Source organism: Hyperolius riggenbachi, chromosome 3 (assembly GCF_040937935.1).
Source record: "Hyperolius riggenbachi isolate aHypRig1 chromosome 3, aHypRig1.pri, whole genome shotgun sequence".
Taxonomy (NCBI): Eukaryota; Metazoa; Chordata; class Amphibia; order Anura; family Hyperoliidae; genus Hyperolius; species Hyperolius riggenbachi.
In genome coordinates this window covers 157,693,052-157,837,230 of record NC_090648.1, presented here as the reverse complement: position 1 = coordinate 157,837,230, position 144,179 = coordinate 157,693,052, and the positions used below count along the sequence as shown (strand labels likewise).

Genomic DNA, 144,179 nt, shown 5'->3' with positions numbered 1-144,179 from the left:
TACATCCTTTCAGACCCTAAAACCTGGAAAAAATCATGCTGCCAGGGAGATTTGCAGAAGTTTTTCATTCACTCAGCTCCCTGGCTCCAGCGCTGCAGTTGGGCCTCCATCCTCTGGATGGCGCTGCAACTCAAAAGTGAAATTGCCGGCTGTCGTCATGACGACAGCCAGCGATCTCACCAGCAGGAAGCAGAGCCCCGGAGGAGAGGAAGAAGAATGCTGGTGGACGTCGGGATCCCCGGGAGGTATGTAGAAATGCTCCCGCTGCGCACATTGCTCTGCATACAGCCTCCGGTGGCTACCCCGAGCAGAGGTCGGGATTACCGCTATTAGCTGCAGTTTTCCGCCCCGACCCTAGCTCGGGATAACCGCAAGGGGGTTAATATTGTGTATGTATCCCTTAAGCCACAAAAACAGCTCAGACTCATCAAGGCATGGATACTGTGAGACTGGTGCAGTTCTGTGGTACCTGGAACCATAATAACCAGCAGCACATCCATATGATCTTATAGAAAACATGATCCATGGTAGAAACTAGATGGTGAGTTCCTCTGAGGGGAAGTTGGTGAAATGACTATACATACACTGTTAATATAATCATCATGGAAGATGTGAGCACTATAAAAGTACATACTGATACCACTTTCAAGAACATGATATAAGGCAGTTTAAATTGCCCTTAAAGCCACCTTGTCAACACAACTGTGTTAATTACCATTGCTGCTTCGTATTAATAATGGTCAACAAGATGCATGATTATACAGATTCTGTATACAAATGTATGCAGCTTTAAAATGGACCAATCAAATCCTGCCAAGGTGGAATTTTGATTGATCCATTTTCAAGCTAGTGAAATTTACATACTCCTGCATCAGCTCCTGGGAATAATTTGCTTCTCAATGACCATCAATACTTCTTACCACTTTATTATCTATTTTTTTTTTTCACAGATGATAACTTCACAGTGAGTTGAAGATACAGGACCTCCATACAGCAGCTCATGCTCTGCTGTTTTTGAGCTTTTTGAGCACCTCCCAACTTAAGATAGCCATACACCTAGCGATGTATGGGCAGATTCGAGCAAGAGAAAAACTCTTATTAAATCTGATAAGAGAGAGATCTGTCAGCTGCCCATACACCACAGGCTGATTCCCGATCAATTTCATGCTGAAATCGATTCAGAATCAGCCTTGTGCACCGCCTCCGTCACCTTGCCGCCCCGATGCTGTGCCCCCTATAATGTAAATATCCCCCTGAGCCCCATGTAATGTATACATTACCTGTCCGTGGCCTCTGCTTGTCCCTCGCTGGCTTCCAGGATTTCTCCTCCACATACACGTGCCCCCACGTGGTTTCCTAGTAAGGGTGTGCATGTGACATCACACACGCACCCTTACTAGGAAACCACGTGAGATATGCGTGTATGAAGAGGGGAATGCGCCTGGAGCAGCAGGTAATGTATACATTACACAGGGAACGGGGGAGGGGGGACATTTACATTAGGCGGCACAATGTTGGGGGTTTTGTCGCGTTCATTGATTGTCTGAAAATTGAACGCCGTTCCCTCCGCACACCCAATTGAGCAAATCAGCCCAACATCTTGAAGCATGCGTGATCGACAATGCAACCAATTTCCGGCCATGGTCCGGCATGCACTTGGTGACACCAATTTTCATCCAATTCGATTATAATCAAATTGGATGGTCAATCGGCCACCAAGTGGCCTGATGTATGGCCACCTTTAGGCTAATTTACAACATGGTGATGGATGAAAATAGATCAGAATGGACCAGTTCATTTTCCACTCTGCTCCGTTTTGTCATCCTGTTCACATCTGGAGTGGTTGCGTTTCCATCATAGGTCTCTTTGGGAAATGTATCTATCTGGTAAAAAGTAGCTTTGTGTTCTGTCTACTGCAATGCAGCAAACTGATCCATTTAAAAACACAAGTGGAAGCAGACCCTATATACCAAAAAGGACGGCCACTGTGTGAGGGTGGTGTAACACCAGGAAGATGAATGCACACCACTATTTCAAGCACATATAGTGGTGAACATTAAAATTACAGTGTGAATGAAAAGCTAATGCAGTGACTGCAACCGCTGCATCCCTTCTTGCTTCCATCCATCCCTCCCTCACTGTGTGTATTCATGATTCATACATCAGGCCAAAAAAAGGGACATTAGCGGAAGAGGGTAGGAAAGGGCATTTGCGTACAAAAGAGGAATTGCCCCTGCAGAAAAAGATAGAATATAACTTGTTTTGGTAAAATAAGAATAGCTTTTCTTGCGTACGCTGAAAAATAAGTGCCGGTGGTTTGTTGTCGCTCTCATTCTTCACCCATAATTATATTGATGAGTACTTGTTTCTTCTATACTTTAGTTTGCGTTTATTGACTCCCTCAGTGTTTACCATAATTGCAGCAACAGCATCTGTTTTTATGTGTTAGAACCTTTCATTGCTGCAATATATGCTTCAGCATACGTGTCACATTTTCTAAATTGCTTATGAAGACAGTCAAATGCATTTTAACTAGAACACAACAGTCAAGATCATTATTCTTTAGCTCAGTGTCTTGTACAGGAGATGCAGGAATTATCTGGTGCAAAGGATATTTGTGTCTGACTGTATCACATGATAGAACATCATCTGTAATTGCTTCTTTGTAGAGTTGAAAAGTTTTCAAACTTAAACCAGCAAATTACATTTCTGTTTGTTGTCAATATTGCACCCTTGTATAAAATATATTTTTGATATTAGATCTTAAAAAAATATGCTATATATCAATTTCCAATAGACAAACAGCTATTTTAAAGTAAAGAAAAAAAAATACTATCTTAAAAGTGTAAAATGAAGCATCCCTTGATATAGCGATTGAGTTGCGTCCCATCAGCCACACAGAGGACGTAACTGTAACATCTTTGGTTCCAAAGGGGTTAAAGAAGAAATGCATATGTAAAAGTGCATAGTAAAATTGACAACATCATCAATCTGCAATCATAAAATCATCCCTAAGCAAGGGTGTAAGTAGAAAAGTACAAAAAGTACAACATACAAACACTAAGATGACTACACATCTATATAAAAAGGCAGACAGAAGATTTAAAGTGCATACTATTGCATGATACAACAGGGCAAATGTAACTTAAATGAAAATATTGTATATTCAATATCATAAACCAGATTTAGGTCCCACCAAGTATTAAGACCATACGGCGTGCGCCTACCCAGCGGCCATATCATAGTTGACTTCTCAAATGGGAGGCTTTTTGGATATGGCAGCTAGGTACACACACGGCCACTTTTCTGTCTGACTTTTTATATAGATGTGGAGGCATCTTAGCGTTTGTATTTTGCAATTTTCTACTTACCCCCTTGCATAGGGATGCTTTTATGGTAACAGATTGACAATGTTGTCCATTTTATCAAGCACTTTTCCATATGCACCTTTAAGTCAGGTGACGCCCACTGGGGCGGGTTCGCTTACCTTTATAACCTGTTGAGTATCACTTGTTTGCTAGCTATGATTAAGTTGGCATGTTTCTGCTCTGATGCGCGTGAGCTTTAATGCTGTGTGTTCAAATATACTGCAATAAAAATCGGACTTTTAATCGATAGGTGCAGCAGGATTCTTTTTCTACATTGATGCGTATGTGGTCTGTATGATTGCTGCTCCCAATTGGATTTATGAGAGGTGATTGTAGCCACCCATTTTTTGTTTTGAAGGCAAAATGCAAGGTTAAAACAATCATTTTATCATATGGAATAAGCAGTGTATGAATAATGAAACAGTGTATGAATAAAGAAACTGTGTAGGAATAATGAATGAAGTCATTAACAATTTGAGGGTGCTTGCGGAAGTTTAGTGTAAAACAAAAATTCACACAATACTAAAACTTAGCACACTAGACAAAGGGTAGCCTTACAGGATCAACAAGATTTCTCACAGGCAGATATTTCAAGGAAAACAAGTGTTTCTACTATACATGTGCTGTACAAGTTTATCTGCAAAAGCATGAAGAAAGCAGTAATTTTAAGAAAAATGCAGTAGTCAGCCTGAGGACTTCATGCAGCAGGTGACAGACATCCTGTCAGTTTCTCTTCAGAGTTGTAAAATATCATCTTGCACCTTCAGCCTAGACCTGTCAGAAACAAGTGAGACATCAATGTATTTATCTAGACTGTGAAGAAGTATGGTGAGAAATGATCTTCATGGAAGACTTGTAGCTGCAGATCCATACACTAGATGTGGAAACAAGGCTGTGTGCGACTTCCCCTTGTAGTACACCTGATTAAAGTCACCCTGTAGCAAGAGGATGCTGACATTTGTATTTCTTTTAAAACAATGCCAGTTGCCTGGCTATTCTGCTGATCAAGGATACAAACCAGGGGCACTAACTAAAGCCAGAACACACGCACTGGATGCTTGTTTCAGGGGTGTGATTCAGCCACTAATTAAAGTGGACCTCCGCTGTAAATTCTAAAGTGAAGAAGAAACAAAATGACACTTGCTGGGACTTTTTGCCCTCCTATTTCCACCCAATACAGCGATGGCTGACAACTTTATTAAGCAGCAGGGAAGCTCTGTGGCAGCTCTAGAAAGCAGCATACTATGGTTGGCACGGCACTTTTCTCTTCACCTCTTCTCTCTGATAGACCGGCTCCGTGGCACAAGGAGAAGCAGAGTACCCACTCAGGCTGCATTATGAGGCTCCTCTCACCCTCAGATGACACAAACTCTTAGCGGTCTTTGAGAAGGCAGAAAAACATGGCCGTTTTTCAAAAGGGGCATGGCTAACAAACAAAACCTGGATTTTATGGCACAAGTGTTCAGTTTTAGACATTTCTTTCCCTGCTACTTTTATTGAAGCAGGTCAACTCTACGCACACGCTTTGCTGCTTAGTGCCTGGTATCAGCATGACTATAGCTGCAATGCAATGGCCGGTCCCCAACTTACTTGCTCTCACCCCGCCCCCCCAAGTTGCTACAACTCGGAGGAGGTATAGTATTTAACACTCTCCGGAATGTGCCCAGCTCTGATATAACATGGACTCTTTGATAAAACGTCTGCAGCCGGTGCTGATAGTGTGGGATTTATTTTTACACTGACGATCGACTTAAAGCCAGAGAGATCAGCAGAACACCCAGGCAACTGGCATTATTTAAAAGTAAAGAAACAAGGCAGTTTCCATATGCTACTCATTACAAGATCATTTGAAATCAAGCTTTTATACTGCCGTCCTGCCTACTCAGGTACCAAGACTGCAGCTTGGTCATTTGGCCTTTGCAAAAATGTATATATTTAAAAATGTTCTTCTTATAGTAATACTTTGAGTCCATTTAGACTATTAACAAAACGAAAACTGCAGTACACCAAACATCCACACATGAAGGTCCTCTTTATTGTCACATCATAAAAACTGCCAGTACAGGCTTACATTTTCAGACATAAAAAAATGTCCTTAATCATAACCGAGGTTATGATTAAGGTCAAATTTTACTTTTCAAAATGTGTCAACTTGTACCGGCTGTTTTTATGATGTGACAATAAAGAGGAAGTTCATCTATGGACGGTCAGAGTGTTTTGTACTTTTTATGCGTCACTAGCAGACTGTGTGACGGGCGGTCCTGCTCCCACCAGTTATAAGTCAGGCCTCTACACTCAGAAGTCGGGCAGAGTTTTCCGGTTTGATCTGCATTACATGACAACAGTTTGATCAAGAATGTGCTCATCTAGATGGAATGAGAGCTGAAGGTTACTGCAGAGAAGTGTGTAACTGTGTATCAATAAAAAAAGAATGCTAAGAAGTTCAGCTAAGAATGCTACAGAGCTGCGGGTTATAAAACAAGATGGAATGTTACCTACGTTTTTTTCTCATGGGCCATAAATGCTTTGAAGGAGGACACCACGGATCTATAGCCATGTTTTAAAAGTTTTATTGAAATAATTTTTTTTTTTAATAATTTCAATAATTTAAAAATATTCCCATGTTACCAAGCCCATAAGCCATGTCGCCAAGCCCAATGGGTGGCAACAGACAGCATTTTTCCTTAGTAATGCTGCAATAGGGTTTAACATGCCATAATTTTCTTACTTTCCTACTTATTTCATCTTCAATATACAGTTTAAAAGCTGTATCATTGATATACCAGCACCAATTTCACCTTCCAATTCTCTAATTTTCATTCCTAACCATAGTGAATAAGGATGAGCAAGACCAGTTTTGCCAAACGCAGAACTGTCCTGGTGTGTATGGGGCTCCACCCGTGGAAAACAAAGTTAGCTCACCTGTGTCGCCACCTCTCATTGCTGTGGTGCCCGGTGCTCTTCATCTTTCCAACTCTTCTGTCTTCACAGCTGAACCTCCCGATGGAGAGCTGTATGCACCACATTGGCAAGATGGGATGACACAGGTGAGTTAACCCTCTGTGCACACCGGAACAGTTTTACATTTTGAGAAATTGGTCTAGCTAGCTCATCTACTTAATTTATTTATTGAACTGGCATGTTGAAGGCATTCATCTTGTAAACTAAAGCTATTTACTCAAGCATTTGATTTTAGCAAGGTATATACACCTATATTATGTAGGTAAACCTCGTTGCACACAAAGAAGTTGGTGGGAAATGTATTGAGGCAATTGCTTTCTCAATTCAGCTTCATGGATTTATGAATGTGGGCTGCCTGCAACTAGTAAATGTTAGTGGGAGAGTTCCAGTGGGCACATCATTTCAAGGTGTCCAGTTACTCTTCCTAGATATTTCTGCATCTAGTGAAGGTGGGTGAGAAGTAGAAATTATTTGGTATTAAATGTAAATAATTTTAAGTAAAAAAAAAAATGTCCATTACAAGTTGAGATCATTGCCAACCTTGATTCTCAGGATCTCCTTTATAGGTGGACGAACCCCAACACCCCAGTAACATGTAAAATAATAACCCCATACTGCACCTCAGCCAGCCTCCTATAAACAGAATGCTGTAGGATTTGGAAATACCATCAAGGAAATAAACAAAGGAAGGTGAAATCTCTTTATGAACCTTAAAAAAGCCAAACACACATCCAGAACCCGCTGGTGTGCAGTGAGCCACACCAATACCACATGCCTACAGCTGTTTTGGAGTTTTTGCTCCTTATCAATACATGGCATGGATTGATATGGCTCTATGGGATAGGGCTTGGAAGTACAAATCTGTAGTAGCTCAGTACCTCAAGCAGTACCAAAATGTAGATAATAAATAAATCAAGCAAATAGACTACTTTATTGGACTAAAAGGCATTTTATTAATAAGATGGAAAAATATCAGTTTGGAAAAAAAACTTAGGAGAAAAACTTGATTGGACCCAACATGTATACAAAACGCAAGCTTGAATTAGGGATTTATAGGAAAGATAACTTATGAACAGCAAGCATTAACTGTTGTAATATTTTTCAGGAGGATGAATGAGACTTTGACATCCAATGATCTATGTAATATAATTCAAGCATTTGTATCCTCCTACTTGTTTTACTTGCAGAATCATTGGCAACTTTGTGACATGTCAATTTTTGTCATTAAATTGGAGTATCCATTTTAGGATCTGTATGCAGATTTCAGATCCTTGAATAACGTGCATACACTCCCTACATAAGCCCTTCTCTCCGTAAACAGCTTGAGTCTCCAAATCCACATATATATATATATGCATCTCCAATGCAGCCCCATCCTATTTGAACACATTCCCAGAGAAAGTTGGAGAGGTTTTATTTCTGGACATCTTGAAATAAAAATCGAACCCATGTTTTTCCCTCAAAAGTTGCGATTTATCACTGGTTCAAGTACAGTGCTTTCAAGAGAATCTGAAGTGAAAATAAACTTAGAAGATAATGAATTGTATGTGTAGTATAGCTAAGAAACAGAACATCAGTAGCAAAGGAATGATTCTCATATTGTTTTACAGTACAGGAAGAGTTAAGAAACTTCACTTGTTATCTATCCAAAATAACTTCTCTGAGCTCTCCAACCAACGTGGTCGGAGAAAGTCCTATTTTCTGAAGCACTTATACATCAAAAAACAGTGAGACACAGCTTCAGATAAGCTTTTACTGCAGGGGGTTCAAAGGGTCATTCGCTCTGCTCTATTTCATAGTTTAAAATACGGTGTGTGGTTTGTAATTGCAAATATGACAGAATGATGCAATGTTATAAAAAAAAACTATATGACTGAAAATAAATATGAGACTTTTTCTTTGCTACTAATGTTCTAGTAATTATCTGTATTATACATACAGTTCATTATACCAAAACATTTTTTTTTCTTCAGTGTCACTTTAAAGCAAATCTGAAGCGACACTAAAAAAAATAAAATAAAAAGGAGTTAGATACTCACCTATGTAAAGGGAAGGTTCTATATCTCATAGAGCCGTCCCTGTCTTCACTCTCGCTTCCAGGAAGTATAAGGAGGTTGAGAATTTTTTTTTTTCTTCAGAAAGATTGCGGCTTTTCAAAGAAGCCATCTGTCTTTGTACTGGGGACTTAAATCAATGAATAGGAACTATGTTCCCATTCATTGATCTCCGGGCTAGCGAAGGCGGCATGGGAGCGTGCAGCAGCAAGCAGCGGTACAGCAGCAGCCTTTTGGACATGACAATCACCTCCAAAAGGCCAAAATGCTTAAGAGTAGATCAATGCTGTGCATGCGCAAGTCCGGGCTTGTGCATGCCCATTATGGATGCACATCTTAAGTTGCCCATCCACCTAATGATTTTCCCGCCGATATACAGCCGTTTCGATCACAGTGATCAAAACGGCTGTGAAATCGCCGCGCACACCGCTGACAGAACGATCAATTTCCGTCCGAAATCGATCGTTCCCATTGACCCATCCGTGCGGAAGATTTTTCTCGGTCGCCGGCGGGTCGGGAGTGCGTCGTTAGCGGCGTTCGAATGCCCGACGACTTGACGCAATACAGCGGTAATACATTATCCTGCTCCAGCCTGCGCGAGTCCCCTGGTCTTCTTCTCCGCTTCGGGCTCCAGAGCTACACAGAACTTCCTGTCCTGGCAGGAAGTTTAAACAGTAGAGCGCCCTCTACTGTTTAAACTACCCCTGGACAGGAATTTCAGTAGCCGGAGCGTGGCAGGGCCGGAGCGGAGAAGAAGACAGCGGGGACTCGTGCCGGAGCAGGTAATGTATGCAGGGGGGGGTGTGGGGGCGGCAGCAGCGGCAGCTCCACAGATTGTGATCAGTTTCAGGCTGAAATCGATTCACAATCTGTTTTTGCAGTAAAGGTGGCCATACGATCCCTCTCTGATCAGATTCGATCAGAGAGGGATCTATCTGTTGGTCGAATCTGATGGCAAATCGACCAGTGTATGGCCATCTTTAAGAAGTACTTGGTGACATGAGTACTTTCAAAGACTAGACTACTGAGGAGTCCTGAAGATGTGTAATTTTACAGGGGGACAGCGGTGGAATGAAGGTACTTAGTGAGGACTAGGAAGGCTCTATGGCATGCAGAGCCTTCCCTATCCATAAGTAAGGACCTCATCTTTTAGCACCACTTCAGATTTGCAGATTTTAAACCTCTAACATTAGTTTTGTCGAAGGAATGGTGGAGCACTCCCCTAAGTACAAACAGCGATGTGCCTCGGCTATCCTGGCAACACTCCAGAATCTTGACAGCAGAAGAGAAAGCGAAGCCGGCACCATCAATGTATTTATGCTCTTTTAATCAGGTAAAAACATGCAAACAGCCAATATGCGACGTTTCGAGGAGACACCCTCTTTTTCAAGCTGAACTGTGCATGACCAAACATATAATGGCAAATCAATCCTATTTATACACGACATAGACACATGGCAGCCTATCAGCACTATGCTTACTCATTAGCCAATAAGATCGGGTCCTACCAAGTGGACCTGATGGGGAACTCAAGGGCTGCCTACCTGATAGGATCATTTGAAAATGGAGTCAAACCGCCTCCCCATCCAAGCCAGTTCCAGGTGGAGGCAAACGGCTACTCTTTGCTGGGCAGAGCTATGCGGAAACGCACCCCCGCCAGGCCACGCCCACTGGCGGACCTGGGAGGAAACAACCCGCACTGCGTGTGGGAGAGGGCGGCTACCAGCCGTCCGCTCCCCTTCTGCCCAGCAACGCGTGACGTATGCGGAAGAAATTCCGCTATACGCCATGCAGATGTAAACAGAGAGCCTGAGTGTCCGCCCCCTCCGGAGACTAGAGCGTGTGTCAGTTGCCTAGCAACGTCACCGCTCGTGTTCAGTGTGTCATTGAACACGAGCGGTGACGTTGCTAGGCAACTGACACACGCTCTAGTCTCCGGAGGGGGCGGACACTCAGGCTCTCTGTTTACATCTGCATGGCGTATAGCGGAATTTCTTCCGCATACGTCACGCGTTGCTGGGCAGAAGGGGAGCGGACGGCTGGTAGCCGCCCTCTCCCACACGCAGTGCGGGTTGTTTCCTCCCAGGTCCGCCAGTGGGCGTGGCCTGGCGGGGGTGCGTTTCCGCATAGCTCTGCCCAGCAAAGAGTAGCCGTTTGCCTCCACCTGGAACTGGCTTGGATGGGGAGGCGGTTTGACTCCATTTTCAAATGATCCTATCAGGTAGGCAGCCCTTGAGTTCCCCATCAGGTCCACTTGGTAGGACCCGATCTTATTGGCTAATGAGTAAGCATAGTGCTGATAGGCTGCCATGTGTCTATGTCGTGTATAAATAGGATTGATTTGCCATTATATGTTTGGTCATGCACAGTTCAGCTTGAAAAAGAGGGTGTCTCCTCGAAACGTCGCATATTGGCTGTTTGCATGTTTTTACCTGATTAAAAGAGCATAAATACATTGATGGTGCCGGCTTCGCTTTCTCTTCTGCTGTCAAGATTCTGGAGTGTTGCCAGGATAGCCGAGGCACATCGCTGTTTGTACTTAGGGGAGTGCTCCACCATTCCTTCGACAAAAATATTACTTCAACACACTTGGCGTGTGCACCCCCTGTTTGAGCGACATGGAGGATCGGGATGTGGATTCTCCCACCTTTACCTACACGCCAGAAGAAACATCCAGAATTATGGCACAGGTGTCTACTGAAGTAGCCTTTTTAAGTAAGGCTGATGATAAGATGCTTCGCAAACAAATAGTCAAGGCAGCTAAAACTCATATCACTCTGGAGCTACATGCTAAAACTTTAGCTGAATACCATCGCCAACAGAGGATCCCGAGAGGTATGAGATCCAATGTGGCCCCAATTATGTTCCCGACCGACCAACCGTTTTGCCATAAATGGAGTTTAATATGGAATAAAGCTGCGTTTGACTCTATGACATTGACCATCCAGAGAATTCAGGAAGAGCTCCCTAAATTGGAGACCCAGCGGATACAGCTCAAAGAAAAACTTAAAGCACTCATAACTTTTGAGGCCTATGAACAATTCTCGACTGAATTATTTAATCTACTGGAGACTCATCAACATCAGATAGAGGCAATCAAGCGAGATAAGTTTCATCGCGATGAGAATGACTATACCTCAGGATACGTATATTCGTGGCAAAGACCCACACAGAGACCTCGGGCACCACGGAAACCAAGACAGGGAGGAAGAGGAGGTGCTAGGCCACAACCTTATGGTAATCCAAATGAGTCTTCGGATTTACCCCTTACATCGTCTCAGGAGGGCCTCTCAGACCAAACGTCCAGTCAGGACGGAAGCGGAGGGGCGGACAGAGGCGAAGGAGGCATAAGAGAGCGTCTGCGGCCACGTCAAACACGGTTCACGAACAGGAGAACATAGTTGTTAACCTCTCTGCTGTCACGTTGTCCAGTCATCAGCTGTCGGTCCTTAATAGAGGACTTTCCTTTGCTCCAACACATATATCAGATCCATTAGAGATAGATGTGGACCTACAGAGATTTTTTCGAAGTATAAGACTTAAATACTTTTTTTCTATGCCGCGCCCTTTTGAAAGATCCCTGGAGGAAGAGTCGGGTGACCTGTTGAAACTACAGGACAGTGGACTACGCATTAAAAGTAGATTCCAGCCGCCCTCTTGTCAGATCATTGACATTTATACGAAAAAAGTACAAGGGGAAATAGACTCCCTGTTGAGGAGAACCAACATGTTGGGTCTGAAATTCCGTAACAACATTTCGCTACAAGAGAGATTAGCCATCAAACAATTGGCAGAGAATGCAGCAATAACTATCAAACCTGCTGACAAAGGCGGAGCCATAGTAATTATGGATACTGTGGCGTATCGCCAGGAAATTCTTAGACAGACCTCTGACACGTCCACTTACCAACTCCTTGAGAAGGACCCTCTTGCTGATATTCAGATGAAAATAGAAAATGTCGTATCTGCTGCTAAACTAGCAGGAATAATAGATGACAAGCTTGCTAGATATTTGCTACAGGATTTTCCTATTACCCCTGCTCTTTATATATGTCCTAAAATTCACAAAAGTCTAATTAATCCCCCAGGGAGACCAATAGTGGCTGGCATAGACTCTGTTTTCTCACCAATAGCAAAATATTTGGAGAAAGTGTTGAGCCCTTTTGTTGTGGCACTCAAGTCTTACTTGAGGGACACTCAGATGTTCCTCAACATTTTACGTAATCTTCCTCCTCTAGAGGGATCATGCTTACTTGTTACACTTGATGTAGAGAGCCTCTATACCTCCATCCCTCATGATGGGGGTATAGAGGCGGTTCGTTTTGTGTTGGAAACTTCATCTGATTTTTCTAGACAACAAGTTGACTTCATTTGCAAGTTACTTGAAATTGTGCTAACATTTAATTATTTTCGTTTTGACAATAGGTTCTATCTACAGAGGAAGGGCACAGCGATGGGGTCAAATGTGGCCCCGCCCTACGCAAACATCTTCATGGGAGTATATGAAGATATGTATGTATATACTAACAATCTTTTTCAGAAACATGCTAAAGTATGGTATCGTTATATTGATGATGTCTTTTGCGTGTGGGCGGGGCCACATTCGACCTTAGAATCCTTTGTCTCTGAGCTCATGACAAGATGTACTGATATACGTCTGACCATCCATCACTCTGAACAACAAATTAATTTTCTCGACACACTTGTGCAGAGACGGGGTGATAAGCTTGTTACAGATATTTTCGTTAAACCCACTGATGTTAATTCGCTCCTACATTTTGGGAGCTTTCATTCAGAAATGACCAGGAGAGCCATACCCATTGGACAACTACGTAGGGTGCAGACGATAGTTGATGACGGGGCGACCAGACAGCAGAGGTTGACACAGATGACAGATAAATTTTTCCAACGAGGTTATCCGACTGATGTGTTGGAAACAGCACATGATAGATTACGGAAGGGACTGGAGGGAAGACAGAGACGCACTAGGAAAAATATGACCGACCGTATTCCCTTTGTCACGAGATACAGTACGCAGAGTGAGGAGATCAGTAAGATCATTAGGAAACATTGGTATCTTCTGACAGACAGTTTCCCGGAGATACCCCATTTTCAGCACTCCCCATTGGTGTCTTATAAAAGAGCGCCAAATTTAAGAGATAGATTGGTACATGCAGACATGGGAGGTGCTGACATGGGAGATATAGATACAAAACGTAAGGGTACATTCCCTTGCCTCAATTGTGTACATTGTGCCTCTGTGACTAAGGGTGAATATATCAGTCACCCACATACTGGTAAAAAATTTAAGATAAATGGCTACTATACTTGTGATACGACTTATGTGATTTATGCCCTTAAATGCCCATGTGGGCTACTATATGCGGGACAGACCACACAGAAGGTTAAAAAAAGATTGTCTTCACATAAACATGCTATAAGGGAGAAATTAGTAGATCAGGCTGTCCCATATCATTTTGTGGCAGCTAATCACCACGTTAGCCAACTTAGGTTCCAGATTATAGAACAGGTGCGTCCATTAAGGAGGGGCGGGGATAGGGAGAGGAGGCTGTTGTGGAGGGAGGCCCACTGGATAAAGAGACTGGACACCATGGAGCCGAGAGGCCTTAACAGAGAACTCGACCTCACGCCTTTTATTTGATGGGCACTTGCTCCATGGTGCACAGCCTCAGTGAGACATATGTACAGATTCGTAATATGTGTATTTAACATTTATTAGTCTTTTCCGGTGGAACCCCGAGACGCCGCCTTTTTTCCATCTCTCCTTCCCTCCTCCCTATTTTTATTTCCATTTTTATTTTTATCTTTATTTCAGATGCTTTCTAGTGTTTCTCTTTTGTTTTGTCCTTATCCCCCTTTCCCTATATTTATCCTTATATAATATCCCTATGTCATGATTACTAATTGCTGTCATTTCCATATGACTATTAGTTGCATATAAACAGCTACTATCTATTGTACATAGCGTCATATACGACACACTGAACACGAGCGGTGACGTTGCTAGGCAACTGACACACGCTCTAGTCTCCGGAGGGGGCGGACACTCAGGCTCTCTGTTTACATCTGCATGGCGTATAGCGGAATTTCTTCCGCATACGTCACGCGTTGCTGGGCAGAAGGGGAGCGGACGGCTGGTAGCCGCCCTCTCCCACACGCAGTGCGGGTTGTTTCCTCCCAGGTCCGCCGGTGGGCGTGGCCTGGCGGGGGTGCGTTTCCGCATAGCTCTGCCCAGCAAAGAGTAGCCGTTTGCCTCCACCTGGAACTGGCTTGGATGGGGAGGCGGTTTGACTCCATTTTCAAATGATCCTATCAGGTAGGCAGCCCTTGAGTTCCCCATCAGGTCCACTTGGTAGGACCCGATCTTATTGGCTAATGAGTAAGCATAGTGCTGATAGGCTGCCATGTGTCTATGTCGTGTATAAATAGGATTGATTTGCCATTATATGTTTGGTCATGCACAGTTCAGCTTGAAAAAGAGGGTGTCTCCTCGAAACGTCGCATATTGGCTGTTTGCATGTTTTTACCTGATTAAAAGAGCATAAATACATTGATGGTGCCGGCTTCGCTTTCTCTTCTGCTGTCAAACCTCTAACATTAGGAAACACACAAGTCAGATACTTTCCTCAGTAGATTGTAGCTTCTGCATCCTCCAGAGGCTTCCCACATCCTCCTCGAGGCCATCACTGGATACCAGGATCCTCTAGAAGTTTGTGTCTGCGCTCCTGTCCATGAACAAGCACCTGGGCAGTAGCATTGAGTATTAGTGCGAGGTATCCTGTGCAGTGCGGCAACCTTTGCACACAGATAGGAGTTTGCAATCCTCAACAAACCCTTGTCGAGGAGCTTCTGGAGGTCCCAGAGCTGGAATGATGGAGGTAAGGGGAACAGGGTAAGCCTCTGGAATAAATCAGAGACTTCCCTCTACTGAGGTAAGTATCGAAATGCAGCATTTTTTCCCCCTACAGGTACACTTTAAGTCACATGAGAGAAAATCCCTAGAAATCTGTGTTGGTCTTCTCTTCTGAGACTACAGTAGACAATTTCATTATTTTAATCACCCATTGGAAATCTGATGCTGCTACTGTATTTGCCAATATCAACACAAAATACTCTGTAGCATCTTTGAAGCTCTGCTAAAAACCCTTCTTTTGAGGCTGTCTTTATCTTTTGCTTAATAGTTTACTCTGGGGCTTTTCGTACTGCTACAGGCTTTGTAAGGAGGATCTTTATTGTCAAGAAAGCAGTGCTGTGAAATAGCTGAACAAGTGATTGATGTCACCAGCTACTTTACAGATCATTGCATCTAACTTAAATGTATCCAAATAACATATTTGAATAGATAACACTGGCACCTACTGATTCTGTCATTCATGCAAGAAATCTCAAGTATCTGTTATCTTTTCAGACGTAAGCTAAAAATTGACAGCGGAATCAGTCTCTTATTGTCTTTGGTTTATTAGACCAAAAAGGTAGATTTTTAATAAAAGGTTACTTAACCTGTCTTTATAAGGAAGCTCTTAAAAGGCCCTGTGTTAAACAGAATACAGTTTTAACTATATTTCATGAGAGGTAATAGAAATGAATAGAAGGTACAGTAATATAATGAACTAGTTGTACAAACTCTGCCCACCATCTAGGTAGTTATATCTTCAGACGTGATCAGCTGCAAATACAACACACTTTATTGTAAGTCCTATGTATAGACTATTATCCATCTCTGCAGCGATGTGCATGCATGTAAGGATATCAGCCTTACGGAGGCGGGGAGGGAAGGGACACAGGCAGGGAGACGCGCTATACAGTAGGTGGGGGAGAGGCAGTGAGTAGCAGGGTAGAGGTAAATCACAGGCTAGGGATGATTTGTGTCGCTAGCCTGGCGCTTTTTTAGTGGGGGACAGCAGAGCCAGAGGGGGGCTGGACGCACTATAGAAGGACACAGAAGCTGGTCATTGTATGCAGAATATGCCTCTGTGTCCTAATAGAATTTCACAAACCCACCTCGGGTTCTCTTTAAGAATAATGGATTGTTCTTTATCAAATTATGTATAAGTGACCTCTTTTTAATCATAACGTTGAAGAATAAATGTTGATGTGTCTTATAGTTTGGACCCCTGTCACATAAAAATTAGGTTGGTACAAACTCAATCCACCATTAAAGAATTTTTTTTTTCAAAATTATGATCAAACTTGGGAAAGTTTCATCACAGCTACACGAGTCAGTAGCCAGAAAAACACCCACCCACAATAGCTCTGGTTGTTAGCTTTCCATAATGGTGACATGTGTGCTTTTTGCTGCCAAACTCTTCTGGGCCTATGCAATGTATGGCGCTAAAATACTTTGTGAAAAAAAAATAAAAAAAAATCGGCCTGTACAAAGCCACAGGCACACTTCAAAGTTAATGGCCTACAAGATGTACAACTACCTATCAAGAGATGTAGTATTATTCTACCCATGATAAGCTGAAGAATAGATTTTATGATGTTTTAGGGTTTAGGGTTCCATCTTGTGAATTCCTTTTAGTGTCAAAATGAATATTGTATATAAATGAATATTTTATATATTCTGTACCAAAATAAAAACTTGTAAAAAAAAATAGTGACAGAATTTAAAATAGAATAGATAAATTGTTACCTAAGGGACTCAACTTTCTAAATATGTATGCCATACACAGTATATTTCACTGTTAATTAAATAAAAGCATGCAACTGTTTTTGGGTACAAATGGGAAAACAAAACAACACAACCACAACTAGGGTAACTAGCCAGGAAAAATAAAATGTGTGGGTTTTATCTACGGTATCTTTTTTTCCGCCCTAAAACTATAGTATATTGGATGAAAATGGAGAAATAGTGCATTTTTTTCTTTATCTTTATTTTTCTCTTTAAAATGCATATAAAGTAAAATATATAACCTAAAAAGGCCTAATTTGTCATGAAAAAAACAAGATATAAATAATTTAAGTATGATAAGTAGTGATAAAGGTGACAATAACCCTGAAGGCTGAAGTGGTAAAAAAAAAAAAAAAGTATAATCTTTATTTTTGCAAATGAAAAACAGTCCACTGCTGGTATAGTAATGCATATTGATGGCATGACCAGGAAAGAAGACCGTAAAACATGCTCATCTATAATTTTACAGGCAATTTTTTTTTACAGGCAAATTTTTTCATGGCTTTTGCTCTAAAAATCTACCAGTTTATATGCAATCTGCTTTAGACCATATCATTGTCGCAATTTCGTGTTCGCAAATGCAAGTTTTTCTGTGAAAATTCACAGATCAATGGCAAAATATTCTCCAAAATATACATATTTTTCACAAATGTTTTTTAAATGGTTGACATTGACATCACAGTCAATGGTCGCCGACTTTAGTGGTTAATAGCAAAGTCGCCGTACATGCTAGAATCACTGATTTCAAGTCCGATTTCAGTCAGAGCACCTGATCTGCATGCTTGTTGAGGGGCTGTGGCTAAAAGTACTAGAGACACAGGATCAGCAGGAGAGTCAGGCAACTGGTATTGTTTTAAAAAGAAAAATCCATATCCTTCTCATTTTAAGTTCCCTTTAAGTCTGTGTGGAAATGTTCAGAGTGGGAAATATTTTGGCGATAAAAGGAAACCTAGTCAAACATGAGAAAACTCGCACTGGTGAGCTGCATGTTGGAAAAGTTTTGTAAAGAATTCACAGCTTGTCAGACATGAAAGATATTATTCTGATGAGAAGCCCTATTAATGTGCTGAGGTTGGGAAATATTTTGTTCATAAACCATTTCTTGTCAGGCCTAAAATATACCACACTGGTGAGAATCTTTATTAATGCGCTGAGTGGGGGAAATGTTTTGCATAGAAATCACAACTTGTCACACGAGAGATCTTACACTGGTGAGAAGACCTTTTTATGTGCTGAGCGTGGGGAATGTTTTGCACAGAAATCAGAGCTCGTTTCACATGGTAGCTTTTACACTGGAAATAAGCCCAATTCATGTTCTGAATATGGGAAATGTTTTCCCCAGAAATCAGTTTTTCTCACATCAGTTCCTCTCTGTCTTACTTGAGAGGTCACACACTGGTGAGAAGCCCTATTCATTTGTGGAGTGTGGGAAATGTTTTGGTCATAAATCAAACCTTGTCATACATTAGAGATCTCACAATGGCTTAGAAGCCCTATGCATGTGCTGAGTGTGGGACTCATTTATGGGATAAGTCACTGCTTATCAGACACTTGTGTTCAATGTTGGAAATGTATTGACTAGAAGTGCACTTATACACTATTTTTTTTTTTTCACAAGGACGCATATTTACATTCCATGGACTCTTCCATGCTACTCACTGAATTGGTTTGTAATGTGGTGAAGTCCCTGAACTGAGGTGACATGATGAGATAAACATGGGTACATGAAGTACTAAGCCTAGTCAGCACTTACCTGTAATTAGGGATGGCCAAATATCGCAAAACATTCGATCGTGGCAAGCCCCATTGACTTTAATGGCAGGCATACTTCTAAAACATTCAGGGCATCTCTGCAGCCACAATTTCTTTAACCAGTACCTGCTAAATGGGCTTTTTAAAATCTCCTGTTGATGCACTTTTCGGTGAAAAACTGACTTTTAAAACGATATGTTTTGCAGGACAGGCAAATGGAATTCTCCTATGGGTGTTGCACTTGTTCACATGCATGTGCACACAAGCAGCCACTTTATGCCAGCAGTAAGTTGTTGAAAAAAAGTGTACAAAAATCCAGACAGTGGCATGGTAGTGGGGGATCAATGGCAAGAAGGAACAACGCGTGAAAGGGTGAGGTAACCCCCCCCCCCCCCCTTGCTGGTGGAAATCTTTCCTTTCTTACGAAACTCCAAAGCACAAATTCAAAAGCTCATCCCTACACAAAAGCATTAAAGACTCAGACTAGTGTAAATATCCCAAGAATAATTTTATTAACAAGAATCTGCAATGGTATTTGAAATGAAAATGTAAAAATACCCCAAACAATTCCAGACAAAATTATAAAAATGTGGCCTCCACTGATCACAGCCTGTGGTTTATAAACACGATTAACATATTTTTATTTTTATATTTAGTCGTGGGAATACTACCATCTGAAAACAAAAGATCTTCCACAGAATGAGGCATCTTTGAATATACAAATTTGTTACACAGTTTACAATAGCGTTCTGAAAAGATAAAAACAAAACAAAAAAAGCAGCAACAAAAGCCCGAGCCCTGCAGGACAGCAATAAAAGAATTACCTGTTGATATAAATAGTCTTAAATCTAGAAATATATTCTAAGGTATCTTTATGTACACTTTATTATATATAAATTAAAAAATAAACCACCTCTGTTCCATTAAATTCTTGAGTATGTATAATGCATCTCTATAATTAAATTAAAAAAAAGAGTAATCATTTTTACAAATCAACATACATGGGAGGAAAAAAATAATACAGACAGGTTGCTTAGTAGAGCCCTCCAGCATCTGATAGGTTAAATCAGCAGAGAAGTTTATCAAGTAGAGAAGAGGATAGAAGGTATTCAGGAGCGAGACTTGATAGAGGGCAATGTGGCGACATCTATTTCATGTAATGACTCCTTACTGATGGAATACAGAATGCAGAAGGAAAAGATGTTAATTTAAATCAGTCTATGGCCACAGCTATTGCTGATGAATAAATCGGTGACTATTTGGTAGAAGAAAAAAAAAAGCTGTTACTACTGCTGCCACTCTGTCTAAAGGATGACTCCAAAATCAGAAATTCACAAGTACCTCTTGCAGTTTCCTAAGGGATGAGAAGAGGGAGAGTGTATGTGTGTGTTAAGCTAGCTACACACACTAGATGACATTTGGTGGGCGTTCAGGACTATGCAGATGAGACTTGTGTGTGTACAGGTGTCCCCTGACACTGCCTAAAGATCTCTCCACTCCTTACTCCACCATGCTGTCCATCCTTCCCCATGACAACAGAATGCATCTGTACAGCATAGAGTCCCTAATTACTTACCCAGGGCATTGAATCCCAATCCCTGCGGACGGAACAGTAACTGTACATGTGTATTTAACTTTTAGGTACATATACAGCTACACACAATTGCCCAGAATTTGCATCGCCCACCAGGATTGAACTCAACCCTGTGGATGACACTCTAGGCCCCTATACTGTGAAAACTTGTCATCTGGCAAAAGCCAAGTGGTATGGTGGGTGCTGAAGAAGAAGGGAGGATGGAAGACAGCATTGGGAATAATGGAGTGGTTACCATGGATGAGGTTATGAGGGGAAGAAAGCACTCTGCTACTTCCCTTACAGGTATGGCATGCCAGACCTCAGCAGACCAGATAGGACACCTGTACAGATGCTAGATAGTTGGTCAAGACCAGCCAGTCCATGTACATGCTTCCTACCCTCAGACTGGTGTGCAGTGCACAGCAGAAGTGCTGACAGGCTGTTCTATTTTCTGTCGTGCACAGTGTCATTGAGTGTGTGCACAAGGCCATGGAGCAGCATACAGGAAGGTCAGAGTAGGGGAAACCAATCAGAACAGCTCAGGGAGAGAGCATACACATTCAATTCTGACAGGTCAATTATACCACCTCTATGCAGTATAATGGTAAACAGATTTTGAATACTGTGAAGAGATTGTGTAGGTAAGCTCTCATTCTACATGGAAGTGGTAAAAATAGCCAATCAATGTTGGATATGTGTACCAGGCTTTAGTGTGGTTCAAGTGGTCATGTAGTGTGGCTAGTGTGGTCATGCGGATGGTCCTGGGATGGTGGCTGGGGGTGTAGCTGTAGTCAAATGGAGGAATAATGTGACCCTGGAGGTAAAGAGCTATGGAGGAAAGCGTGGGAAGGAGTCTTGGGGTGCACAGATAGGCGTGTGTGGGGGTGGGGAGAGGAGTGGCACTGTAGATGAAAAAGAAACTGGTAATGGGACTTAATGCAAGCATCAAAAAATAAGTGAAATAGAGAGTCAAAGAAAACTACACTGTAGTTTTCCTTTAAAGAGAGTCTGAAGCAAGAATAAAACTCGCTTCAGCTCTGATATTCAGCAGGGGCATGTTTGCCCCTGCTAAAACACCGCTATCCCGCGGCTGAACGGGGGTCCCTTACCTCCCAAATCTCCTCCGTTCTTTGCGGGGATCTCTTCCTGGTGAGGCAGGGCTAATTGCCGCAACCCTGCCTTACACGCATCTGTCAGCGCGTATCTCCGCCTCTCGCCCGCCCCTCTCAGTCTTCCTTTGCTGAGAGGGGCGGGGGAGAGGCGGCGATGCGCCGCTGATAGACGCGCTGAGAGACAGGGCTGCGTCCGTTAGCCCTGCCTCCAGCAGCAGCAAAATCTACGACCAAGTTGGTCGTAGTTTTTGCAAGGGGGGATTTGGGGGGGGTAAGGGACCCCCGTTCAGCCGTGGGATCGCGGCGTTTTAGCAGGGGCACACATGTCCCTGCTGAATATAAGCTCTGAAGCGAGTTTTATTCTCGCTTCAGAGTCTCTTTAAACAGTAGACACATCTCCCATGTCGAACTAGCCACTATTAATAATAGAATTATATTCCGTATTTTTTTTCTTTTTTCTGTAAAACAAATTAAAATCACATTCACTCTAGAAGTCCTACAAAAAGTGAGGTTACTATGTCCTGCCAATTTGCTAGACCTGTAAGACGTCACTGAATGCCAGAAATCACTAGTAGTGTGCACTTAACCTAAAGCGAAGTATTGCCATCTCTTGTTGGAGTGGTGGTCAATAGGAAATCAGCCCTGTTGTCAAACTAGAGCACTTGTCGTAAATACTGTTTACAGAGTCTTCTAGTGGAAAGCTCTCTAGAGTGATTCAAACAATAGCCACAGATAAAACAAATGAAAAAGAGCTTCAGATTGACTGACAGAGCAACAAACATTTAACACATTTATTTTTGGTTGAGTTTTAAAAACTGTAAGGCCTCTTTCACAGTGCAACGTTAAAGTTGCACATTACAAAATATTTTAATGTTGACTAACGCACAGCAATATTAAGTCTTTGCAACATTCACAGTGCACACGTTGCGTTGTATGTAACGTGTAGCAATATTTAGAAAGTGCTGCATGATGTGCATTTAAGCAATACATTTGCTGCGTTATGTGTGTTGCACATGCTCAGTAAGTTTTTTTAAAAAAATATGTAACGCATGCGCCGTTTTCGTTCCATCACTGTGCGACGAAAACGGTGCACCAAACGCAGGGCTAAATAACGCCCAAGTTATAGTTTTTCAATGCATTGCATTAGGGGCACGTTATGCGACCTTAACGCCGCATCAAACGCAATGTCCCACTGTGAAAGAGGCCTTAAGAGCAGCACTGCTCACAGCTGTATATAATGCCGTATTATTTTGTATATATATTTTAGAAATTCTTTTAATCTATGTACAAGTGAAAAAAAGAAATCACAAAACAACGTCTTAGTAATGCTGGGAACACACAATACAATTTCCTGTCCGATCGATGGGTAATCTGACAGGAAGTTGTATCGTGTGTACATGTCCAAACTGCTTCTGATTGACAAAGGGATCGATTTTTCCAATGATAACTTTGCAAAATTGATCTCAGAAATACCACAAGAAAAATGTGAGGATAAAAACTATTGTTTTTGAATAGGATTTTTGATTTCCTTTTTGTGCAAATTACAGCTTTTCTAAACTAGATAAAAAAGACATATAACATGTATTGGCATACTTGACAGATTATTAAAACAACAAGGACCGATTTAATAAGGCATCTTCAAAGATCTCCAAACCTCTCCAATGGAGACATACTGTAAGTGATACAGGAAGGCTTGGTTAAAATAAAAAACGATAGGAGGGTGACTGTGCAGCACCGATGTGACGTGGCAGGCAGGGCAAGTGGGTAGAACAAAGCTATCAGCTGTCGCTTCCCCAATTAATCTGCCTGGCAGCGGTCGGGGGCTGCTGTACACACTCCTGCAGAGGTGGTCGCTGTTGGTTGCCTCAGCTGACTTTAATCTAGCCTGTGTACGGGTTTGAAGTGTGGATTTCCCATCACCACAGACTAGTGCCCGGCAAAAATAACATTAATTAAATTTTCTCTCACGTTTTCTTGCAGGACAGTTTTTCACACCTTATCAACAAAGCATCTTTAAAGCTCCCAGCAAGCAAGAAAATATTCAAGATAAGTTTGAGATTACTTTGTTACCTCCTTTTTTAATACTTTTTCAATTGCCAAGTACTGAAAATTGTTTTGCAGATAAGAAGAAAAAGGTATCCTCTGGAAGAAAACTAAGGAGAAAAGTTAATTGAATAGGGGCCTTGTGCTTAAAAATATAGTATATTAAACTGATAACACTTAAAACACTATTACTACTGTGACTCCACTGTATTTGCTATGCTATAGTTCTGCTTTAAATCTGCTCATTGTTTGCACAGTGCAGTCAGGCCTTTCATTAGCAAAAGCTATTTTGAGACACCATGGAATACTAATGGAACATGTTCTGCTTTCACGGAATTGGAAAGCTAAAAAGTGACATCACGCACAGAGAAATATATAATATGGTTACATCTGGCAGACGCGATGTTCAAGTACAAACACCATCTCATAGTTTTTACAGGCCAATACAAAACTAAAAAAGTTATAATTCTGAAAGCATGCATTGCTTGGTGTAAATCATAAGTACTACTTTTGGAACTCCATTTCAAATTTAAAAATAAGTTTTAGCTGTTCTTCTCCACAGCGATGTAAGACCTTCTTCTGCGAGTTTCTGGTCAGAAAGTGGGGATGTGAAATTCCACTTCCTGTTAACTGCCAGTCGAAGCCTAGAGACTAACACAGGCCTCCGCACTTCTCTTTCACACACAACTTAACATGGAAGAGGGGTGCAGTGAGCTGTGCAGCTAAGGAAGAAATGTGCAAATTATTTTCATGTGCTCTCCTTGTCTGCCACCATCCCCAGTCAAACATTTTTCTACTGTGATGCTAGGAAATGTTCCTTTTTTAGTAGGCATATGATTAACCAGCTTAATGTACAGAGGGAAGGTCTTTAGCTTTAGTGCATTACCAGTACATTTGACTCATAAAAAAAGGTTATTTGAACCAGAATGTGTTCTGGACAAGACTTGAACCTTGGACCCCTTGCACAACCAAGCATGAGAGCCAACCACAATGCCACCCACGTAATGAGTACTCTTAATACACTGAGTGTGCCCTCATACTACATAGAATTGGTAAGAATCACATGGATAGCAGAGGGCCTGCATTTCACCATACAGAAAGAAGACACCAGATTAACCATACGGACTGTTCCCCAATCCAAGCATAGTGCAAGGTAATAATGGTTCAGATTTTGCACACCAAAATTGTCTCTTGTTTATATTTATCTGGGTCAATGCATAGAGTGTGCAGCAGAGTGCTCCCCAATTTGTTACAAATGATTTGTAAATCTAAACACCACAACAGTCCAGTCAATGATCCTCATGCAGTGCTTCTGTTAATGCACAGTATATAGAGGGAAGCATGTTGGAGAGGTAGTGTATATCTACCTTTCCTGCATGCCAAGTCACTGGGTTCCTCTCTTCAGATAGCGTCTCTCAGGTATCCTCTGACTGCAGCCAATGTATTCTAACCCCGCTCTGGCAGCCACTATTCATTGCTAATTCAAAGCAAGGCTGAAGTGCATCAGCTTCAGGATAAAGATAGAGAAGAACAGTGGATGTGCAGGAGGCAGTGGCAGAAGAGATAAGCCAGTAACTGGAAACACAGTTACTACTGATACATCATCCTCTGAAAATTCTCTACAATGGGGTGGGCATGGATAAGGCAGCATGGTGGCATGGTGGATAGCACTCTCCCCTTGCAGCACTGGTTTGAATCCCAGCCAGGGCTCTATCTTCACAGAGAGTTTGCATGTTCTCCTGTGTCTGGGTGGGTTTCCTCTGTGCACTCCGGTTTCCTCCCACATCCCCCAAAAAAACAAAAAACATACAAATAAGTTAATTAGCTGACCCTAAAAATGGTCCTAAACAATGATGAACATTACCCAGGAGGGGCAGTTAAGTGACAAGACTATATATCCTGTGCAGCCCTGAGGAAGAGATCAGCACTATATAAATACTAAATAATAATAATTAGGGAACAATGCTTGAGGCCGATTTTAACTCTGATTGGTCGTTTTAAATTATTATAATTTTTTGCAGTTTGCATCAATTTAAAATCACACGCAAATCGCTCTGTGTAGCGATTCATGGGTGACTTCAATACTTCATATTGGAGCGCAAACACTCCAAAAATGCTGCATGTCCTGCGATTGCGATTTTGCTATTTACAATCGCTACTGTGGAATTTGTCCCATCCATTTAAATTAGCTGAGCATTTAGAGAAATCACTAGCGATTTAAAGCGCTACCTAAACGCTAAAATACCCCCCAAAAAACGCTCTAGTGGGTTCCAGGTCTCACTGTGTATGAGATCTAGGGACAGGGAACTAGTGAGGTGGACCACCATACTGGCAGCAAGGACAACGATGGCAGCAGGACAACTGCCAGAGTGTCAAAAAGAGGGTGGCAAATAAGTTTGCTAGACTTAGTCAAGACAAATCATTCATACCCCTTTTCTCAATTGAAAATTGGAGTGGAGTTGGCTTGGTTTGTACTGTAATCTGTTCACTTTTGGGAATATATACAGTACAACACCATATTTTGACTTGCCAAACACATAAGAAAAAAAAACTATGAAAAAGCAAGAAAATGAATGCACCAACTTGTCTCAGAATAAGCAATGTTGCTACTTTAAACACAGACATGCCATTACAGAGCACACAGGAAGTCTGCAGCCAGCTTGCTTCATTTGCTTAAATGAACTAGTAATTAAAGCACAGATGAGGTCTTGCAGTCATTAAATAGCTAATCAAAAAGGAATGACAAAGTACTTCTAGTCTATTTTTAGCTTGTTTTCCCTACAACCATACAAAATGGGGGTGGGGGAAATAAAAGCAAGACGGATCATTGCAGCTTAAGGAAAAAAAAATACAATCACATCCTTGTGGATATCTGCAGTGTCATATGGTTTCCAGACAGGAAGAGTTCATTATTAGCTCAAGGATTAACTCTTTGCTTTTCTAAGAGGTGCAAACACTGAGCTCAAAGTCCTATGGGGAATTTGTATTCCATCTCTAGTACAGAAGACAGTGGGTTTACGCATCGTGATGTAAAGCAGCCTTTAAAAAAAGGAGTCTGAAGCTTTACAAAAAAGAGATGGCCCTGGGTCCTATAGAGCCTTCCTGTTCCTCCTACGGTTCCCACGTTCCAACGCTGGCTCCCCCATTTGGCTCAACCTATTGGTTGGAGACTGCTCTCTGCCTGCGGGAGCCTGACTGCACGCATTCTCACATATTCGCATTTCGGAGCTGCCCGTCTTTGCGAGCACTCGGGCTCTCAAGACTTTCAGGGGGATTTGAACGGGGGGGGGGGGGGGGGGGGGGAGACAGCGTTGGAACGAGCGGACCATGAGAGGAACATAAAGGCTCTAGCAGTGTTCCCCAACCCTGTATTCAAGGCCCACCAACAGTGCATGTTTTGTGGAGATCCACAGAGGTAGTTAATCAGCTTTGCTGAGACACTAATCACCTCACCTGTGCATGTGTGTGGTTTCCTGCAAAACATGCACTGTTGGTGGGCCTTGAGGACAAGCTTGGGGAACTCTGCTCTATAGGATGCAAAGCCTTCCCTCTCTCCTTAGGCATCTGTTTATTTTATTTTTTAATTTAGCTTCAGACTCACTTTAACCACTTCCGTCTAACAACAATTTTCACCTTTCAGTGCTCCTCCTTTTCGTTTGGCCTTAACTTTACCACGGATTATCAGTAATTACATTATTTTCTAGGGAAAAACAAGGAACAAAATGAAAAAAATACACTCTCATCTCATATAGTCTTAAATTAAACAACGCTACTATAGATAATACCCACACATTTTATTTACTCATTTTTCCTGGCTATCGCAACATTTAAATTATGTCCCTACTACAATGTATAACAACAATATATTATTTGGAAATAAAGGTGTACTTTTTCTGTTTTGTGGACCCTATCAATTATTATTATTATTTGCTAAAATAACAGTAATATACCCTCATAAAATCCATATTAAAAGTCCGTAAATTTTCCAACCAGTGTGCCGCAGCACATGTATGTGGCACGGCAGCCTCGGGTATGTGTCTCCCTCCTCGCTTCTCCACTCTGCAACTGTAGTTAGAGCAGGGCTACAAGAAAATGGCTAACGTAGTCCGCATTTGTGTACATCGGCAGCCATGTTTTGTAGCCCTGCTCTAACTATGAGCGAAGGGGGGAGGCAGAGCGGAGCAGCAAGGAGAGAGCCAGAGTGTGGAAACTACAACTACAAATTGCAAGAAGGAGTGGTAGCCAACAAAGTCCGATGGTGAGCGTGGGAAGTTCTTTAATTGTGGCAGCATATTGTCCCTGCAGCCCTCCTATTATGCCCGCATAAGCATATTGTCCCTGCAGCCCTCTCTATTGTGCAAGCTGAAGCAGACCCGCTTCTGCCAGCAGCACCCTTATTTGTTTTCTTCCACCCTTGCTGTACATACACAGGGTCTGTTCACATTTAAAAAACAAAAACAGTGACCTTGTTTAAGTTATTGCAATGGTGTTCTCTGTAATTCAAGCCAACAGCATTATCAGATTTGTTTTTCCCTGACCAGTTTATAGTTTGGCCTATCTGGCTTTTTGTACCATTTCTGCAGTTGTCCCACTTATTCTTTTTATCATATTCATGAAAGGTTTAGGCCTCATTTTCAAGTGCATTCAGAAAAAAACCCACTCTTTTCATTGATTTCATGATTATGCGTGTATTTCTATTATACATATGTGAAATGTCACAGACATCTGAATATTTGGAGTGATGTGTTTTATTATGGTAATTATGGGGGGCATGGGAGGGGGGGAAGACAAGGGTAATGTATTTTTATTTCATTTATATACTGTAAAATGTGCATTTATGTTTTGTTCACCACTAGGTGTCCCCACACACGTTATTCAGTGTGCTCTAAACAGAGTTCAGAGCACACAGACAGTGTTTGTTACAGGAATGATCATTACCTTCTAAAAGCCATGATCCTTCCCCTACAGGCACTATGACTGGCTCAGGGAACACATGTTCCCTTTCACCAATCCCAGAGTGGTGGTAGCACGCACGAGCACAGCATGCCTGAGATTCGAGATTTTAATGTGTTCAGTTTGCAGCAAGAGGTTAAGAATCACAAACATAAGGAACATCTGCCTTGCACACCATGAAGAATGTATTTATACAAACATTACTTGAAAAAGGGACGTTTCACCCACACTTTACCTAAAACAGAAGGAAAAAAATTGAAGTGGGAATGTTCCCTGCAGCAATTAGACTAGTTTCAAATTGGGGCATTGCGTTAAGGGGAAAGGTTGCATCGTGCATTACGCATGTGATTTCGATGCATGCAGTGGAACATACAGTACATAAAAAGTATGCTTTACTGCAACTATTAACATGCACATTGTTTGGTAATGTAATGCATGCCTCTCATTTTTCTAAAGGATTCCACCACACTGCACTGCTCACGATATAGCCAGGAAACTAGCAATATTTAGGGGATACAGTAAGCTGGCTGTCACCAGACTGTGCAGGCTCACAAAAATTTGGGAAGCATTGTGCTGCTTCTCCCCATCCCAAGAACAGCAGTGAAGGAAACTACAAGTAACAGAGGCAAGTCTGTATCCTAGCTTAATATTAAATCATCCAGTAAGAACAACAGCCGGAGCACCAACTCATGCAATTTGGGTTTAATGGCAGTCACATAGGCATACAGGCAATCCAGCAAAGGTGATAGGGAGAGAGAGATACCGGCCTTACAGCCGTTTCACGGCAACTGCCGCTTCTTCAGAGACCAGAAGTATCAGTGATACTTTTGGTCTCTGAAGAAGCGGCAGTTGCCGTGAAACGGCTGTAAGGCCGGTATCTCTCTCTCCCTATCACCTTTGCTGGATTGCCTGTATGCCTATGTGACTGCCATTAAACCCAAATTGCATGAGTTGGTGCTCCGGCTGTTGTTCTTACTGGATGTTACATATGTGTGGAACGTGAGCACGACCATCAGTGGTAGGCTATCCATAGTGTTCGTCTGTTGGAAGCACCTGGTGCCCATCTATCTTTTATCTGCCCCACTTTAATATTAAATCACATTGAATGTATTTTTAACAAATAGATCAAATGACAATTTACATTTGCCCAGAAAAAAGGCTCTAAAACTGTGCCTTGAACATTAAAAGCTATACACCTGATCTACACTAAATACGCTGGAAAAGATAACTAGCTCTGCTGACCTTTCAAACATTCTTCCTTTCTCCTCAATGAAATAAAAGTACAATAAAATAAAAACAGCTTCAATTGATAATCATGAAAAAATAGATACTGAAAAAAAAACCTCCATTATAAATTAGCTATGCAGTCACTTATTGTTGAAGCAAAATGTTTTCCTTGTCAGTTACAAATTACCTACGTAAATACTATATAAGAAATAGGATTTATATGAAAGACAATAATGGCATTTTTGTAGGAATTCAGCATCTACTTATCTTTCTTTTTACTCAAAAGACATCATCTAGTTCCACGTTGCATTTATATTATTGCCATAGATGGGCTCAGCTTATTTGAATGCTACTTCCGTTAAAGTCATTTGTCCTTATAATCGAGAAAGTACCCACGCAAGAACGATCCGTAGCTTTCAAGTTGCCAATTGGCCTTAGAGACTAAAATGTCTACACGTAGTACTTTGTAAATTATCAATCCTTGATGTTTCAGCACATTCAGGAACCTACTGGAATTAAATAAATGGCCGGATTGCACATGAGAACCTTTTGACAGTTGCAGACACCTTGGCCCTTATTCAATCCACTTTTTCTCCTAGGGGATACTTTTTCATCTTATCTTTAAGATAACTTTTCAGCATTCTGCAATTTAAAAAGTACCAAAAAGTAGGTGAAATAGTACTGTCAAAACTATTCTGAGTATTTTCTTGGTTGCTGGTGGCTTAAAAGGCATTTTATTCATAAAGTGTGAAAATATCACCTAGGAGAAAAAAATGAATTGAATAAGGACACTTGGCCCTTATTTAGTTAACTTTCCTCCCAGGAAATAATTTTTTAATCTCACTGACAAAACTTTACAGTACTTGATTGAAAAAGTACTAAAGACAAAGGCCTCAATTCACTAAGATCATGCTAGAGATAAGGCAAGAGAAAACTTACCTCCACACGTGAGAGTGTTATCGTACCTCTTCATTCCTTAAGTTACCTCTCCTGTAGTTAATTTACCTCTCCTGTAGTTAATTTACCTCCTCTGTAGTTATTTTCACATGCAGCTAATTAACAGCCTGTCTTTAACTCTGGAGTTATTTTAAGGATTGGAGAGTTAATTTAAAGACAGAAGAGTTAACTTTAGGCTTGCCTGAGGTAAAATGTTTCCTGAATACTACATGCCTTATCACCATGGTAACAACTCTAGAAGAGTTATTAAAGACAGGAGATAAGTTTAGTGAATTGAGGCCATTGTCAAAAAGTCAAAGTTATCTTGAATATTTCTTTTGTTGCTAGGGGCTCAAAGTAGACTGGGATGATGTCCAGCTCCCTCGATGTCCCTCCGGTCTGATCCGCTGTGCTCCTATGAAGTGCCTCCTCCATCATGCTCCCATGGTTAGGAGCATTCAGCACAAGCACAGTTACAGTATTAATGAACTGCCCCCAAGTTCAGAATTCTCCCGGCTATGGGAGCATGATCGGGAGTTGCTTGCGCACTAGTTTATGACTGAGCCAAGTAGCAGACTGTACAGAGCTGACAGCAGCACAACCAAGGGGACCAGGAGGATGGTGAGAGAGCTGATGGACTACATGGGGCTGGAGAAAGCCCCAGGTAAGTAAAAATTTTCCCCAGTTCATCTCAGATACACTTTAAATGGTATTTTATAGATGGCGTGCATAAAAAAAATCTGTGTCAAAAACTCAGGAGGAAAGGCTAATAAAATAGGGGCCTTCCTTTCTGTCCCAGAAAAAAGCCATTCTACATTTATTTTAAAGCAGACCATTTCACTGGGATAAAAAAAAATATCAGAAGTGACCAGTCCCACATAGATAACAGAGGTCTGCTTTTATCCATTCTAAAAAATCTGCTTGATCATGCCATCGGATTTGTCATTGGTGTTACACAATGTGAAAACAGAACAGTGGCCCAACAAATGCTATCCTGAACCCCTCTGTACAAGTCCGTCATCAGAATGATACATATTTCTTTGGAACAGAGACTACCAGACACCAACATTTCTTTGGTGATATTTCCTATATTCTGTCTTTGGCACAAATGTCTTCTCTAACTGGGAATGACCATGCAACTGTCACAATGCCTGCCACAGTATAGCAAGCATTGGAGAGAATCAATCGCTATGATATAGATACCTCAGGAATTTGCATAGAACACAAATGTACAAATATTAAATTTCATTGCACAATTCAGTGAATTTTTCATAAGACCGGGTAAATACTAGTGCAATATTTCCTATAAGTAGCTGAGAAGAATGAATCAGTCTAATGTGAGGTACAAGGTTTTCCTGGTCTTTCGACATGGAGTGGATTTTATTGGCAGGATGTTACTGGAAGAGTCCATCTAATATCCAAGGATCACTCCACGACCATCTGGATGTTATCTTCTCCTGCACAGACAGCTCAGAGGAGTTGGCTGCAGACCATGTGGCAGGAACCTAATTATTTTTACATGAAAGTTTCCTGGGAGAAAATAGATGAGGGAAGATATCTTTCATTGATTTAAGAGTTACCTAGAGGGATATTGATTTTTGCTTTACCAGTGGAATGTTTCCTGTAATTAAATGTTTTCATGTAATGTCTTCGGACAGAAGCCATAGTGGGTCTTTGGCTTGTATTTATATTAAGTGGTGAATTCCCCCATAGGGGAAAGAAACAAAACAAGAATAAACACACACAACAAAAACAGATCCAGTTGGAAAGTGGTTCACCCCTCCTTCCTGTGCCTGAAGCTTCGAGGATAGGTACAGAATGTTTTTGAAGCTGTTCTACCCATGTCGTCACACAAGAGTGTGTGAAGAAACCATTTGTGTTCTCCTCAAGATAAATAAATCCAAACTGTGCCTCAGACTTTTGGCTCCACTCAGACTCCTTGCAAGCAGATGTGAGAAGTTCAAATATATTTACCTGCCATGAAAAGAAAAGAAAAATGCAATGAGCAACAGAAAGACTTCAGTTATGTGAATGGTACAGATTCTCAATTATTTTGATCTTGACGTTAGGTATACACCAAAGAAAGGAACAAATACTTTTCACATGCAACTTGTGGAAACCTAAAGATAAATATTGTTGACAGAAAAAAAAAATGTACATTAAGGCACAAGAACAGTCCATACCACTGAAACACAAACCTTCATTTTCAGATTCCACAATAATGGTATCATTTTCAGGACACTCATCTTCAAATAAAAGCAAGCTGGGTGCAAAATAAAAAATGGAGGCTGCCCAATTAAATTCCACTTAGACTTTTATTATGTGGTGGAAAAAATAAAAGCCAAACGACCGAGGCTTTTTCAGCCTTAGACCCTTATATAGTTAACTTTTCTCTTGAGATGTCTCCCAGGAGTTAATATTCCATCTTTCCTACAAAATAATTTTTCTATTCATGGCAATGGAAAATTAAGTTAAAGTAGTAATATTGAATTTATTTTGAATATTTTCCTGCTTGCTGTGGGCTTAAGCAATGCTTTACTGATAAGGTGTAGAAACTTCTCTTATGAGAAATCTCAGGAGAAAAGTTGTTTTTAAAAGGAGCCCTGGGCCCATATGCAATTAAAATTTACTCCCGAGTCTTCTCTTATGTAATATTTCCACACCTCATAAACAGCCTTTTAAACCATAAACAGGCAAGAAAGTAATTTTAACTTTTTCTCTGGGGAATTAAATCTCAGCTGCTGTGAAACATTCATTCTTTCAGGAACATTACAAATATTAAACACCTCATACCTCCAGCAGATCTTCCAACCCTAAAATTCTAGCTTTCATCACATCATGGCTGGACTACTGCAACATTCTTTATACAGGCCTTACAAACAAAGACCTGCACCACCTGCAATTAGTACAGAATGCCACTGCAAAGCTTTTAACAAGCCATCCCTGCCATTGCCACAATACCAACCCTTTGCCCCTTTCCACTGGCTACCGATAAAATGGAGAATTCTGTTTAAAGAGAACCCGAGGTGGGTTTGAAGAATATTATCTGCATACAGAGGCTGGATCTGCCTATACAGCCCAGCCTCTGTTGCTATCCCAAACCCCCCTAAGGTCCCCCTGCACTCTGCAATCCCTCATAAATCACAGCCACGCTGCTGACAAACAGCTTGTCAGAGCTGGCTGTGTTTATCTCTATAGTGTCAGTCTGCTGCTCTCCCCGCCTCCTGCAGAACTCCAGTCCCCACCTGCATCCCTTCCCTCCCTGCTGATTGGAGGGAAGGGACGGGGCAGGGACCGGAGCTATGCAGGAGGCGGGGGAGCAGCTGAGACTGACACTACAGATGTAAACACAGCCTCACTGCATGGCTGTGATTTATGAGGGATTGCAGAGTGCAGGGGGACCTTAGTGGGGTTTGGGATAGCAACAGAGGCTGGGCTGTATAGGCAGATCCAGCCTCTGTATGCAGATAACATTCTTTAAACACACCTCGGGTTCTCTTTAAGATTGGCTTATTGACATTCAAGGACTTGTTGCAACTGCATCACCCCCTTCCATGTTTAGATCAAAAGGATCTAATAACTTGGTCATTCCCAGAGTCCACCTCAAAAACCTTCAAGAGCCTTCTGTCATGCTGCCCTTACATTTTGGAACTCCTTGCCACACCCAATCAGGCCATCTCCATCCCTAGAAGCATTTAAGACCAAACTGAAAAGCATCTGTTTAGTCTGGCATAATAAACACTTGACTATTTCCTCCATAACACAGCCCAGCCTACAGCCCTGTATTAATCATAGACATATCTATGCACTTTGAGTCCTATGGGAGAAAAGCGCTTACAGATGTTATTGTATTTTCAAACTTTTGGGTACTTTTTCAATTGTAAAATGCTATAAAGTTAATTGACAGAGAATATGAAAATTATCTCCTAGGAGAAAACTCAGGTGAAAAAGTGAATTGCATATGGCCCCAGGTCTTTGCATTGCCTGGCAAGTTTTACTTTTTATTAACTTTTCTTTCCAATGTTTCCTCAAGCTCTCAGCCTGAACAGCAATTCACCTGAGAGGAGCACTAAGCAAACATGATGCTTGTTTGCCATATATACCATCCCAAACTAGAATGCCCACCCTGCCATACTGATAACCAACTTTGCCCTTAGCAAAACAACTTTTCAAAGTGAACTTGTGGCCTAATTGAACCCTTAGACTGACAGCTATTTTTTTTAACAAAAGCTACACGCCAGTGCCAGCTATGTTTGTATTGTGTTTATTAAATGTCTTGCCCAAATCTACAGTGCATCCGGAAAGTATTCACAGCGAATCACTTTTTCCACATTTTGCCGTGTTACAGTCTTATTCCAAAATGTATTAAATGTATTTTTGCCTCAGAATTCTACACACAACACCTCATAACAACAATGTGAAAATGTTTACTTGAGGGCTTGGCCAATTATTTAAAATAAATCAATGTGAAAGCACATGTACATATGCATTCACAACCTTTGCCATGATGCTCAACATTGAGCTCAAGTGCATCCTGTTTCCCCTTAGCATCCTTGAGATGTTTCTGCAGCTGAATTGAAGTGCTCTTGTTGTAAATTTAGTCGACTGGACATGATTTGGAAAGGCAAACACCAGTCTATATAAGGTCCCACAGTTGACAGTTTATGTCAGAGCACACACCAAGCATGAAGTCAGAGGAATTATCTGTAGACCTCTGAGACAGGATTGTCTTAAGGCATAAATCTAGGGAACGTTGCAGAACATTTTCTGCTGCTTTGAAAGTCCTAATGAGCACAGTGGCCTTCATCATCCATAAATGGAAGAAGTTCAAAACCATTAGGACTCTTCCTACAAAAGGGCCTTAGTCTGAGAGGTATCCGAGAACCCAATGGTCACTGTCAGAGCTCCAGAGGTCCTATGTAGAGAGAGAAGAATCTTTCAGAAGGAGAACCATCTCTGCAGCAATCCACCAATGAGGCCTGTATGGTAGAGTGGTCAGACTGAAGCCACTCCTTAGTAGAAGGCACATGGCAGCCCACTTGGGATTTGCCAAAAGGCCCCGGAAGGACTCTCAAACCATGAAAACAAATTTCTCTGGTCTGATGAGACAAAGAACTCTTTGGTGCGAACGCCAATGTCGCTTTTGGAGGAAACCAGATACCGCTCATCACCAGGCTAATACCATACCTACAGTGAAGGATGGTGGTGTCAGCATTATGCTGTGGGAATGTTTTTTAGTGGCAGCAACTGCCCAGACGTGAATCCAATTAAACATCTCTGGAGAGACCTTAAAATGGCTGTGCACTGACGCTTCCCATCCAACCTGACGGAGCTTGAGAGGTGCTGCAAAGAGGAATGGGCAAACCTGGCCAAGGATAGGTGTGCCAAGCTTGTGGCATCACATTCAAAAAGACTTGAGGCTGTTATTGCTGCCAAAGGTGCATTGACAAAGTCTTGAGACAAGGCGTTGAATACTTCTGTTCATGTGATTTCTCAGTTTTTTTTTATTTATTTTAAATGAATTTGCCAAAACCTCAAGTAAACTTTTTCATGTTTATGGGGTGTTGTGTGTAGAATTTTTTTCTGAAAAAATGAATTTGATCAATTTTGGAAGAGGACTGTAACATAACAAAATGTGGAAAAAGTGATGCGCTGTGAGTACTTTCCGAATGCACTGTACATATACCAAAGTCCACATTAGTCAGTAAGATAGTTATTGAGGTGCAAATACATTTTAGGCATCTGAGAATTAAGCTAATTATTATGCTACAAAATTATACTAATCATAAAAATCTATTGTAAAAAGGACTAATCAAATCTTGCAGTAAAAGTATTTCACTGGTCCATAGTCAAACTGCAATACATTGGCATATTTTTGCATCTACTCAGAATTATTTGCATATTTCAAGTAAAGTAGACCATTGGTACTGAGCCAAAAATTGGTGCTAAACACCTTTGAGAAGTCATGACAAATGAATATGAGGGCTCAAACACCTATAGACTCCCACTGCAAGTGCATGTAGTTTACTAGTTTTGTATTAAAAAGCTTTTAGACATCCGTGGCATACGGATGCAAAAACACAGAACACCGATAAACGTTTGTGGCTGTCTAAGGGTTATTGACATAATCAATTAATAAATTATTAACAGAATCAAGCTATTTACTTTTAGTTTATCTGGACAATTTGTAACATTTCTTTAAATACCCTGTAAAATTGCATAGCTACAGTATGTAGGCATATCCTTTGTCCTAATGAGACTGTCCTATACTTTAAAACCACATGCCAGCCGTCTCACCCCTCCAACTTAGATCCGTGTCAAAGTCTGTCAAAACTTAGAGGAAGTTCAATACAGAAAACGAGTCACAACTAGGTGCCAGAAATACTTACACAATCTAAGCTCCTGCCTGAGACATAAAGGAGTAATTATTTGCAGATATTAGTGTCATTTCTATGGAGGGGATAATGAGATGATAGGATAACTACATGCCAGGTTGCCTAGAGTTGAGCTTTAATTCCCAACTTTATCATTTAGTTATTTTTACTTTAGACATGGATGGTTTCCATGGAAATCTTGTATCCAATTTACACAAATCCCGGAGCTAGATCATTAAGAAAAAAATTAAAGCGCACGGGTAAAATAATATTTTTAGATGCATGCTGATTTTTTTTTCTTCCTACATCGTAAACACTTACACACATAACAGAGGAAAGGAGAGGTGGTTTCACATTAAAGAACACTACAGTCTTGTTATTTACAGTGCATATAAGGAACAGTTTTAATACATTCAACAAAGCAGAACAAGAGCTCCTTCCTTTGATGGACTAATGGAAAAAGGTTCAGAGTGTGCAAATTAGAAAGAAGCCTCCAGATTCTGTTACACAATATACTTAAGGTGGCCATACACTGGCCCGATTCGCCGCTGTTTCGACAGCAGATTCGATCACTGGGATCGAATCTGCTGCCAATCGTTCGCGCTACACGCCGAATTTCGATCCTTTTCGTCCGATCCCGTCGATCGCTCTGTGCGGAAAATTAGCGTCGATGGCCCGCGGGTAGGGAGCGCGTCGCTAGCGGCGTTCGAGTACCCGACGACCGACGCAATAGAGCCGCATACATTACCTGCTCCGCCAGCACGTCTACGCCCGGTCACCGCTGCTCCGTGTCCGCGCTGGTCTCCGGCATGCTTCAGTTCCTCCTGCCCGGCAGGAAGTTTAAACAGTAGAGGGCGCTCTACTGTTTAAACTTCCTGCCGATCAGGAAGAAGTAAAGCCTTCCGGGGCCGGAGACCAGAGCGGAGACGGAGCAGCGGTGACCTGGGGACTGGAGTCGCGCCGGCGGAGCAGGTAGTGTATGCGGGCGGGGGGAGCGGCGGCAGCACCACCACCACCACAACAGATTGTGAACGGTTTCAGGCTGAAATCGGTTCACAATCTGTTTGCAGTAAAGGTAGCCATACGATCCCTCTCTGATCAAATTCGATCAGATAGGGATCTGTCAGTTGGTCGAATCTGATGGCAAATCGACCAGTGTATGGCTACCTTTATGCTGCAGTATGATCGGACTTCATTTTGAAGCATTCTTAAGTTTTTCTTTTTAAACGGTCCTCACTGCTCCTACAGTTGTGAATGTATTCACAGCACATGGCTTCTTCATTCTATTGAAGTGCTGATAACATCTGTAAACACAAACTATAGGTGGCAAACAATTTATTTTAGGTAATGTAAACTATGCTTTATGATGGGAATGCACAATGAGTTTTTTTCCGCAGATTTACTGTCTGATCAATAGTTTTTCCAATTTATTTTATGGTCATTTTTCTGATCGATTTTCATTCACTTCTATGAGAAAATCGATCAGAAAAACAATCGAAATCAGATTGGCCCCGTCAGAAATGATCTATAGAGTCATCTATCTGCTGAAAAAAAACAGCTTTACTTTCCAACAGAAGCAAAAATCAGTAGTACAAGTGCACTGCATTACTGATTAGAGGGTCAATTGAGGTCATTTTAAAGGGAATCTGAAGTAAAAATAAACTTATAAGATAAATTGTATGTGTAGTACACTAGTAAAACACGAGTCTAATTGTTTCCAGTACAGGAAGAGTTAAGAAACGTCAATAGTTATTTATTCAAAAGAGCTTCTCCTCTCAAATGCAACTTGGATCGGCTACACGGCTATTTTCTGAAGCCCTTATACATCGAAGAAACAGTGACTGACAACTTCATATAAGGCTTTACTGAAAGGAAGTTCAAAGGGCCATTAGCGCTGCTCTGTATCATAGTTTACAACAGGGCCGGTTCAAGTAACAATTGGGCCCTAAGGCAAAATTAGCCTGGGGGCCCCCAACAGACATCCCCCGACCAAAAAGCGCCATTAGAGGCCCTTTGTTGCAGTCAAATTTCCCTCCTGGGCCCTAAGCTGGCTGCTGACCCTCCCCCAATCACCTCCCAACTTAAAAGAATACTATCGATACCCAAGTTTTTAAAATGACAGTGTGTAAATAATGTCTATGTAGCTGTGTAAACATTTTCCTACTTTTCATGTTAAATATCAGAGGCAAAAGCTGTAATTTATTGAGGGTAGGATTTAGCTATATTGGGACAAATCAATTGCAGAAGGGGTGTCTGCTTCAATGCACAGCCAGAGTTGCATATCAGACTACAGAAAGCAAATATCAAACATATCAAACTCTGAAAGCAAAAAAACAGTATGAAAAAGCTGTGAGAATTAGTTACATTCCCTCTGCTCTCTTCAGACAGGTCAGTCAGAAACACAGGACACAGGAGCTGCAGCTGTTGGGAGCTCTCTTCTCTGTCACACACAGAGCTGCACATAGAGTTAACTGATCAAGTGTAAGGGGAATTTCCCCTCTCCTCATGGCTCAGTCAGCTGTCAGTTTTGGCGTCAGTAAAGTTTAAATGTGTTTTGATAACAGTAAACAAAGAAGTTGCTACTAAAATGTATACACCAGTACTTAGCAGCACTTCCCAAACAATTCCTGTGTCAATTGAAAAAAATATGTGAATCGATAGTATTCCTTTAACAGACTCTGCCGAGTCCCTGGGGAGCAACAGTTAAGGTGGGGGAGGGACACCTTGGGGGCCCCTACAGGCTCTGGGGCCCTGGGGCAATTGCCCATTTTTTCCTATGGTAGCTGCGACCCTGGTTTACAATACAGAATGTAGTTTGTAAACTGCAAATATTAGATAATGATGCAATGTTATTCAAAAAAAGCTGTTTAACTGAAAATAAAAATGAGACTTTTTTGCTACTAATGTTCTATTAATCATCTGTAGTACACATACAATTCATTATATCATACGTTTTTTTTCCACTTTAGCGTCACTTAAAGCACTCTTGAGTAGCAGTACACTGATTCTTTAATATCTCAGCACACAGAGAAACAACTACATAGTTCTCCTAGCTAAAAAGCTGGTTCTCAAATTCATAAGAATGGATGGATAAATCATACATATTCATCGAATTGGAGTACACTTATAGATGAGTGAAACACTTTGCAAATGAGCCAAAAAATTCATGCAGACTGCTCTTGGAACACGCGGTAATAATACTACATTATACCTACATAAAATTGCTAATCGGATATTCAGTCTGCAAAAAGGGATAAAGCCATTCTGATTGTCAAGTCATAGGTTATGGATTTAACAAAAGGAGGTAAAAAAACACAATGGTGTATATCCTGGAAAAATTATACTGAATAAGATGAATGTGTACAGCTTTATGCTTAAAAGGCAAAAAAAAAAAAAAATTATACTGTACTAGAATCATAAAAAAAACACTAGTTCATTTTTGGCTTTTATAACTAAAACGAATACACTTTTAGTCAATATGGGAAAGTGCCAATGATTACAGCAAAATCCATTCTTGTATGGCTTGGGCCATGCCACTGCAGTTACCAAGTGGCTGGCAAAAGGGGGCACTGCAAGCAGCAAGTCCATGGTGAGGAGCTGGCCACCTCTGCACCATTGCCGGGGGTACTTACTTTGCGCGTGTGTGCGTGCGTGTGTGTGTGTGTGTGTGTGTGTGTGTGTACAGTGGGTGGGTGTGTACAGTGGGTGGGTGTGTGCGTGTGTGTGTGTGTGTATATGTGTGTATATGTGGGTGTGCGTGTGTGTCACGACCATTTAATCTTGTTAGAACAACCAGTGGCAAGAGGTCCATAGACTTTTGCTGCAACTGTCTACTGATCTACTTTTTTAAAGGACAACTGAAGCGAAAGAGATATGGAGGCTGCCATATTTATTTCCTTTTAAACAATACTAGTTTTGCTTGGCAGGCCTGCTGATCCCCTGCCTCTAATACTTCTAGCCATAGACCCTGAACAAGCATGCAGCAGGTCAGGTGTATCTGGCATTATTGTCAGATCTGACAAGATTAGCTGCATGCTTGTTTCTTGTGTGATTCAGACACTACTGCAGCCTAATAAATCAGCAGAATGCTAGGAAATTGGTATTATTTAAAAGGAAATATATATGGCAGCCTCCATATTCTTCTCATTACAGTTGTCCTTCACTAAGTGGTGAACTGTGAAATTATGAACAGAGTGTTCAAACCCCTATTGTTCTTCATTTTTACTTGTTTGCATTTACTTGGAGAGAATGGTGATAATATTATCTATGAATTACAAATATGGTGAAAGTGGGCTGTGTTCATGCATTTCTGCTGACATTGGTAATCCTCATAACCCCTTTAATCCTACCAAAAAGAATAGTTGCAGGGCATAAAGTAGTATACCAAAATGTCAAAACGCTGGTAATTAGCTAATAAGGTCACAAAGTAAGCAGGGTCATCCAGGTTAATACTGTGCTAAACACAGGGCTGTGGAGTCGGAGCAATTTTTGGGTAGCTGGGGTCAGTGGTTTCATAAACTGTCAGACGGAGTTGGAGTCGGATGCAGGGCCGGCCCGCTCATGAGGCAGGGTGAAATTTTTGCCTCAGGCGGAAAATTTCTAGGGGCGGCATCCGCCCGTCGGTGGGTGCGGGGAGCCGGCCGCCCAGCTGGAGGGGTAGCGGGCAGGACGGGGGTATTGGGCCTAGCGGCGGGGAGGGGGGTCGGACCCCCCCCTCCCTCGCCTGGGTCCCCCGTTCTCCTCTCCCCTCCAGCCTTAACCTTCCTGGCGGTAAGCCCGAACTGAGTTCGGGCTATGCCGCCGGAAGGCACCGCTCAGGCCCCGCTGGGCCGATTTGCATAATTTTTTTTTTGCTGCACGCAGCTAGCACTTTGCTAGCTGCGTGCAGTGCCCGATCGCCGCCGCTACCCGCCGATCCGCCGCAATTGCTCTCGCCGCGGCCGCCCCCCCCCCCCCAGACCCCGTGCGCTGCCTGGCCAATCAGTGCCAGGCAGCGCTATGGGTCAGATCGGAGTCCCCTCTGACGTCACGACGTCGATGACGTCGGTGACGTCATCCCGCCCGTCGCCATGGCGACGGGGGAAGCCCTCCAGGAGATCCCGTTCTTTCAACGGGATCTCCGGATCTCCGATCGCCGGCGGCGATCGGAGGGGCTGGGGGGATGCCGCTGAGCAGCGGCTATCATGTAGCGAGACTTTGTCTCGCTACATGAAAAAAAAAAAAAAAAATTTAAAAAAAAAGATTTGCTGCCCCCTGGCGATTTTTTTGCAAACCGCCAGGAGGGTTAAATACATCAGAAGCGCAACTCGTAAGAGGCAGTGGGCGGGGAGGACTCACCTCTTCCTCGATCCAGCGTGCGCTCCACTGACGTCACTTCCTGCAACGCCGCCCACTGTATTGTAAATGGACGGCGCTGCAGGAAGGGACGTCAGTGGAGCGCACGCTGGATCGAGCGAGGAAGAGGTGAGTCCTCCCCGCCCACTGCCTCTTACGAGAGTTGCGCTTCTGATGTATTTAAGGCTGGAGGGGAGCGGAGGACGGGGGATCCAGGCGAGGGAGGGTGGGGGGGGGGGTCTGACCCCCCCCCCCTCCCCGCTGCTAGGCCCAATACCCCCGCCCGGGGGGCGGCAGCAGCAATAATTTTTTCAAAATTTGCCTCAGGCGGCAAAAAGTCTAGGGCCGGCCCTGGTCGGATGATTTTGGTATCCTTGCAAGGGCTGTAGAGTCAAGGCAATTTTGGGTACCTGGAGTCGCAGTCAGTGGTTTCAGAAAGGAGGATGATTTTTATACAGACTCCACAGCCCCGGGTAAACAGGTGCATACCAACAACAACAAAATGTGAATCATCTCTATTTTTATATTTTTTCTCATGTATTCAGCAATTATGACAACGTATTAAATCTATGACTAAAGCATAGTGGATCTAGGCTCCCATGCAATAAAAGTAGCTTACTGTAAACTTCCTCACATGCATAAAACAAAAAGAGACAGCAGATTCTGGAACATGATCAGATACTTGATATATATTACACGACACATCAAAATCACCCTCCACCCACCTATGAAAACAGTTGTTTCTACTTGGTAGTTCTCACATGATTTCAGTTATTGGTCGAATCCATCTTGAAGCAATAATTGAAAAAATTAGGATGATTAGCGATGCTTACAAAAACAAGCATTTCTCCTTGAGCATTGAATACTTCGATCCCCAGTGGTGTGCAACAAGCAGGCAAATATTCAGAAACTTCCTAAGGCTTGTTGTGTATATTTTTTTTTCATTTATTTATTTTGTCTATGTTAATACAAAGCAGAGGGCTGTTTGTGCCATTAGACTTTTGTGTGCTGGGCAGCATCCTGGTGTTTTTTTTTTTTTATTAATTATTATTTCATATTGGGGAGGATGAATGGGGGTACAAATTCCTTATTTTCTGTTAAGTAAGGGAGGAGGGGGGAGGACAAAAATAGAATATCTGGATATACGCCAATACAACTGATCATAAGTTTGGATGATGGACAATGTGAAAATGTTCCCTGGACATAGGCCTCAATTCACTAAGCTGATCTCCTGTCTTTAATAATGATGTTTCTAGCTTTATCACCATGGTGATGAGGCATGTAGTATTCAGGAAACATTTTACCTCAGGCAAACCTAAAGTTAACTCTTCTGTTTTTAAAATGACTCCAGAATTCTGAAGTTAAAGACAGGCTGTTCATTAACTGCGTGTGAAAATAACTACAGAGGAGGTAACTTGTATATAAATCAGACTATCATCTGCATATGTATACAAACAGTATTGCCGTATGAAAAAAAAAAAAGTTTACTAATAGAGAAAAAGGTAAAGAAAAAAAATATCAGGTTCAATAACTAAGAAAGAGCAAGAATCATTACTGAATAAGATCTAGAATGAGTAGCTGGGTAAAACACAACACAAGAACCTAGAGAAGGCAATAAGTGAAATGCATCCTGTGTGTATTTAGAGCGTTTAGCTTGTCTAACTCCCCCTTATCTGTGACTAAGCACAAATTCTAACTTGATCCCTTATCTGTGTCAGCTGGCTGTCTTGGCAGAGCAGCTAATTTATAAACACAGGATGTTAACAATATGTCTGCTTCCATTAAAGCAGGAAGTACACAAACTGCAGATTTATTGCAGGATTTGTATCAACTGTAACAAACAAATGTTTTTCTTTAAAGGTTATTAAGCTGTTAGAGAGTTAGGCACAGTTTATCAATAAAATGCCTTTTAAAGGACTTCTGAGGCTAACTATAAAAAAAAAAGTTAAATACCTGCATCACAGTTGAAGGCACGGAGGATGCCGTCCGCGCCCACCGTGCCGTTCCAATGGGTCTCCGCCACTCAATAGCCCCCCCGGGCCGCTCCCGACCCCACGGCCCGGGTCGGGCTCTCCTGCCTCCACTAACATGGGCGCATGAGCTGGCCGCGGCTGCGCAGTCCACATAGCCGCGAGTGCGGCTGCTCAGCTCTAGGGCCTAACCCCCGATCCATGCTGCAGGAGACAGCCTGTAGCATGGATCGGGGGGGGGGGGGGGGGGTAGACCCTAGAGCGCAGCCGCACTCGCGGCTATGTGGACTGCGCAGCCGCGGCCAGCTCATGCGGCCATGTTAGTGGAGGCAGGAGAGCCCGATGCAGGCATTTAACTTTTTTTTTATAGTTGGCCTCTTCAGTCCTCTAAAGCAGGCCATATACTGGCTCGATTCACGGCCGTTTCGACAGCAGATCCGATCCTGGGATCGAATCTGCTGCCAATCGCTTGCGCTAAACGCACCCGCCGATCCGATTCCCTCCCGAAATCGGATCGGTCCGTCGATCGCGCCGTGCGGGAAATTACCCTCGATCGTCCGGCGGTAGGAGCGCGTCGCTTGCGGCGTACGATTCGGGCCCGATCCGAGCATGTATACATTACCTGAAGCTGGCTCCGGGGTCCTCTTCTCCTCGCTGCACCGCATTTCCGCATGTCCCAGTGTACGCTTATACTTCCTGTGTCACTCCGGTGACCAGGAAGTTGAAATAGAGGGCGCTCTATTTGAACTTCCTGGTCACGGAGTAACACAGGAAGCGCCGGGATGGAGCAAGAACAGCGGTGCGGTGCAGTGCGGAGAAGACGCCCGGGAGCCAGCCTCAGGTAATGTATACGGGGGGGGGGGGGGGGGGGGGGGGCAGGCGGCAGGAGCAGCTGAACAGATTGTGATCGGTTTCAGGCTGAAATCGATTCACAATCTGTTTGCAGTAAAGGCAGCCATACAATCCCTATCTGATCAGATTCGATCAGATAGGGATCTGTCAGCTGGTCGATCTAATGGCACATCGACCAGTGTATGGCCACCTTAAGCCACGAACAAGCAAGAAAATCCTAAGAATAATTTTGACAGTACTGTCTGAAAACCTCTATGTGAACATTAGCTTCCATTTACACGGAGCAGCTAATTGTATGTAGTGCAACAAAAATGAGTGTGCACTAAATATGTATGTGAACTGCGACTACCAAGAGTGGTAGCCGCAGTTTGCATAGCAGTCAGCCCATATCTATTGGTTGCCTGTGGAGTGGGTTATTAGTTGCAGGGGAAGGGATGGTTTGTTAGTTGCGGGGGGTTATTAGTTGCCTCCTCAATCTTCCGTAAATGCTCCTGGTATCTTCGGCACTAAAGGCTTACTGCACATGCGCAGCCCGCCCCCTTTGCTGGCGGCTCTCTGCGCCTGCACAGTACTATTGCGCAGGCCTCTCCTGGCCACGGGAGTGAGACGGAGGAGCGTGCGCAGCCACACTGCCCATGCGCCGACTGGCCAAAGATACAGGGACCCCTTCGGAACATCAAGGAGGTGGAGGATGGCACCAAAGGAGCGATCAAGCCGAAGGGGGCTGGAGGAAGACCCAGGTTTGTATGATTTTTTTTTTGTTTTGTTACATCTCTGGTACACTTTAACAGTCCCTCAGAGGGGCTCACAATCGAATCCCTAGTCATATAGTCATAGGTCTATCTATGTATGTATGGTGTAGTATATATATTGTAGTCTAGGGCCAATTTAGGAGTTTTTGGGATGTGGGAGGAAACCGGAGTGCCCAAAGGAAACCCACGCAGACACGGTGAGAACATACAAGCTCTGTGCAGAAAGTGCCCTGGCTAGGATTTGAACCGGGAACCTAGTGCTGCAAAGCAAGAGTGCAAACCACTACGCCAGTGTGCTGCCTGTGGCTGCATTTGGCAACTGCTTCACTTGTCTCCAGTTTTGTCTCTACCAGTTTTAATCAGCTACAGCAATACTTCCCATTATTAATGTAATAGGAGTAGTCAGAGAAAAACAGACAGTGCTGTGTTCCACATGGTCAGACTGAAATCTAATAGCTTATTTATCAGGAATGCTTTATGTCAGGGTTGCTCAACATTACCACAGTGCTCTTGTATTAATTAGGCAGCAGTGAGTAACCTCTCAGGTACACTCTGAAACATATATGTTACCACTTTACATAATTATGTATGAATACTTCCAAACACTCACTTATGCGTTTAATGAATCACCAAGTAGCTATGTAAGTTTATTTATATAGCAGTTACCATTTTTAATCTCAAAACATACTATAATGAATTGACTCTGACAAGTTCGGTATGTTCCTAGCCCATCATATATACATACTGAGGGTTAAGAAGATAGGATTTACATTATATGTTTTGTAAGTGTGCCTTTCTTCTTGCCTGAGCCCAATTCTTAATTCAATAGCCCTTTTAGAGAATCATAGCAATACATCTCTAGATTCACCTGTCAGTGCGGTCTCTCATTTAAAGGAACATTATCGATTAAAATGTTTTTTTTTAACCCGGAATTTAGAGAGTTCCTGAAGTGCTGGTAAATAATGATGTGTACATTTCACATGCTTATCTCTTTGGTTTACTGTAACAAATTCCTTTCACTCTTATCTGACGGCAAAGTGAACCATGAGGGGAGGAGGAATTCACCCACATTGCATCTGTTAACCCAGTGTGTGAGAGAACAGAGGAAATGTAACTTGTTACAAACATTTGTAATGGTCTGTGACACCACAGCTTTTTATACTTTTTCAGAGAAAATTACTCTGTATTGTATTGTACTGTCCAAATTTATATAGTAAGTAATGAGAAAACTGTTTCAGGCATTTTCCATTTTTGCTGCCTCTGACTGAAGCCAATCCTGATGAAATTTCCTCCCTTACTTTTTTTCCCTCCAGCTAGCTTGTTTTGTAAACATGTGACCACAGCTTCTCCCCTCTCAGCTTTGTGTCACACTGAACAGCCTTCGGCCAATCAGTGAGGAGCAGGAATGAGGGAGGGGAGATAACAAGCTTCCCTTTCCCTGGCAATGTACCAGAATAGAGCCAGGCTGACTGAGATAAGATGTATTACAGCAGAAACATTTATCATTCTATTGGAATGCTTGCAATGCAGACTGCATGTAGGCTAAGGCTACATAATAAACACAGAGCAGTGGGAAAATGGGATTTTATTTTATGGCTGACAACCCTGCTTTATAAGAAACATTTTTCTACTGCACACAAAATGCTCAAAGGTCAAATAATTTATTACATTTGACCTTATGCAAATATTTTAATATTTCAAAGTGGTTAAACAAAATATTTATTCAACAGTTTTATTTGTGGCTATCCATCCATCTTGAGGCTGCATTGTCTGAGTGTGTGATTGCCTTAAGAAATGCATACAAATGTCAACTTCAAACCTCCTGCCAGAAGCACAGAGGGAAAGCGAGAGACTCGAACACAAGCAGCCTTGCAAGAAGATCAGTGGAATATTCTCCCTTTTTTCTACATGAATCAAAAACGGCATCACTTTCTACTTCAACAAGCTTTCCTCCCTGTGGCCCAACAAAGGCCTTGTCGTATCTGAAGGACAGGTCGCTTTCTGGCACACATTATCCTCCGCTGTTTACACAGCACATCACAGTGACTGCAGTAAAAATGGGCTGCTTATATCGGTAAATCCCTCAAGGTTCTGCATCTCCAAGGATATACAACCTGCAGAAAAGCAGCACATTCCCAAGTAAAAGGTGTTGCTTTTTGCAGAGAAAAAAAAACAAAAGCTAAAAGGCTAAATCTGCCACTAAAAAGGTAACTTGCTCAGATGATAAGTCAATCAAGGAACCTCCCACTGTCTAGCTGTAAAAACTCATTTTCACCTTGGCTACACTGGAATTCAAGACAGGAGTCAAAAACCAATTAGCAGGCCCCTTAAAAAGAAACCGTAACCAAGAATTTAACTTCCTCTCAATCAGTAGCTAATAACTTCTTTCCCGTGAGAAATCTATTTCTTTTCTCAAACAGATCATCAGGGGGCTCTGTATGGCTGATTTTGTGGTGAAACCCCTCCCACAGTGTGATGTCAGCGCCTCACAGCTCTGAGGTACTGACATCACATTGTGGAAGCCTTGTTGCATTGTGGGAAACAACAGCTGTTTCCAACTGCCAAATAAAAATCAAGCAGCAGCTACTTCCAGTCACTTCTGTCAGATTTCTACTACCTAGTGTAAGTGACAGCAACATAGGAGAAAAGTAATTTATGGCTCATTTTACTCTGGAAAAAATGTACTTCTTATTTGCACATGTTTGCACATATTTTAAATTTTACAGTTTTTCGCTGTAGTGCCCCTTTAAAAAGTAATAAATATGGCAGCCTCCATATAACTCTCACCTCGGATTCACTTTAAGTAGCAGATAGCATTAACATCAGTAATTTTATATATGGAGTTTGGCGCAAGTAGCTAATAGTATTAGTATCGGTATTTTTATATTACTGATATTCTACCAATAATGTAATACTCACGTCAGACTCATCCTTATCCCTTTTCTCATATTAAAGGCCCATACACACGTCGGATTTCCGCAAACGACGGGTCGTTTGAACGTCCTGTCGTTCGCCCGCTAAATCAGGCGTGTGTACAGACTATCGTTCGCTTGATAAGAGTGAGTTTGAGCGATCCGCCCGGCGGATCGCTCAAACTCACTCTTATCAAGCAAACGATAGTCTGTACACACGCCCGATTTAGCGGGCGAACGACGGAACGACGGGACGTTCAAATGACCCGTCGTTCGCGGAAATCCGACTTGTGTATGGGCCTTAACCCTCTTCAACCCGCTAATTCTAACACTTATCCTCCTCCTCCCACTACACCTCCCACTAACCGTACTACAACTAACACTATCCCTCCTACTACTAATACAGCTAACAACATCTCTACTACCGCTACTCACTGCTGCTACACCTACACTAGCTTCACTGCTCCTACCTCTAACACTAACATTCACAGCCTTACATCTAACACTAACCTTCCTTCTCCTACATCCTTACTTACCTCTGAAGGATGTCAGCTTGCCGCTCATCTTAATGCAGCAGCGCTTCCTGATCGTAATACCATTATGCCACTACTAGCTGAGTCACGTTAAATCTATTGCCGAGTGAATGGATTTTTATGCACTCTAGTGCTCCAGTGCAGCAACTAATGCTATGCTACTGCCAAGGACGCCGCCTACCGCCTGTTCCAAATGTGATCGCTTCATGTCCTGCAGTATTAATTACTCAAATAAGAATGTGTAAAGTACGGTATAACTTATCCTACTTTAAACTGATTCCACAAGCCGTAAACATGCACACTTTGCATTGACCATACTAAAACCTTCTAGGTATGGAACATGCAACTCCCACCCGCTTTCCTATACCAGCCTTGAAGAACAATTAGTGCTATAGATCTTGCAAAGCAGCAGGACTGAGAGGAAAGAGCTGGAGCAGACACTGTTAGATATAGTGAATGGTAAGAGAATGATTAAGTAGAAAAGCAGAATAAAATCTGACAAGTGTGGGCTCATCAGCCTTTTTTTATTAATGCAGAGAATTAAACGTAAAAAGCAGATTAACATAGCATGTCACGTACAAGCCTAGCAAGCCACAAAGGCCCAGCCCATTGGCACATTTTGATCAGTGGTGCTAAAAATTAAAACTATGCAACTCAAAATAGCCTGTAAAATTATATTCTAGTAAATTATGAAGCTCAGCATAATAGGAAACTATATAGCTAGGAAATGTTGCACCTGTGCTGCATTCTTTTCAGAAAAGGCACATTTAAAAACACCACTGGGAAATTTAAACTCGAAAGAGCATTCTACAGGTGTGAAATCAAACAGCAAGAACGCGTGAAATGATGGTATACTATACCTATATCTATACTTCACATCAAATACTGTTGAGTCTTCCTCATCAAAATTATCCTCATTGAGAGGAGCCATTTCCACCCGCTCAGCTGGGGTTGTTATGATGTCATATTTTCGAGTCTTCCGTATCCTTTTGCCAGATCTGGAAACAAAACACAGTGAAGCTTAGACAAACAGTGAAAACCATACATTGATAATATAAAGCTATCAGACGTTAAGACGGTTCTGCCATTTTGTCCCACCTCTGTGACCATATAGGACTGACCCTTCTCTGGAAATGAGCAATCTAATGGTTTAGATTTGTCCTAGTCAATCGCAAAATGTATATACCTTGCCTCTACTTCAAGAAATTCAAGCTCAGCATTTCTCATAACAATCCTCAGATTGTGGATCATTATTCGGTATTCTTCTACCACTGGGAATAAAAAATGTGTGTGTATGTCCGTGTCCCACAGGACATTATTTTTATTGGTCTAAGAATGAAGATGTATACCGTACATTCAAAAAAATGGCAAAATTATGCATGCCTGCATCTGCTGGCAACTATGAAGTGACAGTGACTGACCATATTCCAAGCGCCAGCTGGGAGTGTGAGACTTTTTCACTCAAACTGATGTAGTTAGAAAAAGAAAAAATACAGTTAAATACACTGTACAATCTGTACAATTTTTATTTTCTGGTATGCAGCCAGAGCTTTCCAGCAAGACAGGTGAGCATTCAAGATCCTTTCACACCATGTGTATTGCGTTGCGGTATCATCCCTCCGTATCATCTTTTTGTCCCCCCCTCCCGCCTCTTTTGCCTTCCTCTTGTCCACCTCTGTGTCTTTTTTTTGTCCCCCTACATGCCAACCCTGCATCCCCCTTTGTGTCCCGCTCCGCTCCCCTGTGCATAGCTAAGAGCAGCTGCAACGTGTCTCACTTGATCCATCAGCTCCTGCGGCAATTAGAGACCTCCCCTCTCTCTTCCTTAAGGTTCCCCTAGCGTTCTGTTGTTCGTGTCATTACACGCAACCAGTACTAGGGTTACAGTGAGGGAGAAGAGAGGTCTTTTATCGCCATGGGAGCCGATGGATCAGATTAGACGCACTGCCACTGCAGAGGACATGAGGGACACAAATGAAGACACAGGGACAATACAGGAGTCCCCGCCATTGAGGCGGCTCATATCGGCAAGTGTTGGTAAGTCAACCCCCTGAATTAGGAATATAACATGTCGTGACTTTTTCTTCCCATTTTTTCGAGACGAAAATTGGTCGCATTCTCGATCACGCGTACAATTTCCCAACTATCAACAAAACCCCCAACGCTGTGCCCCTCCAATGTAAATGTCCCCTCGTGCCCCATGTAAAGTATACAGTGCATTACCGGTCTGCGGTCTGTGCTTGTCCCTCCGCTGCTCCGGGCGCATCCCCCTCTCCATACACGCATGCCCCATATGGGTTCCTAATAAGGGCGTGTGTGACGTCACACACGTGAGCCCTTACTAGTAAACCACATGGGGCGGGCGTGTATGCGGAGGAGGAATCCAGGAAGGCAGCGGGGGACAAGCGGAGGCCGCGGACAGGTAATGTATACTTTACACGGGGAGACATTTACATTAGGGGGGGCACTGCGTTGGGGTGGCGGATGATTCCATGCTGAAATCGATTGGGAATCGCCTTGTAGTGTATGGGCAGCTGACAGATCCCTCTCTAATCGAATCTGATAAGAGAGAGATTTGTCTTTTGGTTGAATCTACCCATACATCGCTAGATCTATGGCTACCTTTATTGCAATTTAATCCAAGGAGAGTGAAAGGTGTGTGCTTCTGACCAGTTTCACCTGACTTATATACTGGCTGCCTCAAGTCTAATGACTCACTCAAATTTAAACTGAATCTCGTCTAATTAAAATGGCAAAGCGTTGCAAGCTGCAATCGCCTACCAGATTGTGCAGGATCTAAGGCTACCTTCCTGACATTCCTGCAGGAGTTGTCCCACGCAAATTCTTGCATCTCAACAGGGGCGCCGCGTGTAGGGCTCCTTGTACCCACAGGAAATGAGGGGCAGAGCAAGCACCCCCACAAAGCAACCACTGCCCGGGAGCGCCGCAACTGCCCCCCAAAAAGGGGAGGGTGAGCGAGAACACATGAACGGTGTGCTCCCCAGACGTGGCCTACCCCAGGGAGAACCATCCATGCTGCTTTATTGAAATTTTCATTGGTATCGTTATTAAAATATTCTTTCAAATAAAAATTCTAAAACAAAAAAGTTTGATTTTTGTTAAATAAAGAACAATGGAAGCAGATAACTCATCCCTTTAAAGTTCTTTTAGAGATTTTTTTTTTAAAAAATAAAGTAAATAACACACAGACTTTTCTGAGTTCGCTTTGAAGACCCTGATTCAATTAACTTTCATCCTTTCTCGACATATTTATGTATTAAGATTTCAGCTCCTACCATGCGAAAAAGAGATACCCCAAATCGGTACTCACCACCTAATGTTTCAAGTAGGTTGCAAAAGACTTCAGCTCTCACTAGGACAATGCTCCATTCTGATTCTCAGAAAAAAACCAGGCTGCACACTGAAGAGGCGAGCACCGGCTAATACTGACTACTTTCAGCAGGAGGGGTCTGCGCCTGTGACAAGTTTTTGTGCTTTCATTCTCACCTAGGACATACTGGAATATGGTTAAGCTTGGTGAAAGGTTAGTAAATTAGCAGCTGCTCTCTCATGTAGACACCAGCAACATGTTTTATTGTAAAATCCCCAGCTGTCCTAGATTCATTTGAAAAAAGTTCTAACTGTGGATAGTTCATGCTTCTGCAGAAACACTGCCACTAAGTCCTATACCTCTCAGCAACCAGATCTGATATGATCTAAAAAAATATGGCCAATTAACCACTTATGGACCAGGGGTTTTTGCTGTGATCTGTGCTGTGTGGGCTCTTCAGCCCACAGCACAAATCGTGTTTGCTGCATGGCGATCAGACTTCCCCCCTTTTTTCCCCACTGGGGGATGTCCTGCTGGGGAAGGGGGGGTCTGATCACCGCCGGCTGAATGTGTTTAGCGGGTGGGGGCTCCTCAAAGCCCCCTCCGCAGCAACATTTGCCCTCCCTCTCCTTCCCTCCCTCCCCTCCTCGCTGTGGGCGGCACAGGACGGCAACCCATCCTGCGCCGCCTCGGGTAGGCTTCAGCCTATCAGATGCCGGCGATCCCTGGCCAGAGGCCGGGGATTGCCGATCTCCTTTACGGTGCTGCTGCGCAGCAGTGCCGTATGATGTAAACACCGGGGATTTCTACCCCGCGTGTTAACATTTAGCCTGCGAGCCGCGATCGGAGGCTCGCAGGCTGTTCACGGAGACACCCTCTGTGAACTGACATGGAACGGCGGCTCGAATGGTCGTTTCCATGGTAACACCACTTCGACCTGCTGACGCCTATCGCCTATGGAAGAACAATATGCGACCCATGATGCAGCAGGAGGGGTGCTCCAGATCTCTTGGTGAAGCTGAGAGCCATCTAGCATCTGTATAAAAGTATACCTACTAGAGATCTTCAGGGAAACGCTTCAGTAAATGAAACCCTTCGTGTTTTTAAAACACACATTCTCAAAAAAAAAAAAAAAAGTAAAAATATTTTGTCAACTATTACCTGCTATTACCCAGAATTCCATGCTTAAGTGGTGGCACGCTAATGCTTAGCACAGGCCAGAGCTGTCATACTTGTTTTTCTTAAGATTCAACAGACAGCAATTTATTTTTCAACCTAAAACAGCATGGCATTTTGTCTACATTTGCTAAAATCCAAGTGCAACATATCTGTCTTGAAAGAATGAAAATGTGCAATCCAGTTGCATTAAAGCTACAACCATGGATGTTTGACAGCACAAGCAGATGACGTGCTGAAACATGCAAGCGCCTCGGTGGTCGCACAAGGGACCATTTGATCATTCTTACCAAATCTGTCAATTATCTATTAACTCTAAGGGCCCATTCACACTTAAAAGGGCAAAACGCAGGCGATTTTTGCCGGCACTTTGTGGGAGTGATTTTTCCGCAATTTCACACGGAAAAAAATCACTGGACAGTGCCGCGATTTCTCTGCAATCGCGTTTCATGCTAAATTTTCATCAGAGAACACCAGCAGTAGCAACAGTTTGAGATACTATCCAATTTTCACTGCAATCTAATCACGAATAAAGCAAGGTAATACATAGATCGTTATTACACTATTAATTTCCAACCAAGAGGTGAATGATTTCTAGCCACACCAGGCCATTATCTATCTACGTATGGATAGCTTTACCTAGAGTTATTTTTTAATATTGCTAAGTTCTGTAATGTACTTGGGGGCTGCATTGTGAATTTTTACATATGTTGATATGCCTTTTTTTCTTCAATGAAAAGCTGCAATTGCCCTGGTGAAGTCACAACCTTAATGTCAGATCTTCTCCAAAACAGATGCAGTGTCTGTCAGATAGTAAAATATGAGGGTGAATTGAAAAGGTAAAGCAAAATACCCTCTGTAAACAGTGAGTACATGACCATAACTAATGGCACTGTTCCACACAGTTCCCTTGCAAATCGAGGCACTTCAATTGTTCTTTTCTCTCCTGGTAGAAGCAACTTTTTTGGTGTACCTAAACTTTGGTCTGCTTCACTTCCTTGACCATATAATAAAGTGGTAACCTGCAATCATGTAGGGCCTTATTAAGTTAACAGAGGACATGATTATTACATGGCACCAGAACTGGGCTGAAAGGGGGTCCTGGAAGATGTTTCAAGTGCAGTTGGCGGGTTGCTTCCACCAATGTGGCAATTGTACGGGAGTTGCATTGTTATAATGCACGGTCCACATGCTAGAATTATGTCACATGGTCGGGGATCCGATCACTCCAACCAGAGGCAGGACAAGGTCCTCCAGCACCCAAGGCTGAGACACCAAAGTGCGCCCCTCCATCCCTGCCATCCCAGCCGTCACACACTAATTGCTATTAGACTAAGAGGTGCCACAGGGCCCACAACCTCCCCAACACTGGCTTGCAGTCACTGCTATGTATCCCCTTTTCTTATTTATTTCTGCTTCAAACACAATTAGGAATGACAGCTGAATGAATTGTGCGCCCCCTCCTACACTGCGCCCTGAGGCTGGAGCCTCTCCAGCCTATGCCTCGACTCGACCCTGACTCCAACAATCTTGCAGGGCCAACACTGTACATACACGTCACTAGTGATGGGGCGGTGCTGGTGTGACGTAATGCGGGAACTGGGTGAGTGGTGTGAGAACAATATCCTCGGCCATTGATTGGCTGAACCAGCCAGGAGAATTGATGGCCAAAGGCTGATGTACACATAATAGATTCTCAGTAAATGTGGTCGTTATACAATGTATAATGGTACAGAGTGTGTAAGAGGCCTTGTCAGAATTCTAGCGGTTTTATTCATGCAGGAAAAGTTGTCATATGTGTATGTTTTAAGTTTTATTGTTCTATGCAAAATGTCATTGTAAACTTTAAAGTTGGGGTACTTCTTTAATATATTGCTCTGAGACATCTCAGCATTTTCCAGGTTGTGCATCTTATAATATTATATTAGTTACAGATGCTAAAACATTCGTTTATGTTAGTGCGCTTGTCTGCAGCCTTGACATTTGAAAGATGCTTCTGTGTGAAGACTGGAAAGAAACACGTTTAAAAGTCAAATTACTGCAGCAATCATATTATTACACAAATATTATTCATCTAAATATTAATAATCAATACAGTCCTAAAGAAAGAAATAGTGATTGTTAAACCCCATAATTACAAATAATAGAATTTAATACTTTAAAATACAGTTAAAAGCTGGATTCTACCAGTGATAGATGAGACAGTAAAACATTCTCGTGAGATTGTTTTGATTCCGGAGGATTGTTGACGTGTTCTAGTCTCAGCTAGCTGAACACTCATAGCTGATAATATACGCTATTTTGGGAACCGGCCTCATAAAATATAAAACAAAAGAAGGGGTTTTCCCAATTAGTTTAAGAGGTTAAAATGGTGACATCTGGCGGTTAAAAATATTATATTTATATCTTCTTGAGAAAGGCAAATATATGGAAAATGATTTTATATTTTTACATTTTAATATGCAATTATATCTTATTTAATTGATTGTTTTAAGAAGAATAATATAAGTTTTATATTTAAATAAGTATATTAGAAGCCTTCAATAAGCCTTACATTTCTGAAGACTCTCACAGGTTACAGTGTCAACCTGACCAATCTTAATTCTGGGAAAGAACAGACACATTCCCAAACTAATTAGCAGAAGGACACATTATCAGAAATGCGTCATAAATGACATGGTTTACTGTTTGGAAGTTCAATGTCTGGTGCAAAAAAGTCAACCAGCAGACAAGATGGCTGGTGACGTCCATTTTTAATTAACTGTGTCAGAAATGACCTAATCAGAATTTATAAACAATAATATTGTGATTCAGGTATTTAAAACATGATAAATCATTGACGCACGGAAGCTTTAGCCAATCAGAACCTGGGAATTAGAGAAAGTCCAGATTAGGCAGCCATATTGCATCCAATCACTATAAAAGTAGGAACTGAAAGCTCATAGTTTGCACAAGCCTACCAATCTCCTGAGAAGACACACGAGGCATAAGCTACCTTCCCACACGTGGTTCTAGATGCTGAAGAGTTGACAGAGAAGGGGTAATATGCTTAATATTCTGGTGATTTACTTTATTAATTTTTCAGCATTAAGTTTTGTTAAGATGTTAGCAAGAAGTTTTTTAGAAGTTATTTTTTATGCTATTTCTTTAAGAAGATTACTACAAGTTTTACAAAGCTACTAGATACACAGCTATTGATACAGATGAGACTACTTTTGATCTTATTTTACATAACACAACTGTTATATTCTTTTGTGAATGTACTTAGAAGATTGATGATCGCTTGGGTATAAAGCCTTGAAGAGATGGAATACTGTCAGAAGGAAACACTACTTGGAACTGTTTCATATTTTGTATATATGCTGTATGATGAGCAAATATAATTTTTTTTAATATAAAATCAAATACTGAGTGCTCTGATTCATTTCAAGGTACACCGTCAATCTATAATTACTAGGGTTCAGACCCCGCTATGCCGGATTTATATGATAGCAACGCTTTAAAGGCTGGTCCTTTACTGAGTTAGCAATCATGAAAAAAGCAAGATCCACTCAGGTTTTTGACAGTTGGCGCCCAACAGTTGATGGTCACCTTGATCGTTATCTTGAAATATACTTTCTATGGTGGAAGCATAGACCATGCTGCACTCCACTTCCCCGGATCTTCCTGACAGGATTTGGCCTCAAGTGTTTGCTCAGTAAACTATACTCTAGTGTTTAGGGAACAAACGCTAGAGGCCAAACTTTACATGAAGAAGAAAGACCAGCAAGGATGATTGCAGCATGGCAAACCCAGATAAGATGCTTTTCCACTGCCTCAGCTGCCAATGCCAGGGGATGTGTAGAGGTAGAAAGGTAGGACAGCTCTAAAACAGGGGTGAACAAAATTTTTGACTTAAGGACCACATTGGGTCCTCAAGTTTGACTGAAGGGTCGGACTAGAATAGAAGTGAGTGTGGCACGTAAAGTGTGCCATGGCAAAAAATAGGTGTGGCCATGACAGCATGTGGGCAAAGCTAACTGTGATTTGACAGTGTAATCCAACAGCAAATGGCAGCAGCCAGACCCCTTTGGTACTAAACAACACAGGCCCAGGGACAGCAGGCAGACCCCCCTCAGACAGCAAGACACATAATGCGGCAGCGTTTCCCTCGAAATACACATAACGTGGCTGCGCATCCCTCAAAATACACATAATGTGGTAGCGTTTCCTCCAAAATACACATAATGTGGCAGCATTTTTTCCACAAAATACACATAATGTAGCAGTGTTACCCCACAAAATACATATTTTGTGGCAGTGTTACTCCACAAAACACACATAATGCGGTAGCGTTTGCCACAAAATACACAGTACAGAAGCATGTTCCTTAATGTTCGCGAGGCAAAGGTTTTTACAAAACGCACATAATGCGCAGGTCTTTCCCCAAAATACACATAAGGTGGCAGTGCTTTTCCCAAAATACCTATAACGAGGGAGTGGTTTCCTTAAAATACACATAATCCGGCATTGGTTTTTCTGAAAATAAACATAATGCGGCAGTGGTTTTCCTAAAATACACATAATGTGGTAGCGTTTTCCCCAAAATACACAAAATGTGGCAGAGTTTCCCCCAAAATACTAGGGCTGTGGAGTCGGAGCAATTTTGGGTACCTGGAGTCGGATGTCCGTGTTTTCATAAACTGAGGAGTCGGATGATTTTTGTACCGACTCCACAGCCCTGGAAAATACACATAATGAAGCAGCGATTTCCTCAAAATACACAAAATGTTGCAGCACTTTCCCCAAAATACACATAACTGGCAGTGTTTCCCTTTAATATTTCTGTCTCTCTCTCTCTCTCCCCCTTCCTCATTAGTGGAACTTGAAAATAAAAATAAAGTATTTACCTAGCAGGAAACTCCTCTCTCCACTTCCAGCATCGCTCCCCGCTTGTCATCATAGTAGCTCTGGCTGCAAATGTCCCATGCTATGCCAAGCAATGAAGGGCTATGGGAAAATTGTTGCTGGAGCCCAGCACTGGAGACACAAAGACTCCAGTGCTGGGCTTCAGATGCCATTTTCCTGTAGCCCTTCAACCAGACCAGAGAGACTTCCACAGCCTCCGGTGAGCTACAAATGGTGAACTGACACGGTGTCTGTAGGAAGCCACAGTGCCAATTCACCTATAGGGGGCAAGATGCACTGAATCCAGTCCTGAATTGGCTGGCTGGTTAAAATGAGCAAACAGGCTATAGTTTTCCCACCCTACACTAGACACCTAGGAAAACACTGCAAAAGGGTGGTGGTAGGCTAAGCAGCCATTAGACACCAGAGAAACACTGTAGGGTATGCGAGAGGAATGGAGGAAGGTCAGGAGTTCTACTAGACACCAGAGAAACACCGCAGAGGGAGGGAGGACTGGAGGCCGCTAGACATCAGGGGAAAACTGCAAGGTTATGTGGGGAGACAGGTTAGGAGGCCACTGGACACCGGGGAAACACTAAGGATTAGGATGCGAGGCAATCGCCGCATCGCCTCGCATCCCTCCGCAGGTACTTCCAGTTGTCTTCCAGACAACCGGATGCGGCGTCATGCAGCTTCCCATTGGAGGCTAAGGGGATCTGATGCATGCTGTGGAAAACTGCAGCATGCTATCCATAATTTCCCCCGTGTCGCATTGCGCCGGATCACGTAGGTAAATTCATGTAAATGGAAACTACTCCATTGACGTGAATTGGTTGCAGTTTCCTTGAGTTGCGATGTGGAGCGGTTTCCGCATTGCAACGAGTCTAGTGGAAACGAGCCCTAAGGGGAATGCAGGGAGGCCACTGAACACCAGTGAAAAACTGCAAGGGGATGTGGTGAGGCAGGAAGGGAGGGAGGTCCAGAAGCCACTAGTCACCAGGGAAACATTGCAATGGGGCATGAGGGAGCTCAAGTGGCCACTAGACAATAGGAAAACACACGCAATGGGAGAGGGAGAACTACTATATACCAGGTATTATGACCCAAGTGAACACCCAAGATTTTGCTCTGAGGGTCATTTTAAGAGCAAACAATAAATAAAAATCTTACTTTATATGGTAATACGTTTGTCAGGAATATAGCAGCTAGTTATAAGGTTAAGGATAATACGAAAGCCATAGGTTTCATTTTTCTGCCTGTGTTCCGTGTATGTCTGCTAGAAGGGAGCTGTTGCCTTGAGTAGCTTGGGGCAAGGAAATAGCTCATTAGGCCTCTAGCCCCTCAGCTCTAATCTGCTCTCTCAGGTGTGATTATCTTGACCATATGAAGTACTTTGAGTTTCTGTATGCAGTTCCTCTGAGGATGGGTCACTGCTAATGGGATTGTCTGCCTGGCTTTTTGAACTCAAAACTCTGGTAGTCTTGCTTTGTGTATTGACTACCAGAGTCTGGAGACAGTGGAAGCTAACACAGGAATGTTTGAAATGTACATGACAGCCAGGAAGCTTCACCCAAACTACAATCTTTTGATGTATAGACTTTTACCTGCTGGAATGTTGAGGAAGCCTTAATCAATTGTCACCCGGCGTGGGGGAAGTCCCTTTTGATGATCTGAAAACTGAGCCAGGAAAGCTTTGAAGTTGTATATGACAGGAAAGGATATGACGCGCGTTATGTAGGAAATTGAATTATTCCTGGACATGGACATGTGAGTGGCCTCGGGCCATCCAGGGGACTATATAATCCCAGCCGGGGACCGTCACAAATGGTAGCTCTCTGGAGATAGCAAGGACGCTAAGGGCTGCCCGACTACTGGTCGAAGCGGTGTTCTCCCGCCAATGACGTTCAACCAACGCTGATAACGTTTATTTTTCCCTGTTTATTTTGGTAAGCAGATCGCTTTGTGTGTAACTTTGTAACTTTTATCCTTGTAATTTTTACTGTTTTTTTGTAAATCTTTTGTATATATTATTTTCTGCACTGTTCCACCTTTTTCCTGGAATATTAAATTGTTATTTAAGAAGCTTGACTTCTGCTGTACTAAACTAACACTCATAGCCTAGAAGAGACTGAAGTGTAACTAAGTTCATGCCTGATTGTATGATTGAGCGACACTACCGTATAAGATTGTGATTGCATTGTGTGTGGGGCGTTTGTCATACATTGGCCTAAAGCGCGCAGCTGACCCAACATACGAAAACGCCAGTGCAAGTAGCTCAACAGCAGAGTGGCTAACAGTATCGTTCGGAACGACTGTAGTGGTTTTGCTTCACTGCAGTGTAAGATTGCAATCGTGCGTGTGCGTGCGTGGCATTCCCGTATTCGGCCTAAGCGCAAAGCTGACCCGAATACGAAAACGTGGATTGCATGAGCACTCGACCGCAGAGTGGACGTTTCTAGCAACAGCTAGTGGTGGCAGTAAGGAGCATTTGAGGGGTCCGAGCCTTGTCTGTAGCTTGAATAAGGCTGTTCCCCGCTTGATCTGGTCAAACCCACAGTCGGGAACCGTATACGCAGGCGTGCCGCGGGCCGGTTCCTGACAACGTTCAGAAATTTAGACCTTTTAAGCAAAATGTTTATACTGCAGATTTACATCTGCCTTCATTTCCAGAATGATGGCAGTAAGAGAGAGCCACCCTTATAGGAAATATTGGAACCAGGGCCGGCCTTAGGTTTCACAGCGCCCTGAGTGAAACCAGATTTTGGTGCCCCCCCCCCCCCCATTCATCCTTTTTGGGCGCAGACACCCAGGCCCATATGTAATTCCCCTTTTCCCCTGAGTTCACCTAGAAGATCATTTTCATCTTCGCTTTAAAATAACTTTCCAGCATTTTACAATTAAAAAAGTACCTCAAAGTTGGTTGAAAAAGTGCTTTCAAGATCCCCCTCTATAGTGTACATATAATCACAGCCCCATATTAGTGTATTAATGCAGATACCCCCCCCCACACCCTTAAGTGTATATAGGCAGATCCCATACCCCAATTTAATGTATATAGACAGATCACCCTGTTAATGTATATAGGCTAGGCAGAAAAATATTCTATATAGTCAGACCCCCTTTAGTGTATATAAACAGATCCCCCCTTCCTTTGGTGTATATAGGCAGATTCCCCTTTAGTGTATATATAGGCAGATCCCCCTTTTTAGTGTATATAAGCTAGGCAAATAAATAGTGTATATAGGCAGTTCCCCTTTAGTGTATATAGATAGATGCACCCTTGACTGCCCTCCCCCCTTCCCCAAACGGGAGGAAGTTGGGGAACTTTACTTTTCTGCTTGACTTGTCCACTGTGTAGCTGGGGACAGGACATGGCCAGGACTCAGGAGTGACAAGTATCTAATTTGAGGCAGCGCAGCTCCAGAGCAGCCTGCGTCCCCCACTGAATCAGGCTGAGCCATCCAATCAGACATCGCCTGTGAGTGAGGGATTTCACTACTGGCACGCACGGCTCACACATGCTCTACAAGAGGCAGCAGCAGGTTCCTGGAGTCTTCGCCCCCATCACCGCAGCGGGATGGAGGGCAGAGGTGGTGCTACTCGCAGCAGCCACAGACTGACTCGGAGCCTGCAGCCAGGTAGAAGTGCGGCCAGGGCTAGTCCAGTGTAGATGAATGCCACGTATGGCCCCCTAGGAGCCGGCGCCATGAGCGACCCCTGAGGTCAAAGGCCGGCCATGATTGGAACATAGGCTCTTTGCAACAGATCATTTACTAACCTGGCAGCAGTTTTAGGCAGACATCTACCACCAACAGCTTTTTTTTTTTTTTTTTTTTTGCTATACCCAGCATGTTTAGGGCTAAGGATTCTCAAGAGAAATGCACACAACAACCGAGGATATGGAGAGGAAAGAGGAAATGTGAAAGTATAAACTCGATAGGTTATCCAAAAACAAAAGAGGTGAAAGAACAATGGGCATGAGGTGTCACTGATCAGTTTATACAATAGTGTCATCAGGATTCCTGTGGAAGAGGTGTGCTCTGAAAGCTTGACAATGGACTCTTCCTATAATCCTATAATCTTTGTTCTCTCATGGATTAGTAATCTATAATCTTTGTTCTCTCATGGATTAGTTTAAAGGAAGAGCACTGAGGAGGGAAATTTATCAGCAGTCCACACACAACTGCAGTAACATGATACATTTACTACAGGCATGCAGATGCATTCATAAACCTTCCTTTTCTGTCATTCACTGCACTCCAACCCCGCTTGCATGCATAACTGGCTTCCTAGGTTTGAGTAAAAACCCAGCTGCAGAACTTGTATTTGTCTATATATTAGCTTCTTGATTAGCTCAATACAAATAATTCTCAAAGGACTTATCAAAAGCCCAGGTACTATTCACAGATTGACATTGATAATGACTACAATCTTCTCAAAAAGATTCAATCTATGCCTGCCCCTTGTTCTCTAATGCCTCATCTACACGGGGCGATGTGTCTTATCAATCGAGCTAAGATCCGACAGGTCCGATCTCGCTGCTGCCGATTCCCTGCTCGTTCCCCGCGAGTGGACAATGGCAGGGAATCGAGCGGAAGATAAGCAGCGCCGGCGGGGACGAGGGGAAATCGAATCCGACGCGGGCGAGCAGGGATGCGGCGGGGATGCGACAGAGGCGATTCGGCGGCTAATCGAGCTGCCGGAACGCTACGTGTAGACCCAGCTTTAAAAGGGTTATGTAATCTAAGGAGCAGTAGCCCCACCCACAAAGCATGAAAGTCGCCATATAAACTGCTTCTGGTCATGCAAGCAACTCAGCTTAACCACCTAACCGGTATGGGCGAGCTCAACTTGTCCATTACCGACGCGGTGGATTACTCAGCCCCTGGAGGGTCTTTTTAGATCACATTTTCAGAGGGGGTGTAGCTAGCACTTGGCTAGCTACATCACCCCTCCGATCACCTCCGGCCTGCTCTGATCACCCGATTGCAGCTGTTTTATACATACCAAACCACCCCCCAGAGCCTGCGCCAGCACAGCCTCTCCATAGCTTCCAGGGGTCTCAATGGCGGCGATCGGAACTGCGCATGATGGTGACGTCAGACGTCATGCCCAATCGTCACCAAAGCGACGCCTGAAGCTATAGCGGAAGTCTCGGCCATTGCGGGAAGGTAAATATCGCCAGCGGCGAGCGGAGGGAGGGGGACAGTGCCGGGGGACTTGGGGGCAAAGTGTAGCTAGCCTAGTGCTAGCTACACCAACAAAGACACATTAAAAAGAAAAAAAAATGCCACCTGCAGCCGCAATTAAATGAACGTCAGGGTGGTTAAGAAAACCTTTTCAGCTGAGGGCGTATTTCACACAAAATTTACATTTCTAATCCTCTGACTAAAAGAGCTTTTAAGATGTGTGCCTGGAGATTCAAATAAGAAATGTGCTGGACCACGTCTTGCACCTTATTTTTGTGGCAAAATTGTAATTACAAATATGTGAAGTAAGACTGTGGCATGAGTATTGCAAATTTTTCCTTTAAAAACCCACCCTCCTTTACTGACCCAGTGCGGCAAAAGAATTGTGATTTATTTTCAACATCAATAAGAAAACATATCCTTAAAGGGTACCAGAACTGACATGTGACATGACTTGCATATGTACAGTTCCTTTCCTGAATAGAACTAGGCTGTGTTTTTTTCACCGTAAGAGTTAAGAACTCAGGTATGTAAATGAGACTACCTTCAGTTGGTCTTTAGTCAGACCACACTGTAACTCTCACTAACAACTAATGTTAAAGGAATACTATGGATTCACATATTTTGTTCAATTGACACAGGAATTGTTTGGGAAGTGCTACTAAGTACTGGTGTATACATTTTAGTAGCAACTTCATTGTTTACGGTTATCAAAATACATTCAAACTTTACTGACGCCAAAACTGACAGCTGACTGAGCCATGAGGAGAGGGGAAATTCCCCCTCACACTTGATCAGTTAACTCTATGGGCTTGATTCACAAAGCGGTGCAAAGTGTTTGCACGCCTGTGAAAAGCCCTTTATCACGCCTAAACTCAGTTTAGGCGTGATAAGAAGAAACTCGCGCGATCTCCCGCGCGCAAAGTTTTGTACCGTGCTTCGCGCGCAGCGTCCATTGAGCCCTATGGGACTTTGCGCGCGGGAGCTTCGCGCGAAGAGCAGCACAAATCGGTGATAACTCAGCTTTGCACGGCTTATCACGCCTAAAGTCTTTTAGGCGTGATAACTGAGTTATCACCGCTTTGTGAATCAGGGCCTATGTGTAGCTCTGTGTGTGACAGAGAGAACAGCTGCAGATCCTGTGTCCTGTGTTTCTGACTGAAAGTGTCTGAAGAGAGCAGAGGAAATTCTCACAGCTTTTTCATACTGTTTTTGTTTTCAGAGTTTGATATGTTTGATATTTGCTTTCTGTAGTCTGATATGCAACTCTGGCTGTGCATTGAAGCAGACACCCCTTCTGCAATTGATTTGTCCCAATATAGCTAAATTATACCCTCAATAAATTACAGCTTTTGCCTCTGATATTTAACATGAAAAGTAGGAAAATGTTTACACAGCTACTTAGACATTATTTGTACATATTCATTTTAGAACACTTGGGTATCGATAGTATTCCTTTAAGCTATGGTAGAGAACAAACTTCTGAGTGCAGGGAATGAATAAAAAAAGTTCAGTAACTCAGAATTGCAGCTGTGAAACATTAAAAGGCTGTCATTCACCTGAGACAAAAACATTAAGGGCCCTTTTCCACCAGCGCGTTTGCGCTGGCTGAATCGCAAAAACGCAAACCGCTAGCGATTTTACAATCGCTACGGTTTGCTTTTTAACATAGGAATCGCGGTAGGTAATTTCCACTACCGCGATTCGTTTTTTACTTGATCGCGATCGCGCCGCGGAGCGACTTTTGCCGCGATTTTGCTATGCAGTGCATAGCATAGCAAAATCGCGGCCGCGAACGTCGGGGAATCGCCGCTAATTGCGATTCAGCAATCGCTAGCGTTCAGCGTGAACGCTAGCGATTGCTAGTGGAAAAGGGCCCTAAAACTACCTTTTTAAGCTTTTAATCACAAACTATAACTGTAGTATTCTCTGAAAGTCTTCTTTGGGAGTGAGACTGTGGATACAATTGTTTATCTCATGAGTTTGGGAGGAAACCCACGTGGGGGAGAATATACAAACTGTGCAGATAGTGTCCTGCTAACTACTCAGCCCCCACAATGCCCACAAACATACTTTCAGACTTTCAGATTTACTGCTTTCCTACTGGTGATGTTTGCTGCCTGTCTTGCATGCCTGAGTTCCAACATGTACCCTGTGTGGTCAGCACTACGCACAGCATCCTGGAATTTCCTCTCTACACAACAGTTCCATCTTGTTATGAAATGTATTAGATAGCTACTAAGAAATTCTCTTTTCAATTGTATTTAAAGATAATGCTGCTCTTTTATAAGTGGTGGCTGCAAATTCTGGTCATCTAACGATTTCATAAATGGCAAGTTTGACATCTGTATCTCCAGTCTAACATGTAGAGTTTTTTTTCCTAGAGGAGAAAAAAGGTACCTTAAAATGAAATCTGTTCAAAGTTCTGACTGATCTAAAACAGAAACCTGCCTCTCTTTATCCCCCACTGTACACCAGGAGCCTCTCAACTCCATGTTCACTGTGCAAATAGGAATTCCTAGAGCCTGGGTCAAACCTCCAGCATGTCCCACCTGCAATGTGCATCACTCTATACGTTAATGAGATTCCGTGTCCCACACAGAGGAGTTCAGACTTTAGAACTGCATGCAACTATCTGCATAATAATAGCCCCCCAGGACTAGAAGTGCAGAGGAGCTCCAATAGTGCCGTCAACTTCAAAAGACTTGAATTGAGCTAGATAGAAAAGATACTAAATAATGTACAGAGTATCAAGCATGAATGTATATCTGTGTGCCATGCTAGAATAAAAGCATTATCCTGTCTGTACGGATCTTCAACTCACTACAGAACCACCTGGTGAACAAATAAGCACTCCGTGTGTGTGTGGTGTTGGAGAATATATGCAAAATTCATCATGCAGCTGAACAGGAAAACCTTAGCAGCCGAGATAAAAGCAATCCTCTAATTGATGGACTGTATGGTGCTCCAAAAGACACTGCTGCTTCCACTGGTGCCATGTTGCAGCCGGTAGCTAGGGTTGGGCTTTCCATTAGGCCCATTAGGATCCTGAGGCTTCCCTCACCCGAGGCGAGTACCCCCCAGGGGACATTTTCACGTTACAGTTCCTCTTTAAGAAATGGGGTATACCACTACTTCCTTAAGACAGGCAAATTTTTGTTACAGCAGTTGACGACTCACCATTACAGGGCAGTCAGGCCCTTTCACAAACGCCCAGTCTCCGGTGTCACGTGGGAGTATTACACAAAGAGAGTTTACAGTTTTTTGTGCTCAAAATGGCCACTTCCACCGTGATTCTTGGGATGCCGTGGCTACAAAAACACTCTCCCCAGATAGATTGGAGTTCTGGCCAGTTGTTAAGCTGGTCTCTATTTTGCCATCAACATTGCATAGAGAGAGTTGCGATTTGTGCCACCCAGGTTCAGTTGGAAGGCTTGCCCTCCCAATATGCGGAATTCGCTGACGTGTTTTGTCCCAAGTCGGCAGACAAACTTTCTCCGCACCGGAGTTTTGATTGTCCCATTGAATTAAGACCAGGTTGTGTGCCTCCTAGAGGTTATTTGTATAACCTTTCCGGTCCTGAAAAACTTGCTACACAAGATTACATAAAAGAAAACCTAGCCAAGGGGTTCATCCGCTCCTCTAAGTCTCCGGCCGGAGCAGGATTCTTTTTCGTCCAGAAAAAGGACGGTGGGCTTCGCCCATGTATCGATTATAGAGAACTGAACAAAATTACCATAAAAAATCGTTACCCACTCCCTTTGATTGACTATTTGTTCTCCCAGGTTACTAATGCATGTATCTTCTCTAAACTTGATCTAAGAGGGGCATACAACCTGGTACGCATAAGGGAGGGTGACGCATGGAAGATGGCGTTTAACACACCCGACGGGCACTATGAGTATCTTGTTATGCCCTTCGGGTTGTGTAATGCTCCCGCTGTCTTCCAGGAGTTGGTAAATGAGATCTTCAGAGAGGTACTAGGGCAGTTCGTTCTAGTGTACTTGGACGATATACTGATTTTCTCACCTAAGGGCTGGTTCAGACAGGCGTTTTTGTAGCGTTTAACGCAGCGTTTCAGACGCAGCGTTTTTTGGGATCTACTGCCATCCCATGCAAGTGAATGGGAGCGTTTAGAGCTGGCTTTTGCAGGCTTTCATGAAAGCCTGGCAGTAGATCCCAGCGTTGCGTCTAGTCTCAAAAGCAACATGCTGCTTTCAGAGGCAGTAAACGCGAGGAAACAATAGCAGAGACCAGAACTGCTAGCCTTGAACGCTTTTCAAAAGCTTTCAAAAGCTAGCTTTTAAACGCTGGCGTTTAAACGCTGGCGTTTGAACGCAATGCCAAGCAAAAGCTCAGCAGACGCCCGTGTGAACCAGCCCTAACTTGTCAAAACACAGGGAGCATGTAAAGTTTGTCTTAAAGAAGCTTAGACAAAACGTGTTATATGCTAAACTTGAAAAATGTCTTTTTGAAGTGTCTGAAGTTCCTTTTTTAGGGTATGTCATTTCCACTTCTGGGCTCTCCATGGATCCCAAAAAGGTCTTGGCAGTTTTGGAATGGCCACAGCCCATGGGGCTAAAAGCACTCCAGAGATTTTTGGGCTTTGCCAATTACTATAGAAAGTTTATCAAGGGGTTCTCTTCCGTGGTATCACCTCTCACTGATCTTACCAAGAAAGGGGCGGACACTTACAATTGGTCACCAGAAGCACATGCTGCTTTTTCGACATTGAAGAAATTATTTTGCTCTGCCCCTATTTTGCGACATGTGGACGTCACCTGTCCCTTTATAGTGGAGGTGGATGCCTCGGAGATCGGGGTTGGGGCTGTACTGTCCCAACACTCTGGTTTCCAAGGCAGGTTACATCCATGTGCATTTTTTTTAACGTAAATTCTCTCCCGCCGAGAGAAATTTAGATATTGGAAACCGGGAATTGTTGGCCATCAAACTTGCGTTTGAGGAATGGCGGCATTGGCTCGAAGGGGCAGAACATGTTATTACGGTCTACACTGACCATAAAAACTTGGAATATATTGAGGGGGCCAAGAGGCTCAGTCCCCGACAGGCTCGCTGGTCTTTATTCTTCTCGAGATTCAGATTTATCATTACTTACAAACCAGGGAACAAAAACATTAAAGCGGATGCACTATCTAAATGTTTTGAGTCTGAGACAGTACAGTCACCAACCCATGAAAATATCCTGCCCGAGAAAGTCGTGGTGGCTGCCACTGAAACTTGGGAAGATTGGTCACGTACATTAGGCCCCTATCAACAAGATGTCCCTGGGGGGAAACCTGAAGGGGTTCTGTTTGTACCTCTACACTTCTGGTTGCAGATTTTGCAGTTGTTTCATGCACATAAAATTTCAGGGCATCCTGGGATTGCGAGAACCCAGGATCTACTTTCTAGATGTGTTGGGTGGCCATCTCTGGCCCAGGATTGTAGAGAGTTTGTGAGGGATTGCTCGGTCTGTGCCAGAAGCAAACCATCCAGGCAGGGTCCTGCGGGTACTCTCCAGTCCTAGCCAGTACCAGAGGAACCTTGGACCCATTTGTCCATGGACTTTGTGGGCGAATTCCCCAGCTCTGAGCAGCTCTGAGGGGAAGACGGTCATTTGGGTGGTAGTCGTCAGGTTCAGCAAGATGGCTCATTTTATCCCTCTGAACGGACTCCCCTCTGCTCAGTAACTGGCAGATCTCTTTATTCAAACACATTTTCCATTTACACAGTATTCCAGAGAATGTGGTGTCTGATAGGGGAGTCCAGCTCGTATCCAAATTCTGGAGAGCCTTCTGCCAGCATTTGGGGATGAACCTGTCGTTTTCATCCGGCTACCACCCACAGACCAATGGGCAAACGGAAAGAGTTAATCAGGCTCTGGAGCAGTTCTTTAGGTGCTATGTAGCGGACTCCCAATTGGAATGGGCAAGGTTTCTGCCATTCGCGGAATTTGCACACAACAAATTGAAAAGCACCTCATCGGGCTTTTCTCCTTTCCAGGTGGTCTCCGGGAGATCTCCCAAATTTTCTCCATTGCCTGTAGTGTCCTCTCCTTTCCCTGCTTTGGAGGATTGGCAGGGTTCTTTTAAGAAAATTTGGTGTATGGTCAAAAATAATTTGGAAAAAGCTTTCCAGTCTCAGAAAAGACAGGCAGATAAGAAACGGTCAGTGGAATGGGACTTTTTACCAGGGGAAATGGTTTGGGTTTCGACCCGGCATCTGCCGCTGAAACAACCCTCGGCAAAATTAGGCCCCAGGTTTATCGGCCCATGCCCCGTTTCCAAAAAGATCAATGATGTGACATATGTGATTGCACTGCCATCTAGTATGAGAGGTGTGAAGTCTCTTCATGTGTCTTTGTTGAAACCTGCTGTGCATGTGGATTCCTTCCCCCATCCCCCCCCCCCCCCCCCCGTAGTGATTGATGGGGAGCCTGAGTGCGAGATTGAGGAGATTCTCGATTCTCGTTGGGTTCAGAATTCAGTGCAGTATCTGGTCCACTGGAAGGGGTATGGGCCGGAAGAGAGATCGTGGGTACCGGGCCATCGGCTTCATGCGGAGGAGTTAAGATGCAGGTTTCATGAATTACATCCAGAGAAACCATGTAAAACGTGTTCGGAGTCCACGCCTCAAGGGGGGGGATACTGTAACGAGCGGGGGGGATATGGCGGTCACCGAGAGCAGTGTGGCCGCTGCCATCATCCCCGCCGCTCAGCTGTGCATGCCGCGCACGGGATTCTCGCCCGCGCACAGCCTCAGAGCTATGTGCACACGCGGCCAGCGGCGAGACCTTTACGCATCTCGGAGACGTGTCAGCTGACCTGCGGGTCGGCTGACGTCACAGGGAGCACTCCTCGCCCCTGATTGGCCGAGCTGGTGGGGGCGTGCCTGGGAGTCCCCTGCCAGCATAAAGACAGCGAGCTGCCAGTAGCTCGCTGTCTGTTGTTGCGAATACTTTGTGTTAGCGCTCAGATCTTTGATAGCTTAACGTGTAGCTTTGTAGACTGTATATTGTTATTTGTGTATGACCCTGGCTCGTTCTGACTACTCTTCCGCTCAGTGATTCTGTACCTCTGCCTATTTGATCTTGCTGCCGACTCTGCCTGTTAATCTTCTTGCCTTTGGCCTTCTGATTCTGTACTGTAGCTGTCTGTCTGTGGCCAACCCGATTAGTCTGACCACTCTACTCTCACCAGAGGGCCCTTGTCTCTGGTGAGGGGCTCTGTACTGTTAGTACCCACCAGCTCCTCTGGTGAGGTATAGCTAAACCTTACAGTACCTACTGTTGCACCAAGCACTATATATTGCTATTTGCTATCACATCTGTTGTTTGCTATATCTGCATTATTGGTGATACTGCAAATAATCTAATAATCAGAACCCTGTTACTCGCTAACACCTACCGTTACAGCAAGCTTGTGCTGCAGCATTGATGGGGGATTGAAATCAATAGACAACACTAACCAGCTGCTCCTCAGATCCAGCAGAGAGGTGATCTTGGAAAGGAAAAAAAAAACATAGCAGGAGTGCTCTGAAGTGCGATAGCACTAATATAGAAAACACACATAAAAGATATACTTGCTAAGAATCAGTAGTATAATCGCTTGCAAAGGGCAGAAAGACCACCAATCAGTCCTTAGGAGGTAGCTGTCCTAATTGCTGTGGCCATCAGCGTTAGTGGTCCAGGTGGAAGAGAAGACCCCAAACACCTCTGGCGGACTTCTGTGTGCCAGTAATGACATTACGCACTTCGGCAGTTAGGAAAGCTACCGCCTAAGGACTGATTGGTGGGCTTTCGTTCCTTTACAAGCGACTATACTACTGATTCTCACTAAGGGCTCGATTCACAAAGCGGTGATAACCCAGTTAAAGACTTTAGGCGTGATAACCATTTTTATCATGCCTAAACTCAGTTTAGGCATGATAAGTTTAGGCATGATAAGTTTAAGCATGATAAGTTTAGGCATGATAAGTTTAGGCATGATAAGTTTAGATAAGTTTAGATCGCGCGCAAAGTCCCGCACGCAAACAGCGCCATTAAACTCTATGCAAAGTGCACCAGACTTTGCTAGCGCAAAACTTCTGATCAGCTGTGCACTGCGGTGCTAACCCAGTTGGTGCTTAAACTTATCACGCCTAAAAACTTATCACACCTAAACTTATCATGCCTAAACTTATCACACCTAAACTTATCATGCCTAAACTGAGTTTAGGCGTGATAAAGGGCTTTTCACTGGCGTGCTAACTGTTAGCACCGCTTTGTGAATCAGGCCCTAAGTATCTTTTATGTGTGTTTTCTATATTAAAGTGGTATCACACTACAGAGCTCTCCTCCTTTGCTCTTTTTGCCTTTGTATAACTAGCAACCAGCGAATAGATAACAAGCCTTGGTTTCAGACTGACTTAAATCAGTGTAATGTTCCATACAAATTTCAGTCTCATCTCTAAATATGATGAAGTTCTATAGTGGACTGATACTTACCTAAGGAAAGGCTCCGGGCCATAATGTGTCTTCCTGTTCCTCTCACGGTGTTCGCATTCCGGAGCTGGATTCCCGGTTCAAATCTCCCACTGTGGGAGGCTTTGGAAGTCTTCAGGAGCGCAAGTTCTCCCAAAGGCAGGCGACTCCGTACTGCACATGCATGAGTGCACAAGACAGCATGGTTGCAAATGCGGAGTATGCGGGCCGTCTTCAGGAACACTTGCGTGTCTGAAGACTTCTGAAGCCTCGGGCAGTGGCAGAGAGCAGTCTTTGACCACTAACAGGTGAGCCAGCACAGGAACGAGACCAGGAGAGGAAGGGGAAGGGTCCACAGAACCCAGAGCTTTCCCTCTCCTTAAGCGAGTAAATATTATATACAGTGGCTTGCAAAAGTATTCGGCCCCCTTGAAGTTTTCCACATTTGTCACATTACTGCCACAAACATGAATCAATTTTATTGAAATTCCACGTGAAAGACCAATACAAAGTGGTGTACACGTGAGAAGCGGAACAAAAATCATACATAATTCCAAACATATTTTAAAATTCAATAACTGCAAAGTGGGGTGTGCGTAATTATTCGGCCCCCTGAGTCAATACATTGTAGAACCACCTTTTGCTGCAATTACAGCTGCCAGTCTTTTAGGGTAAGTCTCTACCAGCTTTGCACATCTAGAGACTGAAATCCTTGCCCATTCTTCTTTGCAAAACAGCTCCAGCTCAGTCAGATTAGATGGACAGCGTTTGTGAACAGCAGTTTTCACATCTTATACACGCTTCAGACTCCCTTTAAAATTATCATTACTAACTGTGCAGTGGCTGGTGTTTGTATGTGAGAGTAAAAAATATAAGAAAATTTTCGCTGAATCCTAGCAATGTATAGAACTTTGCCGCAGGGAATTTTTGTTTTTTTTTTCTTGACAAACGTGGAATTTCAATTAAAAACGTCTACATCCCTGTCTTGTGTAAATTAGGTCATAAAAATGCCAGGCAATTAAAGGAAAATCAAATGCTCTTAAAAACCAGTGCTAAGTGGTCACACGACGCGTGTGAGTCAAGGATATGAAAACGTTCCCTAGAGCCAAATGATTAAATATTGCCCTGTTCGTGACTATCTGTTCATTAGTTCCATACATCTGAAAAACAAGCAGTAAAACCGCAGTAGATGGAACACTTATCAGCAATGCCGGAAACCTATCTATAGACACATTTCAAAGACAAACCTACGAGCTCTTCCTCCGCATAAAGGAAAATTATGCCTAACAAAAGTTTAACAGGCATCATTAGAGCAACCACTCTATAGTGGAGTGCATATGGAAACAAGTAAAGCGCTTCTAGGAAAAAGCACCCTGCATACATTAACACAGTTACATGAAAAATGCTCATAAGCATGCCAGAAACCTAAAGTTACCCATTTCCTTTCACAGTACAGTTTTACTTTGTAATAGGAAAAAAGAAAAAAGAGGAAACAATGCAACTGGAAAGTCAATGGATACATTGGGCCTGATCCAATTAACTTTTTCACCTAAGTTTTCTCCAAGGTGCCAATTTCACATTATAAAAAAAAATGCTGTACATGCCTAGGTCCAATAGATCACATATAACAGTATACTTCCGTGGGTCTAAGACCCTTCACTAGCAAATTCAAAACCAAAAAGAAAGGGAAAGAGAAAACATATAGAAAATGTTTATTTATCAATCTCCACAAAATATAAAATTAAAAGACCAAGACCTTGCACATATGGGGTTAGCACGAGAGAGAGGATCTCTCCCCTATGACATCAGTATGGTACCAAAGTATCGGAAGGTTACTAAATAAACTGACCAGTTATCTAATGCCTATTATATGGATCCTTTATAAGTTTAATAGCCAGCTTCTTTATCCTAAATGGCAAAGCGTATGTGCACTCATGTCTCCAAGGTTCTCTCAAAAGACCCTATCACAATTTTGCTTGGTATGCGTATAGTAACAGAGATGCTTATCCAGTCACCACTTTCCAGGACAAGAGTTTGAGTCTGCCAGGATAAAAAATCCTTATGCAGAGTAGCCCTTTTTGATCATTTCCAGGACAAGATTAAAGTCCGCCAGGATACAATCCTTATGCAGAGTAGCCCTTTATGGTGTTAATTGTAGGTATCATAAAGGTGCTCATACCAGTAGAGTGTTCATATTGTTTTTTAGGAGTTTCATCAGCAGAGGCAGGAATTGGATATACAAGTCCGCCAGGATAGCAACCTTTGCACCACGGTCCCAAATGCCAAGCTGTTTTTCCTATTATGTTCAAACCGGTACAAGTTCACCTTTGTGCAGTAGACAATTGATATATATTTACATTATTGATGTATCAGCATTTGCAGCAAGAAGCACAGTTCCATGTTAGTACACATTGCATTGCCATATAGTGCTTGTAGGAGTAATAGGCATAAAAAAGTCACTGATACTCATCCAAAGTAGCGTGTATAGTGATGTCGGAAGATGTCATCCATAGCATTTCCCATTCTGTGCAGGCTTGATCTGTCAAGGGGCCCAATTGCCGACAACTCACTTAAAGTGGAAATATTTGATGATAATAAGCATAGGCAACGCATTTCGTAGGATCTAGCCCACTTCCTCAGGCCAAATAAAGTCCGAATGCGACTTATTGACTGAAGCGGCACTTTATTTGGCCTGAGGCAGTGGGCTAGATCCCACAAAATGCCTTGCCTGTGCTTATTATCATTAATTATTTCCACTTTAAGTGAGTTGTCATCTATGAGTTAAGCCGCCCCAATCCTTTATTATTTTTAGTGTTTTTAGCTCTTTTATACTCCATTGGGCGCCTCTTTACCTCCTTCTGTGTCATACTCCCCTCCACGATCCAGTGAGGGGAGTCCCATACGCCAAACTAGAGGTGGAATCCCACCACCTCACAGTTTTAGAGTGCATGAGATTTTTGATCAAGAGCGCGACCACCTCCAGGATTGGTGGCATACCTGAGTGGAGTCCGGTTTAAGACACTCCACCTGCTTAAAGTGGCTGGTTGCCCCGTGTGCAACCCACCTTTGTGAGTATTCCTTTTCAAACACTCCCAGTTATCCCTCTACCTGTGACATGCTGAGCAATTTGGGCTCCCGTTGTCCCTGTTTTCTTTTCCCAGTACCCTATACTTATACAGATAAGACTTGGAGAGGGACCTGGAAATACTGGTCGATCACAAGTTAGGAAAGCATATACAATGCCAAGCAGCAGGGTTTAATGCAAATAAATGCATAAACTGGAAAATAAAAGTATACTACTCCTTCTGTACAAGTCACTTGTGGGGCCAGATCTGGAGGACAAGGACGACATTGATTTAGTTGTCCTGAAGTCGGAGTCAGGAGAAAATGCACCGACTCCTAATGAATTTAAACTGTAATTAAAATAGAAAATATGATAAAATGTTCTATCTCTCAGATAATAGTCATCATAAATAATTTATATTTACAGTAATAGCTCTGCTTAGTCCACAAAAATGAAATAAACCAATCAAAAAATTATTACGTGTGCTGCTTCAATAAAACAGTCCCCGTATTTTTAAATTCAGATATACATATCTCATCGTGACTGTATATATGATGTGTAGGGAGGGAGAGAGAGAGAGAGAGAGAGAGAGAGAGAGAGAGAGAGAGAGAGAGAGAGAGAGAGAGAGAGAGAGAGAGAGAGGGGGGAGAGGGAGAGAGATATTAAACAACATCTAAATAACATATATGCTGTAAGAATAAAGCCTGATGTGTAGCTGTGTCACAAATAGAGATGGTCGATGAGAGAGAAATAATTCTGCACTGATGCTGGTTTATGCAAATGTATGCACTCCCTTTACTCATGCAAATTATTTGATATGTTGTGAAAATTTGGTTTGGTGACTACGAATTAAAGGGTACCTGAAACGGATGTTCTTTGTTCCTGTTTTCTACAAGTACTCTTACCAAGGACTAGTTTTAGTCTATGACAAAGTATTAGAGGCAGAAGATCAGCCGGCTAGCCAGGTAACTGGTATTGATTAAAAGGGAATAAATATGGCAGCCTCCATATCCCTCTCACTTCAGTTGTATTTTAAAATCCCGAAGCGTTGGCAGTTAAGAGATGCATTTCATGTTACATACTTTCAATCAACAAAATTGTAATATGCAAATTAGAGGAGTTGGAGTTGAGGAGTCGGAGGCATCCTAACCTGAGGAGTCGGAGTCATTGGATTTTTGTACTGACTCCACAGCCCTGCCCACTACTAATTGCCTAACCTTAACCATACCCCACCCATGCCTAGCCTTAAGCACCCACCATCTACGCCTAATTTTAAATTGGCCCCCCCACTCTGTCAATCGCCACTATAAAACAAAAAAATACAATTTTTTAGGTGCTACCATAGGCCCTCATTGTGATACCTTCATTGAGGGGTATCATCACGCTGGTAATACAATGGGGGTCTATGGCAGCCCCAAACTTCCGCAGCTAGCGCCTAGCGGGCACTAGAGTTGGGCGAACCTCCGATTTTAGGTTCGCGAACCTGGTTCGCGAACTTCCGCGGAAGGTTCGGTTCACGTTAAAGTTCGCGAACCGCAATAGACTTCAATGGGGATGCGAACTTTGAAAAAAAAAATAATTATGCTGGCCACAAAAGTGATGGAAAAGATGTTTCAAGGGGTCTAACACCTGGAGGGGGGCATGGCGGAGTGGGATACATGCCAAAAGTCCCCGGGAAAAATCTGGATTTGACGCAAAGCAGCGTTTTAAGGGCAGAAATCACATTGAATGCTAAATGACAGGCCTAAAGTGCTTTCAAACATCTTGCATGTGTATACATCAATCAGGTAGTGTAATTAAGGTACTGCTTAACACTGACACACCAAACTCACCGTGTAACGCACCGCAAACAGCTGTTTGTGTAGTGACGGCCGTGCTGGACTGGTGCGCACCATGGCGAGAGTGCAGGTTTTGGTGGCTTTACAGCCCATATGGTCGCCTGGCTGATGTAGCTGAATGACAGAACAGTAACTGTCCAGCTGATCAAATTTGGTCTGACCACAATGAGGCAACGACCTTATTATCGTGGGTGTGCCCCCCGAGACACTCATCTAGGCGCCGGTCATTGCTTCATTGTGATACGCAAGCCCCTTCACCACGGCAAGGTAATGATCACGAAGGGGAATGGGCGCATGTACATGCCTTTTCTTTTGTTGTTGCAGCTGCCCGCAGTGCAGCCAGAAAAATTAGGCAGTCATGTACACGCACCAGAAAAATTATTACAGCGGCCGCTGCTAGCAGCGGCCTAAAAAATTCAGCAATCCGCCTGGAGTCCCGGACCCTGTTGGTGGTGGCGGAGAAGGTAGTCAAGCGGCCTGCAGGCAGACATGCTGTGTGGAGGGACTGGGAGCGACTTAGTCTTCTTGGGGCAGGCCAGGCAGCCAGTCACACGGCGTGCAGGCAGAGATGCTGTGTGTGCGGGGACTGACTTAGTCTTGGGGCGGGCAGCAGCCCTCCGGGATCCATGCCTCATTCATTTTGATAAAGGTGAGGTACTTAACACTTTTGTGACTTAGGCGACTTCTCTTCTCTGTGACAATGCCTCCAGCTGCGCTGAAGGTCCTTTCTGACAGGACGCTTGCGGCAGGGCAGGAGAGAAGTTGGATGGCAAATTGGGACAGCTCTGGCCACAGGTCAAGCCTGCGCACCCAGTAGTTCAAGGGTTCCTCATCGCTGTTCACAGCAGTGTCTACATCCACACTTAAGGCCAGGTAGTCGGCTACCTGCCGTTCCAGGCGTTGGTGGAGGGTGGATCCGGAAGGGCTACGGCGAGGCGTTGGACTAAAGAACGTCCGCATGTCCGACATCACCATGAGATCGCTGGAGCGTCCTGTCTTTGACTGCGTGGACACGGGAGGAGGATTAGTGGCAGTGGTACCTTGCTGGCGTTGTGCCGTCACATCACCCTTAAAGGCATTGTAAAGCATAGTTGACAGCTGGTTCTGCATGTGCTGCATCCTTTCCACCTTCCGGTGAGTTGGTAACAGGTCCGCCACTTTGTGCCTGTACCGAGGGTCTAGTAGTGTGGCCACCCAGTACAGCTCATTCCCCTTGAGGTTTTTTATACGGGGGTCCCTCAACAGGCAGGACAGCATAAAAGACGACATCTGCACAAAGTCGGATCCAGTACCCTCCATCTCCTCTTGCTCTTCCTCAGTGACGTCAGGTAAGTCAACCTCCTCCCCCCAGCCGCGAAGAATACCACGGGAAGGTTGAGCAGCACAAGCCCCTTGCGATGCCTGCTGAGGTTGTTCTCCTGCCGCTGTCCCCTCCTCCTCCTCCTCCCCCAAAGAAACACCTTGCTCATCATCCTCTGAGTCTGACTCATCTTCTGCACACAACTTCTCTTCTTCCTCCTCCTCCCCCCTCTGTGCTGCCGCAGGTGTTGAGGAAACAGCTGGGTCTGATGAAAATTGGTCCCATGCCTGTTCCTGCCGTAACGGTTCCTGGTCACGCTCATTCACAGCTTCATCCGCCACTCTACGCACAGCACGCTCCAAGAAGTAAGCGTAGGGAATTAAGTCGCTGATGGTGCCCTCACTGCGGCTCACCAGGTTGGTCACCTCCTCAAACGGCCGCATGAGCCTGCATGCATTTTCCATCAGTGTCCAGTTGTCGGGCCAGAACATCCCCATCTTCCCAGACTGTTTCATTCTACTGTAGTTGTAGAGGTAGTGGGTCACGGCTTTCTTCTGTTCTAGCAGGCGGGAGAACATGAGCAGGGTCGAGTTCCAGCGAGTCGGGCTATCGCAAATGAGGCGTCTCACCGGCATGTTGTTTTTGCGCTGAATTTCCGCAAAGCGTGCCATGGCTGTGTAAGACCGCCTCAAATGCCCACAGAACTTCCTGGCCTGCTTCAGGACATTCGCTAAGCCAGGGTACTTTGCCACAAATCTTTGAACCACTAGATTCATGACATGTGCCATGCAGGGTATGTGTGTCAGCTTCCCCATATGCAAAGCGGCAAGCAGATTGCTGCCGTTGTCGCACACCACGTTGCCTATCTCCAGGTGGTGCGGGGTCAGCCACTCATCCACCGGTTTCTTAAGAGCAGCCAGGAGAGCTGCTCCAGTGTGACTCTCCGCTTTGAGACAAGACATGTCTAAGATGGCGTGACAGCGTCGTACCTGGCATGCAGCATAGGCCCTGCGGAGCTGGGGCTGTGTAGCTGGAGAGGAGAACTGCCACTCAGCTAAGGAGGAGGAGGACAGCGAAGAGCATGTAGCAGGAGGAGAGGAGGTGGCAGGAGGCCTGCCTGCAAGCCGTGGAGGTGTCACAATTTGGTCCACTGCGCCCTGCTTGCCATCGTTCACCACCAGGTTCACCCAATGGGCTGTGTAGGTAATGTAGCGGCCCTGCCTGTGCTTGGCAGACCAGGCATCCGTGGTCAGGTGTACCCTTGACCCAACGCTCTTCGCAAGAGATGACACCACTTGCCTCTCAACTTCACGGTGCAGTTGGGGTATGGCCTTTCTCGAAAAATAAGTGCGGCCTGGCATCTTCCACTGCGGTGTTCCGATGGCCACAAATTTACGGAAGGCCTCAGAGTCCACCAGCCGGTATGGTAACAGCTGCCGAGCTAACAGTTCCGCCACGCCAGCTGTCAGACGCCGGGCAAGGGGGTGACTAGCCGAAATTGGCTTCTTCCGCTCAAACATTTCCTTCACGGACACCTGACTGCTGCTGTGGGCAGAGGAGCAGGAACCGCTCAAGGGCAGAGGCGGAGTGGAGGAGGGTGCCTGTGAAGGTGCAAGGGAGAAAGCGGCAGAAGCAGATAATGCACCTGATGGAGGAGGAAGAGGAGAAGGAGGGTGGCTTTGCTTTTGTGTGCTGCTGCTGCTTTTGCTCAGGTGGCCATCCCATTGCGGTTTGTGCCTTTTCTCCAGGTGCCTTCGTAAGGCACTTGTCCCTACGTGAGTGTTGGCCTTTCCACGGCTCAATTTTTGTTGGCAGAGCGAACAGATGGCTTTGGTCCGATCTGAGGCACACACATTAAAAAATTTCTACACCGCTGAGCCACCCTGGGATGTGGGCACTATGGGGACCTCAGCAGCTGATGCTGAAGGGCAAGTCGGCTGGCTGTACATAGGTGGCGATACATGGTGCCGGACACTGCCACCAGCTGTTTCTGACGAAGAGTTGCCCCAGCTTCTTTCAGCAACTTCTCTCCTCCTACTACTCTCTGACTCCCCCTCTGAACTGTCCCCTTCTTCATCTCCTCTGGGAACATACAGAGGATCCTTATTATCGTCATCATCGTAATCATCCTGCCCAGCTTCGCTTGCCTCAGACAAATCCAAACATGCACCATCAGTAGGTCCTTCATCCTCCTTACACGTTACGTCCATAATGTTGCCGCGTAACTCAGACATATGAGCTGGTGAAAATTCATCTGGCTGTAACAACAATGGCTGTGCATCAGTGATTTCACCACTAAATAATTCTTGCGAAGTGTCAAATGCAGCGGAAGTGGTGCTAGTAGTAGCGCTGGTGGCTGAGCAAGATGAGGTGTTCTGTGTCGCTAAATACTCAACCACGTCCTGACAATCTTGGGAGGTGATGGGACGTGCCTTCTTCCGAGCACTGTACTGTGGGCCAGGTCCACACGAAATTACATTTACACGACCTCGCGCAGACCTGCCGGGTGGCCTTCCTCTGGCTCTGGCACTACCTCTTCCTCTACCTGTTTTGTCCATATCGGGTATGCACGGAGTGGTATATCACACTGTGTGCACTCACGTAGGTAGGTGGGGTCACTTAACTGCACAGGTATGCGAACACTGAACAGGTATGCAGTGGCGGGTCCACTGAACAGAACAGGTATGCAGTGGCAGGTTCACTGAACACAACAGGTATGCAGTGGCGGGTTCACTGAACAGGTATACAGTGGCGGGTCCACTGAACAGAACAGGTATGCAGTGGTGGGTTCACAGCACAGGTATGCAGTGGTGGGTTCACTAAACAGAACAGGTATACAGTGGCGGGTTCACAGAACAGGTATGCAGTGGCGGGTCCACTGAACAGAACAGGTATGCAGTGGCAGGTTCACTGAACAGGTATGCAGTGGCGGGTTCACAGAACAGGTATGCTGTGGTGGGTTCACAGCACAGGTATGCAGTGGTGGGTTCAATGAACAGGTATACAGTGGCGGGTCCACTGAACAGAACAGGTATGCAGTGGCAGGTCCACTGAACAGAACAGGTATGCAGTGACGGGTTCACTAAACAGAACAGGTATACAGTGGTGGGTTCACAGCACAGGTATACAGTGGCGGGTCCACTGAACAGAACAGGTATGCAGTGGCAGGTTCACTGAACACAACAGGTATGCAGAGGCGGGTTCACTGAACAGGTATACAGTGGCGGGTCCACTGAACAGAACAGGTATGCAGTGGTGGGTTCACAGCACAGGTATACAGTGGCGGGTCCACTGAACAGAACAGGTATGCAGTGGCAGGTTCACTGAACACAACAGGTATGCAGTGGCGGGTTCACTGAACAGGTATACAGTGGCGGGTCCACTGAACAGAACAGGTATGCAGTGGTGGGTTCACAGCACAGGTATGCAGTGGTGGGTTCACTAAACAGAACAGGTATACAGTGGCGGGTCCACTGAACAGGTATGCAGTGGCGGGTCCACTGAACAGAACAGGTATGCAGTGGCAGGTTCACTGAACACAACAGGTATGCAGTGGCGGGTTCACTGAACAGGTATACAGTGGCGGGTCCACTGAACAGAACAGGTATGCAGTGGCGGGTTCACTAAACAGAACAGGTATACAGTGGTGGGTTCAATGAACAGGTATACAGTGGCGGGTCCACTGAACAGAACAGGTATGCAGTGGTGGGTTCACAGCACAGGTATACAGTGGCGGGTCCACTGAACAGAACAGGTATGCAGTGGCGGGTTCACTGAACAGAACAGGTATGCAGTGGTGGGTTCACAGCACAGGTATACAGTGGCGGGTCCACTGAACAGAACAGGTATGCAGTGGCGGGTTCACTGAACAGGTATGCAGTGGTGGGTTCACAGAACAGGTATGCAGTGGTGGGTTCACAGCACAGGTATGCAGTGGTGGGTTCACAGCACAGGTATGCAGTGGTGGGTTCGATGAACAGGTATACAGTGGCGGGTCCACTGAACAGAACAGGTATGCAGTGGTGGGTTCACAGCACAGGTATGCAGTGGTGGGTTCACAGCACAGGTATGCAGTGGTGGGTTCACAGCACAGGTATGCAGTGGTGGGTTCACAGCACAGGTATGCAGTGGTGGGTTCACAGCACAGGTATGCAGTGGTGGGTTCACAGCACAGGTATGCAGTGGTGGGTTCACAGCACAGGTATGCAGTGGTGGGTTCACAGCACAGGTATGCAGTGGTGGGTTCACAGTACAGGTATGCAGTGGTGGGTTCACAGCACAGGTATGCAGTGGTGGGTTCACAGCACAGGTATGCAGCCAGACAGGAACAAGTTAAGCCTAACTAATCTTTCCCTGAGAGACAGTCTGCAGCAGCTCGCCCTACTCTCACTAACGCAGGCAGCACACGAGTGACCGTAATGGCCGCCGCTGCCTGCCTTATATAAGGGGGGGTGGGGCTCCAGGGGCTAGTGTAGCCTAATTGGCTACACTGGGCCTGCTGACTGTGATGTAGAGGGTCAAAGTTGACCCTCCATGTGCATTATGGGGCGAACCGAACTTCCGCAAAGGTTCGCCTGCGGGACGCGAACGCGAACCACGGAAGTTCGCATGGAACCGTTCGCAGGCGAACCGTTCGGCCCAACTCTAGCGGGCACTCAAATTTCCTGTTGTCTCAGAAACTTCCCTCAATCCAAGGAGAATTCTCATTGGACTGTTGCTTCTGATGGTTCTTGAATCTGTATATCTCTCCTGCAATGTAACGAGCAGCACTGGCAGCAGCGGCGGAGGACCAGAGGGTCCTACGTGGCTACAAGTCTAGTGAGAACAGACATCATTTGTCTCATAGGTTACCATTGAGTTCATTAGCATCCACTTCATCTCGGGCGAAAAAAGAAAAAAAAAATCATACATGACCCACCCTTGCGTTCTGTTTGTTGTAATAGACTGTATGGATCCGTTATGAGCGGACAGATGCTAATGGATCCTATTGCTTTGCATAGGATCCTCTTGGATCTACTCTGTTCAATTAAAAAAAACAATGTTTTTTTCTGTCAGTGTGAACCCAGTCTTAAAGTGAACCAGAGGTGGGAGTAATATGGAGGCTGCCATATTTATTTGCTTTTAAGCAATACCAGTACCCTGGCTATCCTGCTGCTCCTCTGCTTCCAATACTTGCAGCCATAGACCCAAAGCAAGCATACAGCAGATCAGGTGTTTCTGACATTGTCAGAACTGTAAAGATTAGCTGCATGCTTGTTTCTGGTGTTATTCAGACACTACTGCAGCCAAATAGATCAGCAGGACTGCTAGGCAACTAGTATTGGGTAAAAGGAAATAAATATAGCAGCCTCCATATCCCTCTCACCTCAGGTTCACTTTAATCTTGCCATACACTGGCAGATTTTGTCTCACTATGGGCATTGGGCACTGGGAAATGACCCCGTACAGAGCAGTAAGCGCACCAGCTGGAGAGGCGAGTGTCAGAGTGCTTTGCTGCATAAATAATTTGCACAGGGCAATGGGGAAAGCAGCAATAGCAAAGAGGATGTGTCACCAGCTATAGGCCACCCACATTAATGTCATGTCCGATTGGTAACATCGGGAACAACAGTCTTTTGGAGATTGGATCACTGTAATGTTTCATGCACCTCAATAGGACTGGCTGGACAGTATTACAAATTGTTTCACATATGTTTAGCTGTATGCTTGGAGTTGTTCTCAGATCAGAGATTTGCGGAGGCAGCAGTCACCATGGAACAGCATAACTTCTGCTGCAGTCCTTTGATTAATGCTCACAGCCCTAAGCAAAACATATAAGATGTTCCAGTTTATTTTTATACTCTGAAAAGTTCCGGTTTTCATATGGTCCCGTCCTAGGCTCAGTTATTCCCACGTGAGCAATCTTGTTTGCTGTTTCACAAGTGCCATCTCCTGTATGTAATTCTAACCAGAGGGTGTTTTGCTGAATTCAGAGTCATATGCAGTTTTTCACGGCAATCATGTGTCCATGTAAATACAGAGAGGGGGAAAAAAAAGCAACTGACTGATCCCTTTGTGCCATATTTGTCTGGAACTTATTTTTAGACCTATCAATGGATAGGTTTTACTCATTCAATTTTTCAAGGGTCTTTCACATTATTTCTCCCCACATCAGCCCCATGACATTTCCTAGCAAAACAAGGATGTACACAAACTGACAGCACAAAGTGGGAAAACTGGAGATTCTGGGGTGAGGCAATAAAGTTTCTTCAAAACTAATATATAATTTCTAACCATGGACAGAGCTATGTCTTTATGTGGAGGTTGCTAATTCTGTACACGTACCAAGAGGTCACTCACGTCTTAAAGTGGTCTGAACTTGTGACATAGCATATTATGTATGTTATCATATTTGCTTTTGTGTACAAGTAATATTGTCTGTCTACAAAGTACAAGTTTCCAAAGTGTAGTTTCTCTTGCCCTAGAAGCTGCCATTGTATTTTAACTGTATGTATGCTTGAAGCACAGAGAGCTTCTCAGAGAGTGTTTCCAGTTGTTTACACACAAATGTAACAACATTGGAATGTAAACAAAGATACTGTTATCTCCAGTCTGGATGCAGATTTCAAGCTGAATGGCCTTTCCATGGCAGGACAAGGTGCTGTTTAACTGTTTCAATGATGCTCTGCTACAATTTTTTTATGGGATAGTAGCTTTAAAGTTGTAAGGAATCTTTTAGAGAAAAGTAGAAATGCTTTCAGACCACTTTAAGACCAGGTCTCTGGAGCAAATGTGCATGTTTCTATCACAGCAGCTCTGGTGGTGTGTGACCTTTGCCCAATTGCAAGTAATACCACTCCGGCTTACCAATAAATCTATATCACATAAACACTGCGCTATAAACTTGAGTGTCTCCAATGGTGGTGAGCTTATCTAATAACATGATACAATATTACACACTCAAAGTGCACATACAAATTAGTCCAATATGAGCAAGAGTCCTGACCAATCTAGTGGTGATGTCCCCACCACCACACTGTCAAGATAAAACACTATCCTTAGACTTTGACCATCTATAAGATTGGATCCACAGCACCTCTGGGGTAGTCAAAGCCTTATAGAGGGTCATTATATAAGGATGAGTGCTCCATCTTGAGGGTGTGGTGGTGATGACCCACACATAGAAGTAAACCTGTGTCGCAGACTGTTCCTATTTACCTATTGGGAGACATCTTAGACCAGATTGGTTGGGACTCTTGCTCACATGACTCATTTGCATGTGCACTTTTGAGTGTGTAATACCAATAAATCTAGGCCAGCAACACACACCAGGGCAGCACAAGCTTATAGATATGCTAAGCCAGCAGCCAATACCACACCAGCACCAGGTAAACCCCAGCAAAGTAAGGCTTAGTCAAATGCAAAAGACTCTTTATATAAAAATCCAAATCAAAAAATGAGATTGCCCATGTTCATTGTGCCAATGATTGCTGAGACAGGAAAAGAGGCACCACAGAAATAGACTTAAATCACAGAATGATGCACCCCACAGGCTTGAACATACGTTCACTTTCATGCAAAGCCAATACACTACATGTTACGAGATCCATCCTTCTTCAACACCTGCTGAAGGGCGGAGCCTGTAACATGTAGTGTATTGGCATTGCATTAAAGTGAACATATGTTCAAGCCCGTGGAGTGCATCCTTCTGTGATTTAAGTCTATCACTGTGTGGAGCAGGAGTGGTGAATCTGCTTGAGGGATAGCACTGGCCAGAGTACTCTCCTGAACCAGGACTGAGTGTGACCAGCCAGTCTGCATTGAGGTTGACCACAAACTAAATCCCAACTCTTCTCTATTATAACAAAGACTTAAATACAAGTTTTGGCTACAGCTCTAATGTAAATCACATAATAGATTAGACCAAGCAATTAAGAAATACTTGGCAGGTAAGACATATGCTTTACTGTATGCATTACGCACAATGCAGCGGTTCCGCTGCACTTGGATCCTGTTTTTCCAGGATGTGTGCAGTGTGCCAGCATCCTAGATGCCCAACTGCCAACTAGAGACGGTCAGTGGCACAAATGATTCTGGATTGCATGAAAATGTAATAAATGCTGTATGTGGCTTAGAAGTGAGCCAATCAAAATTGGCAGGGCGTGCATGTGATTGGCAAAATCTCAAGATGAATAGCTTTTACATGCAAAAAAAAATCAAACTGAATGGGCCCTTTGCCTCATACCAGATAATAACAGATAATGGTGTAGACAAGAAAGAAGCAAGAGGGGTGTCATGGAAGAACCGTGAGAAAAGAAAACGCATTAGCAATTGGTTTTCTGCACCGATTGTCATTAACAGGCGGCCTAGATCGAAATTGGATGTTTAAGTCCTAGCCGACTGCCAAGCCTGGGAGTCTCTGTTTTTCTTTGTAGCTGATGGAGCTCTTTTCATGAAGTAGGTTTGTTGACCAGTGAAGTTACGGTTTGTGTAATTAACTAGTTCAAAAGAAGTTCCTTCAGGGAGCAATGACACCTAGGTGTGAAAGCTTTCCAGAAGGAAACCCACATGGCAAAGTGTTGCTAGCTTCCTGTAAGGACAGGATAAACCCAGCAGGGGATCAAACTTCTTGATTCCGCTGGGGGAAGAGGGAAAATAAATGCTATGTATGATTTTTGCACGTCTAAGGAATACCGTGCCCAGGACAGTTATGGGAGTTACATCATTTGATTTGGGGCGTCTTGATAGACACTTTGATACCAGTCTTGGGGGGCCAGGGATAAGCCACGACAAAATATTAAACCTCTCAGGAACTAAAGGTAATATGGTAGTCAAGTCTGATGTCATAGGAATTGTCATATTCTGAAGAATATATCCGCACAAATATGGCATTTCCAGTTTTTGAATTACAGCGTTTTACAGCTAAATCTAAAATCTCTCCCCAAGGAAATGAACTGCGATTGGTTTGTAAACCGGAGGGGGCCGGCTTTGTCCCACCCCAAAACTAGCTTTCATAAAACCAGGATGCATACAGGGAGGGGCAGACCTCCCTTGTGTAACATCACCTGATCAGGCCAGCCAGGGGACCATGTGGCTGGCGGCCATTTTCCTAAACTGAAACAAAGGACTTTCCCATGTGCTCAGACTTTCCAAAGGGACATTTTCACCTGACTTAAGTATACGTTTATTTTCTTCCCTTTTTATTTTTTACCCTGGGTTATAATTGTGTATAATTATTGATTTTAATGATTTTGTCGATATTAATTATTTATATTGCATTTATTAATAAAAGACTTCTAAAAGTCATTTATTGATTCTTCAGCTAAACCTACTATTCAGCCACACAGAACGAATCCTAGCTTTTTGAAGATTCGCTACCGTGAAGTGTTGTGATTAGTCAGAATAGAGTGTGTTCTAACCATTTTTTTTATCTGCAGGTCTTAGAGTCAGCCAGTCAGTGGGCTTATCTTTCCCATTAAAAAGATGGTGGCGGCCTAGTATTTTTGTTTTATAGTTCGCACTCCTCCTAGTCTCTCTGCTGCCAAAATTCCAACTGTTTCAGCCCATCGATTGCGTCCACGAGATTGGATGGTCTGTGTGCTGAAACCGATTGGAAGGCATTGTGTGGTCTGGCCACCAGGGGGCGTGTGACAAGGGGTACTTCCCCCATCTTGTTCCATTTTCGGGCATTACAAGCAGAAAAGCAGGGGACACAAAATTGAAAGAATACCAGTGACTACCACCACTGCCCAATTTCCATATATGGCAGACATCTAATTGTGAGTCCTTTACCAATGATCTAATGACATGTAAAACTGCAAAGTTGTGCACTTCTGTTTATTGTATATGTAAGAGCATTTGTGGTGATTTCATACCTTTGAAAAAAATTACTACAGTTTTGTATTTTCAGTGTTGGGCTTAATGAGAGATGTGGCAGTGCATCTATTCTCATACCTGCGATAACTGACTTAAGACTACCGATGCCGGGGGTAAAGTATGCAGCTGTCTTATCAGCAAACAGAGCAGATCCTTGTAGGGCATACATACTGTGGCAATGTAAAGTTTAAAGACAAACAAAAACAAAAAACAAGACGATTATTCCTGGATGATGTGTGTGCATGAGCCTGAGGTGCAAAGATGTTGCAGGCAACATTAGCAAGCAACAGGAGATAAAGAGAATGATTTAGACAAAGTTTGTTCTTCTATTATATTAAATTACCACACATACTGTATGCTAGCTGTATATACTGTGCTGGGTTTCTGTTTTAGTTTTTTAAAGAGAACCAGAGGTGGGTTTGAAGAATATTATCTGCATACAGAGGCTGGATCTGCCTATCCAGCCCAGCCTCTGTTGCTATCCCAAACCCCCCTAAGGTCCCCCTGCACTCTGCAATCCCTCATAAATCACAGCCACGCTGCTTACAAACAGCTTGTCAGAGCTGGCTGTGTTTATCTCTATAGTGTCAGTCTGCTGCTCTCCCCGCCTCCTGTAGAACTCCAGTCCCCACCTGCATCCCTTCCCTCCCTGCTGATTGGAGGGAAGGGACGGGGCAGGGACCGGAGCTATGCAGGAGGCGGGGGAGCAGCTGAGACTGACTACAGATGTAAACACAGCCTCACAGCATGGCTGTGATTTATGAGGGACTGCAGAGTGCAGGGGGACCTTAGTGGGGTTTGGGATAGCAACAGAGGCTGGGCTGTATAGGCAGATCCAGCCTCTGTATGCAGATAACATTCTTTAAACACACCTCTGGTTCTCTTTAAAAGATTGTGTTTACAAGTATTGTACATGCTTGTATCATCCCCTTCTCTATACAGCATAGGCAACCACTACCCGCTACCACCCGATAACACCTTGCCTAGGGTGTGCAGATGGGAGAACACAGTGGAACACGTTGCTTCTACCTCTGGCTGCCAGTGACACTATGCAGAAGATGGGGTAGATGGTCTCTACATTTCAGTGGACAGGCTGTCATAGTCAGCACTGTAGATTAATTACCCTAGAAACAGCAGTACAGTGCACCTCAAAATTCCACTGAAAACAAGGATGCCACACAGAGTAGCAAGGAAAAACTGGGCTTCTCATCTCCAGCAAAAGCAAAAAGCACTATACTACAGCAGGTAAATGCCCACCCACCCCTCTAATACAGACAAGCCTTTACATAAAACTAATCCATAACTTCAGTCAGAGAGAACTCTACTGCCAAAGCCAAAACAAGCCCCCAGCTCCAAATGCTCTGTACAAATGAAATGTGTAGAATGTAAAAGTAGATTACATGGTCAGACCATGCCCCGGTCTCCATCACCATCACTGGCCCAAATTTAAGAAATGCGAGACCCCCCTGGAGACTAAATATTTCTCTTCTATCTTCAGAGGAGAACAAACAAATAATTGCTGATCAGATTAATGAATACTTTAAACTGAATTCTGGGGAGGAAGTTGGAGAGGCTACAATTTGGTTAGCCCATAAAGCAGTTTTAAGAGGCTGTCTAATTAAAATAGGAGCCCGAACCAAAAAAATCAAACAACAAGAAGTCAACGACATTCTAAAAGCCATCCAGTCCCTGGAACTTACACATAAGCAAGACCCCTCCCTAACTACTGCCCGATCCCTATTTGATCTAAGACAAAAGTTAAAGATAGTATTAACAGAGGAATACGACTTCAATCTAGCTAGACTCAGACTTAACCACTACCACCAGAATAACAAAGCCAGCCCGCTGCTGGCCAAAATCATTAAAAACAAACAATCTAAAGCAAAAATTCCCAAACTTATACACCCATTCACAAAAATCCCCATAACCAACCCACAAGATATTGCTGACGCCTTTAGTGACTTTTACAAAGCCCTTTATAACCTAAAGGATGATAAAGCTACACCCCAACCGACACCGGCACTGATCAAAGACTTCCTGTCACTAATTAAGCTACCTAAAATATCAGAAGAACAACAATCCATCTTAAATGGGAAGATAACAGTCTCGGAGGTCTTAAACACCATCCTTAAATCCAAACCCAATAAGGCCCCGGGCCCGGATGGCTTTCCAAATGAATACTATAAAACTTCCGCCCATATATTTTCCCCCAAATTAGCCTCCCTATTCAACTCCTTCCAATCGTCAGGACAGATCCCCCCTGAGTACACCAAAGCCATAATCACAGTCATCCCTAAACCGGGCAAAGATCAAACCAGTCCCTCCAACTTCCGACCCATTTCATTATTGAACTGCGACCTCAAGTTTTATGCGAAGATCCTAGCCAATAGGCTATTTAACATTTTACCTACGGTTATTGCTTTGGATCAAGTGGGTTTTACGGGGGGACGCCAAGCTTCGGATGGAACCAGAAGAATCATTAATATACTTCACTCCTTGAATTTGTGTCGAAGGCCTTCTCTGCTTCTGGCTTTGGATGCAGAGAAGGCCTTTGACAGAGTCCATTGGGACTTCCTGGGTGAAGTTCTTCTAAAATTTGGAATTCAAGGCTCCTTCCACCAAGCTACCATGGCCCTTTATAAAACTCCATCGGCATCAGTAAACGTCTCTGGCTTCATATCCAAACAATTTGCTATATCTAATGGCACCAGACAGGGCTGTCCCCTATCTCCCTTAATATTCGTGCTAATTATGGAGACCCTGGCAGAAGCTATTCGCTCGAATCCAAAGATAACAGGAGTCCAGATAGGCCAAATGTCCCCGAAAATCAGTCTCTTTGCAGACAATGTCCTCCTATCAATCTCCAACCTAATAGAATCGCTACGGCATATCTCCAACACCCTAAATGACTTCTCCAAAGTATCCCTATATAAAGTTAATGAAACTAAATCTTCTCTCTTAGGTATTAACATATCCAGAACATTAAAAGAAAAAATAACACGGGAATTCCCCTTCCCCTGGGCCAAAAAAAGCATTTCTTACTTAGGAATACAAATACCGTCCACTACAAAGGAGCTTTATGAAGTAAATTTCCCACCTCTATTATCAGGAATTCAAACAGAACTGTCAAAACTGACCCCTACGGATCTATCCATATCCGGGAAAATAGCGACATACAAAATGGCAATATTCCCAAAAATTTTATATTACTTCAGAACTCTCCCAGTACCCCTTCCCGCACAGTTCTTCCAAAAATTTAATAAAATAATTAATCAATACCTATGGAAAGGCAAAAAACACAGGCTTGCATTCAAAATTCTAACTGCGAACCCCTCAGAAGGAGGCTTTGGGCTCCCCAACCCCCTCCTGTATCATCATGCCTCAATTTTAGACATGTCCCAATTTTGGACCAAAAACTCTCAAGATAAATACTGGGCACAGTTGGAAAAATCCCTAATCAAAGAAGATCCAATTGACTTACTATATTTAACATGGGCCAACCTACCACCATATAAAACCTCACACCCAATCATCCACCAAACCTTAACCTCATGGGAACTCTTCAAAAGTCTCTCCCCATTAGATCTCAATACGGTGAAATCCCCCCTTCCCATGTCAGCAATAAAGTCACATATTCCTTTGATTAATCTCAATAGCTGGATAAGAGCAGGTATCAATAATATTGAAGACATAATGACTGGGAAAAGACTGGAACCTTTTGAATTCCTGAAGTGGAAGTACAAATTATCAGACAAGGACTACTTCACATACCTCCAACTTAACCATTTATTAACCTCTCACACTCTACCCAACGAATCATTGCCTCAAGCAGTATGGGACTTTTTGTTTAAACCCAAATCCTCACCCAAGGGGGGGGGGGATATCTTTTTGGTACAATCTACTAAACACCCCAACACACTCTCCCATCCTGAAATATCTTAAAATATGGGAATACGACCTAAAAGAAGCGATCCCTATAACAGACCTCAAAAGAGCACTAAGCAATCTAAAAAAATACTCTAAATGTGTCACCCACACAGAAACCACAAAAAAAATACTATGCAAATGGTATCTTACACCCAGAATCTTAGGCAAGATGTCCCCACAACACTCCCCAAATTGTTGGAGAGAGTGTTCACAAACGGGCACACTTTCCCATGTACTATGGGATTGCCCCAAACTCACCACATACTGGTCAGCCATCTTCAAAATAATATCCTCCATCACCAAAACACAAGTACTCCCCTCACCAACCCTAGCTTTATTTCTTCTCAACATAGATAATTTTCAGCCACATCTCAGATTAGGAATAACGCACATCCTATGTGCCGCTAGACATCTACTCCTGACGAACTGGAACACAATTGACACACCTTCCATCACTCAGGTAGTCCACCTAACAGAATATAACCTCAGAATGGAATACCTGTTAAGATCCAGAGACAATCAAAATGTATGGCAACACACATGGTCCTTTGACTGGAACTTAAACCCATAAGGTCACCCTCTAACAATATGTACCTACACAGTTAATACTAGAATTCCCTTCCACAGAATAGGCTGGTCACAAGGGCAGTCATGGAGATCCTAAACTAATGATAAACCCTCCACCCCCCCCCAATCTCCTTTCCGCTTGACTTAGCAGGTCCTACTATCGGGCCAGACTAGATCTACTTGAACCTCTTCAAGTCTGAGATCTCTGTAAATTCATTGACTATTCGGCACGGGCTGTAATCCTCGGCCCTACGCATCTATTAAGGCACGATGCACTCTCTACTAGTTGTGTTGATGTTATTAGTTTGGCATATTCCCACTTTACGTGGGTGATTGTTGTTTCTTTATAAATATATTAAAATTAGAGCTTCAAGTACTAACTCAGTTGAAAGTGCTTATTCCACCTGATTTAGAACTGTTCTATAATACATTATTTCTGAGTTGCTATACAGTAAATAGCTGTTTCGTTCTCCAATTCATTGTTCAACTAAAGAATTATTAAAAATGAATGATACTCATTACCTTTATTTTGGATTTGTAAACTGTGAAAAAATTTCAATAAAAATCAATTGAAAAAAAAAGAATGTAAAAGTAGAAGAAAAGGGTTGGAAAACCAACTGAAAGGACCAGGGTTGGGAGGGGCGTTATGTTTCTTCAGAGGGTGGAGCTATTGTACGCTCGTGTGGAAGCCACCCTGTACCCAAATCAATCTACCATACAATGGGCGGTTAGGAAGTATAAAATGATTTCTCTTTAGAAAAACATAACTGATTATACACTGAAGCGTAGCAATAATATTTAAGCAAAAAAAAGCTACAGGTAAAAACAGCATGTGATTAATGGCTGCATAGTTTTGTAATACACTGTGTTGTTTTTACATCTATGTCACACTACAGACAGCCTGTTAGCGCACTTCTGCGCGCACTAGTACTATCACTATTACAGGTGTACACTCCATGTCGCACAGTGCTGGGTCTCCATCCATGCCTCCAACGCTACTCTACCCCCCTCGTACCTCCTACTCCAGGGCACAGCTACTCAAATGGGAACATATCGCAGCCCTTCACCCGGAGGACAGGCTCCTGACCAACTCTGTTTGGAACCACGTCCAAGAAATCACCGCTTCTACGTCCTGGCCCTGCACCAACCAGCGCCGCAGGGGCTGTCGATCAGGTGTTCGGGCGAGGCTGAAAAGGAGAGGCCTGCGGTCATCCATCCCCGCGGTCCTCCTAGCAAACGTCCGCTCCCTCCCCAACAAGGCAAGCTAGATGAACTGAGACTCCTCAGCGACAAGAGGGAGCTCGGTAACAACACCCCAGTCTTCTGCTTTACCGAAACGTGGCTCCATGACGATATCCCTGAGAGTGCCCTCCAGCTCCCAGGTTTCAGCCTCATCCGAGCAGACCGTGACAGCACCCTCTCTGGTAAAAAGAAAGGGGGCGGCATCTGCTTCTACATCAGCTCTGTCTGGTGTCCAAACACCTCTGTACTGGCCAAGAAATGCACACCAGAACTTAAATTCCTCCTCATCAATTGCAGGCCAATCTACTCGCCCAGGGAGTTCTCTTCCTACGTCCTCGTGGGTGTGTATATCCCTCCTGATGCAGAGGTAAATGCTGCCCTGCGTGATCTCAGTGACACCATCATGCAGTGGGAGACGGCCGTCCCGGACTCGATGTTCATCATCTTGGGGGATTTCAACAAGGCTAACCTCCGTATTGAGCTGCTACCATCAGCACATCACCTGCCCCACCAGGAATGCAAACACCCTCGACCACTGCTACACGGTCCTGAAAGATGCATACAAAGCGACTCCGTGGGCAGCACTAGGCTCATCTGACCACTGCATCATCCACCTGATACCTACTTACAAAAGGCGTCTGGAAACCTCAAAACCTGTCACCAAATCCTTCAAAGTGTGGTCAAGTGAGGCTAAACTACAACTTCAGGCCTGTTTTGACTGCACAGACTGGAAGACTCTGGAATCGCCTAACCTGGACGAGTGGGCAGACAATGTATCCTCGTACATTGGCTTCTGCGAGAACTCCTGCATCCCTACAAAATCCTTCAAACTATATCCAAATGATAAACCATGGTTCTCAAAAAGACTTCGACAACTGCGACGCAGCAAAGAAGCTGCACACAAGTCCGGCAACCAGGAGGACTACAAGAGGGCAAGGAACGACCTAAACAGGGAACTGAGGTCCGCAAAGAAGCGCTACGCGGAAAAGCTGGAACAGAACCTCTCCTCAAATGACTCACGAGCTGTGTGGAAAGGGCTTAAGGCTGCCACCAACTACAAGCCTCCCCCTCAGCATGCTACACCCAGCACTGAGCTGGCAGAGAATCTCAGCGACTTCTACTGCAGATTCGAGAACCAGCCAGCACCTGCAGGACTCCCACAGCCGCCTGCACAACCCTCTGACTTTGACGTCCTGGGCCCGAACCCGCCCCCACCGTCAGTGAAGGAGGCGGATGTACTGAAACACCTGCTAAGGCTAAATGCTAGGAAAGCCTCTGGTCCGGATGGAGTGTCACCAGCCTGCCTAAAAACTTGCGCTCGTCAGCTTGCTCCCACCCTCTCTTCCATCCTCACGAGGTCCCTCCAGGGAGGCAAAGTACCCGCGTGCTTCAAGAGGTCCACCATTATCCCTGTCCCCCAAAAAGCAGGGAACCCTTGACCTCAACAACTTCAGGCCCGTGGCACTTACATCCGTGATCATGAAAGCTTTTGAAAGCATGGTGCTTCCCCTCCTTAAGCACTCCATAGAGGGACTGCTAGATCCACACCAGTTCGCATACAGAGCAAACAGGTCCACTGATGATGCCATTAACATCTGCTTGGAGCTCGTCTATGAACACCTGGATAGACCAGACTCCTACTGGACTTCAGCTCTGCATTCAATACCATCAGCCCCAAAATACTGCAAGACAATCTTGCCGCAATAGGAGTCCACCCAACTCTACGCCTGTGGATCACGGACTTCCTCACCAACAGGTCCCAGGTTGTTAGGCTGGGCACCATCTCCTCACAACCTAGGACCACCAACACAGGAGCCCCACAAGGCTGCGTCCTGTCGCCGTTTCTGTTCTCTCTGTATACAAATAACTGCAAATCCACGTCAGACTCGGTAAAAGTAATCAAATTCGCTGACGACGCGACCATTGTCGGTCTCATCACCAATAATGATGAGGAAGAGTACCGCCACCAGGTTGAAGGTGTCTGTCACTGGTGCAGAGAGAACGGATTGGTCCTAAACACAGCGAAAACTGTGGAGATGATTGTTGATTTCAGGAGATGCGCCTCCACCCCGCCCCCAATCTGCATCGATGGCAAGGAGGTGGAAAGAGTCCCCAGCGTCCGCCTTCTGGGCACAACCATCTCAAGTGACCTGAAGTGGAAGGCCAACACTGCCTCCACACAGAGGAAAGCCCAACAGAGACTTTTCTTTCTCCGCCAACTAAAAAAGTTTGGTATGGCCCAAAAACTTCTGACAAACTTCTACTCCGCTACAATCGAATCTGTCCTATGCTCTTCCATCCTGGTTTGGTATGCCAGCTCCTCTGCCAGCGACAGACTCAAACTGCAGAGGGTCATCAGATCAGCGGAGAGGATCATCGGGAGACCCCTCCCCTCTCTGGACCTCCTTTACCATTCCAGGCTGTTCTCCAGAGCATTAAAGATCACCAACGACCCCTCACACCCAGGCCATCGCTTCTTTAGTCAGCTCCCCTCGAGCCGGAGACTCCGGTTCCGGTCCATCTTCACCAAGACCTCAAGGCATAAAAACAGCTTCTTTCCCTCGGCCGTCAACCTTCTGAACTGCCCAGCCCCACACCACAACACCATGCCGGCACTTAGGCACTCTACACACAGATAGACGGCGCTCTAGCTCAAGCTGACTTTTTTCTGGCTGTTCTTTTTTGGATTTTTTTTGGGTTGTAACTTATGCTACATTGTCTCTCTGCAAATGTTGTGTTCCTTTCTAACTGCTTGATTTGTCCTGTATCTGTATCTATATCCTGTATCAGTACCCTGTACGTGCCAAGACCAATTCCGGGCACGACCCAGTCGTGCTTGGCGATAATAAAGATTCTGATTCTGATTCAGTACAAAGCTAATGCTTTGCAGCAGGACATTGATCTGAATCAATGGTGTAGAAATAGAGGATGCAGAGGTTGTGACCGCACCGGGGCCCTTGGACCAGAGGGGCCCACTAGGGCCCTTCATCTATCTTGTTAGCTTTTCATTGGTGCATTGCTGGTAATGAACACCTCTATACGTGAATTGCATAGTAAAGGGCATGTGAATTTACTCTTAATACAGCTCTCTGACACTCCAGCTGTGCTTGGTAGGTTCTGGGGCTCCATATCAATAGAGTGCTTGGGGCCCCATGAAAAACTCCCACTGGGGCCCCAAGCATCTTAGTTATGCCACTGATCAGAATACATGAAGTCACAAACGTAAGGCTACATTCACAGTGACACATTGCGTCTGTAGCCTGTAAAAACAGGATCAGCGCATCAATTCTGGTAGGGTTATCAAACAAATTACCTCATGTGAGGTAATTTACCTCATGAGGTAATGACATTTAGCAATTCTGGTAGGTTTTAGTCATGTTTTACCTCATGAGGTAAATTATGAGGTAATTCATGAGGTAATTTACCAAAAATAGCTATTCTCATGGAAATTAGGGGGCATGTTAGCACATAATTTACCGATCAGTTTAAGACCTGCCTGTACCTGGAGGTAAAGTCAATTTGCATGCATTTTGTAGTTTTTTGTGGAGTTCCTATTGCTGTGTTAGTGTCGTTTCTATCCAGGCTGTGTAATAGAAAAGAATCGTGGAAATAAAACTCCAAATATTTACTGATTTTTTTTGTTTGTTTGTTTGTTTTTAATACGGGATGTCTATAATTATACTTTTCATAGGTTGCTACATAATCAAATACACCTTCATCCCTCAAAAAAAAAAAAAAAATCTTCCAAACTTATGGAAGACAAATCCAAATCCTAACTTATGGAAGACAATTAAATACTACTATTATTTATTTACTGCATGCTTACCACTGAAATACCTCATGTTTTACCTCACTTTATGCATTTACCTCATGTTTTACCTCACTTTATGCATTTATCTCATGTTTTACCTCATGTTCGGAAATTGAGAAAAATCTTTCAGAATTGCTATATAAAGAGGTAAATACCTCATGAGGTATTTTACCTACAAAAAAATATTTACCTCACATAGCTACCAGAATTGAGGCTATGTGTGTTTTGTGTGCCTTACAATGCATACAAGCTATGCTTCTCTACAAATGTTAAAGGTAACCCAAGTAGAGAGGGATATGGAGGCTGCCATATCTATTACCTTGTAAACAATGCCAGTTGCCTGGCAGCCCTGTTCCTCTTCCGGTATAAGCAGTGCGAGTTAAAACCCTGGAACAAGCATATCGCTAATCCAGCAGGAACTGAGTCAGAGTACCTGATCTGCTGCATGCTTGTTCAGGGTCTATGACTAAAAGTATTAGAGCCTGCGGATCAGCAGGATGGCCAGGCAAATGGTATTGATTAAAAGGAAATAAATATGGCAGCCTCCATATACCTCTCACCTCGGGTTCCCTTTAACACACACGTTATGCAGTACCGCCCTGCATGCATCACATTATGCCTATGGATTCTACTACACTGCACTGCAAATGTGTCAATATGAACATACAATCACAAAGTAATTGAATCATTTAGCAATGCGATTATATTGTTAGAAATCTTTATAACCATATAATACTGGGTCTGGGAGAGCTTCCACTTTATTGTGAATACCACATGCTGGTAAGAGAGAATGAGATTTGAAGTCGCACATTGTTCTTTCCTGCACTGCCCAAACAGAGGAATTGTATTCTGTTAGTTCTCCATCCCTGAAAATTCAGTTGATTTGCAGCAATGTAATTGCCTCCTCCATACAGTATACACACCAGCTGCACACAACTCTAAGCTCATAATCCAGTTTATGCGCTTGGCTTTAACCTATGTTCTACATCTGCTGGTCTTCTGTTATTTACCTGCAGGATTTTACTGGGTTAGTTTGCGTGCTTCCTGCGAGGAGCCCCAAATGTCAGGGAAAGAAGACTAACAGCAGACATCATCTACGTGAACACATCATAGTTATTACAGAACACATTGCCAGCATGTGATATGCTTGTAGATACAAATAACATAGGCTGCAGTAAATGCCGAAGTTTTTAACAGACCGACTTCCGCCTGAAAAAAGGAAACCAGGTGGTTATATTTATAAACTGCCAATTTTGATTTAATGTCAAGTAATGGACAAGTCAGTTCTGTGAAGTGTATTAACCTGTAACAATATGATTTGAAAAAGAATGCAATCAATAAGTCTGTCAACTGTACGAATATAAATGAGTAGCCAACAGCAAAAAGAGGACAGTGCCTTCTTTAGGTATGTTTTCTACAAAGGTTTAATAAAAAAAAAAAAAAAAAAAAAATTATATTATATTATATTATATTATATTATATTATATTATATATATATATATATATATATATATATATATATATATATATATATATATATATATATATATAAAATTCTACTTTTGTCATAAATTCCTATTCATGCCCCCCTTGAATCGCTGCATTCCCGCGTTTTCATTTGCAAGTTGCAGACTGTGCTGTCCTGACACGCAGGGCTTCTGTAGCTGTAGCTCAGCCTCTCCGCGGGTCTCCGCCCCTCTCAGTGAAAGGAAGACTGAGAGGGGTGGGGAGAGGCGGCGATCCGCAGAGATTGACTGTGGAGGAGGCAGAGCTCTGCCTCATTGAGGAAGTGAAGCCCTGCGAGCTACGGAGCTCTGCAGGGCTATTAAACAGCAATAAATCACCCATCTGCCGCGGGGATGCAGCGATTCAACAGGGGCATTCATGCTGAACAGGAATTTATGACAAAAACATGTAAAAAAAAGAGACTTCAGTGTCTCTAAGTGAGCAACTGTTTCCCATGATGCATCACTCCTGAATATGCAAATTATCTCTTTATGCCTCTGAAGCCAGGCTTACATCCAAAACGGTTGGTGTATAGCAAGCCTATAGCTAATGGAAAGGGGGTCTGTGAGACTTCTTACTGATTTATAACAATTCCCGATAATGAACAATTGCAATGAAAACAAATGTGATAGATTTCATGTGAAATTTATGAACTAATTTCGGACTAACAGCTCTGGTCCCTTTAAAGGACCACAGCCTGTTTTCTGTGATTGGCTCACAGTGATCAGAAGGCCAGGAGCCAATGAAAATAGCTCCTGACCGAGTTCCTCAACTGTCTTTAGACAGTTCTTTGCTGGTGTGGACACGCTATTGCGTCCCATGCATGGGATCAGGTGGCGTTAGAACTACGTTGCATCAGGCTTAAGCAGCCACAAGTACGGTATAGTTTTAACTATGGCCGGTCCCGAACCAGTTAAGCAGTGAAAAACATCTTCATTTTTATCGTAGTCTCAGGCAAACTTCCATCTCTGCAGGTTTTCTTGATCAGCAAAAATTAGAATCATTAGAACAGAGGCCTGACTGGCCCGGAGCAATGGTTTTTGACCCAATTTTATTGGTGTGGCGTGCACATTTGTGTGCGACACGCGTGTCTAAAAGGATTAATGAAAGTTGGATTGGATACATTTTGACCTTCGATAATCTGTTTTAGGAAGGAGGTAAGGCTTAAACTTTGACACACAGAAGGGACTGGTTAGGGTAAGGCATATTCAGGGGAGTATAATGGTTGGGCAGAGGTCAGCCAGAATTGGAGCAACAGCAAAAAATATCAGATAAAATGGGGAGCTCTCAAATACTATATGGTTACTGGTTTGGTCGGTAAAACATTGATATCTCAAACTGTGGGAACACAGTGCAACCATATTATTTTGAAGTCGGATGCATATTACAACCAAGTCACCATCAGCAGTTGGGTTGTGTTAAATAGAGTTAAACTAGTACCTTTTACAGAAGAGCTCTTCTGGGCAGCGTGGTGGCTGAGTGGTTGGAACTCTCGCTTTGTAGCTGGGTCCTCAGTTCAAATCCCAGCCAGGGCACTGACTATGTGTGTGGGAGTATAGGTCATTGGCACTACAGTGAGATCTGAGGTAACTACAGGGTACTGGAATGACAGCTTCAGCGAGCTCTGGCCATAATAGGAAGCAGTTGGATGCAAAGAGCAAGGAAAACGGCTGGCACTGCTGAAGTGGCTTTTATTGTAAGGTAGGTGCATAAATGTGAATATTCGCGTCAGACATAACAACTCAATTCATGTGCACATACCAGTATGACAAGTGGGTTGGTGCCTGTGGGTGCAGGACTGAAGCTTAATGGCCGTTTAGTGCTTCTATGGAGGCTACGGCTTGTAAGTAAGCTACTACAGAGTTTGTATGTTCTCCTCGTGCCTGTGTGGGTTTCCTTCAGGCACTACAGTTTCCTCCAACATCCCAAAAACATACAGATAGCTTAATTGGCTTCCCCCAAAATTGGTGCTAGACTACAATACATATACTACACGATACATACATAGACATATGACTGTGAGAGGGATTAGTATGTAAGCTCCTCTGAGGGATAGTTAGTGAAAAGACAATATACTCTGTACAGCGCTGCGGAAGATGTCAGCGCTATATAAATACTAAATAATAATAATAAGTGTTGTGTCTTATGGTGGCAATAGAAGATGGAAGTTATAAGACTCACAAAACCTTACGGAGACTGCCATAGTTATTTCATTTTAGACAATACCAGTTGCCTGGCAGCCCTGCTGATCCTCTGCCTCTAATACCTTTAGCCATAGACCCCGAATAAGCATGCAGCAGATCAGGTGTTTCTGACATTATTGTCAGATGTGACAGCATTAGCTGCATGCTTGTTTCTGGTGTTATTAAGACACTTCTGCAGCCAAATAGATCAGTGGGCTTCCACGCAACTGGTATTGTTTAAAAAAGGAAATAAATATGGCAGCCTCCATATTCTTCTCCCTTCAGTTGTCCTTTAAATCGGCTACTTGGACCACAGAAAGCACAGATGCTGAGCATACAGCAATTCTGGGCCAGGGAAGAAACTACTGAATATCGTGCATGTGCAAGAACCACTGAGGTCTCAGACACTTTTCATGTGAAGAGAAAAGTCACTTTTAAAAACACATTCCAAGCATCTTTCAACACTTCTCAAGAAAGACTTTGTTCTGTGAGCATCAGCTGCTCCCCATTACACTAGCATGTGCAGGTTTAATATGTTTAATCGCAATACACCAGAGCTTTTTAAGTCAGACTATGTAGAGTTTTAGTGCACATTTTAAAGGAAATTTAAGTACTAGTGACTCTAAGACTGCAGTTTAATAAGCCTTTCCGAAAAGCATTCTATAACTTTGAGAAATACAGGAAAAAAAAAAAGGACAGGAAACTATTATCCTCTAATGCATACGTTACACAGACTTCATGCATAAAGGTGAGCTTCAGAGAGAATGCTAAATACACTATGGCTCTAGATGATCATAACATGCCACAGAGAGCAGTAAGCACCAAAAAGGGGCTTCCAATTCCCTTCTTGATCATCCACACTAAAAGGGGTTTAAGAGCTAGTTCACACTGGGCGCTTTTCTAGCGAGTTTGGCAGCATTTTGGATTGCTGGCGATCAGGCAAATCGCTGGAAAAGCGCTACAGTAATGTATTTCACTAGAGCTGTTCTCATTTAAGCGATTTGCAATTTTAGATATCGCAAACGCGGTGCATGCAGCATTTTTGAAGCGATAGCGCTTCGATTATAAGTATATAATCGCTTCAAAATCGCTTTTTACTTTGTTAGTGCAGCAATTTTTGAGAGCTTTTCCCATCATTTATCAAATAAAAACTACTACCCACCAATCACTGGCTGATCGCTACACCCTGAAATCGCTGAAAAATCAATTTTATACTGAACACAAAATCGCCCCGAAAGCGCTACAAATTTTTTTTACAAAATCGCTTGGCAATTGGCAGGGTGAACCAGCCCTTAAGCTGGCCATACACTGGCCCGATTTACCACCGTTTCGACAGCAGATTCGATCACTGGGATCGAATCTGCTGCCAATCGTTAGCGCTACACGCCGAATTTCGATTCATTTCGTCCGATCCCGTCGATCGCGCCGTGCGGAAAATTACCGTCGATCGCCCGCGGGTAAAGAGCGCATCGCTAGCGGCGTTCGAGTGCCCGACGACCGACGCAATAGAGCCCGCATACATTACCTGCTCCGCCGGCGCGACTGCCCCCGCTCGTCTCCGCTCTTCTCCGCTCTGGTCTCCGGCATGCCTTCACTTATTCCTGCCCGGCAGGAAGTTTAAACAGTAGAGGGCGCTCTACTGTTTAAACTTCCTGCCGGGCAGGAAGAAGTGAAGCATGCCGGGGCCGGAGACCAGAGCGGAGAAGAGCGGAGAGAGACCCGGGAGTCGCGCCGGCGGAGCAGGTAATGTATGCGGCGGGGGGGAGCGGCGGCGGCAGCAGCACCACCACCACAACAGATTGTGATCGGTTTCAGGCTGAAATCGGTTCACAATCTGTTTGCAGTAAAGGCAGCCATACGATCCCTCTCTGATCAGATTCGATCAGAGAGGGATCTATCTCTTGGTCGAATCTGATGGCAAATCGACCAGTGTATGGCCACCTTTAGTCCTTGAGCTGGGCTTTTAGAATACAGTAGAGTCACGGTTATCTGGAACTCAACTATCCAGCAGTCTTAACCAACCAGCACAAACTGCCGGCAGTACTCACAGTGGTGAAGGCCAACTTCTTGGGCTGTTCGTGGGGTCTGCTATGATTAAAGACTGGGTTTCATGGCTCCTCTAAGGTTAAAGTTAATGGAAATTGATAAAAAAAACAAAAACAGGCAGATGTTTACTTAAAGTGAACCAGAGACGAAGCACCCTCATGTATTTTACCATATATATCAATGGGAACATGACCGTAAACACCTACTCTGCTCTTTGTTTCATTCTTTTCTGCTAAATCTACCCGTTATCAGCCTTGATAAGAATCCCTGACTGAGCATTCAGTCTAGCTTTGTCCCAGAATGTTATAGCCGAGACATTATAGCCGAGCCACAAGGGGGCAGACTTGGGCTTGAAATGACATCACAGAAGACTGACTGAGCTATAACATTCCAGAGCAAAGCTAGATTGACTGCTCAGTCAGGGATTCCTATCAGGGCTGATAACAGGCAGATTTAGCAGAGAAGAGTGAAGCAAAGAGCAGAGTAGGTGTTTACTGTCATGTTCCCATTGATATATATATATGGTAAAATACATGAGGGTGCTTCGTCTCTGGTTCTCTGTAAGGAGAGGAAAGGCTCAGGATCCTATAAAGCCTTCCCACCCTCTCTCGGTCCCCTTGTTGCAGCAGCAGCTCCCCGGCTTGAATCCCCTGCAGTAAGGGACTTCAAGAGAACCCGAGGTGGGTTTGAAGAATATTATCTGCATACAGAGGCTGGATCTGCCTATACAGCCCAGCCTCTGTTGCTATCCCAAACCCCCCTAAGGTCCCCCTGCACTCTGCAATCCCTCATAAATCACAGCCACGCTGCTGACAAACAGCTTGTCAGAGCTGGCTGTGTTTATCTCTATAGTGTCAGTCTGCTGCTCTCCCCGCCTCCTGCAGAACTCCAGTCCCCGCCTGCATCCCTTCCCTCCCTGCTGATTGGAGGGAAGGGACGGGGGCAGGGACTGGAGCTATGCAGGAGGCGGGGGAGCAGCTGAGACTGACACTACAGATGTAAACACAGCCTCACAGCACGGCTATGATTTATGAGGGATTGCAGGGTGCAGGGGGACCTTAGTGGGGTTTGGGATAGCAACAGAGGCTGGGCTGTATAGGCAGATCCAGCCTCTGTATGCAGATAACATTCTTTAAACACACCTCGGGTTCTCTTTCAGAAGTCTTCGGGAGCCAAGTGCTCCAGAAGAGAGGCAGCTCCAAATGCACACGCGCGGGCATCCTCTCTTGCGTGTCAGTCTTCGGAAGCACTCAGGCTCCCAAAGACTTTCCGAAGCCTCCTTCGTGGCAGAGAGAGCAGCATTTGACCAAACTGGTTGAATACTGCTGCCGGGGAGTCATCCCTGAAATGGGAACCGAGAGGAGAGGTGAAGGCTCTAATAACCCAGAGCCTTCCGTCTCCATAGGCACGTATCTGGTTTATTTTTTTATATCAGTTCTCATTGACTTTAATATACTTTTAATTACAGTATTGTAACATTAATACAAAGTTTATGGTATGTATATAGTGTGAGGTAGAGTTCTGCATTAGCTAGGCCTATTTTTAACATTGAGACTCAAGCAACCAGAAAGTACACCTTTCCGGCATCAGCCGCTCCCTGTCGGTGCTTGGTAACTTAAGACTCTACTGTAATACAAATGTCTAATGCCCTGTTCAGACTGTCAGCGTTTGCAGAATGCGTATGAATTTAAAGAAACGCAAGGTAAAAACGCATGCGTTTGTATGCGTTTTCTATGCGTTCAAATGCATTTTTTATTGCGTTTTGCACACACACGTCACACAGGAAACAGAAAAGAATTATGGGAAACGCAGAGGGAGACTTACGCTAAAAGCGCAATAGTAGGCGTTTTTTAAACGCATCTATATACTTTCATTGTGTCAGTTTCTGCGTGCAGCAATGCGGATGAGAAACGCATGCGTCTCATACGCATACATGTGAACGAGGCTATTAGAGAACAGTAGCCGTTTCTATGCGCAAAGTCTGCCCATACGCGTTCTGTAAAAACGGCTAGGAACGCACATAGTCTGAACGGGGCCTAAGGAAGCCCTCTTAAAACCAGGGCTGTGGAGTCGGTACAAAAATCCACCGACTCCTCAGTTTAGGATTCCACCGACTCCGACTCCACTAATTTGCATATTACAATCTTGTTGATTGAAAGTATGTAACATGAAATTCATCTCTTAACTGCCAACGCTTAGGAATTTTAAAAGACAACCGAAGTGAGAAGGATATGGAGACTGCCATATTTATTCCCTTTAGTCATAGACTAAAACTAGTCCTTGGTAAGAGTACATGTAAAAGGTACAGGCCGGAACAAAGAACATCTATCAGGCCCTAGGCAATGTAACTGTGGGTACATGTAAGAGTGATGTGCAGGTACTCTACAGGGGAATAAGGAGATTCTTCCTCTATTACACATTCTTCATGCACAATCTGAACCAGGTTTATGGGTGATAGACAACACCTCTGTGTTCAATGTGCACAACATTCTCAGTGGATTCCCTGCAGCTCTGTGAGGAGTGCATATGTAGAGTATAGTACTACTGTGTAACAAAGTAAACCTGAGACAGATGAAATTAAAGTTTTATACATACCTGGGGCTTCCTCCAGCCACCTTCAAGCTAATCAGTCCCTTGCTGTCGTCCTCCGCCACCTGGATCTTCTGCTATGAGTCCAGGTACTTGAGCCAGTCGGGCGTAGTGCACATGCACACACTCCGCCGCCGGGAGCATACTAGACCTGCGCAGCACTGTTGAGCAGGTGCAAAACGCTCCTGGCTGTGGAAGCGGCATGCGGCCGGACTGCGCTGACTGGCTGAATTACCAGGACTCAGCAGAAGATCCAGGTGGTGGAGGTGGACAGCGAATGGACTGATTAGCCTGAAAGTGGCTAGAAGAAGCCCCAGGTTTGTATTAAAAAAACAAACAAACAAAAAAAAAAACACTTTTCTTTTCATCCTTCTCAGGTACCATTTAATTCGTAGTCACCAAACCAAATGTTAACATATCAAATGATTTGATTTCATGAGCAAAGTACATTTACATTTGCATAAATCAGAATCCATGCAGAATTATTTCAATCTCATTGACCATTTCTATTAGTGGCACGGCTACACATCAGGCTTTATTCTTACAGCATAGATATTATTTAGTATATATAAAAGAGATTCCTGTGTACACATCATATATACAGTCACAATCAGATATGTATATCTGACTTTAAAAATACGGAGACTGCTTCATTGAAGCAGCACAAGTAACTAATTTTGATTGGTTTATTTCATTTTTGTGGACTAAGCACAGCTATTACTGCATGTATAAAATATTTATGATGACTTATCTGAGAAATAGAACATCATATTTTCTATTTTAATTACAGTTTAAATTCATTAGGAGTCGGAGCAATTTTTCCGACTCCAGGCACCCAAAATTGCCCCAACTCCAACTTCACGACTCCGACTCCACAGCCCTGCTTAAAACCACACTTTAGAGTTCTGAAAGGTCTAAACCTGTCAGAAATAAAAGGGTTTAACACAATGCGACAATGGTGTAAGGCTATAAAAGAATAATATATGTATCTGCCAGGCACTAATTATAGAACACACTTGCAGATGGGGGCATATTCAAATGAGCCCATTTCAGCAAATAACAAAAGTTAGTTTTCCCCTTAATGAAAGTGAACATTCCAGAATGGTTCCTGAAAAAGTCATGTACTCTAGTGAACACAACAAAGGAAAGAGCTCTACAAATTAGCCTGCGGCTTTCTAGGCACAATCCTCCCTCTGCTCAGGCAGAGGAAAGAAAATGGAAACATCCTAATATTGGAAGGTTTATAATTTAATTAGCAGTGACACTGGGAGCTTGGGAATCCCAACGCAAACAGCAGAATGATTAAAGGCGGCAAAGGCATTGACAGCAAATTAAATACCATTGCTACAGGCCCATCTGCTGTGTCCGATTGATGATTTTTGTATTAATTCTGCTTGTGTTTAGATAAGTAACTCCTGTTTTCCCCTTTTAGCTTTCATTCCAGCTGCTAAGCCGTCATTAGGAGAAGCTCATTCCTGAGGCTCGGTTGTTATTCTTGGTTTAAGTAATCCATGATGTTTGCTGTAACAAGCAGAGGTCTCCAGCTCTGAGGAGAGAGGCCTCACGTCCTGTGACGTCATCACAATTACTAAACTGTTTAGAGGGGGAACGCGGGATGAGACCGTGCTGCTGTAGCACATTAACCCTCTCTGCGGTCTCACAGACAACGCACAGTGTGACAACTTCCACAAAGTGCCGAAACCAAGGACGCGCAGAAGAAATCAATTGTCTGCACAGAAAACACAATTCAGCTTATTTCCAACACATGGGCTCATGCATCAAAGCATTCACAAGCTCCAATTATGTGCCAAGTGCAATAATACATAGCAACCTAGTTTCTAAAGATTGCCAAAGTGCAGTAACTTTAGCAAATAAAAGAAAACATGTGAAATAACTTCTAGTCAGTAGCTGTGGCACTACAGGTAGCATTATGAGTTACTGCAACGCCCACTGTGAGATTTCAAAAACTGCAATGTAAGGCTCAAGTCACACTTGACTTGACCAGAAAAAGAGGACACTTGACATGTCCATTTTGCTATCTGCAAACCAGACAGCAAAATGGACATGTCAACAGATCCTAGGTTATTAATAGCATCTGTGTTCACATGTTACTTTGCAATGGATCAGTTGCGGTCAACAGAGCAAAAAAGTCTTGACCCGACTGATAATTCCGGAAAAGCGGATGTGTTTTCCATAGAAGCCTATTAATGACGCATCGGCTTCAGACTTCAAATGGACCGTCAGAGTGGATACGGCACTGTCCACTTGGACTGGTCTTCAGAGACCCCGCTCTAGTCTGGAAAGAATCATCAAAATGCAGCTTTTAAGATCTAATGAAAAATCACTTAAGTACGCAGGCTCTGGGGTTTCTGGCCTGTCCCAAGCTCTAGTGCAGGGGTCCCCAAATGTTTTCGGTCAAGGGCCGGGTCAACATACTTCAGACTGCTGGGGGGCCGGAGTATACATAAGATGTTGTAGAAGTCTTTGTGGGCCAGACAGTGAAGCATACCCAGGTGACAACCTGCAGTGCAATTAGACTGCAGTGTCACCGACCTGATGTGGAATTTGATTGGAAACCAGAAAATGACTGCTTTCTGGCTTCCTTGTGGATGGGTGATGCCAGCACTGCTATTTCATATGCGGACCACCAACATTTAAAGATGTACAGGATCTTCTCAAAAAATTAGCATATTGTGATAAAGTTCATTATTTTCTGTAATGTACTGATAAACATTAGACTTTCATATATTTTAGATTCAAATACACACAACTGAAGTAGTTCAAGCCTTTTATTGTTTTAATATTGATGATTTTGGCATACAGCTCATGAAAACCCAAAATTCCTATCTCAAAAAATTAGCATATTTCATCCGACCAATAAAAGAAAAGTGTTTTTAAAACAAAAAAAAGTCAATCTTCAAATAATTGTGTTCAGTTATGCACTCAATACTTGGTCGGGTATCCTTTTGCAGAAATGACTGCTTCAATGCGGCGTGGCATGGAGGTAATTAGCCTGTGGCACTGCCCAGGTATTATGGAGGCCCAGGATGCTTCGATAGCGGCCTTAAAGAGAATCTGTATTGTGAAAATCGCACAAAAGTAAACATACCAGTGTGTTAGGGGACATCTCCTATTACCCTCTGTCACAATTTCGCCGCTCCTCGCCGCATTAAAAGTGGTTAAAAACAGTTTTAAAAAGTTTGTTTATAAACAAACAAAATGGCCACCAAAACAGGAAGTAGGTTGATGTACAGTATGTCCACACATAGAAAATACATCCATACACAAGCAGGCTGTATACAGCCTTCCTTTTGTATCTCAAGAGATCATTATACACAGGCAGTGTGCATAGAGGGGCCAGGAAAGGGGAGATGCATCACAGAACCACAACACTGAAGAACTTGGCAGCCTTCCAGACACAGGCTGACAAGTCTGACAAGAGAGAGATAAGTTGATTTATTACAGAGACTGTGATAGTGGAAAGTGCTGCAGTAAGCCAGAACACATTAGAATAGCTTTTGGAACTTGTAGGATGATAAAAAACAGGATGTAATTTTTGTTACGGAGTCTCTTTAAACTCATCCAGAGTGTTGGGTCTTGCGTCTCCTAACTTTCTCTTCACAATATCCCACAGATTCTCTATGGGGCTCAGGTCAGGAGAGTTGGCAGGCCAATTGAGCACAGTAATACCATGGTCAGTAAACCATTTACCAGTGGTTTTGGCACTGTGAGCAGGTGCCAGGTCGTGCTGAAAAATGAAATCTTCATCTCCATAAAGCTTTTCAGCAGATGGAAGCATGAAGTGCTCCAAAATCTCCTGATAGCTAGCTGCATTGACCCTGCCCTTGATAAAACACAGTGGAACAACACCAGCAGCTGACATGGCACCCCAGACCATCACTGACTGTGTGTACTTGACACTGGACTTCAGGCATTTTGGCATTTCCCTCTCCCCAGTCTTCCTCCAGAGTCTGGCACCTTGATTTCCGAATGACATGTAAAAGTTGCTTTCATCCGAAAAAAGTACTTTGGGCCACTGAGCAACAGTCCAATGCTGCTTCTCTGTAGCCCAGGTCAGGCGCTTCTGCCGCTGTTTCTGGTTCAAAAGTGGGTTCATGCTTCCATCTGCTGAAAAGCTTTATGGAGATGAAGATTTCATTTTTCAGCATGACCTGGCACCTGCTCACAGTGCCAAAACCACTGGTAAATGGTTTACTGACCATGGTATTACTGTGCTCAATTAGCCTGCCAACTCTCCTGACCTGAACCCCATAGAGAATCTGTGGGATATTGTGAATAAAAAGTTGAGAGACGCAAGACCCAACACTCTGGATGAGCTTAAGGCCGCTATCGAAGCATTCTGGGCCTCCATAACACGTGAGCAGTGCCACAGGCTGATTGCCTCCATGCCAAGCCACATTGAAGCAGTCATTTCTGCAAAAGGATTCCCGACCAAGTATTGAGTGCATAACTGAACATAATTATTTGAAGGTTGACTTTTTTTGTTTTAAAAACACTTTTCTTTTATTGGTTGGATGAAATATGCTAATATTTTGAGATAGGAATTTTGGGTTTTCATGAGCTGTATGCCAAAATCATCAATATTAAAACAATAAAAGGCTTGAACTATTTCAGTTGTGTGTATTTGAATCTAAAATATATGAAAGTCTAATGTTTATCAGTACATTACAGAAAATAATGAACTTTATCACAATATGCTAATTTTTTGAGAAGATCCTGTAGATGACCGCATTTGTAAGTAATACATATTGGGCTTGATTCACAAAGCGGTGCTAACTGTTAGCACGCCTGTGAAAAGCCCCTTAGCACATCTAAAAGAGGTAGTTATGCGCGCAAAGTTTTGCGCGCGCGCACTGCACAGAGCGCAGGACGCTCCGCGCGAAGTGCCCATTACAGCCTATGGGACTTAGCGCGCGCATAGGACTTTGCGCACGATCTGATTGAGAAAACTGGTGCTAACCTACTTAGCACCCTGGTTAGCGCGCCTAAAGACTTTAGACGTGCTAAGTAGGTTAGCACCACATAGTGAATCAAGCCCTTTGTGTGTGGGGGGCCGGTAAAAAAGCCTAAGGGGGCCACATTCGGCCCGCGGGCCTTAGTTTGAGGACCACTGCTCTAGTGCATCTCCAGCAAGGATATCAGTGATCTGCCAAACCTGGACAGAATACATTGATCACTGCCCATTATTTAGTGGTTAGTAGTTACCATTTTCACCTGGGTCGTAGTGCGAGTTAAGCTGTGTATACACGCTAGCTCAAACTCGGCTGAGGCAGATGTTAAACGGCAATGTATGCCAAGAATCTAGCATAAGTAAAGCAGTCTTCGACTTCCACCTTGGCCAGCGATCAGCCTGGCGAATTGATTCGGTTGAGCACAATGTTCTCTTTGCTTGATGCTCCTTGTGCACTGCTCCTTCAGCCCTCCCCTGATTAGCAACAGAACATGTCGCTAGCCGAGTGGATAGTGACGTGTCTCTAGTGTGTCAGCCCTGCATTGTTGCCTTAGGGATGGTCTACAGAACATTGCCGGGTGACTTGCCTCGTATGCGTGTATGAGAATTTGCATTGCTCACCGTCAGCCCTCCCCCACATATCAACAGAAAGTGGTGTTAGCCTAGAAGCTAGTGACGTGTATCTACAGTGTCAGCCCTGCATTGTCGCCCAAAGAATGGTGTGCAGAACCCTGCCGGGCGACTTGGCGCTTACGCATGTACAAGCCTTTATGTTGCTACGTTGAAGGGAGCATCCGTAGCTACAATAAAGACTCCAGAACACACTGGTGTTTAGAAAAGAAAAGTTCTCAATATATGTGCCTGTACTAACACAAAGGGTATGCTCACGTTACGTGCATTGCAAAACACCAGGCACATAATAAAGGTGTGAAAACAGATCATCCAGAAACACCCTGTACACTGCGTGCTAGAATAATCCATTACAACACAGAGATACAAACATGTCCATATATTTACATTGGCAGTGCATTCGCATGCGGTAGCATGTTGCGTTGCTGCACAGCACAACGCACACAGTGTGGAAGTACCCAATAGTTAATTTACTTAGTAAAGCCAGCAGTCTATAAAACACAACTTTTTTTTTTTTACTTCACTTAGTCTAGGGTTGCTTATAATCTTATAATTATTATTTTGTATTTATATAGCACCGACATCTTCCACAGCGCTGTACAGTATATATAGTCTAGTCACTTAACTGTCCCTCAGAGGAGCTCACAATCTACTCCCTACCATAGTCATATGTCTATTTATGTATTGTGTAGTGCATGTATCGTAGTTTAGGGCCAAAATAGGGGGAAGCCAATTAACTTATTTGTATGTTTTTGGCATATAGGAGGAAACCAGAGTGTCCGTATGAAACCCATGCAGACACGGGGAGAACATACAAACTCCTTGCAGATAGTGCCCTGGCTGGGATATACCCAATATAGGAACATACTGGGAATATACCCAATAGCAGTGCCTGGAGTCTTCAAGATGCCTTACTAAATCTCAGCCCAGTCACTGACTTGTAGGGATAGTCAAGGAGGTGCAAATAATTCTAGCTTGTATGCAAATCATATGCAACTTGAAATTGTAGCTATCAAAATAACTTCCTGTTGATTTTGATTGGTCCATATCCAAGTTGCATACAATTAGCATGATATTTGAATGCAGGCTGAAATCATTTACATTTCATTGACCATCTCTACTTATCTGAAACAAATATGAAGTACACGATTTCAGGCTTTATTAGACACCAACAGCATTTATTCCATTCTCAAACATAGTTCACTGACAATGCACATAATGAAAATACAGTACAAAAATCTATATCATTCAGAGTGCATCAATCAGAAAAGGAGGTACAGTATGATGGGAAACAATTGCTAGATGAAATGGGCATCATTGACCCAGTGGCATGTGAATCGAGTGAAAAAATCTGGCACATAGGAAGGACTGCCAAAGGGTTCAGAGGCAAACAATGTCCAGTAGATGGGATGCAAGGGTCACGTGCATAGCGCCACCCTCCTCCCCCCCCGGCTAATGACAAACTCCCTGCTCGGCAGGAAGTATGTCACTGAGGGTCCAGTCAGTCCGGGCATACCTGTCGCATCGCACCGTGCTCCAGTCATGCACACTTGTAATGTCGCCCGTTGACTTTCATTGCTGCATAATCCGTATGGTAGGCACAGAGCATGCGGTAACATGCTGCAGATTTTGCATCAGATCGGATGCTTCCGGCGCATCACACAACATTACAAAGGAAATCCGGACTTACCTGGGGCCTCCTACAGCCCCACCCCCTGTAGCCTGTAAGGTCCCCCAGCACCCTCCTCTTCCCTCAAGTGGTCCCGCTGCAGTTTTCGGTAATCCGGCTGAAACTTCATTACGCCGGCTGCTGTAAGCATCCTGCACATGCACAGGACTCTAACGGCGACCGGCGTGATGGTGCGCACACTTCAGCTAAAGTCACCGGAGCTGGCAACGGGAACACAAGAGGGACCAGGAGGATGCCTCGGGGGGGGCTGGAGGGAGACCCAGGTACATCTGGATTTTCTTTTTTGTTACTGCTTAGGGTCCATTTAAGGAAGGAAGGAGTTAGTGGGGAAGGTGGGCCGACTTGCATTTCTGACCATGCTATGTCGAATACCATGTCACCCTCACGCTATTAATAAGAACAGTGGTAATTTTAACTTTATGATTCCTGGTATAAGAGTTTTTTTTAAGTTACCAAAGATTTGGATTTGAGAGAAGTTTTGTTACAGTGTGTGTGCGCGTGTGTGTGACCAATAGGGACACAGGCAACAGAGGCCACATGGACTGTCTAGCCTTTTCCTGTACCACTCAAAAAAAGTATTCTGAGGCACAAAGCTTTAAAAAAGGACAATTAGTGGTTACTAAAGGTAAATAAAGCTTTGGTTACACATTCACAAAAGCCACCTGTTGGCTTAGGATACTTGATCAGCTTCGGGCAAAGAAAGGCAAAACTGAAGTGAAAGAACCTTTTGTGGGAACAATAAAATATTTACAGTATCATAGAGCAGCTGAGAAATGATGAATCTTTGTCTAATAACAGGCTGTGTGTGGGGTCTGTGTCCAACTGCAACAGCAATTTCATGCTTTGTTGTCCTACAAATGAGCTCTGTGCAGAAACCAAATGCTTACTCCTCCGGGACTAGAAGACAGCCAGACAACGTCAAAGACAACTTCATAAACAGAGGGCCTGGAAAAGTAATGGGAAGACTGTCGAGCAAAAGCTGCAGTAATCTGGTTATAGCTGTGGTGTAAACTGCACCCCTGAAAGCTGCTGGTCTGTTTTATTAGAAGTTTTCTTTAACTCCCATAGAAAGCTGCACAGCTCCCTTTAAAGGGAACCTGAAATAAGAAGAATACAGACATTGTCATTTAGTTCTAAACAATGCCAGTTGTCTGCTGAGCTTTCACTCTCGTACATACATACCTCCCAACTTTTTGAGATAAGAAAGAGGGACACTTAAGCCACACCCCAATCACACCCCCACAACACCCCTAGTCACACATACTATAAAGATTTCATGAGAAAAAAGTATGTGGTTTTATAATTCAAACCACGCTGGTGCTCTCTACCCTGGTTCATTTTCTTTTATATTAACATTTGAAAATAAGAAATCTATTGATTTAAAGAAAGGGAATAAAGTTAAGAGTCAATTAATCGGCAGGGTCCCCAAAGAGGGACGGTTCCTCTAAAAGAGGGACAATTGGGAGCTATGTACTGTTGCCCAGCAGGGATTAGGACACCATCCCTCAGGTGATAGTTTATGGCCGAGGCTGTACAGACACGTTGCTAGCCTTCAGGCTAGTGACATGTTATGTTTGTCAGTGGCTGGATAGTGTACTGGTTAAAGAGACTCTGAAGTCTCATAAAATTAATGTTTTTATTTTAAAAATCTCTTTATCATTGATGCCCTAACTAAAACGCTGCATCCATGTGGCTGCAAACTAACTAAATCCCCCCCCCCCCCAAACTCCCCGGGGCACATTGCGGGGAGCGCTTCCATGAAGAGGCAGAGCTTTTGGCTGCAGCTCTGTCTCTACAAGAGTCAATCAGCACGGATCACCACCTCCGCCCGCCCCTCTCAGTCTTCTTTCACTGAGAGGGGCGGGGGAGAGGCAGAGATACACGCGGATTGACGCACATGGAGGCAGAGCTGCAGCTGAAAGCTTTGCCTTCTCCAGCAGCAAAATCCACCACCAAGAAATTTGTGGATTTTTGCTGGGGAGTTAGGGGGGATTTACTTAGTGTTCAGCACCGGGGATGCGGCATTTTAGTTAGGGCAATGATGATAGAGATTTTTAAAATAAAAACCTGAATTTTATGAAACTTCAGAGTCTCTTTAAAAGGGGTTCTTTCGCGATTGAGGAAAAAAAATAAAAAGTGGTTTATGCATAATTTATTAAACATCCTTCTAAAATAGTGTAAAAAGTTTTGTTTTTAAATGAATGGTTTCATCAATACAACATGTAATGTAAACAGTGATGGATGACGGACTGGGATGCTATTCCATTTGTTAGGGGTGTTTTTTTTTTTTTTGCTTTCATTTCACAACCATAACTCCTGCCTATCTAGTTTTCAGTGGTATAATCCACTTCTGGCAGGAATCGCTGTTATAGCTGTAACAGCTGAGCTCTGCTGAGCTCCTCAGCATGGGTTTACATTATTGCTAGGCAACCAGACCTCTGTGCAGAGAGTCCTTTGTGCAAAGAGTCATAAGCTGCTGGGAGAATCAGTCCCATCTACACCATATGATTCTTTGTCAGATTCGATTCAATTTGATTTGATTCATTGATTTGATTCAATCTGACATCTCCGATTCATGATTCGATTCAATTTGATTCAAATTGAATCGAATCATGAATTGGACATGTCAGATTGAATCAAATTGAATCAATGAATCGAATCAAATTAAATCAAATCTGACAAAGAATCATATGGTGTAGATGGGACTGATTCTGGCTGATTCTCCCAGCAGCTTATGACTCTTTGCACAAAGGACTCTCTGCACAGAGGTCTGGTTGCCTAGCAATAATGTAAACACATGCTGAGGAGCTCAGCAGAGCTCAGCTGTTACAGCTATAACAGCGATTCCTGCCAGAAGTGGATTATACCACTGAAAACTAGGTAGGCAGGAGTTATGGTTGTGAAATGAAAGTAAAAAAAAAAAAAACAACAACACCCCAAACAAATGGATTAGCCTCCCAGTCCGTCATCCGGCACTGTTTACATTACATGTTGTATTGATGAAACCATTCATTTAAAAAAAAAAAAAAAAAAAAAAAAAAAAAAAAACTTTTTACACTATTTTAGAAGGATGTTAAGAAAAACAAAAGTTTGCTTTCCTAAAACAGAAAGAAAGAATTTGCGATAATTCAGGTTGGAGTGAGCTTGAGATGTCTCCCAGAGCAACACTGCTGAATATATGCAAATTAACCATTGCACCCTTAGAAGCCAAACACACCTCCAGAACCGCTGGAATGCAATGATGTGTCAGCTTGTTAATTTGTACAGAGCCATAATAATCCAACATGCATACAGACCGTTTTGGATTGTTTGATCCTCATCAGTGCATGGCATGGATTAATTTGGCTCTATGGAGTAGGGCTTGTGAATCCGAGAGGCACAGACTAACCAGTAAGCTCATGGTGACCCAGAACTCATTGGAGTGTGTAAGGGACTACAATGGTCCTAAAAGCCCCCTTACTAAGATGTTAAGAAAAACAAAAGTTTGCTTTCCTAAAACAGAAAGAATTTGCGATAATTCAGGTTGGAGTGAGCTTTAGAAGGATGTTTAATAGTTTATGCATAAACCACTTTTTATTTTTTTCCTCAATCACGAAAGGACCCCTTTAAGGGCACTGCCTTTGAGATGGGAGACCAGGATTTGAATCCTGGCCAGGGTTCAGTAAGGAGTTCAATGACTCCCTAACACTGCAGGATGGCCTCTTGAGCACAGCCTTAGTGGTTGCAGCTCTTGAGCGATTTGAGCCCGACGGGAGAAAAGCGCTATACAAATGTTTGCATTATTATTACTATGGAGGGCGCTGCATGATAGAAAGGGCGGACCCGGCGGAGTGAAAGAGAGAACAATACCATCGGGCTGCATTCGGGATCTCTTACTGACGTATTGGGGCCACCGTGTATACACTATATTCTCACCCAAGGTGGTCTTTAGCACCCGCCTTGGAGGCGTTTCATCCAAAGCAAGAACAAATTTTCAGAGGTTGTTTCCACTCACTAGGGGCAATACAAAGATTCCATGCACGTGAAATCAGATGGAGATTCACAGCCTATTGAAATCAACAGGCTGCTTCTAAAGTTGTATGCTGGTAAAAAAAAAAAAAAAAGGTCAGTAGCATTTTTTTCCCATCACGCATGTGGATCCCCATAGCCGTGCCATGGATTCAGATGTGTCAGATCACAACAAAACAAGTACAGGCATGCGTCTCTGAGACTAAATGAGCAGGCTGTGGATTTCATTGGTCCAATTCCAAAATGTACACAATGTAAATTAAACTAATCTGTCAGTTAAAGTGTTACATCTGCATGCAAAATGGAATTGTTAGTAACTCCCTTACCATGTCAAGTGTGGTTCCTGCTTATAAGTCAAATATTTACAGTTTTACATTTAAAAAGGTGGTAACGTATAACTGTGCTTGAAATAACTTAATAGGTCCTAATCAATCCTGCATGCTGCCTTCTTCTATCCCTGCCACTGGTGTCAGCGGCTGACTGCACCAACGTGTTTGTAACATCTGCAACTATGGCGGCTGCGGACACGCAGGGTATACCCGCAGCCGCCTTTGTTCCCTGTTCTCAGGCCTCATCCGTTCCGTCGGTGTCTAGCACGCCGGGAACGGTACTGTCTCGTGCTCATAGGTGCGCTGTATCGCGCGGGCGCGCGCAGAGACAGGACCTTTATGCTGGAAGAAGGCGCATCAGCTGACCTGCCGGTCGGCTGACGTCAGAGGTGACTCACGCCGCTCGGATTGGCTGATTGGTAAGGGGCGCGGCTGTGAGCTCTCCTCGGCTTCTTAAAGTGAACCTTAAGTCAGAAAAAAAAAATGAGTTGTACTCACCTGGGGCTTCTACCAGCCCCCTGCAGCAGTCCTGTGCCCTCGCAGCCACTCACTAATCCTCTGGTCCCCCGCTGCCAGCTAGTTTCGTTTTTGCCGACAGGCCCGTCAAGACTGGCCACGCGTAGCTTTTTCCGCATTCCCGACTGTAATTAGCGCTATTGCGGGCTGCAACGCGTACAAAAATACGAATTGCCGCATATCTATGCGTTCGTAATGCGGCACCGCATATTTTTGTACGCGTTGCGGCCCGCAATAGCGCTAATTACAGTTGGGAATGCGGAAAAAGCTACGCGTGGCCAGTCCTGATGGGCCTGTCGGCAAAAACGAAACTAGCTGGCAGCGGGGGACCAGAGGATTAGTGAGTGGCTGCGAGGGCACAGGACTGCTGCAGGGGGCTGGTAGAAGCCCCAGGTGAGTACAACTCATTTCTTTTTTTATGGCTTAAGTGTCCCTTTAAGCCTTCACTGGTCATTTGCAACTTGTCTGCTGTTGCGAATACACTCGTGTTAGCGCTCAGACCTTAGACTAGTATCCGGCGTGCTTTGATCTGGGAGGAAACCAGGGATTTCACACAAGACTAGGACTATTGTTATATTGCATTACTGATTACCTGTGTAGGATTCTGGCTATACTCTGACCTTGCTATTGCTCATCGATTCTGTACTTCTGCCTATCTGACCTTAGTTGCTGAACCTCTGCCTGATAACTCACTATTCTTCTGCCTCACGTTTCTGTACTGTATTTGCCTCTCAGTTGCCAAAACTTGCATGTCTGACCTCTCTACTCCTCAGTGGGCTCTTGCCACTGGTGAGGTGCTCTTTTGATTAAATACCCACCAGCTCCTCTGGTGAGGTTTAGTTTAAGTTATACAGCTCCTGTGACTGATAGTACCTAACCAGCTCCTCTGGTAAGGTCTAGTTAAACTATTCAGTCGCTTGTGCTGATAGTACCTTACAAGCTCCCCTGGTAAGGTTTAACCAAACTTTGTTGTCACTCCTGTTAGTACTTTACCAGCTCCTCTGGTAAAGCCTATTTATACTACTGTTGTTGCAGCTAGTACCCACAGCTCCCCTGGTGAGGTCTAGCACTGTTATTGCAGCTAGTACTCACCAGCTTCTCTGGTGAGATCTATCCATTTAATCTACTGTTGCACCAAACACTTTACACCTCTGTTTCTCAGCTGTCTATACTTGCATTATTGGTGATACTGCAGATCACCACATAATCAGGTATAGAGTCTGTATTATTGGTGATTCTGCAGATCACACAATAATCAGACGTCTGTGTGCTACACCAATCGTTACAGTGTTGTAGGGAAGCATCCGCAGCTTGGCACACTGCTGCTTTAGTGCATCTTCCCAGTGTCACACATCTCCTCCCCATATTGCACACTGAAGGTGACCTCGGGGGAAACCGTGGGAGATCCTGTTACACTCACAGGTGACAGCACTGCAGATCGTGATCAAAGCCCAAACTGGTGACCTTCGTGTCTCGTTTCTACAGGCAGTGCTGTGGGGGTAACTGCCACAGTGTCGGCATTACCACAGCTTCTGAGAGTGCAGCTTTAGTGTGCACTACAAGAAGAACTGTAGCTGGGAGAGAGGTGCATTATTAGTAGCTCTGTGGCAAGCTCCTGATGCTCCCCTACAGTGAGTTAGTGCAGTCTGTCGCTGACACCAGGGCAGTACAAGGGAAAAGTAATATAGCTATTAGGGGTTTTATTATTGAAAATATAACTAAAAATATAAAAACAACAAAAACAAACGCCTTAACATTTACACTTTATGAGAATTAGTTTCATGAAAGTGGTCCTTTAACCTCCTTGACGGTAACCCCAAACGTAGTTCGGGGTAAGCCGCGCAGGAAGTTTTCTCCGGCCCTGCTGGGCCGATTTGTCTAATTTTTTTTTTGCTGAACGCAGCTAGCACTTTGCTAGCTGCGTCAGCACACCGATCGCTGCCACCCCGCGCTCGATCGCCGCTATCCGTCGCGCCGTGCGCCCCCCCCAGACCCCGTGCGCTGCCTGGCCAACCAGTGCCAGGCAGCGCCGAGGGTTGGCCCGGGACTCCCAATGACGTCCCGACGTCAATGACGGCATCCCGCCACGTGGCCATGGCGACGGGGGAAGCCCTCCAGGAAATCCCGTTCTTTGAACGGGATTTCCTGATCGGAGATCGCCGAAGGCGATCGAAGCGGGCGGGGGGATGCCGCTGAGCAGCGGCTATCATGTAGCGAGCCCAGATAGCGAGCCCAGATATAATTTAAAAAAAAAAAAACTGCTGCGCTCCCTCCTGGCGGATTTTTTCATACCGCCAGGAGGGTTAAAGTGACATTGGAGCGGGAAAAAAAAAATTACGATATAATGCTTTGGTTGTGTAGTATGGGCAATTACTAGAGCATTAGTAGCAAGAAAATAGTCTCCTATTTTTATTTTCAGTTATATACTGTAGTTTTTTTTTCTTTTTCTTTATAACATTGCATCATTCTCTTATATTTGCAGTTTACACACTATTCAGCATTCTAAATGATTTCACAGAGCAGGCTAATGACCTTTTGAACTTTTATTTTCAGTAGAAAAAACAAAATACAGTGACAGACAGTTGAGATAAGCTTCAAAGGCAGAGCTCTTTCAAAGTCGGAGAGATCAGTGAAGCTATTTTGCACAGATAACAACTGGAGTTTAAAGGGAACCAGAGACGAAGCACCCTTGTGTATTTTACCGTATATATCAGTAAGAACATTAGAGAAAACACTTAGCCTGCTCTCTGTTTTCTCCTCACTGCTAAAAGTGTCCGCTATCAGCTGTGATAAGAATCCCGGACTGAGCATTCAGTCTGGCTTTGCAGGGAATAATTATAGCTGAGTCATTATAGCAGAGCCACAAGGGGGCAGGCTTGGGGTTGAAAAGACACCACAGAAGACAGACTCAGCTATAATCTTTCTGTAGCAAAGCTAGACTGAGTGCTCAGTCTGGGATTCTTATCAGAGGTGATAACAGTCATATTAAACAGAGAACAATGAAACAAAGAGCAGATTAGGTGTTTACTGTCATGTTCCCACTGATTTATAAGGTAAAATACAAGAGGGTGCTTCATCTCTGGTTCTCTTTAAGGGCCTGTTTCCAGTAGAGCGAATCTGCATGCGTTTCCTGCATGCAGATTCGCAAAGACAATACAAGTGGATGGGACTGTTTCCACTTGTCAGGATTTTTGAGTGTTTTTCTGTGCAGAAAAAAAATCTGCACGGCAGAGCCATCAGAATTCGCATAGCGCTATGTGATTCGCATACAATGTACTTAATAGGGAATTCGCATGCGGTTTTGGTATGCGAATTTTCATGCGAATTCGGTATCAATGGAAAAGCACACAGGCACTGCCATGGTTAAATTTGCATACAGCATCATTCATTCGCATACAACCACATGCAAAATTCGCAACCACATGTAAATTTTTACCGTGGCGATTCCCACCGCACAAGTGGAAATGAACCCTCACCCTTCTTCTACTCGAAACAATATTAGACTCATATCTCTTGCTGCTAATGTTTTATTTCTAAGCTGTACTACACATACAAATCATTATATCATAACTACTTGCCGACTGCTCCACGCCAATTTGGCGTAAGCAGAGCGGCAGCCCCAGGACCGCTCCACGTCGATTGCCGTGAACGGCCGTCTAGCAGGAGATCCCACGCATCTCCTGCTTGGAAGGCGGCGCTCCGCCTTCAGTCTCTTAGCGGCGATCGCCGCTCGGAGACTGTTAGACGGCAAAACCACCATCTATCAGGGTAGTACAGCGCTGCGATCGAAGGCAGCGCTGTACTGGGGGCAGCCATGTCCCCCTGGGACACCAGAGAGTGATCGGTTCTCATAGGCAGAAGCCTATGACAGCCGATCGCCATGATTGGCCGGCAGCGGGGAGGGGAAAAATTAGTAATTTTTTTACTTAAAAAAATAATATTTGTATAAAAAAAAAAAAAAGAAACATGGGGGAGCGATCAGACCCCCCCCCCCCCCAACGGAGAGCTCTGTTGGTGGGGAGAAAAGGGGGGGGGGGTAACTTGTGTGCCGAGTTGTGCGGCCCTGCAGCTTGTCCTTAAAGCTGCAGTGGCCTATTTAACAAAAAAAGGCCTGGTCTTTAGGGGGGTTTAACATTGCGGTCCTCAAGTGGATAAGTTTATTTTTACTTCAGATTCCCTTTAACTGCATCAATGTAAACGAATCAATTGGTACAGTTGCTCACTAGGAAACCTGCTCAGTCAACAGCTCCACCTGTCAATATTAATGTAGTTCTCCAAAGCCTCTGCAGGATCCCAAGTCCAGTTGAACTGAGATCTTATAGCAATCATTTGGGGTGGTCCAATGCAGGGTAGGACCCAGCCAAGTTTTAACTTTTTTTCCTCTAAATTTCGCAATTAATGAATTTAGTGGGAACCTGAACCCTAACTACATACAACTCATAAGACTCAAAAGCTAATGATTCAGGCAGGGTTCACACTTGAGCCCGCGGAATGCCTTCTTGGCTGGCAGCTGACTGTCAGCAAGAGGGAATCGCACACATGGGGCCATATGCAATTCCCTTTTTAACCTGAGTTTTCTCCTAGGAGATAATTTTTCATCTTCAATTTAAAATAACTTACCAGCACTTTTCAACTTAAAAAGTGCCAAAAAGTAGGTGAGAAAATACTATTAAAATTAATTTGAGTATTTTCTTGCTTGCTGGTGGTTTAAAATAAATTTTATTGGCAAGTTTAAAATTATCACCTAGGAGAAAACTCAGGTGAAAAAGTGAATTGCATATGGCCCATGGACTCATATGCAATTAACTTTTTTCTCCTGAGTTTTCTCCTAGGAGATCATTTTCATCTTCCCTTTAAAATAACTTTTAAGCATATTACAATTGAAAAAGTACCCAAAAGTTTTTTTTAAAAAGTACTACCAAAATTATTTTAAGTATTTACTTGCTTGCTGGGGGTTTAAAATGCATTTTACCACATGGTGTGAAAATATCACCTAGAAACTCAGGTGAAAAGGTGAATTGCATATGGGCCATTGTGTGATAAGAAGCAGCAGTACCGGGCTTTTCCTTTAACGCTCTGAAAATCACACATTGCTCCAACTGCACTGCAATTGTGCATTGGGAAGCATTACCGTATGTGCATTTCACACTGAGGAAACTGCATGCGATTTTAAGCAAGTGTGACCACCGCCTTACTGACAGTTTGTAGTCAGTTATTCAATGTGTGTGCACACAAAGCTCTGGTGTAGCCCCCACTGATGTAAAAAAAAAAAAAAAAAAGTCAAATTTTATATCACATATTCACTGCTTACCATACCTGTTTTTAGGGGTTGGGCAAGGCAGGTCACCACTAGAGGCGCAACGGCAGATGAGGAGCGCAAGCACATTCAGAGTGCACAGGGAGCAGTGAACTCACCTCTTCGGGATCCACACACTACCCATCCGTCACATTGGTAACAGTCCTCCTTGTGAGGACATGATGCGCAAGTCATCACAGGGGGCGCTGTTTCCAATGAAATGGGATTCTTAGAAGGAAGAAGCAAGGCAGTGTGTGAATTCTGGGGCGGTGAGTTAGTTCTGTTGGGGGGGCTCTCTGGCTACCTATATGGGAAGGGGGTGTTGTCTTCTCTCTGGCTACCTATATTGTGAGTGTGTAAGAGGGAGAAGGCTCTCTGGCTGCCTATACAGAGGAAGGTGGTTCTGGCTACCTATACCATGGGGAAGGGGGGGGGGATCCTTAATGGACCTACAACCCCCGCACCGAGCTGCACCGCAAGTGTGCTGGCTGTCCCAACTGTCAATCTTCCCTTACCCGTCATAAGTAGCTTAAGATGTCCATTAACATTAGGTGGCCTGGAGTACCCCTCAGTATTAAGTAGCTAGGTGTCCCCTACTGAAGGGAGATCTTATCAGTGGAATGCCGAGAGCTGGGTGAGTAACCTAATTTACGATCAACCCGAGACTAGTGATGGGCTCATGAGTCCATAACCAGCAGAATTTGTGATTCTAATGAGGCTTAACCGCCTCAGGTGTGCGGCTGGGAGAGAGGGGGTTAATTACCCAGATGTCCGACGCTTCTATGCGTATCACACGCTCGCACGCGTCCAATGGGACACGTTCCACTACTCAATACTGCGCAGTTCCTCCTTCCAGCCAAAGGAGGAAGTGCGCGGTATTGAGTTGTGGAACACTTCTCATTGGACACGTGCGAGCGTGTGATACGCATAGAAGCGCCGGACATCTGGGTAATTAACCCCCTCTCTCCCAGCCGCACACCTGAGGCCATTAAGCCTCATTAGAATCACAAATTCGGCTAGTTATGTACTCGTGAGCCCATCACTATTGGAGACTCCACAGAAGGCAGAAGGGAGGCTCTGGGGAGGGGATTGAGCCGCCTTTTCCATCATCAGGCGTCTGTAAGCACGTACTTCCAGTACCTTATGGTAAATTCGGCCCTTGTATTATGTGTAAGCTGGGGGATCACCAGGTGTCAGGGATCAAAGCAGCCTTCTTCGTCCACTGGTGCCAACAGTCCTGAAACTGTCTGTGGCAGTGAAAGGGTTAAAAGAGTTCTATTAACTTATAAGGCCTACAAACTGCAGCCCTTGTCACGCAGGTGATTTACTTACTGTGAGGTTATTTTCCACGTCGCAGTAACTCACTGGCTTGAAAAGGATTATCTATTCTACTATCGAATGACTGGAGCTTACAGCTCTGTGCCAGCAACACAATTGCTGGCAACAGACGCTGCGGCACTTCTTTGTGGGATACAGACTGCACATCGGATTTGGTGCCAATGCTAAACAAAGCTTTGAGTTTTATTTTTAATAATATGACTACATACCAGACAAACTCTGCAAGTATTCTTATGATTACCAGGGTCAATACATGCTAACGTTCAGATAGTGTACTGGTTAAAGGACAACTGAAGTGAGAAGACTATGGAGGCTGCCATGTTTCTTTCCTTTTAAACAATACCAGTTGCCTGGCAGCCCTGCTGGTCTGTTTGGCTGCAGAAGTGTTTGGATAACACCAGAAACAAGCAGGCAGCTAATCTGTCATATCTAACAATAATGCCAGAAACACCTGATCTGCTGCATGCTTGCTCAGGGTCTATGGCTGAAAGTATTAGAGGCAAAGGGTCAGCAGGGCTTAAAAGGAAATAAACATGGCAGCCTCCATATACCTCTCTCTTCAGGTGTCCTTTAAAGGCTCTGCCTCGGGCACAGGAGACCAGGGTTCAAATCTCAGCTCTTCCTGTTCAGAAAGCCTGCACCTATTCAGTAAGGAGGTCTTGGGCAAGACTCCCTAACATTGCTACTGCCTCCTGAGCGCGTCCTAGTGGCTGCAGCTCTGACGCTTTGAGTCTGCCAAGAGAAAAGCGCAATATAAATGTTCTGTGTCTTGTCTCAGTACTAACCTTCACCCAGTGTTTGAATCAGGCCTAGGCAAACTTTGCCTGGGCCACATTCCAGGCCTCCTCCCTCCCTGCAGAGTTGTGATCTGGCAATTAGCAGGGGGTTAAAACCCACCTACTCGCTGCTTCCTACATTGTGTCTCCATGGTAACAGGACGTCACGTGGCATGGCAGCATATTACACGTCTCGACGGCGTGTCATGTGACACTCTGTTGCCAAGAAGCTGTGAAGCAGGAAGCAGCGAATAGGTTAGTTTTAACCCCTGCTAATTGCCCGCTTGGAACTCCGCAGGGAGGAAAGGGGGAAATAGTGGAATCCAGCCGCCTGTCGGCGGGCCGGTGTAACAGTAGTTTGCCCAGCGCTGGTTTAGATAGTAACTGCACTGTACTGATTAAACACTGCTCCAGTGCTACACAAACTTATAATTTAAAGCAGTTACCATGTACCTTCTCAGCTCAGTCTGCAGCTACAATGACTTTCTGATAGGTGGAGTTATACAGGACTTCCCAGAATTCTCGTCTTCACTTACTGGCATGTCATTGGTTTAGGACTTGACCAGAAGTGTGCACAAATCAGAAAGGAGGACTTATGGTATCTCAGTGTTTGTGGGTTTCTTGCAATGAAAGATTCAATACAGCAGAGAGTATACATCTGGCGGGATCCTGTACACTGGTACATTTGGATATGGTGCCAGTAGTTTTGGTGCGAGCACACGGTATGGTGCTTCAGCTATGCAATGTGGTTTTCAATGGTTCAAGACTACTTCCCCTACAATCACCTAAAATCAACTCATGGTTGTTTCACACCGAAAGTGCTTTTAGGCAGGGCACCCACTTCTGGTTGCAATTTCCCTCTTAAAAAACAGAGTGATTCCAGAGTGATTTAGAGGAAAGCGATTCTGGGCCCTCACTGTACTCTATTAAATCACTCTAATAATCATGCAGGACACGCGATTAAAACAAAATCGCTCCGCTCCATCCACTTGCATTAGTCTAGCGCTTTTGACTTCGCTGACAATCGTGGCGATTCCATAGTGAGCCTAAAAGCTCTAGTGGGCCACTGTCCTAAAGAAACTTTTCTGATAGTTAGCACTTTCCAGTGTTTAGAAAAGTGCTTAGACAATTAAATCCTATGGCTACTTCGCACCAAATAGCTATGAAATCACTCCAAAAGTCTTAGTTTTTTTTTGGTGTGAAACAACCGTAACCCCTTACAGAAAACATCTCATTCTTGATATCTAACCCTAAGTTCGCTGACCTGACATCCAAGTGTAACATTTAAACCTTATCTTTCCAACTCTATGCCCTAAGATTACTTGCACACTGGGGTGTTGCAACCGAGAACATAACCACATTGCAACGGTTATGCAATTATATTGTAATGGCATGTTCACACCAGTGTGTTAGCAGCGCGGTGGAATCCATTAAAAAGTGTTCTACCTAGAATTTTTTTTCCGGCTGGGTGACATCAAAAAGTAGTCAGGTGGGGCGTGACGAGGGAATACAGGGCTGCTGCAACTTTACTTACAACAGTGGAGGAGGAGGAGGAGGAGGAGGAGGCGGCAAGCTAATGACAGCCGGGTACTCATCAAAATTAGCCGGGTGGAGCACCCGGCTAAAAGTGCCTGGGGAGAACAGTGCATTAGAATAAAACCAGGCATGCTATGCAGTATTAGTGAACAGCATGTGTGTTTACAGTTGTGGTGAAGCATACTTTTTTATGTATTTTATATGTTGCGTCTCAAGATGAGACTGTTCCACTCTTTTGCACTGGGAAACTGTTTTTCCAGGATGTGGAAAGCAATTCTCCAGTGTGCAAGTTACCTAATTCTCCAACACACAAACCACACATCAACTCTCAAACCACACATCATCTATGTATGTGTTTGTACTTGTATTGCGGGATGCTTTGAACAGTGTTATGAATCAAGTAGCCATGTTCCTCAAAATAGGTTTTGTACTATGTAAAGCGCTACAAAAGAGGTTGTCGCAGATTATAAACAAACAACAACAACAAGGCTTCTAAAGGTGGCCACTAACGGTCCAATTTCCAGCGGAAAATCGTTAGAGTGATCATAAATTCTGATCGGCTTGGTTGTAAATAACCTCCGTTGAAGGATACAATCGATTATGAACGAGTGAAAAAAATGTCGTCCGAATAAATTTTCGCCGAACCAAAATTTGGATTTTCTTGTTGGTTGTGATAGATAGGAAGCAAAGATAGGTTTGTTGATGGTGTAGTACGTATTACAATATTTCACTTCCGATCAGAATATCTGATCGCTCAAACGATTTTTCACTAGAAATTGGACCATTAGTGGCCACCTTAAGACTGGGGGGAGGGGGGAAGAGAGAGTGTCAAACTGCTATTTTTAGGCACCCACACTGAAAGCAAATGGTTTACCAAAAAGCATCCTTGCTGATAAACACCCTCCTAGGTGCCACGACTGGCCATGCTACGGCAAAGTGTTGGCACCAAAGCCACCTCCCTTAGCTGTGTGTGTGGTGTGTGGTGTGTGGTGTGTATGTGTCCAAATACCAAACACCCATCTTCTTGCCAAGACGTATTTGCAATACATTACATAATCAAATCAAGGACATAGCAGACATGTCTGTGCAACACAACTGGTTAAAAAAAAACACCAGCAGTGCATACAATTGATCTGGTATGGATTTCTTTTCTTTTTTTTTTTTTTTAGCTATTGCATCATTGATGTTTCACACTGAAAACAGCCAAATGCAGTCACAAAGCGACTGCTAAGCACTATTTTAGCAAGTGATTTTTTGGTGTTTCTACACTTTTAACTCGACTGCAACTGCTGTAAAAACGCTACATGCAGCACATTTGCAATTTTAAGAAAAACAAAATCGTTCTAGTGTGAAAACCGTACATAGTTACATAGTCAAAGGGCTTTTTGAATTGCTGGTGATCACATAAATCACTGAATAGGTCTTGCAGTGTGTAACGGCCCCTACAAAAATAGCAGTGACCGAACCCTTACCAGACTCACATGGGCAATAGTATAGTTGCAAATATTTAAGTACAGATAGTCCTACTTGTAAACACTCAAACTACAGACATCTCATGCATATAAAGTTGTCCTCATATACAAAATGTCCTGTACGGTTTGTTAAAATATTGTTTATGTCCAAAAACGTCCACAGGTACCAACATGGATAATATAATATATTACTCCGCAGTGTTCTCCCCAGAAATTTTTTCCAGCCGGGTGGCATGAAAAAGTAGCCGGGTGGGACGAGATGAGAGAATGCAGGGTCAGTGCTTCTGTGAGCAATTATGCTTACAGAATAGGAGGAGGTGAGCTGATGACAGCCGGGTGCTCATCAAAACTAGCCAGGTGGAGCACCCGGCTAAAAGAGCCTGGGGAGAACACTGCTCCGCTTACAAACAAATGTGATCTACAGAACCTTCTAGAATAGAACCTGTTTATAAGTAGGGGACCACTTGTGATAGTCACTGATACTTTTACTATGTACAGTAGCTTCTCATAACATTTGTACTGCATTAAACCTCAACAAACCCAGAAAATTGAACAAAGCTCTTAGTATTGCCCGCCAAGGTCAAGCTCGATCCGGTGGGGCGGCACTGTGGGGGACAAGCACCATACAGATGCAATGCTCTGGTTTATACCTTTCTCATGACTCAAATGTGCTTGCCAATGCACTACAGCTGGTGGGTGGGTCAAACAAGAGTGACCATATGAAGCATTGGAACATCAGAATCAGAAAGGTTTATTTCGCCAAGCATGCCTAGGTCGTGAGCGGAATTGGATTTGGCACAGTGGAAGAAATACAGCACGGAAGTAAAAACAGCATAGATTTAACAGAACACAGACATGTTACGATAAGTAAACACAGTAATGATAAAAACAACCTAACAGTAAGAGACTACACTAATCAAAACAAAAACGAAAAAACTACTAAAAGAGGGAAAAATTGCAGGAGCCACAAGTCGAGGCAGCCATTGGCAGCACCATTTTGACAACTTCCAATTCTGATTAACCCTCATACTACATGGAAGTGGTAATATTGGAAGTGTGTATGCATCTCAAGAACAATCATGGGGGCAAACTACATTTTTCAGTATTATAGCAAAAGACATTTAGCGCATGATAATAATTTGCACATTTACTAAGCTGCACCTTTTCCAAATTCAGTTTTAGGCACAAGAGATAGACAGCAGCTGGTTTCAGTCATTATGCTGACATAGCTTGCTGTAGACAGGAACTTAGGGTCAGATTTATCAAGTGTCCGAGACAAAATATTAGTAGGTTTTTAGAAATCCGTGAAGAACTGTCTCAGACATCTTGAGAAATCATTAGATAGTGCAGATTCCTCCTAAAACTGTTGTGTAATAGGAAGAGCTAGGAAGGTCTCTCAGACAGTGCAGTGTGTGAGGGGAATTCCTGTTGCTGAGGTAGCCAACACACCTGCTGTATTGATATCAGCAGGCTCTGAGGAGGAATTCAGCCGGGGGGAGGAGCACATCACAAATCATGTCTAGCCTGCACGCTGTAATCATGTCTAGCCAGCAGTTCTAGATCTGTAGAACTGCTATCAAGCACTTCTTAATCTGCACCAGTTTAGGAAATGATTTGCACTTCTCTTAACTGTAGTGCAGCTCTAGAAATTCATGCTAAACTGCCACTATCACCTAGGATTTAAGAAGGTTCTTATTTTCATGCAGAACTGTTCTCCCTGCTGGTTATGGTTAAAACAGATTAAGAAAAAAAAAACTGTCAGTAATGCGTTGATAAATCTCCCCCTGAGACCCCTTGTCTCAACAGGAAAGCCAGTACAGGGGACTTGCATCTGTATAGACCGGTGTACAGCTGCAGGTAAGCACAACTAACATAAAATAGATTTTTAGATTTGAAAATGCAGAGGTTAAAGTCTTACATCTAATTTACACTATTAGGCTAAGTTCACACTGAGGTGTTGCGGTGCATCAGACCACATAATTTCTAATGCAATGCAAATATACTGTAAAAGTATATTCCCATTGGTGCATTAGTGGTGTGGTGGAATTCATCAGCAAAACATGAGGCATGCTGTTACAGTGTAGCATACTTTTTATAAACTGTATGTTTTGCATCACGGGAGTAGAGTACAATGCAGCTTCACCCCTCCATTGCCAAACAGTTTTTGCAAATCCAGAAGGAGGAAGTATCAGAGTCACATGAAGCACAACGTGACTCACAGGTCAGTGAACTCCTCCTGACCCTGTCCACTTGTTTGGTGCTGAACGGGGGCAGACGGGAGTATTCAGGAGGCCGCCTCTAAACCGCTTGAGCTGAGTACTAGTAAATACCCAGCCGATGCACAGGAGAAGCTGACAGGCAGTAAATTCACCACCTCCCATGAGAAAGAGGCCTAACTAATACACCCAAAAAAGAACATCCTAACACATCTGAAAAAAAAAAAAAAAAGTATTTTTACAAGGCCATTTTAACCACTTCAGGATTCTGCGTACGTATAAGTACGCCCATGAATCCTGAAGTGGATTCCATGGAAACGGCCGCTCGTATGAGCGGCCGTTCCATGTCAGCTCACGGAGGGTGTCTCCGTGAACACCCTGCGAGCCGATCGGCGGCTCGCAGGGTAAATGTAAACACACGGGGAAGATCTTCCCCGGTGTTTACATGTATACGGCGCTGCTGCGCAGCAGCGCCGTAGAGGAGATCGGCGATCCCCGGCCTCTGATTGGCCGGGGATCGCCGGCATTTGATAGGCTATAGCCTATCCCATCAGGCGCAGGACGGAAATCCGTCCTGCGCCGCTCACAGAGGAAGGGAGAGGGAGGGAAGGAGGCCATAAAGCGCTGCGGAGGGGGTCTTTGAAGAGGCCCCCCCCGCAAGCGCAAGCAGCCGGCGGCGATCAGACCCCCCCAGCAGGACATCCCCCTAGTGGGGAAAAAAGGGTGGCAGTCTGATTGCCCTGGCTGCCAGCTGATCGGTGCTGCGGGCTGGAGAGCCCACGCAGCACCGATCAGCAAAAAACCCTGTGGTACAGAAGTGGTTAAAACAGCAACAATGCAAACAAAATGTTTACCCGGTTCAGGAATGAGCTTCACCACAAAGGTTTTTTACCCTTAAAAACCATAGCAATTTTTTTATATTTCACGCTCCTACCATTCATTCACTAATAACTTTATCACTGCTTATCACAGCTAAATGATCTAAAGATTGTTTTTTTTTCGCCACAAATTAGGCTCTCTTTAGGTGGTACTTTTTGCTAAGAATTGTTTTATTTTATGTGCATTTTAAAAGGGAATAAAAATAAAAAAAAAATATTTCTTAGTTTTCATCTATTATAGTTTTAAAATAAAGCTACTACTATAGATAAAAACACAAACAATTTATTTGCCCATTTGTTCCGGTTATAACAACGTTTAAATTGAGTCCCTAGTACAATGTATGGAGACAATATTTTATTTGGAAATAAAAGGTGTATTTTTCCCATTTTGTATTTTATACTACAGTATATCAATAATTGACTTTGGGGAGCTGGGAAGAAGGGGGTTAATAACCAATAGGGATTTTTAAATGTATTTTCATATATTTAACATGTCTTTTTACTTTTTGGCCATGCTATCCGGTGTACTAAACAGTACATAGGAAGTAATATGTATGTGTGTGTTTTTATTTTCATTTAGTCAATGACCACAGGCATCTAGCTGATGCCGGTGATCATTCACCACAGGCACTGATTGGCTAAGGGAACTCATGTTCCCATTAACCGATCACTACTCTGCCACAGGCGCACACGCCCATATATGCGCCGCTCCTAAATACAAAGATACGTGTATCTAAGCCCCTGGTTATTCTTGATTTATAAAGCGCCAACATATTCCGTGGCGCTGTGGCATAGATACATGATGCAGCTGTGGGGAAAAGGTTAACCTGAGTGCAACACAAAGTGTGCATTCACCCTATCCACGTTGTAGTGTGTTCAAATGCACGTTATAATTGCACAGCAATGAGCACACAATGAGCTCATTCCCATTTGCGCGTTGCTCTACGGTGCATCAGATTCCACCATAAGACAAGCTTTGAGCTACTGGACCACACGCACATTACACCTGCGTTACAAATCAATGGGGACCAGGTATCTTGCACATTAAAGGACAACTGTTGCGAGAAGAATATTGGAGCTGCCATATTTATTTCCTTTTTAAACAATACCAGTTGCCTGGCAGCCAAGCTGATCTGTTTGTATGCAGTAGTGTCCAATTAACACCAGAAACAAGCAAAGCATGCATGACAATAATGTCAGAAACCTCTGAACTGCTGCATGCTTGTTCAGGGTCTATGGCTAAAAGTATGAGAGGTTGATGTTTATTAGGCCAACCAGGCAACTAGTAATGTTTACAAGGAAATAGATAGCCTACATATCCCTCTTGCTTCAGTTGCCCTTTAGGCTACTTGCAGACCAAGACGTTGCATTAGGTGCCACGTTAAGGTCGCATAACGTGCACCTAACGCATCGTATGGTGCTGCAAGAGAGGACGGTAGAGTAAACCGTGTTAGGCGGCTCTATCCCTATAAGGTCTCCCAGAGTGGTGCTGATTGGCAGGCGGGACCACGTGATGCGGAGCGAGACACTCCGCATCACGTGGTCCCGCCGGCCAATCAGAGGCTGCCAGTGCAGTGAATATTAAGTAGCCATGTGCGCGGCTACTGTAGCTGGCTCTCCCCGCCTCCTCTCTGCCCCCCACTGCGCATGTGCAAACAGTCTAACGCGGCTATAGCCACTCTAACGCCGTAGCATGCTGCACTTTCCCGACAACGTGCAGCATTACATGTAACGCAACGTGGGCTGTGTGAACAGCCCACTTGTGTTACATTGCTGTGCGTTAGGGGGAGCGTTACAGGCGCACTAACGTGCACCTGTAACGTCCCTGTATGGAAGCAGCCTTAAAGCAGACTCTGTGTAACCTTACCCTAGGTTTAAAGGCACAGAGCAGAGATTTTTTGGGGGGCACTTTATACTGAATGAAGTCCCTGGTGCCCAATGCCAACCTACCTGCACCTGGTGTCTCATGCCCATCTAATGTCACCTTAACTGTAGCCTGAACTTCACCCAAATAATAGTTAACATTGATCCGAATCTTCTGCTACTGAGCACAAAAACACAAACATTCAAACCTATCAGCTAAATACTAGTTTTTTTATGTCAGAAGTTTACATTACAGTTTATCATATCAAGCACATAAAGTATATTATAGTACTGTTGTATCTTAATTCAGTTAATAATTGGAAGTAATTTTCTCCTTTCAATGCTTCAGCAAGCAAGCACAGTGCTCAATATGCAGGGATTTGCATGCAATAATCACGCAACAGCTTGCATAGGAAGCATTATAGTATGCTCCTCTGTCCACATTTCTGTGCAGCCTGAATGATACTGTAGCATTGCAGTCATGCACATCACTCAGTGATCAGGCAGCAGCTTGAAAGGAAGCATAGATAGTTAATGCAGGTACAATACTGATACTGTGCTCCTATAGTCTGGATAATATTGCAGCGTTGCAGTCATGCACCAGCAAGTCACAGATGACAGGCAATTCCCTAAGTAATCAGGCAGCAGCTTACACAGGAAGCAAAGGTCTCACCGATGCTTTTGAGGTAATCCAAGCAAGCCCAGGATAGCATGTAGATAGCGAGCAGGATACAAGTGGCTACCAGCCCGTCCACGGCTCATGGGTCTTCCGACTGACCTATGATGCATGCACCCACCCACTTTCCACTATAGCCACATACAGAATACCGCAGTGGCCAAAAAAAACAGGTTTACTAAAACAGAAGTTCTATTATATCCATGTTTAATATGCCAGGCATTACTCCCATATCCAGGACCTGGACATTTAGTTTACTATACCCAAATGTTTACTATAGCAGAGTTTACAATGACAAAATAATACTGTATTTCTCATCTCTTTTAATAGACAACCTGCTAAAGGGAGCCAGGAGCGAGAAGGATATTGTTTCCTTTTAAAGGGACTCCGAGCAGTGCAGAAACTATGGAAAGATGCATATCATTTTAAAGCTCTTTTTCTCCTCTTTCCAATGATATATAAACCGCCGCCCTACGCCTTTTAGTTTTCGCTATTTTCGTGATTGAAATTGCCGCGGTCGCGATTTCAATCGCGAAAATAGAGAAAACTAAAAGGCGTAGGGTGACGATTTAGGTGTCGCCAGAAAGAGGAGAAAGAGAGCTTTAAAATGATATCCATCTTTTCATAATTACTTGTATTACACAGGACGACACTTTCCCCAGTGTCAGCAGCTCCATTCAGCAGAATGGAGCTGCTGACTTTAAGAAAAAGTCGCCCTGTGTAATACAATGTAACTATGGAAAGATGGATATCATTTTAAAGCTCTCTTTCTCCTCTTTCTGACTGCACCTAAAGCGTCCCCCTACGCCTTTTAGTTTTCTCTATTTTCGCGATTGAAATCGCGGCCGCGGCAATTTCAATCGCAAAAATAGCGAAAACTAAAAGGAGTAGGGCGGCGGTTTTTTATATCATTGGAAAGAGGAGAAAGAGAACTTAAAAATGATATGCATCTTTCCATAGTTTCTGAACTGCTCGGAGTCCCTTTAAACCATACCGGTTGCCTGGCAGTCCTGACAATGTTTCTGGCATCCGTGGTGTCTGAATCACTCACCTGAAACAAGCATGTTACTAATCCAGTAAGACAGTTACAACATATGATCTGCATGCTTGTTCAGGGTCTATGGCTAAAAAATATTAGAGGCAGAGGATCAGCAGGACTGCCAGGCAATGCACATTGTTTGAAAGGAAATATGTCAGCCTGCATATCCCGCTCAATGCAGGTGCTCTTTAATTACTTTCCTTTTTCTATCTTTAGCCTGTGCAGTGCGCTGCGGCCCACGTGGCCATGATTGACAGCGGCGCTTTGCGCAGTAAGGCTGGCCCCGCGGTCAGCCTGCGCACTATGCAGGGAGCCCAGGACGGCAGCGGAGTGGTCAGCGTGGAACAGTCGGCTGCTAGGGGCTGGAGAAAAACCCCAGGTGAGTAAACCTCATTTTTTACATTTTGCCTGATGATTCATTTAAAGGACAACTGAAGTGAGAAGAATATGGAGGCTGCCATATTGATTTCCTTTTAAACAATACCAGTTCCCTGGCTGGTCTGTTGATTTAGTTGGCGGCAGTAGTGCTTGAATAACACCAGCAACAGGCATGCAAGCTAATCTTGTCAGATATGACAATAATGTCAGAAAGACCCGATATGCTGCATGCTTGTTCAGGGTCTATGGCTAAAAGTATAACATTAGAGGCAGATTATCAGCAGGACAGCCAGGCAACTGGTATTATTTAAAGTGGACCCACATTAAAAATAAAAAAATTCAGAAATAAAATTTATTTTTTAACGTATAATAATAAATAGCAGCCTTTTTTTCAGCTGCATGATGACAAATATAAAATATTTGACATTTATTGCAGGAACCCCTCTATGGCCTAGTGCACACCGGAGCGTTTCCGCTGCGGTTTGCGATCTGCTTGCGGGTGCGGATCTGCTAGGGTAATGCATTTCAATGGGGTGGTGCACACCAGAGCGGGAGGCGTTTTGCAGAAACGCATACTCCCGGGCTGCAGCAGATTTTGGATTGCGGATGCGTTTCTGCCTCAATGTTAAGTATAGGAAAAACGCAAACCGCTCTGAAAAACGGCACTTCAGAGCGGTTTGCCAGGCGTTTTTTGTTACAGTAGCTGTTCAGTAACAGCTTTACTGTAACAATACATGAAATCTACTACACCAAAAACGCTACACAAAACCGCAAAACGCTAGCTGAAACGCTGCAGAAAAATAAGAAAAAGCGTTTCAAAATCTGCTAGCATTTTGCGGATCTGCTAGCGGTTTTTGGTGTGCACCAGGCCTAAGAAAGGAAGTTTCATATTGCCGGGACAGAATCTGGCAGACTGGTGGAGGAGATAAACACAACACAGGCTGCTACTGATTAGGTCGCGGGGAGGTGATCTCAGCTTCTGTGAGATTTCACATACCGTAGATGAAGCCCCTGTGAGGGAGGGTAGCGGATGACAAACACACCCATGTTCTAAAACCTCCTACTAAGCTCAGAAGTAATGGCTGCCACCTGTATAACCCTAGTTGTTAAAAGAGAAGGGTGAAAAGCATGCACTGAAATGCTCATAGGCTTGAAGGAGTGTTTATCTTTGTGTGTGTCAGAGTGGTGCAACTCAATATTTTGAATTAAAAAAAAGTTTTGTTTGGGTCCGCTTTAAAAGGAAATAAATATGTCCGCCTCCTTATCCCTCTCGTTACAGTTGTCCTTTAAAGTAAACCAAAAAAAATAAAAGTTAGATCCTTACCTAGGTAGTGCTCATGTGTTCCTCAACCGCGTACATTTGAATACGGCGCTGGTAGACTTGGGCGCAGGATCCAGCTGTTAAATGGCTGGTCCTGCTTCTGCACAAGTCCGGGGCGTTTTAATTACTATTCCCCCTCCAGGCCGACATGGATAGTGGGGGAATGAAATAATTCGGCTTCCAGCGATTGCTGCAGGCCGAATTATTGTGTTTTTTAAACAACTTCGGCTCCGTCTTCTGACGGAGCCGACCTTCCTCACTGAGCGCCGCTATAGACTGATTCCCATTACAGTCTATGGCGGCGCTGGCTGCGCCCAAAGCTAGCAGCGCTGAAAAGCACTGCTCCGCCTCAACCTCACTGCTGCTTGACAGGAACCTTTCTTAACTCGCGGACACACTCCTCACCATGTACACGCTGGGCTGTATTGCATCTGCATGAATACAGTAGCATGGAGCTGCTCATACATGAGTGGGGAGCTTGGCCACAAGAATATATCTGACAAGTTCTTATCAGACAAGAGCTAAGTGTTCTCATCCAAGGGGGCTATTTGGGGCTGGTTCTGCTGAGAGTCTACCATGTGTGTGGCAGCCCCCCAATTCCCTCAACCACATGTCCCTAGGTGACAGCAAAGGATCCAGACTGCCAGATCATCTTATTCAAACCCTGGCCAAATCCATTGTCCTCCTTCCTTACCCATCCCTCTCCGTGACACTGTAGCGCACCACTTGTCATTCTTCCAACCCCCTTTATTTGCATAGTAGCAGAACACATCTCTAGTCTGCAGTCCCGAACTGTGTCCCGATCCCTAGTCCTTGTCTTGTCCTGATCCCTGCCAAGTGACATGCCTTGTATGTGTGTACTAGCCTTTACTCGTTTTAAGAACCTGGACTAACCAAGTGACGGACAGCAGACTTCAGCACATTTATCTGACAGATTCTGTTTTATATGCACAAGCGATGAAATTTAGGAAGTGTTTGCCATTAATTCTTGTAGTATACAGAGCCAATATGAGAGCCAACCTAAAAACATAGGTTTCTGTTCCACAAAAGTGACTTCCCCTTTAACCACAAAATGTAGCAACCAGCAAGGTGTGAAGTCATCTGGTAACCAGCAAGTACAATCTAGTAGAAAAAAAAAAAACCTGGAGAACTTGTATAGGAACCTGTAAGTAAACGTGTAGCCTGGTTGAGAAAATAGTACAACCAAGCTTTTTGCTACAACTGTTACCTAAACATTATCAGTAATGGCAGCAGAGTACATCACACAGTTCTCATCTCACAGTTCTCATCTCACAACAGTACACAACGTATACATGTATCTCAAACAGAAAAACAACCATAACAAAATGTACTTCTCTAAAAATATCTACCATGGCAAATCTGCAGGAATTAAAAAGGTTTTAAGATAGTTCCCCTACTGTGGTATAAGTGTCAAAAATGAGGATAAACTTTGAACCAGATGGTAAAAATTTCTACTTTGTTCTACTGTTCTTCCTTTCACATAAGTGTTTTGAACATATGGAACACTACCGTTTACAAGATGAACTTATCCAATTAAAGGTGACCACACACCATACAGTTTTTTTTATTTTTTTTAAAGAACTAAAATCAACTTTTTTTGATGGATTGTAACATTGAAAAAAAAATCTGACCAATGTATCACACACCCGAGTTTTAATTGCTTTAGGTCTATAAATCAAGAATGTGAATCTAAATCTCCCCCCTGGCCAGTGCCTGTGTCCTAGCTTAGAAAGTTGTACTGCTCTCCCAGTCCTTATGAGCACTTTCTCTATAGACTGCAGAAATAAAGGATACCTGAAGATCTTGACCACCAGACAGATGATGAGTAGAGTGCTGAAGCCACAGACGAAGATGAACACACTCTTGATAGTGGGCATGTACTCCTTGATGGAGTGAAAGCGGGTCACCTCGGCAGTGTCATTGCCCTGCACGGCAGGAGTCTCCGTAATGCTGCTAGTGTTCCCATTGCTGGTGACGGGAGGGGGGACTTTCAGCTCCCGTCTGGAGAGAGAGCTGCTGAGCGCTGCACAGGCAAGCAGCAAGATAGTCAGCGGCAGAGCTCTCATCTTCAGCATGTCTGCCTGCAGTCCGGGGTGATCCTTCTCCCAGGCTCTGTTCCCCGCCAGCTGCAGGTGGAGGAGGGGACCCAGATCTGCCTGATCTCCTCGGCTGGCTCCTGCAGCTCTGCTCTCTCACTGCAGGAAATGGGATCTGGAACCCGGAAGGGTTCTTACACCACGTTGCAGTGAATCATTTGATGAGGGGCACATGGGAGGGCTGCAGGATGGGGAGAAGGGAAGCTGGCAGATGTCTTCTGTACCGTACAGAGGTGTCACACCTCCTGCCAGACTTTCTCCAGAAGAAAGTTGTTCCTCCTCCTCCTAACATGTGAGGCGGATGCAGGCGGTGCAATGTCCTCCTAGATGTTGGGAGAGAGGATTCCCAGTCTACAGAGAGTGTGACTGGCAGAAGGTCCTTTTGCACACTCCTGTGAAACTTTGTCTGACTCCCTAAAGATCTGAATGGCTTTATGCTGGGAATACACGGTTTATTTTTGAGTCATTTAGGGCTGATTCACACTGGCTTCTGCCGAGCTTTCGCTCGGTTCCAGTTCAAACGCCGGCGTTTAAATGCCAGTGTGTAGATGCTAGATTTTGAAGGCTTTTAGGAAGTGTTCAAGGCTAGCAATTCTGGTCTTTGCTATTGCTTCCTGGCGTTTACCGCCTCTGAAAGCAACATGTTGCTTTCGAGATAAGATGCAACGCCGGGATCTACCGCTAGGCTTTCATGAAAGCTTGCAAAAGCCAGCTCTTAACGCTCCCATTCACTTGAATGGGACAGCGGTAGATCCCAAAAAATGCTGCATCTGAAATGCCGCGTTAAACTCCACAAAAACGCCCGTGTGAACCAGCCCTTAGATGGCTCGACAAATAATTTCTGACATGTCCTATCTGCCGTTTGAATGCTTCGCCGCTCGATTTCTGATAGAAGTTAATGGAAAAAGATAAGAAAAACGAGCAGAAGATAAGAGAAACAACTCCAGAACGGAGCGGCAAAAACGATTGAGCGCCATAAACGAACCGTGTATTCCCAGCATTAGTGATTACAGGCGCAGCGGACTGGCCTGGGGGGCTATCTTTTATTCAGTGATGTAGGGACTGTCCAGGGTCTGGTGTATTCAGGTTTGTTTTTGTAAGACAATGTGAAGCATTAGGCAGGCTGATAAAAGCACAACTACAGAGTAATTAGAGGGCAGGCAAGCTGGTAAATATACACAGCATGATGCAGAGAAGAGGTTGCTTGGAGAGTCCCTAGGAAAAAATCTGTCTGGTCTCTCCACATTGTTATAATGACTGCATGTACAGAGAAGGTGTTAAACAGGCTGACAAGTTTTTGACAGTCTCAAGACTCCAGGTGTGCTGCTTGCAGAAGTGTGTGAGAGACTGGCAGGGACAGGAGTCCTATTACAGGCAAGTAGCCTCTGTGTGATGTGGGGCTGCAATACAGATACGCTCTCTGCTCCATCTCAGGCTATTCTCAATTTTTCTTCACTCCTTCTCTCTCTGGGCTAGTGCAACTCCAAAATCATAATAGCAGTCGCTAGCAATTTGCAGGTGCAATTTTGTGAAGCAAATTTCAGAGCGATTTTTGAATGAATCGCTCCAAAAAATGCAACATGCAGCGTGTTTGCAATTTTGAAAAAATCACAACGCTGCTGTGGGAACACCCTCATAGGGTAACATGAGCCAAGCGTTTTCAAACGATTTGAAAAGCGTTCAGAAGCACTCTTGGTGTGCACCCGCCCTCCCTCATTACCTTTGTTTCTCCCTTCCCCTAGTGCTGGGTGTTTGTGTCTTCTTGTCATACAGGAAAGCTAAAAAAAAGTGCAATCCTGGTGAGGCAAATATCTCCTTCCCTCACTTCCAGCTTTTCTCCCCTCTCTCCTCACTGTTTCTCCCTTTATCTGCATGAGTATTTGTATGCCGCCGGTGGGTTGGGCCTCAGGAGGGCCAAATCGACGTTTGTGTTTTCCCCTCAGGCCAAAAGGTCCCAGTCCTTCCCTGGTGGTTAGCACCACAGATGGAAGAGGAGCATTGTGTCATGGATGCGGTTCATCTGACCCCAGGCTGTGGTCAACTAGTGGTCTCTGGACCATGTTTTATCAACCCCTTTGCAAACCACACCAGGCTGCATTCCCTGTAAAAGTAGAAAGGGAATGTAAAAGTGATACCGCACGTTAAAAGTATGCTTCATTGTCACTGTTAAGCTGCGTTTTACGGTAATGCAGTGCATTGGAATGCCGCATGCCATTATTCCCCCACCAGATGCACTGTGTACATTCCATTGCAGTGTGATGCTCTGCATTACAATTCGGCCATTACATCGCGCCCGGTGTGAACATAGCCTCAAGGTGTCCACTAATAGTACAATCTATGTAATAAAAGTTGTAAACTTAGTGAATATACTTTGGATACTTTAGGTAGTCCCTCTTATTACAGAGAAGTGGTAAGATTGTACAATCAAGATTGTATCATTAGGCACGTTGAAGCGAACCCAAGGCGGAATATTTAAATCTTAATAGGAGCCAGAGGCATGTCATTTGCACAATGACATGCCTCTGTGTCTCTTTATTGCCGCTGCTGGTCCCGCCGGAGTCTGCTGTGCTCCCCTGAAAATATCTCCCGGCTAGCAACAATCTGCTTGTTGCTAGCTGTTTACCTGAGGCTTGTCAATTAGCCTCCTCTGCATTGCAAGCCTCCATGACAGGCTCATCCCGCCACTCCCCGCCCCTGTTTTCAGCTATGCATTTTGTTTGCATAGAGGTATACCTGAATACCTTTAATATACTTTTTAACTATGATATATATATATATATATATATATATATATATATATATATATATTCGTGTATATATATGTCACAGGAGACCCTACTGGTCAGACCGCAAATGGCCTTCCAACCGGTGCCAGCGCACGGATTGTGCGAACTCTGGTCGCAGTCAATGCTCAGAAACCATTGGGAATTGGCCGCAGACCAACCAGAAGGGAGCCTGTGAGGTACGGTAATTACAACTTACACACGATTCCAGGGTATAACTGCCACCACCACTGATATGGGCCAGTGGACCCGACTGCCTGACTGATCCTGCGAATAAAAACGGTTAAAACACGCTGTATTCTCTCTAGCCAACAACAAACAATAGTAGCGTCTCTTCAGAGACCTGGGATCGGTTCTGTGTGTGCTGAATAACAGTGGTGCTCAAATACCCCTTTTTAAAATTCGAGTTTGGTCGAATTCGAATAGTAAATTATTCGAGGTCAGTCGAATATTCGAGTCGAATAATTGTTACTATTCGATTCGACCTCGGACTTCGAGCTCACTATTCGAGTCGGTATTCGAGCTCATTATTCGAGCTGACTATTCGAATTGGCCTTAAATAGCTTCCAACACTTGTTTTGAGGGTGAATGATGCAAGAAACATCTTTTTTTCCAAGTAACAACAGCAAGTGATTATGTGGGGATGTTCCTTTAAAAAAAAAAAAGGTGGAAAGAGAAGTTGTGTCCAGAATTTTGTTCAGTACTGTATATACTTCTTCTTCTTATTATTTATCTTCTATATCTTCTTCTATATCTTCTTCTTCTTCTATATTGTTGTCTTCTTCATCATCATCATCATCATCATCTTCTTCTTCTTCTTCTTCTTCTTCTTCTTCTTCTTCTTCTTCTTCTTCTTCTTCTTCTTCTTCTTCTTCTTCTTCTTCTTCTTCTTCTTCTCCTTCTCCTTCTCCTTCTCCTTCTCCTCCTCCTCCTCCTCCTCCTCCTCCTCCTCCTCCTCCTCCTCCTCCTCCTCCTCCTCCTCCTCCTCCTCCTCCTTCTTCTTCTCCTTCTTCTTCTTCTCCTTCTTTTTCTATATCGTCTTCTTTTTCTTCACTTATTTCTCTTTTCAATTTTTTTTTAAAGAAATGCAGCTATTTTTGAGCGTAACAAATAGCTGGTGGCGCACGCATGTTGGAAGCGCCATTGTATGTGCTCCCTGGCAGTGGAAACACACAGACAGCAGGAGGTAAATTCAGCAGCAGGAGGAGGAGGATGAGTGTGTGGCAGCAGGCAGTCAATGAGGCAGGCAGCGTGACATAATAGCCCTAGTACCTAGCGGTGATACCAGGGCTGTAAATAAACACAGCAGGCAGGAGGTCCCAGACAGCGGTCGTGCAGCCCACATCGTGTCCAATACACAACTGGGACCACACAGTTTTCAACCCGGGCACCTCTGAAAAATTAAACCTTTTTTTTTTATGGTTTTTTGGTTTTGTTTGTAAAACAAATTACACAGATATATAGCTATTTTTTGACGTAATAGCTGGTGGCAGAGTGGCAGCAGAATTTAATTCTGTGTACCCTGGCAGTGGGAAACACAGACCGACAGCAGCAGCAGCAGGAGGAATGGAGGAGTAATGTGAGCAGCTATTGTTTGACGTAATAGCTGGTGGCAGAGTGGCAGCAGAATGTAATTCTGTGTACCCTGGCAGTGGGAAACACAGGCAGACAGCAGCAGCAGCAGGAGGAATGGAGGAGTAGTGTGAGTGTGGCAGCAGGCAGGCAGCGTGACATAATAGCCCTGGTACCTAGCGGGTGATACCAGGGCTGTAAATAAACACAACAGGAGGTCCCAGACAGCGGTCGTGCAGCCCACATCGTGTCCAATACACAACTGGGACAACACAGTTTTTAACCCGGGCACCTCTGAAAAATTAAACCTTTTTTTTTTTTATGGTTTTGTAGTTTTGGTTTTACAACCAATTACACAGATATAGCTATTTTTTGACGTAATAGCTGGTGGCAGAGT

General features: G+C 43.9%; 1 protein-coding gene across 1 annotated transcript; it reads right to left on the bottom strand.

Annotated features, from left to right (window-relative positions):
* Positions 1-29,475: 29,475 nt before the first annotated feature.
* Positions 29,476-139,664, bottom strand: LOC137563106 (membrane protein FAM174B-like). The gene is made up of 3 exons (XM_068275150.1): positions 139,126-139,664; positions 50,265-50,402; positions 29,476-32,651 (listed from the first exon to the last, which is right to left on the bottom strand). The coding sequence occupies exons 1-3, from the start codon at positions 139,404-139,406 to the stop codon at positions 32,648-32,650; spliced, it is 423 nt and encodes a 140-aa protein (XP_068131251.1). The 5' UTR covers positions 139,407-139,664; the 3' UTR covers positions 29,476-32,647.
* Positions 139,665-144,179: the final 4,515 nt, after the last annotated feature.

Coding starts and splice junctions, on each gene's coding strand:
- LOC137563106 (XM_068275150.1), bottom strand. CDS start 139,406: ATGCTGAAGATGAGAGCTCTGCCGCTGACTATCTTGCTGCTTGCCTGT. Junction 50,403..139,125: donor CTGGTGGTCAAGATCTTCAG/GTATCCTTTATT, acceptor TTTTGTTTCCAG/ATCTGGCAAAAGGATACGGA.